The sequence below is a fragment of the Chenopodium album genome, chromosome 12 (assembly GCF_948465745.1).
Source record: "Chenopodium album chromosome 12, dcCheAlbu1.1, whole genome shotgun sequence".
Classification (NCBI taxonomy): domain Eukaryota; kingdom Viridiplantae; phylum Streptophyta; class Magnoliopsida; order Caryophyllales; family Amaranthaceae; genus Chenopodium; species Chenopodium album.
The window spans coordinates 5,661,454-5,805,632 of NC_137845.1; the positions used below are offsets into that span (position 1 = coordinate 5,661,454).

Consider the following 144,179-nt stretch of genomic DNA (forward strand, 5'->3'; position numbering starts at 1 on the left):
AAAATAACCGAATAATATAAAAAGGTTATCAACTAAAATCTCAAGAAGTGGCAAATTATGAAGATGTGGGGTACAAACCTATTATGGACTTCAATATTAATGCTACAACCTCCTTGCTGCTTCTTGATTAATTAGGTTCTAATTAATGATTCTTTTTTCATAAATTACTTTGTGCTTTTGCTGGTGGTATATTAATGCATGGCAGAATATATCGGCTAATTTATACTCCGTAGATTAGTTTGATGGGTTCTTTACAATTGGAATGTTTTTATTTTTGGGTGCAACTTTACACTTGGAATGTGATCTTGCCTTGCCAACAATTTAATAATACCTTTACTCTTTGGACCAAAAAAATGTTGCACAAAGTTATAATAATTCTTTTCTTTACACACCTATATCTATTAATTCTTTATTTGACAACAAGATAATGTCAATTGATTTGACCACAAGTTATGCACTTGTTACAATTACCTTTTTTTTTTCTTCTTTTGGTTTTCAATAAACAATTTCGATCATTGAATTAATATGTAAGTATTTTTTTTTTTTACACATAATACGTAAGTATTTTAATTACACACACTTCCGTTTTTTAATTGTCACATTTGACTGTATGGACAATCTTAATACACACTCTCTCCGATCCGTTCTTTTTCAATTTTATCCACTTTTTATTTAAGAAAAATGTTATACATAGCCCTTAGGGCTACATATAAGCATTAAATTTACACTTGAAAATCGTAAAAAGTTAAGAAATCATCAAAATATAAACACTAATAACACTGATTTACGCGTGTTTTTGTCATGAATTCCTAATTTTATACAATTTTCAAGAGTATATTTAATGCTTATATATAGCCCTTAGGGCTACATATAACATTAATACGGAGTACGGTTTTTTTAGTTCTACCACTTTGCTTTATTATATTTATTTATTGCATATTCTTTTACAATCTTATCCCTCTAATCTCACAATAATTAAATCTTTTCATACTATCTCTCCTATTTTATTCACATTTTTCTTACCGAAACCCACGTTTTTACATACTCTTTCTTTACCTTACACTTACTTATATTTTTTTTAACAATCTCTTAAATTTGTTATCTACATTAAGTGTGGAGTAAAACATTAAAGAATGAGTGGGTTTTTTTTTTGTTTTTTTTGTTGTTTTTGTTGTTGTCATTTAAGCTAAGACTTTTGAGGGAGGGGATGGGAAAGAAAGGCTAAATGCTACTTGTATTAGGTAATGGGTTGCCCAACTGAGTAGGGTTGTGATAAATTAAAATTCCTTTTCTTGGAGCATGCTGATCTGATGATCAAATGAACAATAAAACTATTAAATTCCTTTTCTTAATACATCCAAGCAGCAATCAATTCATTTTCTTATTACATACAGATTTAATATTTACACAATATATACCAAGTATAAAACATAACAAACTATCAAATAATATATACATGCATGCAACATTACAATCCCCTAGCTATTAGCTAGAAGTCTAGAACAGATTATTTTATGTTCATTATACAAAGGAGGAAGAATTTGGTTCTTTGGCAACCATATCAAGCAAAAGCTTTCTACGATCAATGGCATTTGAAACTTGTATTGGAGTAATCTCTTGGTTCTCATTTAGTCACTTTCTGCTTGTATAACTGCTACTCCATCCTCTACTCTATTCTTCAACAATGTCTTTACTCTGCATGAACAATGTAACATTTAAAATCCAACATGTATATTTCAACATAATACTAATATCTCTGATCTCCAATTGCATGATTTTGAGTTGAGTACGTCTTTAATAATTATGAATATGCTATAAACCAATATACTATGTAATTAACTAGTTCTATTGAGATAGGAATGTATAGTTTCCCCATAATTTTAACAAGTTCGTATATCTTTTTTGGGCTCAAAAGTCATCTAGATCGATTATTATTTGAAATTTTATTATATTAGTATGCCAAGTAAAATGGAATTCAATGAACTGAATTTTTCAATCAAACCTCACAACGGTTCTAAATCATAGGAATGCACGCACTTTTCTTCTAGACTTGTTGGTTGATTATATATTTTATGATGTACAGAGTACATAATAATAAAGATTAAGTTTGATTTGCTATTAAAAGGCAAAAAATCTACAAACACAAAAAATATAAAACTCTGTATATATATATATTTAAGACCCCAAAAATATCACTCCATACAAGGTGAGCTTTTATTATTTTATTTTTTTATAATATAAATGGTACTTTAGAAAGTATGTTATTTAATTTATTAAAAGAAAGTAAAAAGTTTAGAAATGTACACAAGTAAATCATATAAAATCATGCATTGTACGTGGCGTGCGATACCTTGGGTTGATGGCTGTTTTGGAGAAAAGAATTAATGTCTGTAGTCTCATCCACTTGATAATTGTTTCCATCATATGTAATTTGTTTTAAATTGGGTGCCTTTAAAATGGGTCCAAACGATGAGAACGACCGCATCTCTGGACATTTGTCAATTTGCAGGTGTTGCAAAGATGACAACTTAACAACTTGATCCTTAATATCTTCTCCTGGTATTGATATGAACATCTTCAAATTAGGGCATTCATATAAGACAACACTTTCAAGGGACGACGGAAGGATTTTATCACCAACTATTGAAGCCTTTATTCCCTCCTCTTCCTCAGAACTTATGACTTCCTTTAGAAGTGGACACCACTTTATGGATAATGTTTTCAGTTGTACAAGTGCAGTTGCTATCGAGAGGGACCCCAAACTTTCAAGCTTGTTACATTTCTCAATGTATAAGCTGCGCAAATTGGCCAATCATTGTATGCTACTACTAACTTAAGTAGTTTGAGGAAACTCAAATTATTCAACTCAGCAATGCGGGCATAATATGAATATTCACCCTTTTTAGAATCATCATTATTATATCTCCATGGCCTTTCATAAGGACTAAGAGCGTAAAGTCCTTCCAACAGAGAGAGCTTAGACAGAACATTAGCAGTTATTCCTTTCTTATTAATCCAACAATCACTCAAATCCAACAAACGAAGATTGCAAAGATTCCCTACTGCCTCTGGTATTTCCTCCATACTCGATTTACGAAAACTAAGAACAACAAGGTTGGTCAACTCACCAATTCCTGTAATATCTCCCAACTCACATTCCTCCATGAGCAACGTTCTAAGACTCCTCTTCAATTTTCTTATGGAATTCGGCAACCCTGCCCTAAACTTCATTCCTTTCAATACTAAAACCTTTAGATTTGCCATCCCTTGAAAGAAACCATCTGAAAATCCATCACGAGGTTGGCTCCTATCTAATATTAGGATTTGAAGTTTGTCGGAGTTGAGTCCATCCATTGAGAATGATTGGCATCTGACTTGAGAGATATGGCATAGTACTTTTGGCTAGTCTCCAAGGATAGCCATCGAGGAAAGGCTTCCACCATAATCATGTCCCCTCCTGCGTTATAAATTATTGCATTTATATAAATTTGGATTATTAGTAATTGCAATACTTAAATGAAAAAAGCTAACGAAACTTTGAAGCTTGTTAGAGTTGAGTCCATCCAATTGAGAATAATTGCAACTTAAAATTTGTATTAATTATAAAATTAAAATTAGCGCCTTTTTTGTGTGGCTGGTCATATCATGTGGCCGGCTGATACACACCCAAACACTGACCAAGTAACCCCTGAACGTCCGAGTAACCTCTGATCGATTGAGTAACCCTTGACCAATCAAGTAACTACTGACCCAATGATAGTCCCTTTTGGTGAAATTTCACAAAAATTAAGAAACTTAAATAAAATAAAATAAAATAAATTAAAAAAAAAGAAAGTAAAATTACATCGAAAAGGTAAATTTACATGGCTATGCAAAAAATAGAGAGAAAAATTAATAAAAGTATATAAAAATGCAAAATTTACATGGAAAATCTAAATTTGTACAAATATTATTGCAAATTGGAGGGAATTTTGGTAAAAAAAAAAACTAATATTAGTGGTTGTTGGAAAAGGCTAATGGGTTGAACATTTTAAGACCAAAATTTGACTAAAAGCGACTATCATTAAGGGGTGGAGGGAGTATAATTTTTTCTATTAAAAATTATCGTCATTATAATAATTCAAAAGATGTGTATTGCACAACCTATTTTATGAAATACAATCAAACTAAAAGGGGTGACATACCTTTTTCCGCCAGAGATATTGTATATTCCCGAACCACATCATGTATTTTTGCATAACCTTGTTTATCATCTAATAACAAAGCTGATGAAATGAGTTCATCAACCCATGTTTTGGCTAGTTCCATGGCTTCAATTAGATTGTTTACATGTTCAAACAACCCCAATCCGATGCCATATCTCATCATTTCTTCAACAGGTATTCTTGCCCCCAAGGGGAACAAACAAGCAAGCAAAAAGAACCTCCTTTTCTCCTCACTTTCCATAAGCTTGTAACTTGTTTCCAAAATTGAGTATGTTTTACGATGTACACCACTAATTTTGGCTTGACTAATTGACATAGGTTTTTCCAGTTCAGTTGCAAAACGTTCCCAAGTTGACAACTCTCGATTCTTAAGCACGTCGGCTAATGACACAATAGAAAGAGGCAGTCCTCCACACTTGTTCAATATTCTCTTCTCTGCCTCATGTTGTTCTTTTAGGCTGCTATCACCATCGGCTTTAGCTCCAACCCGTGCTCTAAAAAGTAGCCTCGCTTCATCTTCATCCAATGGGTGTACCTCGAATAAGTTATCCGTTGATGCTCCTACAACTTCACACAAATCCTTCTTTCTACTTGTCACCAATAGTTTGCAGTTTTCATTTGGTTGAGGTATCCCCACTTTTCCCAAATCAAGTTTCCCCCAAATGTTATCTAGTATAACGAGTATCTTACTATCTTCCGTCAGAGTAGTGTACAAACGATCCGCCCTCTGCTCTGTACTATGCAAATGCTCTATATTTAGCTTAAAATGCTCTGCAATCTGACCTTGTATGCGTTCCACATTCGGAGATTCTGAAATCTCAACCATCACAGTTTTTTTAAACATATCTTTTGCTCCTTTGTTGGCTATTTCTTTTGCCAACGTTGTCTTGCCTGTCACATATATAAAAACCATCACAAAGCTAAGTTTTACTATTTTTATTGATTAATAATTAATACAATTTTTACGACTTTTTTTTATTGTTGGGGTAGTTCATCCCAAGTCCCACATGGAAGAAATAAGGAAGAGAGGATCGGACTTCGTTATCAGTGAGTGCATACTCATATTAGTATGATCAGGCTTTTTTGAAAGCTGTCCAAAAACAAATCTGTGCGGGCTAATCTCAAAGCGGACAATTTATACTAATGTGGAGTGGAGTGTGCATGCGACTCGTCAATGTGGGTGACCCGTGCCCAACATTTATTGCATTAGGAAGCCAATCAAGTAATCAACCATTGAGGATGGTTTGGCCGTTTTAAAATTCATTAGGACACATCTATTGCTCAAGCATGTTATTCCATAATCTATCCATATTAAAAGTGTCATGTAAACATGTATTCAATATGGTGGATCGTTTTTCAAATTCATCCGTTTGATATTTTACACTATATTGTTCCAATTTTGATCACTTTTATTTGATAATATACACTGATAAATATTGTCATTCTAATAATTATTATTGGGTTAATATCATTATTGTATATTATCAAATTCATAAGTTTCCTGTCACATATATAATAATCATCACTAAACTAAATTTTACTGTTTTTATTGGCTTCCTAATGCAATAAAAAGTCGTAAAAAATATATTGATTGATCAATAGCTTATATTTCGGTCACCATCTCTCACCTCCAAGACTCTCGATCTTGTATTTATCATCAGATAATAAAAGTGAAAATTTTACGGTTGTCATTTAAAAAATGAACAACCACAATTTTTAAATTATTTTTGAATGTTAAATTTAATTTTCATTATTTTCTCGTCAAAAAAAAAATCATTATTTTAGAAATTCAGTTTAAATTTTGAAAAAAATAAATATTCTAATTTTCATTTTTTTAAAAAAAATTATTTTACGAAGTTCAATTTTAACTATTAATAAAAAAATCAGAAAATAAATTAAATTTTTTTTATCAGGAGATAATTAAATTGATTTTTTTATTTGTATTAACATTTAAATATGATTCAAAATATTGTGAAAATGTATAAAGTTATAAATTGTAAACCGTTCTCGTTATTAGGAGATAATTAGTATATTGAGAAACGAAGGAAATATTAAATGAGGAGTAGTACATAAATTGTAATATATACACGAGAAAAATGTATGAAAATTTTTACCTATAGCTCCCTTGCCAAATATGCCAACAACATTAACGTGATCATCTCGTAACTTTTTGAGTATTTTCTTCATAAGCTCAACTCTTGAACTCAAGCTCATCATGAATTCATTAGGGGTAGGTTCCGTGCTCATTGATTCATTTGGTATTTCATTGATTAGGGACTCGATTTCATTGGCCTTAAGTTGAGCTGTTTTGCTCATCTGATAGCTTCGTTGCAAATTGCAGTGAACACGGCCAAAACAGCACTGATCCTTGCCTTTTCTAGTCTTCTCGTCAATTAGATGCTGCAAGCCAACTATCAGTGAGCTTTGTACTCTTATGCAGATTTTCCCGTTTTCGCTGCTCTACTTTGTTAGTAAAGGTGTCTTTGAGATTGACCAAGTCATTGTACTTGTTTTGAAGCTCTTTCATGTTATCATGGTAATTCTTTATGTAAGAATACCATTCTTTGAGGGTATCGATGATCAAAGACTTTGCTAACTCTTTGGCTGGATCCGCAATTGCACTATCCATTCTCAAGCTGGATACATATATATATATGATAAGGAAAATTAATCAGTCAGGAGGCAAATACAGGATCATAAAATATCAAATTATATCCCTACCTTATAAAAAGTACAAAATTACTCTTATGAATAGTGCTATGCTAATTTTACCTTTCAAAATGTGTATTTACATATACACCCTCATTAATAAATACAAGTTTTATAAGTGAATAGTGTTTGGACAATTATACCATCTAAAATATTTACTTGTTTATTTGCCTTTATTAATGATAATTACCACTTTATTTTAACTCTTAAGAATAATGTACGGACGTTTATACCCCTAAATATATTTCTTTATACATTTTCTATCATTATATTGTCAATAACAAAATTTGTGATGTAAGGCAAACCGAAAGATATTTCGGATATTGCTAGTTATGGCGCGAATTGCACGCTAGTTGTCCTAGTTACAAATAAAGTTCAAATTAAACCCATATAGCGTACAACTGAAAAAAAATTGTGATTCAGAATTCAAAGAACATAATTAACCAGAATTGAATAGAATATTAAAAAATAATACTAGTTCAAATTAAACCCATTAATCACACATCTCAATAAAAATAAAAAATAAAAAAATAATAATAATAACTTCCACCTCTAGTTCACTAGAGTACATTGCACCATCTAATTTGTGCATCACTAATTTTTTTTTTAAAACATTTAATTTTCCAATAAAACTACAAATAATAACCAGATAACAATTTATCACCTAAAATTATGTGCCTTAATAAATGTCAAACGAAAGTTGAAACTAACATGAGACAACTTAAGTAACAAAGTTTTAAAAAATTTGCACAAAAATAAGGGTCAAAATTCGATTATCTTCAATAACACGATCAATTACTAATAATACAATATGTTTCTTACAATTGAAGATTATATTTAATAAGCTCGTATATATATAAGGACTATCAGACTATTATGTTTTGTTTATGTTTGTGCTATGCATGTCAAAAGCAGCATCACATGATCATATCAATAAATTAAGTTTATAGCTTAATGACGGTATGCTCTATTAATTAATTAAATGAACATTTTTTCTCCTAATGAAAAGCAAAGCAATTCGTTTGAATTATGTAACAAGCTCATAAAAGAGCGAGCTAAAACCATGCATATTAGATCATATCACCCAAATAAAGTACTAGAAATAAAATTACGGACTAATATACATACCTTTTGGGTTGCGTTGAGTTGGGTTAGGTTGGATGGACAAGCGGGTTGACAAGTTGTTAATTAATAAATCTAATAGTTGCTTTTTGTTTGTGATGTGAATTTTTTTAAAATTTGTACAACAATATAACGGCAGCATCAATTAATTTATAGACAAAATCTAGAGTGTGATCCTTAGTTTTCACATTTGGAATGTAATATTTGCTTCGTTCACAATTAAATTACTATGCTTTATCCTCCTTCACAAAATTATTATGCTTTATCACTTTTGCGGCGTAAAAAATTACATACCTTTCTTTCACCTTAAGATAATACTAATGATAATATTATTATAATGTGAAGAATTGAAATTGGAATATGGTGATAGTTTCATTGGGTTTTTGGTCAAGAAATTGCAATTATGTCCTACAAATTAGGAATATGGTATTGATTATAAGTCAAGAAATTGCAATTATCTCCAATCCCTGAGGTTAGAATATAGAATTGATTTTATGTCAAGAAATTGCAGTCATCTTTTTGAAAATGGAATACAGAATTGATTTTATGTCAAGAAATTGCAAGCATCTGTATGAAATTGGAATATTGAATTGATTTTATATCAAGAAATTGCAATAAAAGCCTACCAATTGGGAATATGGTATTGACTCGTAGCAAGAAAATTGGAAAATGTAAATATAACATTTTCAAAATTCCAAAATTATAAAGAAGCAAGCAAGCCAAGCTAATCATCACCCAAGCTAATCATAACCCAAGCCAAAATTAGAGATATTTACAGTTAAAATTATGCATTGTCAAACATGATTAAAAAAAAATCATCTAAAGTAAAGGAGTGGATTATAAAAATAAATTAAAAAGAATATGTTGTTTTGCCCTATAAAAGTACAAAGCAATAATTGTTCAAAAAAAAAAAAAGTACAAAGGAATAAAGACTAGAGAAGAAAATTGAAGTCTCGAAAGATAGAAAAGTAGAAGTGAAATAACAAGTCTGTGCTTCTTAATTTCTTACGTGCAAAATGCTTGAAATTAGCATATTTAAAATTTAAAAAAAATATTAATAAAAATAAAAACCTAAATAAAGCAAGCCTTATACAGTCTGTCAGTCTTCTGCTCGTATTATTTTTCTCAACTAGAGATTGGCCAATAACTCCAATAAGTTAACCAAATAATTAAACAAGAACAAAATTTAGAACTTTGCTAAGTATTGTAAAGCTAAGTTTGATTTAGTTTGCTAATGCAAAAGCTAAAAAGTCAAAAGATAGTACCGATAAACAGTTAATCCTTCGTTATTAAGAACCAAATGGCTCAAAACTAGCCAACTTTCACGTTTTTGCACTTGTGTAACTTGCAAAAGCTAAAAGTTTATAATTTGGAAAGTAAAAAGCGATGCTTCCATGCTGGATAAAAGAAGTTGCTTTATTTAACTGTGAAATTTGGTAAATTCCATTTTTAGCTTCTAAAGAGACAAAACGATTGAATATTATCAATAGATCTTTATTTTGGCTATACATTAATAGGGGTGGATTATTTCAACTTTTTTTTTCTTCCTTTTTCTGGTTGAGACATCTTCGCTTTTTTCAGGTGATTTGAATTTCAGGTTTAATTTATTTTTATGCGTCATAATATGTATCACTCATTTAATTTCTATTGATTCTAGTCCAGTTTAGAATCGAACTAGTAGTTATATGACTGTATCGTTATATTAATAATCACGATGCGCACCATCAAGATATGGAGGAGAAGCAACTTAAGTCTAACCTTAGTATTATTTCCATTACAGATGAGAAAAGCTCGAATACGTATAAGAAAATGACATATAAAGTGATGAAAAAGAAATGAATTATACTCCGTAGAGGATATTTTTATTTTTATTTTTTTAAATTAATCTTTCCCAATAATAAAGAAATTTCATATTTATTTATTAAATATCATAAGCAATCCATTTACACACATGTTTATTTTATTAATATCATAAACAATCCATTTACATTATTACATATGGAGTACATACATGTTTATGTTATTATAATAATTATGACCATTAAACTTTACAATTTTTTTTAATAATAAAAAATAAAAAAGATGTTAATCCTTATGAGGTTTTGATGATGATGTTAAGAATTGAGCAAACTTCCATCTAATAAGGATTTTCTAGTGTTGTGATGTTTGCAGGTTTAGTAAGCTCTGGGAGTTGAAGTAGGAACTGAAACAAAAGAACTTTAAAAGATCCATCAGGACAAGTAAAGACAGAAGAAGAGTTTCAGAAATGGAACTTCCCGAAGTTTCTTAACAGGAACTTCACAGCGGGTTGTAACGACCTGGTTCCGGTGTAATGCTGGGGCAAACCTCAACAACCAAGGATCGGTGCAGAGCTCGAGATATCAACCTAAAAAGATGGACTTCATAACTCATAGTTGTATAGAGGATAAGTTTTTTTTTTATATATAGGTTGATGTAAGCATGTGATAAGTGTTTTATTTGTCCACTTATCATGGCTTTTTAAAACACAATTTTGTACTCTTTCCCCTACTTTAATCCCTTTTTCTAACTCCTCTTGCGCTAATTTGCATCTTTTGGCTTCCCCGTTTCTTTTTATGTGTGTGCTCGTGCTTGTAGGTATGATGAAAAATGGGCTAATAGCATAAGCATGAAGAAATACTCTTTGGAAGCAAAGTTAAGCAGGAGCGGGCGTGCAGCCTTTTAGGAGCGGGCGCTCCTACCTGAACTGCTACATTCTGCCTCAAACTGGTGCAAGAGGAGAGGGCGTGCAGAGAGCCCAGGAGCGGGCGCTCCACACCCAGGAGCGGGCGCTCCTCCTCAATGGAGCGGGCGCTCCTCCTGTTCTGAAGCCTAATTTTTGACGGATTTTACGATGTAATCTTTGGGCATATAAATAGAACGCTTAGCTTCAGTTTTGAGGATCTTCTTTCCCCTTCTAGTTTTCTTAGGCCCTTAGTTCTTCTCAACCCTTATTTATTAGCTTAGAACTTCTCAACTCAATCATTGAAGTAGATTAATTGAAGTTTGTATTCTTCTTTTCAACATTTTCTCAACTTTGAAGCATTTTAAGTAATCTCTTTCCTCTATCTCTTGCTCTTTAATTTCAGTTTTTATTTACTTTGAATTGTTAATTTCTCTCTTGTTCTTGTTTAATTGTTGTTGCATGTCCAATCTACCTTGTTCCTACTACTCCTCTTAACTTATTAACTTAATGTTTGGATTAGAACTTGTTGTTTTGATGTCCCTCACCATGTTTAGTGAGTAGTTTCTTAGCTAGGGGTTGGGTGAAGACCCAACCAAGCCATGGGTTGATTGTTGATTGTGCTTGCATGTTCATTTTGGGTTGATGATTGATTGTTAAAGAATTGGTTAATTGCATGTGTTTTGGATGGCCACTTATTGCTCATGTATTCACTTCTATGCTTGCATTGAGAGATGAAGTCTAGTTGTGAGCCTATTCTTATATGTTTATGCTAAATTCCTCTTGATTATGGTTCCTTGTTTGAATGATGTGGTAGTCTTAGTTGCAACAATTAGGTGAGAAATCCCAATTGTTTGTGCCTTAATGCTTTCTTGGACCGATCGAAAGACAAAACCGAGTTAGTAGTCTACTTCTCATTGTTAAGACTTGGTTGGCCTATCTTGTTAGTTGAGTTTGGCTTAGGAATGCTTAGTGTTGTGGCTTCGAAAGAAGGTAACATTGAGTGCCCTCTCTATCACCCAATTTGTGTTCGTGCTTGCCTATTGATTTGATCCGTTGGTTTGGTTGGAGTCGATCCCTATTCCCCCCTAGTGTTTGTCTCCATAGTAGTTATCTAATCAAAACCCCCAATTTGTGACCGAACTAGATTGCAACCGTTTCATACTCTCGGTGTACTTACCCATTCCCTGTGGATACGATCCTCTACTTACCCTAGACTTGTCTTAGGTTGGTTTAGGTAGAAATATTGTTTGGTTTTAGGATGATCGTCCAACGACCGAATATCCCACTACCAGCATGTAATTGGTTGTTATGCGTGGAACTTATTAGAAATCAGATAAAGCTTGGCAAGCTCATCAATTCGTATAAGATAATTACAGTTTTTATGAAAAAACATTTATTTGATTTTATCTTCTACAATCTGGTTTAAATCGGTTTTATCTTTTTCATAAAAATTCTATCTTTTAACAAAACGAATTTAATCAAAATTGGCTTTCAAATAAAACAAAATTAAATCTGTTTTGATTTCATTTTTAAAGATGATAAGATTAGATTTCTGTTTAAGCTTATCACATTTGCGAAAACCCTACTTTGTGAATTGAGGTTTCTCTATAAATATAGAAGTATTTCAGCAAAGCAAAAGGAGAGTTTTAAGCGTGAAAACCACTTAGTGCTTAAGAGTAAGTTTGCCAAAGGTTTAAGCTTTATCATTTTGATTTCGCGTTTCATGTGTAGCTTTCCATTTATGTATTAGAGTGAGTCTTTGTGTTGTAATTGGTTTTGGGGTGAGATTGTGAATTCTCTACAAATTCACGTTAGAGTGTATGAGTTTGAATTCTCTAAAATTCAAATGGTAGCTGTGAGTGCACAGTAAGTGAAAGGAACCTGAAAAGTGTCTTGGGTCAAGTGAAAGGAACCTGAGAAGTGTCTTGGGTCAAGTGAAAGGAACCTGAGAGGTGTCTTGGGTCACCTAGGAAGTGTCCTGGGTTAAAGGGAAAAAGGTACCTAGGAAGTGTCTTAGGTCTGGTAGGAGGTGTCTTATCAAGTGGCAAGTGTCCGTGGTGGAACTTGCAAAGCAAAGGTCTGTGTAATAGGTTGTACTAGGAGATCAGAGTTGCCTATTATAGTGAAATTTGTTTATAAGTCCCAATAGGGTCGAGGTTTTACTTCCAGCTACGCACTGCTGTGTTCTTTAAGTTCCTTTTATGTTTTGTTTTTAATTTCTGCATAAGTTTCTGTAATACCCCGTATTTTTATACGTATTTTCCTAATTAATTAATTAATTATTATTTTCTAAAAAGGGTATTTTAGTAATTTAACTTACTATTTAAATCTTGGAGCCAAAACGATATTTGAATTTTGGCGCCAAAAGTATTTTAAAAACAAATTATTATTTTGGATAAGATTTATTATCCATTTATCCTATTTTAAAAACCGGATTATTCATATATTTTGGATATTTTAATTAAGGCAAAAGCTATATTATTATTTTAATAAGTCCGAAAATCCCATTTATTTGGCTAATAAATTTCGGATTTTCCTAAGAGAAAATCTGATTTTATTAGTTAAATTATTTGGTGAATATTTGGTATTTTATTATTTAATTATTTATTACAATAAATATTATTTACACAATTATTTTAATTCCTTAAAACTAGCAAAATAATTTCCTAAAGTACTAAATAGGAGGGCCGAAAATATGAGCTTAGGAAAGCTCAAAAATTTCGGCCATCCCATGTAGATTTTGGGAAAAATATTTTGGTAATTTGTATTTTTAATTATCTCCTTAAAAATCTCCTATTTTCCTTAATTCTAATTCTCCATCTTTTTAATATCCAATCATTATATTTCCTTTCCATTCATTCTTCTTAATTATTCCCCAAGTAATTCCAATTTCCTTAATATTTTTCATGACAAACATACCTTCCATATTCAATTATACACAATCTCTTCAATATCAAAACTTTCCTTAAATCTTTACTCACTTCTCCAAGTAATCCCTTAAACCCTACTTATCATAATTCTTCCCAAATTCTCTTACCATAATTCTTGCATGAGCTAGCCTTTAAATACCCCTCCATACCTCTCACGTTCTTCACACTAATTCTCTTCTTTTCTTCTCCTCTTTTTACACAAATCATCCCGTTTATCTTTGAAGCCAATTTTCGGGCACTTCTAGTCAGTTTTTGGGGTATTGCTCTTTCACAAAAGATTGTTCCTCTCAAAAAATCCTTGAGGTTAGGCTCAAGAATCACCCAATTCGGAGTTATATCAAAGGAGTTATAGCCTCTGCAAGTTCTGCCTATTCTTTCCAACGAAAATCCAATTCTTCTCTTTTTCTTGGTTTCTTATCTTTTCTTCTTCTCTTCTCTTATTCAATTATTATTATTATTATTATGGGGGATTTATAAAAATTATTATGAGTAGTTTTAATTGTATAAAATTAGATTTTTAATGATGTTTATGAAAATTAATTTAAAAGGTTCATGTACATATAGTTGGGGGGTTTTTAATTTCATTATTTGTGATTATTTTTTAACCTTATAATAATTAAGGTTATATTTATTTGTAGGGTGTGTTCGATCAAGCTACTTGAGAGTTCTTTTGAAGTGTTTTTGGCTAAGCGAGGATTAAGGTACGTTTAGGTGGCTAGATACCTTTGAAAGTGATTGGTTTGAATAACATGTTTTACATGATTTGATTGGTGATTGAATTAAATTGATTTGAATTATGATTTTGAAATAAATTATGTTTGAAAGTATTGATTTTAATAAAAGTATTTTGAATGATTGATTTTTAAATCATGTTTTGAATGGTTTGAATTACTTATTATGTTTAAATAAAGTATTTGGTTTTAAAAGGTTTGTTGAATTAAATAAAAAGTTTTTCCAAGGAAGAGTTATTGATTTTGAAAAGTTATTAATATGAGATTTTATCCTCAAGTATTTATTTAAAAGGTTTTGATTTTGAAAGTATGTGGAATTATTAAAAAAGGAGTTTGAATTATATTGGAATTTATTGGATATTAAAAGGACTTATTGAACCATTGAATTAAATTTATTATTTATGCTTTATAAGCATGTTAGTAATCCCACTATGCGGATTTGGTATTTTGATAAGGCCGTGGACTTTGTATGACCGGGTCTTTCCTCAAGAATAGTCTTAGCTTGTAACATAAGGAGACTAGCTTGGGGGGTGTGCACACTTGGGAGAGGAATTGGTTAAATTGGTTTAATTGGTTTTAAAATAATTGGAATTGGTTTTATTGATTATTGGGATTTGAATATTGAAATTTGGTTTTGAATCATGAGTTTGGAATTATTGGATTAATTATTGGAATTGATTTCAAAAGCATGTTTGCAAATAAATTGAATTTAATTATCTTGCACTTACCGTACTTATCATATTTGCTAACCCGTACTTCTTATTTGTTTTGGTTCGCCCTATTTACCGTAATGGTAAGCAGTGTTATTTCAGGTGGAGTGAATAAATTGACGCATTGGAGTCCCGGGATTTGGTTTCACTAAATTAGGAATTTTGGTCTTGTATTTAAATTGAGTACTCATAACATTGGTTTCTATTTATAGTTATTATTAATAAAGAAGATTTTTGAAGTTTCCGCTGCATAGTATTGGTTTATTTAGTGAGTTTGAGTAGCCTTGCGTAATCACGCGGCGATAATACGCCTAAGTCTATCTCTACGGTATAATTATACGTATTATACTAGTATTTCCGTAGAGGGAGATTTGGGGGTGTTACAGTTTCACGATTGGAACCTACTACTATTCACCCCCCTCTCGTAGTAGTTCATCTAAACTAACAAAAGCACTTCCCACATTTATGTACTTTTACTTTTTAATACACTCATGACACGTGGTATTGACGAGAAAATACAAATTTATCTATTTGATAATAAACAACTGATGTTCATCAAGGGTTATATTATTGGTGTTTGAATCTTATAAACAACTGTGTATTTTCCAATTTAACTTTTAAAAGTGGGGCTGTCGATATAGAAATTGGAATATGTGAACCATTCAACGATAATGTAAAGTGATCAATACTCTTGAAACTTGCTGTAACTTGGCGCTCTTCCACTCAACTCCTTCTTTGGTCCTTCATCCACTGCAACAACTACAACCAGTTGTGATCAAATTTTGTAAACTTTGGCGTTTAAAAAGTACTCCGTAATAATTTATTTAAAAACGTCGAGGGAGTTTTATACTTATATAGTTTAAAATGTAGCTATTTCAAGAGTTTCTATTCAAGTACAAAATAAAAACTAAACATTGGTGTTTACGATTAAAGTTGATAAACATATACTCGGGTGTATAATAAAAATTCGTAATTCATTGTTACCTTATTATTATGCTCACAAGATATCCTTAGTTTTGACCAAATCCTCCTGGCCTTTAATTTATTCCTGATGAGTTTCAGTTTTGATCTCACTCATCTGAGCCTTTAGTTTGTTACCTTCTATGTTCGATCCTGTCCTTTTGCTTGTTTTGTTGAGTTCGCTTGACTTCCTGCAAAAGCATATACTCTTGAAGATGTTGCGCTTAACGTTTCGGGCCGAGCTCCCAGGGGAACCACCGCCCTGATTGCCGGATTCATCACCAGAAGTACTGATTAAGGGGAAAAAATTAGCTGATTAGATTAATACTTGTGCTTTGATCCATGCTTATCGAAATAATGAATTCTAGGACAAGTACTGTGATATACTAGCATACATATTATCTATATTACTTGGACTCTTCAGTTTACGGAATACCTCATATACATATATACCCATGTCAAATCCTCGACATAGATGTTGACACTCCACTTCATAATGGACTATTGCTAAATCACAGTTTTGCTGAATTGGATACTTGAATACATACCCGTGTCAGGTAATAACATAGTGTATAAACAACACAAAAACCGTACCTTGGGTTTTGCTGCAAGGAATGACTCTGTAAGAAGTTATTAATGTTCTCAGTTTGCTGCCTTTTAAGATGGTAAGGTTCAAATTTAACCTCACTTAATGGTGCTCTAACATCTCCAGAAGTGAAAGACTGCATCCGGGGGCAATACTTAATGTGTAGGATTTTTAAAGCTTTCAGATGCACAACTTGTTTCTGCTTTCCTGAGAAAAACCTCTGTATATTGGGACAGTAGCTAAGGAACAATTTTTCGAGTGTCAGAAAAATTGATATTTTGAGATGATCATCACCCTCAGTGAAATTGATAGTAGCCAAATTGTTTTAATCTGCTTAAGAGCATTAGATGTGGCAAACGAGCCAAGACTTTGCAGCTTGTTACATTTGTGAATACATATGTATTGGAGTTTGTCATACGTATTCATCTCTTGTGCGATATCCCAGAGTTTTACAATTTGATTGCAATTTCGCAAAGTCAATTTCTCCAATGATATAAATGTCATCTGCAATGTCAAAAATAGATCAATGCGAGACAAATTCAAGTCATCCCAACAAGTCGATTTGCCTATTATATATGGAAAAATATACGAGTATATATATGTTAAAAGATGTAACAATTTATACAAAGTAATATTACGAGTGTCGAGATCAAAGCATACCTTTCCATGGAAGAGAGTTGAGAAGAGCTTTGAATCATAGCTGTCGATTTCGGTCATTTCACGTGACATAGTAGCCAAATTTTCGAGATCCTCTAGCACTATATCTGTTAAACGAGGAAACTCAGTGAAATCTCCTTGTGAAACACCCTTGACAAAAAGGAAAATTAATTTCTTACACCCTTTCACTCTTAAATGAGTTAAGTTGGGCGCCTTGAGAGGTATTTCTGAAAAAGACGGCATATTGTCGCAATCGAAAATTTCCAAGATTTGCAAACAAGGAAACTCAGGATCATGACTTCTATTTCCAGGCAAAGAGATCTCCATTTTGGTAGTTTTCTTGTCGAAATCTTTCACTAAATGTTGCCACCCTGCCATTTTCTCTAGCCTTAACTTTTCTGTTTTCTTGAGCAGTTCTGCCATTTTCATGTTGTTTTTATCATCAGTCTTCTTTATGGACCCAACTCGTAAAGTACGAGACAACCGCCTGCTGTTTGCAGACGGCGATTTTGATATCAAATTCACAGATGATTGTGATGACTCTGCTGGTGAATTCAAACCAACAGATACATAAAAATGATCCAAGTTTGTGATAAACTTGCTATTCTCTGGAAATTGTTCAAGATTCCGTACTTTGATTTCAACTACGTTCAAGAAGTTGATGAAGTTCAACTCATCAATTCTTGCAGATTCATTCTTCTGATCACTATCTTCTGCCCAATCTTCGAAGCTATTGTATGCATAAAGTCCTTCCAAATCAGAGAGCGATTTTAAAAGATTAGCAGGGATTCCGACCTTGTGCTGAATTTTACAGTTGCTCAAATCCAAAAGGCGAAGATGGTGGATGTTCTTCATTCCATCAGCAGGTAACTCCTCCATTTTCGAGTCACGAAAACTAAGAATAACAAGGCCTACTAGATCACCAATCCACCTGAGATCACCCAACTCACAGTTCTCCAAGTGTAACGCTTTTTCGACAATAATTTTCCTGTTGATTCTGGTAACCGCAGCTTAGATGATTCACTCCCCATTTGTTTCAGAGCTAAAACCTTGAGATTGCTCATCCCTTTGAAAAAATCATCGGTAAACTCTTTATGAGATTCGGTGTTATCCAGAATCAATACTTCAAGTTTCTCAAATTTGAGCCCATTAAGACGAGAATGATCAGAGCCAGCTGCCAATGATATAGTTGTGCACATTTGTTGGTAAGTCCCTTCCATGTAACGCCATCGAGGAATGTCTTCCAACATGAACATCTCCTTTTCTGAAAAGGAAATTAAGGAGAAATGGAGAATATTGATTGTTACATCTAAGATAGATAAATTTTATTGTGATTAATTTAGTTGTAATAATCATTTTAATAAGTTAGAATACATGCATATAATTTTATTTTTTTTATCCTAAACCAAATACTGTAATAGTTACTCCCTCTTTCCATATTTTTTTAGCCCATTGACCATAAATTCTTGTTATTTTACAAATGGTAATGTAGCATGTGGGATCTTATTCGGTTCACCTCAGTGTATATTTGATTGATATCAAAAAAAAAAAAAAATTGCCTATTAAAATGTAGATTTAAACGTTTTAACATGTACCTTAACTATTAAGATTAGTTTATTTTTTCCATTGAAAGAATGTGTAAATATGCTGATGTGACTTTGTGTACATTTTATTCTAAAGTGTAATTTTGATGTGATAACAGTGAATACTTGTTATTTATTATCATATATTAATGCATATGATGAGAATAATTATTGACATGGATAACTAGCTAGTATTAATGAGTGAGTTTAAATAGTGAGTACGTACTGTCTTTTTGGAGCAAGGAAAGTGTATGGCTACGAGCATCATCAGTGAGTTTAAGAGAGACGCCTTGATCATCGTCTTGAGCTTCAAGCCACGACGAGGCGCTCATTTCGTTAGCCCAAGTGTGGGCTTGGGAGATGGCTTCATAAAGGTTTTTGACAGAATTGAACAAACCTAAGCCAATGCCAATTCTCATCACTTGACGGACAGGTATGCTCGTTTCGGGGGGAAATGCGCAAGCAATCAAGTAAAACCTCTTCTTCTCTTCGGAATTACTATCAGAAATCTTTAAACTCTCATCCCAAATAGTCTGGATCACATCATCAGAATTCGACTTCTTATCAAGTTTTTCAGCAAATTCTTTCCACTTTGACAAATCTTCATCTCTTAGCACCTTTGCTAACGACCCCACTGCTTGAGGTGAGCCTTGACAGTAATCTAACATTATGTCAGCAAGAAATAGATATTCGGAACTCGTTATGTTGTCGACCTCCTTCTCTTTCTCGTAAACCTTTTTCCAGAATAGACATCTTGCTTCATCTTTCGACAACTTTTTCATTTCCAATATGTTTTCATCTCGATCCACCCCCATTAGTCGGCACACATCATCTGTCCTGCTTACCACCAATATCTTGCAGTACTTCATTTCCAGGAATTACACCTATTGTACTCATATCAACTTTTCCTCTTACATTATCCAAGATTATCAATATTTTTTCCTTGTCTGAATATATGTGCATATTCAAAATCATTGCCCTTTGATCTACCTTATCCTTATCAATGATCAATTTCTCATCACATCCAATGTCCTTTGCAATCTTTTCTTGGATCACTTTCAGATTTGGTGTTTCCGAAACCGATACCATGGATATTCTGTCGAATGCACTTCGTATACTACCATTTTGCACTATATTCTTTACCATCGTCGTTTTACCTGGTGGTACGGTGCACCCAAATACATAAGTACAGTATAAGATACCATTTGTTTCTTTAATTTATTATCCCCTTCCATTCTACTAACTTCATTTTGTTAAGTTACACATTTAAATTGATACAGTACTAGTAGATGTTTTCTAATAATAAAGTTATAGCCTTATAGGTCAAAATCAGATATTCACATGAATGGGTGCTAATACTGTACAAGTTAACATAACATATGGGAAATTTTGCGAACAACTACCACAAAAGTTCCAACTTTTGCAAACAACTACCTTTATCTTTTTTTTTTTTTTTTTTTGAACAATTATCACAAACTTTGTATTTGTTTTGTAACCACTACCAGTTAACGATGGACGTTTGCTTGCCGTATGTGGGGCCCACCTTTCGTCCTTTTCCCTCCAATTATCTCTCCTTTATATTAACGATCTTCCCCCTAATTAGATACTCTCTGTTTCTTTGAATGTTTGTCTTCGAAAAATTTTAAGGCATAGGTGAATTTGCTCACCTAGTGATCGAATTCAAGCTATTAGAATTGAAAAAACATTTAACATTCGTTCATTTTCTTAATCTTTCTTATGATTTCTGGTTAATTGTTCATTTATTTGTGTATTGAACGAATTAGGGTGAGCCCCACATACGGCAAGCAAACGTTCATCGTTAACTGGTAGTGGTAACAAAACAAATACAAAGTTTGTGGTAGTTGTTCGCAAAATAAAAAATAAAGGTAGTTGTTCGCAAAATTTCCTAATATATGCTACATGTACAACCTTATAGAATCATGGCATCATACAATGCATATTATTTTTCATTTCCAAGTTATTGCATGATATAAAAGCGGACTCACAAAAAATATATACATACATACATATATATATATATATATATATATATATATATATATATATACATATATATATATATATATATATATATATATATATATAGCGAGCCTTTAATATGCACGTTATAATTCTATTCACATTTAAAAAAAAAAAAAAAAAAAAAAAGTTAAGAAAATGAATTAAATTAAAGTTGAACATAAAGAACTTACCCATACCCTTTGCACCAAATAGGCCAACAACAGAGACATGTTCGTCTAGTAACTTGTTCACAACTTGATCCAAAAGTTTTTGTCTAGAAATCAAGTCACGATTCTTATATTCACTGATCTTGTCATAAACTTTTTTAGCTGATAAAGGTTGAGTTAGTGCATGTTCTCCCTTAGGAACATTTTCAAGGGTTTTCTTGATTTTATCCAGCTTCTCTTGAGCTGCTTGGCTCCACTTATATCGATGAACCAGATTGCAGTGGCAGACGCCGAAGCAGCATTCATCTTCAATTCTTCGGCTAACTTCATCCGTATCTACGATTTTCTTGAGCATAACATCGTTAAGCAATTCATTTACGCCTTTAATCCAATCCCTAGCTTCATTTGTTTGTTCCTCTCCTTTGTGATTAACACCCTCTTCCACTTTACCTACAATATCAATCTTTTTTTCCTCTAGCTTTTTCGTAAAATCTTTCAGCTCCTTTATGTTTTCATTATACTTTGTGATGTAACCATAAGTTTTAACTGTGCAGTCTGTGATCACCTGCGCAACTCCGCTGCTAATCTTATCCAAGACAGAAGTAGCAAATCCCTCCATTGATCTTTAAAATGCCTGCTAATGAATAAGCAAACGTGGGTGATCAATAACTCCTAAGGGTAGACACTTAGACAGTTGAAAATGATGGGATCGGAGCAATTTTCCCAATTTAGAACATGTTCTCTTCACCTGTCTTATTTTTGATGAAACGAAATTATTTTTACTAAACTGAAATTATTTTTGTTGATTCTCTACTATATTTATTCTTTAAAGTTACTGATTTTTAGTGATTTCAACTTATTTTTACCGAACTGGAATTATTTTTGTTGATCTAAATTTATTTTTACTGACTGAGATTATTATTACTCCCTCAGTTAATTTATTATTCTATTTTCCGTTTGATTTGTTTTTTCTTATCTTGCTATTTTTGCTTCCTTTTATGGTAAGAAAAGTTTCACTTTTATCACTGTTTACCTCACCACATGATTTAATAATACCAATGTTTCTAAACAATTTTCTTTCTCCTACTTAAAAAGTACATTTAAAAAAAAAATCGAAACCCACTTTCCATTTAGTATTTCATTTTATATAAACCATTAGTAGGAGATAAAATAAAAGAACACAAGAAGTACTAAATATTACAGTACTTCTTTTAAGGTGAAGAGAACAAGGTCGATCATAGTTAAATTGACGAAAATATTCAAGAAAGAGAACAAAAATAGTATTAGCTAGGCTATGTTCTATTCATCTTATTCAAATAATGTAAATTAAATTTTCATTAATAAAAATAAGTTAATTTAAGCTAGATTACAATAAGTTAAGTTTAGTAAAATAAATTAATTCAACAAAAATAAGTTCATTTCAATAAAAGTAAATTTTAATCAATATAAATCATCACCTCTGTATGTTTCGATGAAATTTAATTAGTATGCAATTAACATAGATATGATTGTCCAAATTATTATATAAATGATAAATGGAAAAAAGAATTTAACCGCTAGATAAAGGATGAATAAAACACAAAGTATGCAATTAAAATAGAATAAAATTATGATTTAATTAAGTGATAAAAGATTGGTCGGTTACGTACATAATTTAATCGAATGAAAATTGAGTATATTAATTAAGCTTATTCTCTCAAAAAAAAAAAAAAAAAAAAAAAGAAAAATTAAGCTTATCAATTATCATATCTTAAAAATTGGACGGAATCCATAAAATAGTGATGGTGCCAAACTAAAAACCAATAAAAGGTTTCACAAACTTTAAAATAAGGTATTTGTTCACAAAAGTGATAGATAACTAAAAGATCGTATAGTAGTTACGTTGAAAATTTTCCTAAAAATTTAATAATGAAAAATCTTGCTAATTAATGAGCGTCAAGGCATTAGATGACTAATTAATATATTGCTCAAAATAATATTAAATTAAAAATACATGAGAAAATTATGCGTCTATCGATGTAATAAATATTGATTTTACTTTAAAATTTCCAATTTTAATTGTTTAAAGCGCTCGTTAGCTTTTGCCTATTATGAATTACCCATTCATTATAACAATTATAGCAAGATCAATCGAATGTCAGACTCATTAATTAACACTTATGATGAAAGAAAGGGGTTGAGATGCAAACCTATTTGGCTTGAACAGCTTAGCTCATTTCTTCAAGCTATTTGAAACTTGCATGGAACCTTAGGTAAGGGTTTTTTATAATATAATTGGTAATTTGGTAAGTTGTTTTGTTTTCGTCTGTGGTATGAACAAATGACACCATCTGTTAATTTTTATAGACGTATTAGGTTTTGTGTGAATACGTATTCCTCACACTTAGAATATCATATTGCTTTGTTTTTGCGACATAAGTACAAGCACGAATTTTGATTAGGTTAATTACTCCAAGTTATTCCTTAATTAAGTCCAATCCTCTGTTTCATGTTAACTGTTAACTGTTAACTGTTAATTAAGTCCAATCAATATGGTATTGATTATTTAATTTCATTGCAAGGCAATGTTATTATCATATCATACATTCGTACTCATGCAAAAAGTCTAGAAAATACAAGATTATCATTTTCTTAAATAAATTAACAATATTATTATTAAATGTGGACCTAGTTGATATAAACTAGCTACCTAAAATTGTTGATGGTTTATTCATGAAAATATCAGGTCATTTGATAAACAAATTTGTTTATCATTTGATAAACTAGGACAAGCTCCAAAAAAGTCAGTAACAATCAAACAACCAATGTGAAATATGTGAAAATGTTGATCCTACAGCTTTTGACTATACTTGTGAGGTATATAAAATGAAATAAAGAAAATTGTCATGTAATCAATGTGAGATCTTATTCATTTCAGTTAATATGTATTCGCAATCATACAATATAATACTACATATGTTAACAGTCTCATGTATACATTATTATTGGAGATCACGTAAATTGCAAGCGTGCTATCATATAATCTGTAGAATATGTAGCTAATCGTTGAGCTTTATACTAGTATATTCCTTTCTTAAAATCAAATTATATACAAAGTATTAGTTTTTAGATCTAGGTGATGCCTCAGGTTATTATATGAACCGTACAATGATAAATCCTAATTTTACCACTACGCCTTTTACAGTTATTTTTTTATAGCGATTTTCTTCTCTTACTATAAAATATGTCAAGCGTTTATTGCAGTGTACGTGCATAGTTCCACTTAATTATTTAATAACTTCAATAATACTGTAATGTTTTAGATTACGCAATAATAATACTGTAATGTTTTAGATTGTATATTATTGATAAATAGTGGTATAAATATCATTAGTTACATTTTAAATTAAAACATCATAGCGGTACAATAAAATTTTAAACAATAACTTAAACCAGATGTCGAAAGTGTTCCTCGAATTTCAAATTTCAACGTGTCTGTCGTAATAAGGCAAGAGTAATGATTGGCCAACGAACAACTCCAAGTTAACTAATTAAACAAGAACAAGCAATCTTATTTAGAACTTTAATAAAAGTATTAAAATTTAAAAAGCTACTTATTTTGATTATCCAAAAGCTAAAAGATGGTACCAGCAAACAGTTAATCCTTCGTCCTTAAGGACCCCAAATGGCATAAAACATGGATAACTTTTACGATTTTGCACTTTAATTTGATCAAATTAAGAGCATATAAGCTTCTCCTCCAAAAAAAATAATTTTAAACAATGCAAAAGCTTAAAGTTTATAAATAGAAAGTACAAAATGATGCTTTCATTCCGAATAAAGTAGCTGCTTTAATTGTGAAATTTTTTTTTTATTGTGAAATTTGGTACTCGTAATTCTGTTCTGAACTTCTAAGGAGACAAAACAAATACAAGCATAAATCAACGAATCTTTTATTTGGCTATTGATAATAATAATAATAATAATAATAATAATAATAATAATAATAATAATAATAATAATAATAATATGTCCTTAAGGACTTCTTCCAAAAAAAAATAAAAAAATAATAATAATAATAATTGACTTTGTAGGTTTTTGTTATTTTAATAATAATAATAATAATAAATGAAAATATAAATTAATAGGTTTTTTTTTTTTAAAAAAAAAAAAAAAAAAAAAAAAAAAAAAAAAAAAAAAAAAAAAAAAAATTGAAGTGTATTCAATTTTTGTAAAATAAAAATTAGGTGAAATCACTGTTAAAATCTCGAATCATATTTAAGTACCTCTATGTAATAAGTATAAATTATTTAGCTATTATACTTGTTTTTATAATTTTCCAACAAATCCTGCCAATACAATGATTTAACAAATTGAAATCAATCGCATAAAATTCTATGTTGATCAAAGTGCAACACTCAGTTTGAGAGTACTCCATAATGCTCTTTAAGTTTGTTCAAATCAAATATTTCGTATAATACAAAGTATTAGTTTATTAGTATCCTTATACGAGGTTCCACATTTGTAATACGATAAAAATCATCTAAAGTAGAAATATGTTTGTAAGAAAAAGACAGAAATAAAGTGAGAAAAAAGAAATGAATTTTGTTTTTGTAATGTGATGAGCACAAACAAAAGAAAGTACTTGTATAATATAAGTTGGGCCCATTTTAGTGGGTCCAAAATTCCTTAACCATGGGCTCCGGGAAAAAGAAGAACCTAAAACAAAAACAAAAAAATTGGAGCAAACTTTATACGAGTAGTTTTTACACCGGGATCCAAGCAAGGAAGTGCTGCTTAATGCTTATGCTTCTATCAACTGCAACACTAATCATTTGCCCATCGTGCAACCTAAACTCTTACCTTTTGCTCTTCTATTCAACAATATTATAAAGCTTCCAAACTTCTACACTTTCTCTTTTTTCTTTCTTACTTTCTTTCTTTTTGATTTGGATATTTTTTGGCGGACTTTATATTACATATTTGGTATGTAAATTAACACTATAGTGCAATTCGGATTTACTTTGAATATTAGGGTCTTAAATAATCTCATTTCTTTTTATTTGCAATATTTGTAATGAAAAAAAATAAAAATAAAAAACTACATATTATTAGATGTAACAAATATTATTTTTCTTTTTAAGACGAGGTCATTTGATCACATGTATATCTACGTACTTTCCTCTCTCCATTCAACACTTGAAAACAAGTTTTGCTTATGAGTCTATGACTCTATGCTAGCTCATCTATACTGTAGCAAATAAAAAGAAATGGTATTAATATAAATTTAAAAAGGGATTTATGAAATTTTAAATGGAGGGACTCGAAATAAGAAAACTACAGATCCTGATTTTAAAATTGTTTGACCAAGAATGGAATGAAGGATCATTTTAACCAATTATTAGCGTGACATATTAACGTATCTGAAGTACCTCTCTATTGTGAAGTATATAACTTATCTACTTATTCAGTTGCAAACATGGAAAATAGTGTAAAGAGTCAAATGATGTATAGAAACACTATAAAACCATGAACTCAATTAGAGAATGAGAGATAGCTCAAGTGGTTAGAACTTTTCTCCCGATTCCAAGAGATATCGAGATTATTTATCATCATCCGTCCTTATAATTCTCTAAACACCACCAACAACAACAACAACAAAAAACTCAATAATGAACTAAGCTAACTGACTTTCAAATACCTCGTATATTACTATCGGTTAATCGCCCCTAAAAAATAATGGTAATAAAGACATATAAAAGTTGAGATTAGCACATGCTAATCTTCCATCAAAAGTTGATATGTCCCAAATGCAAGTTGCATGATTGAGTTGAGTTGCATGCTAAAACTTTGGGTACATCTTTTTCATATACTTCACTTAGTTACTTAAAAAGAATAGAGGGGACCCCGAATCATCTAATATAAAGCATAGATTTATCACACTTTTTTTGTGAATTGTCCTAACTCTAAACTTAACATCATCTCCTCCGAATTTGTCTCTACTCCCCCGACTTTTGTATGTAGATGCATAAAATAGCATTAAAGTTTTGGGGAAAAAAAATAATAAACTGCCATCAAAGGTCTTTCATCGATATATTTCAAATTATAGGCCATTGTTTTACTATTTAACAATAGGTTAGTGACAACTTTTCTCGAACATTTAGTAATTTTTGTATGTCTCCTAATCTCCTATAATTTTATTTTATTATTTTTTTTTTTGACATAATCTCCTATAATTAAATTACTAAAAAACGATTTTTGTACATATTTTAACATGTTTAATCCACCGTAATACAAGTATATTTTAATGCTAAGCTAGTAAGATAAATACTTTTGATTTTGAAAAATCTATTTTACAAACATTCCTATGTATATATAGCACGATAAGAAACTCACACGTTCATTATTCAATGTTAAATTTCATTATGTTCAATATCCATATATATATCATTTAGCTAGCATAAAAACTGAATAAGTATATATTTAGACCTAAATAATACGTGTAATATAATAAAAGATAAAAGACATTATTATAAAACTAAATATATCTCCAATATACACAGTACATATGAGCATTGAGCACAAGCTCCCTCGCATAAAAGATAAGTAGACTTAATCTTATTATATTTATATTGAATATAAAGCTTGTCCTAAAATCTTATATATATATATATATATATATATATATATATATATATATATATATATATATATTTTGGTGTTTAGAGAGCCACAAGGGCAGGGGTGAGAATCGATCCCAGGATCTCCTGGAATCGGGAGATAAGCTGTAACCACTTGATTTACCCCTCACTCTTAAAATCTTAATATATTTACATTGAATATAAAACTTGTCCTAAAATCTTATTATATTTACATTGATTTTACAGTTTGTCCTAAAACTCTAAAAGAATTCATATAATTACTTATTCATATAGCTTTCTCTATGACTGTTTAAAATTTATTAAGTACTATTACAACAATCTTTTAAGGACCACAAACACCAGTGGTTGATTAGGTTGAGAGAAGAATTACAAGAGACCAGAAATTGAGGCAAAAATTTATGCATACCATCGAATATAAAAGAAGATCAAGTACATAGTTGGACATTGGAAGCGAACTTGTCGGCCTTCACAAATTAAAAAGGGTCAAATATTGATCCACAACACTTTTTCTACGTTCAATCATCATCTTAGGGTTTTCCACTTATCCTATACACTTATATATACTATAATATACATATATACCATTATCTATCTATATATATTTTTTTTACAAATATACTGTTATTTATATGGTTTAAGGAATTTGGGTCTTTTTTTTTTGTGGGTCCAAAAATATAATTAGGATTAATTAGCTTCACAACATATGCACCCCTCTTCCATGTGACCCTCATGAGTATCTTAGAGCTTATAGTTATTACAACTTGATAAGGTATCTTGACAACTACGGGTATGTATAGACTACATGACAAGTCTACATTTGAGAATCTAAAGATTGCTATGTGCGTTCTAAAGAATGGATTGAGGAATATGTTCTAAATGACGCTATGATACACCACGCGTGACTGCGTGAGATATTTAAGTGAGGCAGTGCCTACTTTAAGGTGTATTTAGAACTTATAATACAGTATATACTAGGGCTGTTAACGAGTGCACATTGCGCGCCATAGCTAATCATATCTGGAAATTATTTCAGCTAGGGTAAATCACAAATTTAGTTGTTGATATGTAAATAACTATGTTTAGAGGTGTAAAAAAATGACCAAGGCAACTACATTAATGAGAGAAATTAAGTAAATAAAATTTGTCGAGGGTATATTCTCCAAACACTATTCAATGAAAATAATTTGTACATATCAATGAGGGTATAAATATAAATACACATTTTTAAGGGTATAATTGGCATCACACTATTCATAAGAGTAATCTTATACTTTTTTATAAAGGTAGGGATGCATCTATGTTTAATATTTGGAAGTAAATGCTTTCAAAATTTAATAACCTATAAAAAAAAAAAATACACATGCATGTTGTGTTGTATATAAAGCATATGCCGATGAAATTAATATCAAAATGTTCTCAATTAACTTCTACATAATTCAATTAATTAACCTAAATTTAGGCTACTTGAGCACTTCTACTATTGAATTGGGAAGGAAAAAAAAATTATTAATTATTAATTTATGGATTATTGTTCTTCACATATATAAAACACTAGTGAATTGATATAAAAGGGAAGAATATAGTTGCTACTATCCAACTTTCAGGCATGAGGTCAAGAGTCAATACATTATGAAATTACGTAGTTTTTCATGAAATTTTGATACATTTCTTTTTAACTAAGGTTAAAGACAGATACAAAAACTCAAATATTCATAATTGGCAAACAATTTCATCTAGTCCTTTAAAACCTGAAAAAGCTTTTGGAAAAAAATGAAAAAATAAATATTATTTGCATGATACACATGACTTATAATTCAAAGTTCACTATTTTCCGTTCATATTAATATTACAAAACACTCATTAATTTAACATTATAGAATATACACTCAAAGTGGTGAAACTAGAGGTAAATTGAATAATGTTTTACAACTTTTGTATATATGACACCAAAACATTAGTTTCTAAATGATTTAAGGTTGGATATCATTAATGGATCCTAACTCAATTGTTAATTAGGAGAAAAAAAAATTGGCTTATTGCTTACAAATTCTTGTTGATATAATCATGATTTTCACTAACCAAAGAAATATTCAATCTTTCTAATGCAATTACATACGAAGTATGTTGCATCTGAACTATTACACAAATTCTCAAATCATAGTTATCAGAAATGGGATTCTGTCTTGGATCGGTGAGTGGGGTAGAATTGAATCGTATAATTGTACAATTCTACAAAATTGAAAAGTAAGATTATATAAATTTGAAAATTTGGGCTTCTAAATGTAACTAATGACTACATAAGTAATTTTCAAGCAATGAGAATGATAATAATATATATATATATATAGTTGATAACATAATATTGAATATACAAACATAAAATAGTTTTATAAGTAATTCTGCATAACTCAAACAGTACACTACAAAGTCAGAATATTGGCACATATTCTTAATCACAAGAGTACGAGACAATTGTTATTAAATTATGAAGAAAAAAAAACGCTGTTGTCTCTTAAAATTATTTCCCCTAATCAAAGATCTGATGATAATAGAATAATAACTGTCAAGTTAATTAATTCATTTCAAACACATAGCTAAAGAATGACAATTGCAACAAACTTATGTTATAAAAGTGTTTTTTATATGCCCAAAGTTGAGTGCATACGACTCATGAATATATTATTTTGCCCAAAAACTTTAAATGGTTAAATAAAATTTAAAAATTTCTTTAAATTGATGTTTCATAAACTTAATTATGATTTATACTGAATAATATGTAAGTCAGTGACTAAAATTAGGCTCAACTATGACATCCTTACACTCTTTAGGCTATAACATAAAAGATATAAATGACATGGGTACGAGACTAATTCTATTAGAAAGTAGACTTGAAGAGCTTTCCAACGATATATTATAAGCCAAATTACGACTTCGCAATAAAAAGTTACGGGTTTCGGAAAATCAGACTTTTTGCATGAGTGAAATCATTAGAATTGGTATAGAATCGTGGAATCGGTCCGTTTCCACCGATTCTACCGCACAGCGATTATACCGACAATTTACATCATTTGGGTGGATTAGGATCGTAAATTTGTACGATTATACGATTCAGATATCGATTTTAATAACATTGGCGTCAATATAATTTTCAGTTTTCGTGACTTAGGAGTTTATACTCAGATTTTGAATTGGCCGAAAAAATAGCCAAATCAGCCAAGTACTAATTCTAATTCTCGTCAACATTCATCTTGATTTTGTTACCATGACACGAAGATATTTTTTTTATTTCTTTTATAGAAAATGATAAACATATCCCTAGGGCTGAAGAAGCTAAAAAAGTATGAGTTATACCCAGTTTATTCCCCAGATAAACAAAATTTGTTTATCTTGGGGGTATAATCGTCTTTTCAAGTACCAGTGGAGGGGTACATGCGTCTTTTCATGTAATACTTGATGGGTACATGTGTAATTTCCTCACCAAATAGTAAAAGCAAGTTGCAAACAGTAATAGCACAGCTCACCAAAAGTACTGAATAAATGACCACACTTTTTCAATATATTTACAAAAAGGAAAAATTGACATTTACTACCAACGAAATTACCTCGTGTTACATTTGCTACCCGTTTAAATTTTTATTTTATTTTGCTACCACCTAAAATCAAATAATTAAAATTTCACTACCACTTAACGGAATTTGTTAAGGTTCCGTTAAGTTTATTCAAAAAAATAAATAAAGTAACCCAACCACCCCTGCCACCCCTTCCCTTCCCCCTGCCTGCAGCCGGCGCCCAGAGCTTCGGCTGGCGTCGGCTCGAACCCACCCTCCCCTCCTTTTCCCCCACCCTACGCAGCCCCTTCCCTTTTCCCCGTTCTCGCTGCCCCGACCCCCCACCCCGAACCAAAACCACCGCTTTCCCCTTCCCTCCACCAGAATCTGCCCCCCCAGCCCCGTTCACCCCACCGAAATCGACCCCCTCTCCCCATCCCCTACCGTTTTCGGCCTTCCCTAACCCTAAACCACCACCCCAAAACCACCCAAAACGAATTTAGGGTTTCGCTTATGGTGGTTTGGGGGTGGTGGTTTAGGGTTAGGGAAGGCCGAAAACGGTAGGGGAAAGGGAGGGGGGTCGATTTTGGTGGGGGGAACGGGGCTGGGGGGCGGATTCCGGTGGGGGGAATGGGTGGTTTTGGTTCGGGGTAGGAGGTCGGGGCAGCGAGAACAGGGGAAAGGGGAAGGGGCTGCGTAGGGGTGGGGGAAAGGGAGGGGAGTGGGTTCGCGCCGGCGCCGACGCCGGTAGGGGGTGGGGGAAAGGGAGGGGGTGGGTTCGCGCCGGCGCTAACGCCGGCAGGGGGATGGGGGTGGCAGTTGAAGGGAGGGGTGGCAGTGAGGTGGAGGGGTGGCAGTTGAGGGGAGGGTGGTGGAGGGGTGGCAGTGAGGTGGAGGGGTGGCTGCAAGGTGGTTGAACGGTGGCTAAACCCAACTAATGAAAATAGTAACGGCGTAAGTCAGTTGGTAGTGAAATAAATATTTTAGAGATTTGGGTGGTAGCAAAATAAAATAAAAAATTAAATGGGTAGCAAATGTAACACGACGTACTTTCGCTGGTAGCAAATGTCAATTTTTCCCTACAAAAATGACACCATATTAACAAAAATTCGTTTATTTGGCAGATAAACTTGTATTTGGCCAAAAGTATGGAGTAAATATTAAGGATAAATTAACATTAATTACACCGATTTGCTTGTAATTTTGTCATAAATTTCTAACTTCATTCCATTTTAAAAAGTATATTTAGGGCCTGTTCTCAAACGTTTATTTTCAATTTAGTTCAGCTCAGTTTAGTTCGGTTCAGCTCTAATCAGTTCAGTTCAATTCAGTTCAGTTCAGTTCAGCTCTAATCAATTCAGTTCAGTGCAGTTTATGTCTAATGATATTGCTAATGATATAAAGCCAAATTTCATTCTTTTAAGCTCTTATTACAACAACAACAACAACAATAATAACAATAATATTTAATAATAATAATAATATTATTATTATTGATACAATTCATTGTTCAAATGGTTATATTTTTTTGATACACATTTTTACTGTTAAACTCATTGACAAAATGAGAGTACTACACAACTTAAACTAATTTTATTTTTTAATTAAATAGTATATGTTTTTAAAATGTTTTGGGGTTTCATGTTAGTACTATATTTTCCATAAATATTTTAATGATATAGTATATTTTTCTTAAATATTTTAATATGTATATTTGTATATACACATATGTATAATAATAAATAATCAAAGATCGCTAATCCGTAGTTGAAAATCACTAATTAATAAGTTCACTTCATTTCAGTTCAGCTCAGCTCAGCTAAATTCAGTTTAGTTCACTTCAATTCAACTGAGTTCAGTCAATAAAAACAGACCCTTAATACTTATATATAATCTTAAGGGCACGTAACAAATATAGAATTCGGTCCCTTCATCGCTTGCAAAATTGCAAGTTGCCGTTAATCAACACTAATCTCAAGTAAAACTAATTAAAAATCCCGTGAAAAAAGCATAAATTCTAAATTACTTGTACAATCAAACCAATAGTGCCACAAAGACCAAGATATTACAGCAGTACTAGTTGTAGACTTGAAGTAGTAGTATCTCCTTCAACTTGCTTCCATTCAGCACTTTGGCAACAACCAATTCCTCTCAAATCTCCACATTTCATCCCTCTTTCTCTCTCCTCTTCTCCCGGAAGAGAGAGAAAAAAGTGTCCAACTTTTTTTCTGGGGAATCTCAACTCAACTCCATTCCCACACTCTCCTTCTCTTTCACTTTACAACAAATTTACCAGATTTCTCATTCATTTTGAATTTACGCCATTAATGGAGTTTCTTCCGATCTGATTCACGCCATTAATGGCGGCGGGAAGGTGGTGAATGAAAGCGTAAACCACGTTTCTGCAAATTTTTCCCAACTTTTTTTCTGTCTCTTCAAAATCCCAACAACTTCGATGTGACTAATCCTTTGTAAAAAAAAAAAAAAAAAAAAAAAAATTAAAATCTTATCCAACTTTTTTCTTTCCTTCTTAGTACAGTTGCATTTTAATTCGAAAAGGGTTGGATTAATTTTTTCTGTCCGCCATTGTTGTGAGCTTCTCCCAAAAAAAATTACCCAGATGTTGACTTGTATAGCGTGCACAAAGCATTTAAATGGCGGATCTCTTGCTCCTCAACAAGACGAAGACGATGATGTTGTCGCAACACCCAGTAAAAAGCAACCCATTAAAACCCTCACTACTCAAGTAAGTGATGAATTCATAAATACATTTTTTATATTCAATTTAATATACCCATTAATTTAGCAATTTTAAATTGGTTAGTTTTAATTTGATGTTGATAAAATCAAATTTGATAAAAATGGCAGATTAAGGGGATGGCATTGAAAGCGTCAGGGGCGTACAAGAACTGTAAGCCGTGTGCAGGAAGTAGGAGAGAGAATAATAGGAAGAGTTATGAGGAATCAATTGGTGGGTCTGTTTCTTCAGGGAGATTTCATTGTGGGTATCAAAGGGGGGAATCAACGGTGAAGAATTGGGGGAAGGAATTGGGAGGGAGGGTTAAGGGAGTGGGAATGGGAATGGGGCTTTCGAGTGGCGAGGCGACGCCGGTTTCGATTAGTGGGAGGTCGGAATCAGTGGTGTTTATGGAGGAGGATGAGCCTAAGGAGTGGGTTGCTCAAGTGGAGCCTGGTGTTCTTATTACTTTTGTTTCTATGCCTCAAGGTGGTAATGATCTCAAGCGAATTCGGTTTAGGTATAAAATGTTTTGATTTTGTTATTGTGGTTGTTTCGATTTCATGTTAGCGGACTTTAAATCATTTAGGGACTAAGGCTTTGTTGTTGTCGTTGATGTTTGTTTGATTTTGATTTGGTATTTGGTGGGTTGGTAACTGGATAATTGAAGTGAAATGGGTTTTGTCTGTTTTTCTGATAGTGATTTAAGTTGGAGTATTATCTTTATATTGACTTGCATTATGTGCTAAACTATGTTTTGTCTAATTTATTACTGAGTAGTTCATATGAATGTGGGTTATCCTGTGATTTGACCTGTCACTTTGTAGTTAGATGGGTATCGACGGTTATAATGTTATATGATGGTTTTGGACTATGCAATAAATCTTTTATTTCCCGACTTTAAGCTGTCAATACACTTGTGGATCGTGGAATTGCTAGATTTGGGAGTCAATTTCGGAACCAATAGTCAGGTTTAGTATTGGCTACTTGTTGAATCATTGACTCTTCAAGATAAAGATAATGATTGTTTCAATTAAAGGTCATTGACAGTGATGTAACTAATTGGGTTTGGTGGATTATTCGAGAGTTGTTACTGTTTTTGATGCAGAACTTTTGGGTTGCCCCTTCATTTGATTCTTGAGTTTATTAATTGGTGCAATATGTGATCGGGTTTCATAGCCTTGGTTGATCAACAGATTTTGCTCCTTGCTCCTCCATGTCACTGGTACAATAGAAGTGGCTGAGACACTGGAATTCAGTGTCTAATATATTGATTAGGAAACATGTGGTCTCATCATATGTTGTTTGCATTCTTTTGGTTAATAATATCCATCAGGCAGTGGGTTCTGCAATAGTTATGTTATTGGATGTGGGAGATGGTGCTTAATTTTAACCACAAAACCAGGGCGTTTGTGGGCCTTTTTATTAAGCCATAAGTGGATTTTAACATGTTGTTAAAGTGCTACCTAGAATGATTGCATTTTATTAATTATGGACCATGCACTTTTCACTCTAAACTTTTTTTTTCCCTCAGTTTCCCTCATCACTCTTATGCACATCTTTTTTGGCTCTTAATTTTGGTTATTCATTTCAGCTGTGGATTTTTTTTTTTTTACTTTATTTATTTTATTTATTTATTTATTTATTTTTTCGCGGGGGGGGGGGGGGGGGGGGGTGTCATGGAAAATAAGGTCCTAGTCATTGGCAGAAAATTACAGTGCTTGTAATATGATAATTTTTTAGCTTCTCTGCAGATCACAGTATGTAACTATTTCCTAGATGTAATGTTATTATTGTTGACTAGTGGGATTAAACATTGCGTGTCTCCAGCAAAAATGTGCTTGTGAAACGAATTGCTAATGCTCAAAGCATATTAAAGAGTGCAATGACCTACAGCTAGTGCTATAGAGGCTTATATGTTACAATATGCTTTGCTTAATCATCCATGCCAACTAGAAGTATCACTAGGTCAATCAGATGATTAAATTGTTTTTTCCCCCCTGCTGGAAAAGATTAGATTGTTATAGTATATTGCTTTTGTATAGTACCTCATATGTACTAACAATTTTTCTGAAAGCATTCTTTATAGATTCAAAATGTGCAGGTGAACATTTCCTGTTGGTTTAGATTTAAACATTGCACTTTTTTTTTTAATCCAGTTAGCCACTAGATATATAACATAATTGTGAGGAACTAGCATTCCCTACAGATCCAAGTAGCAACATACGTGAAGCAAATAGGTCCCAAAGTTGTAAATAAACATTTAAGTATCTTAGCAAAAGTTTGTTTTTTATTTGGCTGATTAGTTTGTTGTTGTATGACTATGTCTTTCATGAATCGTGATGATAATTTCCCTGGAAGTGACAAATTTAACCTCATTTTGTTTTGCGTGATAAATTTGTGGCAGATAGTTATACAACATTACAACACTTGTGATCATAAGCAAAACGATATTGTATGGAACTAAGAGTTTAAAAAAAAATTGTTCGACTTTGTCTTTTGAAAGAAGCCAATTATCTATTTTTATTGATGGCAAAGTTGTGCTTTTCTAATTTTCCACTATACATACGTTTTGAACTGGTTCTCTTTGTTCAGCTGAGTATGAAGGCGAATAATAGTTAAGAAGCCAAATAATATCTTAGCAATTACAAGAATTTACTAAAGTGCTCGCAGATATCTGAGAATATGGTATATCCATGTTCATTTGGCTCAATGGACCCTTAGAAGAGTTGGGACATAGACAAGATGTCGTATTTTCTTCTAAGATGAAATCTGTACTGGTTGTTCAACCAGCAAAGGAAGGTGTTTAAGATGTGTTGCTTGCAGATGTGGTTGTCCATGAGTGTTCCCCATGAATGTCAGTGGTTGAGCCTGTTGTTGTTAGAGGAGAAATACTACTCAATGACCTCTTGATTAGTTGCCACATAACACTCCCTGATTACAGTACTTAATGTGATGTTTCTATTCTTGCTGCTCTGCTTATTTGTCTTTTTGCCTAAGCTTTTCAACAAATTAAAACTCAACAATAAGCTATTTTTTCTTTTGCTTCTTGACACACTTACTAAGATTGCTGTTGTCTTATGCCTGTTAAAATCACTGTCTTTCTTTCTTCATGCCATTTTTTATAATGCCTTTTCAGCCGTGAGCTTTTTAACAAGTGGCAAGCTCAAAGATGGTGGGCAGAGAACTATGACAAGGTGATGGAACTATATAATGTTCAAAAATTCAATCAACAAGCTGTACCCTCAGCAACCCCCTCCAGGTCTGAAGATGAGGTGAGATCTTGTTACTTGTATCTTTGCCACAGTTAACTTTTATTGTTAGGAAAAAGGATCGAGACACAGTAGAAAAGGCATGTTTGTATTGGCTCACTGTATGTAACTGGTTTCATGCTGTCTTTTATGACGTAGCTAAGATCCTGCCTGAGCTACGTAATGATGATCATCATTTTGATGTCTTTGATATTTTGACATTATTGCAGAGCTCCAAGATTGGATCTGCACAGGGCAGTCCGGCAACACCACCTTTGAGCAAAGAACGTTTGCCTCGGAACTTCCACCGTCCAACAGGACTGGCATATTCCTCTACAGATTCACTTGATCAGCATGGAGCTCGCCAATACTATGAGTCATATGGACTTGCTTCAACTCCTAAACTATCTAACATTAGTGCTTCAAAAACAGAGACATCATCAGTTGATGCTTCTGCTAGGAGTAGCTTATCAAGAGAGGTAGATCACTCGGGTGAACTTTCTGTCAGCAATGCCAGTGATGTTGAGACTGAATGGGTTGAGCAGGATGAACCTGGGGTCTACATCACTATCAGAGCATTGCCTAATGGCTCTCGGGAGCTTCGACGTGTTAGATTCAGGTGAGCTTAATTAGTAAAGTGGTATTATTTTTCTTAAGTTTCATTTTATTCCAAGGACCATGAATCTCATTTAAAATTCTGAACTACCATATTTGATTTATCATTATCAAGTACGAAACTACCTACCAACATTCTCATGGATCCTGGTCTCTTAAAGTTAAAAAATTATACAAGGGCAAAGAGCCTGGAATAAAGGATCAAGTTTTTACTTAAGAGGTTTACTGATGTCATTCACGAGAAAGGGGAAGGAGAACTGATATAACCCTCCTCCTTCCCTTTGCATCTTGACACTATTGGCATTGGATTTATTTAGGGTCTACACCATAATACCATTGTTTGTATGATGCACTGATTTGAAACATTTTGATTCCTGATGCAGTCGCGAGAGATTTGGTGAAATGCATGCCAGAGTGTGGTGGGAAGAGAACAAGGCCAGGATCCAGGAACAATACTTGTGATCTCGGCTGACACCTAACTTGCTGAGTCCCTGTAAGAGACTTATTTTTCCGTATCTTCCAGTAGCTGTACAAGGGTTTAGCTAACAAAGCAGAATGACCATGATGGCGAATATTGAACACACATACAACAAAAGTTTTCAGTTTTACCTTCAGTTTATATATAGATTTCTAAATATAGAATTTTCCATGTAGTTAAAGTTTGGTTGGAGCATTAGGTAGGAAGATGTTCATGAACTGAGCTCGGTGATACTTACAAAAAAATATTTTGGTATGAAGTGACTTGTAAAAACCTGAAGTAGATTCACAGAAACTACTACTACTTGTACTAAGAAAAATTGGCTGAATAGTCTTCCAATACTTAGTGTACGTTGTTCCTTAGTCATCATCCTGTAACTATTCTCCTTGTTTCGGCTTAAAACTTCATTCCGAACTACTAGCTTGTTTCTAAACTTTAAACAAGCTTTGATGTTCATCTTAACTTGAAGAAAGTGTGTGATATAAATAAATGATTATAAGTACTTCGGATCAAAATAACAATTGATCATCCTATTATATGAATTAAATAATGCTATCAAGAGATTATTGACAATTATAAGTATGATTTTTTTTTTCCTGCCGATATATTATCTGAGTATAGTTTACGTTTATCAAAATCTAATGATTGACATTCATCATAATGTGTGTAAGTCGTCCATGTTCAAGTCTTCGTTAAAATTGACTGTAGAAATTTTGAACGCCCCACATTACACGAAATGTAAGGGGCATATGAACATCTCTGATTGATAGGAATGTCCGTCTCCTTTATGTAAAAGCACAACTTGTCAACAAACACAGTTTGGCAAATGCTTAATGAAATGAACGACAAACAAGACTTTGACAATTTTCTTTGGATTTTACGTTGACTTGTAGAGACTCGTATTGTATAACTAAATAGTTAAATACATGTTAAGGGAATCTCCACTCTAAAGTGTCTTTTGTGATGTTTAATCTTACAATCTCATGATTAAAAGTAGCAAATCTTCTCACTAAATTAAGTTTTTGCTTGGTTAAATTGTTAAAGTAGTCTAGTATACTTGTTAAGATTGTCAAGAATAGAAGTTCAATTCATATTGAGTACTCCAATTTATACCATTCCAAGATCAACTCATATCAATTAACATTGCTTTCACCAAACACTTGCTCCGAATTACTTAAGGGCAAGTTTCATCTTTATAGTAATTTATTATTTATATACGAAGTACTTTGCTTCCATTTGACCAAAACAACATATTCACTTCAAGCTTAGGTTATATGATCAACCAATAATGAACTTGTTTGTTTAACCCCATATTGACATACCCTTTTGTTTTACCATGTATCTTATAATGTTACAAGGTCAACAATCAAAATATATACTTCATATAAAGGTCATATTCATATTATTTACTCCGTACTTAAATTCTTGCTAACCCCCCCCCCCCTTATATCTATATTATCCACTTACTATTACCCTATTCGCAATATGTAAACAAATTAAGTCATTAAGATGAACAAAAGCATCACCAAAATATCATTAACCAATACATTCATTATTACTTTAAAAGCCTCTCAAACCATACTTTTAATGTGGAAAATGACCCTAAGAAAAAAGAGCTAAACATAGTAGCAGGCTTCCACCCACAAAATCTATATCTATACTTATTATATATTAAAAAGCGTTTCTAAAAACGTATATGTGCCACGTGACACCCTCGCCATGTCATCTTTCAACATTGAGCATATTCTAATAAAAATGTCTATCATGAGATTCGAACTCACAACCAGATGTCTTACCATCTCATCCATATATTAATCATACTTTTATATTCAACTCATAAATATGTAAAGTATATGGATTGGATGGAAATCTCTGAACATTTAATAACTGCAATTCTTTATTAAAAATAATCGATCCTATTTTTTGCTAATTATGCTCATTGAGATAATACATACAAGCAAGAAAAATTAACTATTGTTATAAATCAATTTTAGTTATTTAATTATTTTGATAATAATTATGTTTTTATTTTCATTATATTATAAATTATATACAAAGGACATGTTTATATAATTTTTTTGACAGGAACATGTTTATATAATTAGTCAATACTTGTTCCATAAATAATTTATTCAAAGGTTTAATGAAAAACTATTATAAATTATAAACAAATTAAATAATAAATAAATAAATAATAAAGAAATGAACCTATTTATTCAATTACAAGAGTTAAAAAAAAAAAACCCAGAACATCGCTCGGGCCACACACTAGTTATGAATTTAATTAGTAGTTGACTCAAAATAGCAAAAAATAAAAATCAATAATAAATTAAAAAAAAAAAAAAAACCAAACCTTATTTTAAAGCCCAAACACTTCCAAATCCAACCAAGCAACCCAAAGTAAAAACTTGGAAAAAAAAATCCAAATTAATAATTTGAAAAAATAAAAAAAAGTTTTTGAAAAACATGACATCCTAAAATGAAGCCAAAAATAATTTCAAAACCCTTAAAAAACAGTTTCTCTCTCTTCTTACTCTCCCCCAAAAAAAACTTCCCTCTCCCTCTTTTTTTCTCTCTCTTCATTCCCCTTCTTCTTCTTCCGCCTTCTCTTTCATCTAATGCAAACCCTAAAACCCTTTTTTACGTCTTTCTTTTCTTAGGGTTTTTCACTCTTCTTCTTCGTTGTACGTAAATTTAGGGCTTAATTTTTAAGATTTGGGGATTTTTCTGTTTTTTCTGCGTGTTTTTTTTTTTGGTTTTTGTTTCTTCTGTTTTAATCAGAAAAAATATGGTTACTATGTTGAAGACTGAAGGTGGGACTGCAATTGTTTCTGCTAATGTGGAGAAAACCATTCAATCGATCAAAGAAATTGTGGGTAATCACTCTGATTCTGAAATTTACAACACTCTCAAAGAAAGTAATATGGACCCTAATGAAACTGCTCAAAAATTATTGAACCAAGGTATATTTTCTTTGATGTTTTTGGGGTTTTTGATGTTGATATTGTTGTCCATTTCTGGGGTTTTTGTTTTGTTGATTGTTTTGAAATTTAAGGGTTTGGGAACTGGGGTTTTACTGTTTTAGTTGCTAATTTGAAGTGCATGTTAAAAAGGTGCTTAATTAGTGGGTGTAATAATGAAGTATTTGTAGTTTTAAGCTTATATTTTATGAAATCTTTTAAGTTTTTTATGATTGTTGTACTGTATTACTGTGTGTGCTTATTGTGTCCGTCTTTTTTTGTTTTTACTCTGTGCTTTTCGAAGATTGGAACGAGAATGTAGAAAAATAATGCCCCTTCTCTACTCAAAGGGGAGTAGACTGAGATTTATGAGGAATGAGGCAACTTTTGTCGAATGTGACCCTGTAATTTTCTTACTATTAAGGCTAGATTTTTGAGTTGATATAAGGCATTAATATGTTACGCTCTAGTTTTAAAATGGGACTCTTGGTGTGTGGAGATAATGCTAGACTAGTGACATATAATCTTTGGATTTCAGAAGATGCCCTGAATTAGTTTGAATAATTCAAGTATTGTAGTGAGTCTTGTGAGGGTTTAGACTACAGTGTTTCTGATTTTTTGTATCGATTTCTCGTTGTTGCAAGACTAATGTCAGTTTTGAGGAGAATATTGGTTTAATGATATGCATGTATATGCAACATTTAGCTGGGAGGATTTTGCTTCAAAATGTAGGTTGATTGAGGTAAACGATTAATTGGACTGTACAAGCTATCTAATTTTGTTGTAGGTGGTTAGTAGATAGTTTGCTGAATGCCGATCTAACATGTTCATAATGATCAAATTCACACTCTTACTCAGTCTTAATCTATTGATTTTCATCTGGCAGATCCCTTTCATGAAGTGAGAAGGAGACGAGAGAAGAAGAAAGAGGTAATTTTTTTGTGATTCCTATCATTATTGTTTATTTTTTGAATCAGCAAATAAATTATTTGTATTCATATTATTGCTGCTGCAAGTTGTTACCCTAAATTGTTTTTTGATATATGTATACTCTTTGCTGGGGTTTCTTTGTAAATTCCTTGTATGCAAACTGTAATCTTGTCTCTGAGCAGGGCATGTAACAATTAAGGACTATGCTCCTTTTACCTGGTTGTGACTATGGGCTTCTGCTGTTTTGAGTATTTTAGGTTGAGCTTGTGTCTTATTCAAGTATATATTGATATGTGTTGCCCTCTGGATGTGGCTATGTGTGCCATAGAGGACTATAGATTGTCATTTTGAACTGGAAAGACTGATCACTAGAGTAAAAGGGATATATACATTTCTGTCTATTCATTTTCTGTCAATAATACACAGCATTATATTAAATTTCAATTGTATTTTGACTTAATGTTTTGAGAATGCCACTTTGTAACCCTTATACTCATGTATTCATTTATATTTTCAGTTATGTTAATTTATGTTATTGTCTAGGATTTATTGTCAAAGTCTTTTTGTGTGCTGTTTATTGGGTTTAAATTAATACTTACTATGTGGTACTTAGAATGTGGTACTAAATATGTGGTATTATTTCCCAGAATGCAGTTTACAATGGTCATGTTGAGCCAAGGAAGCGGACTGAACATACAGGTCAAGGGTTGAAGTTTTATGGTTCTAATCGTAATGTTCATAGAGGGGGCTACAGAAGGAATCCTGTAAATGGTAATTGGAATTTTGACAAGCCAGTTTATTATTCTTCTTTATATTGTATATTTTTCAGTCTGTGTCCTGTTTAGTACTAATGGAAACCATTTGTACTCTGTTGCTATAGACATGTGGGTGCTAGTAATAATGATCTCAGTGTTGTAAAATATTAATCTTGAATAGTTTATGCATCTTTTATTTGGTAGGTATGAATGTTGATTCGAGCAGATTGAATTTTTCAGTTAAAGATGACTCTGATTTGAGTCAAAATTTGAAATTTTTTTAAAATTGTGATTGTCATCCTCCAAATAGTTTTTTATTTTTATTTTTTATAAATTGTTTTAGTGTGGTTCTGGGAAAGTACCGGAGAATAGATGTGTGGCCCACATACTTACCCACCTTTCCAACAATTGTGGTAGGTATTTGATGAGATATCACAATCTACAAGAAGTGAAAAGTTTAGATTTTGATTTGTTTTATGCCCTAATTGTTACATAGATTGTGCTTTATGATATTTTGATGTTATTAGGATTGATTCCTGACAGTGGTAATAAATTTTAGAATATTATTAAAAATTAATTACTCAGCAGAAACATTTGATTGATTTGACAAAGCTGAACATGAATGATGAATGTAATACTCCATTCATCCCACAATAATTACTAACTTTTGTTTAAATTTTTTATCCACCATTTTTTTCATTGAAAAATACTTACACCTAAACATCTTGCCAGGCTTCCATTATTGTGGCACACCATTGATTACATTCTGCTTATTAATTGTACTTCATATTTTCTAAAAATTTTAAACAGAACAATTGTCTTTAGGACTGGAGAGTATATCTATGGCAAGAGTTACGTTCTTGTAATTCAATGTTATTGACAATATTTTCTATTCTAGATGCTGGAGTAAGTCGGGAGTTTCGTGTTGTGAGAGACAACAGAGTAAATCAGAATTCTGATAGAGATGCCAAGGCTTCAACTCAAGTTTCATCATTGCCTAATGATCAGCGGAGTAACAGTGTTTCTGAGAAAAGGTATCTTTCACTGTCTTATTTTTCTCTGCTTTTCTACTTCTGTTAGGTGGGAGTATTATGCAGTATTGCAACTGTTGTGTGATTTTTACTCTGAAGACCCATTATCAGTGTACTGCCATCATAATCTTTTCTATACTTTGGCTTGTTTGTTTTATACATATTGAAATCTGGTGCATGCTATAATTGCTATACGTTCTGTACCTATATTGAAATTTTATGACCTTATTTACTTCTCTTCCTTATGGGGTGGACTTTCTATCATGGATTTTTCATGTATATGAATGAAGAGATCAGCTAAGAGTATTATTTCACAACTTAGGTTCATATTCAATTACAATCTAGCCTATGAGCCTCCCTATAAATGTAAATGTAATTTAATTTGTATCTATAGGAAGTTTATTAATGACATCATTATGTTGTTTTACAAAAGATATAAGCTGTTATTTTGAAGTCATGAAACATGTTAGATGATGTTCAGCAGTAGTTTTTTATACTACCTCCGTCTCTGAATTGATGCATCTTATTCCTTTATGGGATATTTCACAATAGATGCATCTTATTCTTTTATGGGATATTTCTCAATAGATGCATCTATTCTCCTTTTAGTAAAATTTTATGTGCAAAATTACTAAATTTTAGGTGGGGACCAAACTTTACCTGTAGTACTTCAGCCCTTGATGGTTAGTACATGGGCATTTATGTCCATCACTCCACTCTCTCTACCTTTTATTGGTTTGTGTGCCATATACATAGGTATGCATCAATTGAGAAAAGGATGAAGTAGTATTCAATTATATTCACAAGATGATTGTTGAACGCCAGCCTATGTAAATTTTTTAAAGATGTTCCTCTCTTTATTCCGTCTTCTTTGCTTTTCTGTTTCCTGAGTTGCATCACTTTTCATGATATGGCAGTACATCCTCAGTGCCTAACTATCAAAGACACTCAAGTGGGCGCTCTTTTCAAACTTCCAACAGGGTGCGTGATTTTCGGCCTAAAATAGCCCGAGACTTAAATTCTGACTCTCGAATTGGGCCTTTTGAGAAGAAATCAGCTGTTAAACATTCTGAGTCACAAGTTATAGTGACGAGGCCAAACGATTCACACTCCCAAGCCGGTAGTACTGTTTCTTCAAATACTGTAGGTGTTTATGCTTCTGCTTCAGATCCTGTGCATGTTCCGTCAGCCGATTCTAGATCTTCTGCGGCTATTGGTGCTATTAGACGTGAAGTTGGAGTTGTTGGCAGTCGTCGACAATCTTCAGATAATAGCTCGAAGTTGCCTTCTCAGCAAAGTATTTCTAATACTAATTCAGTGCTGGGAAGTGCATCCACAGCCGAACCATTCCAGCCGATCAATGCTGCTTCTGGACATGACCAAACTCATGCTACTGCTGTGGAATCTGCAGTTGTTAGCTCCACTGGAAGCAGATCAAACAGTCACTTTAGTAATAGATTGCATCAACAATCTGTTTCCCATCAGAAAGGTAGGTATTCCACTTTGTGCTTAGCCTTGAAATTCCAATGTTGTGGCATGATATCTCAAGTCTTATCTAGCTAACAGATAAATTATCTTCTCATCTTCATCGCAACCTGTTGTGTTTTTCTTGTACTTTTTATCATTCATTGCAAACCATAATTTTAAATAATCTCCAAAAGAGCTAATTCCTAAAGAAGCTTTCTTTCATATTACCTCCTAAAATGATCTAGTTGACCTGATACTGCTGCAATTGTTAGGGAATTTGAAAACAGAGGGATAGTAAGTAATGCCATTGAACATCGACAAACTAATGCAGCCTATTCTGGTGAAACCTAGCTGCATGTCCTGTCTTAGAACTCACAAGCGGAGAGCTGACAGAAATACCCTGTTTGGTGTTAAATTTGGCATCTCTCACTTGTGTTCAGCAGTTCAGATTTTTAAAATAATGTATTCCTATTTTCCTACAGAGTTCTTTAGCTTAATATTTTGTTTTGATATGGTATTCTTGCTAGGAAGCTAAAATAGGCGATTCTGCTTTGCCATGTCACTGCCAGATGCTGGGAATTAGTGCTGTGCATGCACAAATATTTAACTTTTCATTGGAGTTTTGAATATTATGATATTAGTGGTTAATAGAATAGGAGATATATGTTGATACTTGCAACTGAGTATGAAAATGAGTACTAGTGCTTTCTCTTCATTATAAAAGGATGCTTTGTTTTTGAGTAGTAGTATAACGCAGTAATTTTTTTATTAATTACAACATCCAAATCTAATGAATCAGGATTTGGAAATTAAATAATTTATCTGAGGAAGTTGAACTTTGTATCAGTTCTTTTTGAATAGAACCTAATCTTGATTCAGTAACTATTACTGAAGTCTGTAACGAATGACTTGAGCAACAAGAACAAGGGCTTGATCACATATGTAAGAAGGGGCAGGAAAGGACAGCAGCAGGGTCCGTTAGGGAAGGAGGTAGGGGAGTAGCCACCAAATCAGTGAGCAGCCAAGGACTGCTGTGAAGGTCACATTGTGACAGCTGCAATATTTGTCATCTTTCTGTTCTTGGCTGATTGTGTACATATAAGTAAAGGGGGGGGGGGGGGGGGGTAGGAACGTGCTAGGTAGCTGGTATTTTGTAAACACTTGAGTGTAGAGAATTGTGCCCTCAAGGTACTATTGAGAGAGTGGTGGCCTCAAGCCTCCTTGTGTGCAAGTTTTGATCCTTATTCATCAATGAAATAGCTGCCTACTTCCCTAGAATTCATCTTTCAATTGCTTCCCTTCTAATATTACCGTAGTAGTTAACTAGTACGTTACAAAGTCAAGCCTTAACTGCCCCTTATTTATCACAAATTCACAAACTGACAATTGACAGAGGATGCTAGGTAAGCTGAAAGACTATTGTCAATTCAAGGACACAGGATTATCCTGTTTGTTTGTATACAAAGAAAGTTTGAAATTACTTTTGAGCCAATATTCAAGTTCTAGTCACTACAATGCTGAAGCTATACTTGCCTGATTATTAGAACACTCTAACTTGACTTTCAACCAAAGGATTCTTGTACCTGAATCTAGTACATGAAATTGTTGAAAGACTACCAATTGGTGAGACAACTCAAAAGGTTTTTGGAGAAAGTAGACCCAAAAATTCAGATGTCATTTTTACGGAGATATATATCCCACTAGATTATTTTAGTCTATCTTATTAGTAGTGTATTATTTCCTTTTCAAGTTATATTAGTTACAAGGCTGTGTTTCTGATTGTGTTGAATATTCATTGTTTAGAATTTTGATGTTGAATTGTTCTTTAGGTGCTTTGCCCGGTAAAGAATGGAAGCCCAAGTCAACCCAGAAGTCTAGTGTGTCGAGTCCGGGTGTGATTGGATCACCCGTGAAATCTGTCTTGCATCTGGCTGATAATTCCAAGAATGTTGAGAACAAAGTGGAGCTGTTGCAAGATAAGCTCTCTCAAGTAAACATTCAGGAGAGTCAAAATGTCATCATTGCTCAACACATTCGGGTTCCGGAGAATGACCGACGTAGGCTGACTTTTGGAACTTTTGGTCTGGAATCAGATATTGCAGAGAACTCTGTTTCCACAACTCAAGCAGTCGATGGAGTTGAGGAGACACCCGAGGCATCTTCTAGGTTTGTTGAGTTATTTGGCTTATAATTTTTTTTATTAAAATGTATTAGTGGAATTTTTTATGCTTTGACACTCAAAATTAGACCCTGAATCTGAGGTACAGTTTTGTATTGAGCTCCCTGAACTATACTTTTGCTGTACTTCCTGAGTTCCTGCTTCTCATGACCTGTAAAAGTCAATTGTTTTTGTATTATTGCCCATTACTACTTTACTTGTGATATATGAACTTAGCAGCATGTCTTTTCTTATCTGCAATGCAGCAACCAGCAGATAAGTTCTGCTGATGGTCAAATTCGGAATTCTGGTTCTAGTAGTCCTTCAAGGGCATCATCAGAAAACCTGTCGCCTGACAAAAAGGATTCATCTGGTATTTCCAATGCAGAAGATTTTAGTAATATGGGTTTGGTCCACAACAGCTCATCTTTGACGGCTTCAAAGTCTCACCAACACCAGGAGTCTACAGAATTCCCTAATTTTTCCGTAAGTTTATTGTATTCTATTATAACTAAGTGGTTACCTTGATTTTTCTTTATCTGATTTTCTTTGACAAGACAAACCTGTTCACATGCTTTTGGACAAATGCTGTTTATAGTACCTGTGCTGGTAGAATATTTATAAAATACCTTATCAATGACTCGACAATGAGAGTGTAGATTAGAATATCAGATAAAACATGGACCTCTCACCAGTTAACAAGGATGAATTGAAATGAATTATTATTCTCATTCTAGAGATTACTTCAGCCATCTGTCATCATGTCTTAGGTCATTGACCAAGAGTTTATGTTGTATACCTCAAAATTGTCTCTAAACAATGCACTCTGAAGTATTAATGACTGTAAATTGATAATTCTTAGAGTTGGGCCTTTAGGAAAAATCCCTAGATCAATCAATTGGTCATGAAATTTTCCATATTAAGGTCCAAGAATTTGTGGCTTATTCTCGGTATCTTTACATATGTGTCTGGTGTAGTACATCAATGGGTTTCTCTGTTCTGATTCAAGGCTACTTGTTTCCTTTCTCCCTTTTATTCAACTGTAGGGTAATGTTTGAAAGTCTGTTAAAGTGATCTATTTGGGTTTTGAGCTCTGCACTTGGGCTTAAGTTTAGATAACTCATCTACTTAGGGTAGCCAAGTCCACGAAACACAGGTTATGGGTTTGACTAGAGCTCTTCTAAGCTGAATGTTGCTTTGGCAAAAGTCAACTTCAGTGGATGCAATATGTGGAATCAGTACAATGTGAGAGGCTTTACGAGATGATTAACAAACCATGTAATAAACTTATTATTTAAGGACCTGTGTATGATTGATAGTCATGTGTCTAAATTTGATGTTCATGGTTAGACTTACAAGCTGTGTTTCATGTGGAAAGATGTATTTTCATTTAATGGCTTTACTCAGTGTGCTGTGTGTTTGTCTGCAGGCATATGATCAGCAAACAGTTTACGATGTGTCATATTTTAGACCTTCTATTGATGATGCTGTACGTGGTTCTGGTCTACCCTCTCCTCAGGAGGTAGTTTTTGTTTGCAATTCATTTACAAACAAAAGTAGTCTGTCTTTTGATTTGTTATTGTGAAATGGATTTGTTATTTCTGTTGTACGAATGTCATGGACATATTTGGCTGACTGCTGTGTGGATGGGGCTCTTGAGGTGAGGAGTTGGATTCTTGTTCTTCTTTGCAAAGATGAGACAGCATTATGCTCTCCACCTGATTTAATAAGTTATCAAATACTATAACAGGGCCATATTGAAGAAATTGAATACTTTAAAACAACAGTAAAAGGAAATGCTTTCTTTTTGCTAAATTTTCGCAGTTCTTTTTGATGTTACGCCGACTGCTGAGAACGTATCATTTTTATAAGATATTCTGCCTGAAATTTGTATTTTTGAGTTCGATGTTGTTCAGTCAGTAGTCTCAGTACCTAAATTTATCTGCTTGTGTATCAACAGGCTTTACCATTACACACTGCCAACAGTGTTCCATCATCTTCTGTTGGAATGATGCAGCAGCAGGCGCCTATGGCTCAGATGTATCCGCAAGTTCATCTTTCGCATTATGCTAATGTCATGCCATATCGGCAGTATCTTCCTCCACTGTATGTTCCACCAATGGTTCCTGGGTTTTCTGGCAACCCTGGCTATCCCCACCTATCAAATGGAAGCAGTTATGTCTTGATGCCTGGTGGCAGTTCCCATATTCCTGCAAACAGCCTTAAGTATGGGGTTCAACAATTCAAACCTTTTCCTGCAGTTAGTCCTACAGGCTTTGGCAATTTGGCTAACCCCTCTGGATATGCCATCAATGCTCCAGGAGTTGTTGGTGGACCTACAGGTCTTGATGATTCATCCCGCATGAAATATAAAGATAACAACCTTTACGTGCCAAATCCACAGGTATCGTGATTTATATCCTCTAACATGAAGTATGAACTTGGAATATTTTTTTCTGCACAAGTACATATTGCTCTCGTTGTGGGTCTTGTGCAGAGGTTAGGTCAAAGTATCTTACATTACCTTGTATGGTATTTGTGGATTATCATTGTGATGCATTTAAGTGTATTCATTATTACTTGGACAAAAACTGTGACCATTCTATGCTCAGAGTCATCTAACAGATGGTTAGTAAAAAAATCTGGTACCTTAGTTTCTGTCCTTATCTTTCATTATTTTATCATTTCAGGCTGAAACTTCTGAAATTTGGATTCAGAATCACAGGGATCATCCTGGGATGCAATCAACTCCATATTATAACATGCAGGGGCAGGCAACTCACCCTGCTGCTTACTTACAGTCCCACACAGGTCATGCTTCTTTCAATGGAGCAGGTGTAGCACAATCTTCTCAAATGCAATTTCCTGGGATGTATCCTCCTCAGCCGACTGCAATGCCCAATGCCCATCATCTGGGCGGTGGCAATATTGGAGTTGGAGTTGCTCCAACAGCTCCTGGTGCACAGGTTGGGGGTTATCAGCAGCCTCAAATCAGTCATCACAACTGGACAACAAATTTCTAAGAAGCTAATCCATTCCATGATTGTTTATGTCAGGGGTGGATTATTTAGGTACAGGTTCCAAATTTTCTTGTTATTATGACCCTAACTCTTATCAATTTTATTAAATAGAATATGTGGTGTTCAGCTGTCTTGTCCTCTCCTCTCTAATGCTGTTGGCTCTCATAAACCTAATATAATCTAACATAGCCCTTTTTGAACTCCATGCATTGATCTTCTTTCAGATCCTTAGCGCGCTCAACATTATAGTACAAGTTCATATTAACGATTTCATCTTCTCACTCGTTATTATATTATGTTTCTGTTTTCAAACCCCTGACCTCTTGAACAGATTAGAGTTCTCGGACTACTACGGCTTGCATCCCAAGTGTACTGCTTGTTATTATATTGCTCTAACTTTGCTCTGTCAGTTTGAAGATATCTTGTATATCCTTTATAACTAGATTGATTTGAATGAGAGAAATTTTTTCAGGTGTAATATGAAAGTGAATAGTTAAGAGAGGGAAAAGCAGTTTATCTGGTCCTTTAATTTGTAGCAGTCTTTTAATGTTGATGGGGAATAAAGCTGGGTTGTTTCGGCTTTATCATAGGGAAACCGTGAAGATGTAAAGAGGTAAATAACCGGCAAAAGATGCGGCAGTTCTTTGTTGATCCCGAGGAACAGTTTTTGTCACTTAAACTTTACTGCCTTTTTTTTTTTTTTTTTTTTTTGGCTTTTTGATCCAAAATTATATGTTCCCTCAATTTCACTAGGGTATACTTCGCTTTAACTCTCTTTATTCCTTTATTCTCTCATATTCACATTTACCCGTATGGACCATAGACTAGGAGTATTCCGTCGCATGTTTCGTACCACTCTTTTTCGAGATTGTTGTATTCACCCCTATTGAACAGACAAACTCGTGCTTGCTCGTACTATGTTTAATTGAGTGGGTACAAGTAAAACCCTTAAATGTGTGCTGAGTTTGTATTGTTTGAACTAATGTTATTAGTTCGGGATTACAAATTCTTATTGATTTGGAGATTAATGTGAAGGTTTATCTTTTGTTAACGAATAGTGTCAATTTTGTCGAACTGTTTAATTTTCTTGTACCAAGGGTACACGTTTGCGAATTGAATGTACATTGTACAAATCCTAAGACCTGTATTCATTTATACAAAGATGCTGATTAGTATGGTATACCTTCAAAATATGGACCATAATATTATGAATTGTTATTTTCCTAAATATGGAGCAATTAATTGTCATTTGAAGCAATGTATTAATATTAATATTATGAAGAGGTTAGAGACAATGAGAGGAACAAATCAAAGGTATTGTTGCAAACAAATACAGGCAAGGAACAGTGTTGCCACCTTAACATTTGCTTAATTGTGTGTGGTCCGTTTCTTATGCGAACACTGTTGTCGTGATGTTGGATAAAGCACATTCAAATTCATTAATACTCCTTTGAATAGTACTTTTTTCTTAAGGAGTACCAAGAATATCAATATTTTTAATAATTACGTATCCTTGAGTCTAAGAATTGATAGCCATAGGTAATATATTGTTGCACAAATTTTAGGGTTCTTGTGTTTATTCAATGAATGTGACAAATTTTGAGAGTAGAACTTAAAACAAGATTATTTTTAGATGGGAGTTATAAAATTATTTCCAAGTTGATTCTTATAACAATAATAATATGCATTTGTTGAGGTAAATGTATTGTTTCTATGACAGGTGTGACAATATATTAGTTGAAACTATAAAGGTAAATGTGTTGATTTAGACAATTTATTAGAAGGTAAAGTTTTAGAATTGGAAGAATGGACTAAAATAATCGAAGGTCTTGCGTTGTAAGTTGATTTGTTTGTACATGTCTTTAGCAAGCCATTAAAAAGAGATCGAAATAATTGAGTTTACGATCATTTTATATTAGAAAGAGACGCTGATATTGTTATCGATGCAGTTATAATCGAAGAAGTGAAAAAACAAAAAACAATCTTAATCCTACAAAAGATGTAAAGTCATATTCATGACATAAGTGTATAATTAATAAGGTGATGTTGTGGGATGATCATGATATTGGTATACATGAACAAAGTATACAAGTCAAAATCTCTTAAAGGCTCAATTTCAAGAGCATCGCCACGTGTGAGTTATAACAAAAGGATTAGTGGTTCACGTGCCACACGAGAATATGGGCCAATCTTAAGAAAGCGAAATCGGGTGGGTGACCCTATTGAGTTTTTTACATTAATAACCTCTTAATTAAGCTCTACTTTATTTTTGGGCTCATGTGAATCGGGTGGGTGAACCTTTGGGAGCTACTTTTTTTTTTTTTTTTTTCGAAATCTCTTTTGACATGTGAATAACGACATTGATAGTTAACTTAGAGGAAAATAACACTAACTTGAGGGTTTATTACATAAAATGTCATACCTTTTTTTTGTCTTATTATGAGTGTTAAATTTAGTGATAGTAGCTAGGTTTATTTCACTAATTACTTCGAGGGTAAGGTTGAGAGATTAAAATGCACTATATAAAGTGTAATACTCGTTATCAAAAATTTGAAAAAAAAAGGTGAAGAATACACTTTTACATAATACATAGCACGTACATAGAATTAATTATTGCACAATTTCTTCATTTACAAAGTTGACAACATTTAAAATATACAAAGAAAAGATTTGAAGGTTTTTTTTGGAAATGCTAAATACTTGTATAATTGTTATAAGAGTGAACCATTTTAATTTATTAATTTTACTTATGATCAAATTTCCCATACTGCCCCTAGTCCCTACTACCACAAAAAAAAAAATCCAACCATCTTATAGATTTATTACACAGTAATTAATCAAAAAAGGATCACAAACTAGTAATCATTTCAATAAATCTAAGAACTATTAACAAGAGGTTGAGTAATCAATCCACCTTCCAAGATTCAATTTTCCAACTAAAAAAGGATTAATATAGTTATAAACTTATAATTGATAAGATGATGAACATGCATTATTCTAAGGAAGAAATGATGAAAGACATGGACATTAAGTCTTTAATTATTTAGGTGGGTGTGGTATAACATCAAGTGGGTAACAAATTTAAATTAGACCCTTAATTTAACCAATCAAATTAAATTAGGGAATTTTTATTTGCACCTTATTACGCATACTTAATTGGCAGCCACTAGTATAATATCGTAGCTTAGGTTGCGAGGTAGCTTAATGCATGAGTACCTTGCATGTAGTTACGTCGCATCATATATAGGAGATAGTTGAAGCGCATTCATTTGCATAATAATAATGGATCGGTTAACAAATTAACTTACGTGTTGATTTGTATGAATCAAGCTAGGTGATTTTCGAGTTAGACTTACTTTTTTACGTGCTACTTATCTAGTTTAACATGAAGATTGCTTTTTTCGTGCAATTATGTTTAGTATTTCTACTTTTGAAATTTAATCAGTGATTTTAAGATTATGTACATTTGTGAACGCAAGAGCTTTAATAAATGATATCCAAATTTATATGTACAGATTACTTTTATACGTGTATAAGGAGTGAGATGATGAGCGGGGTGCATTTTTCTTCTTTAAGGAACACTCAATCACATGATTAATTAATAAGGAAATTCTGTTGAAAAATAATTTAAGTAAATATGCTAGAGCTAGAACTCTTTTATTTTAATTTAATATATATATAATACACAAAAATGAAATAAAGGAATTACATATTTCGTGGTTTGAATGTACAGATGAAGTTGTTCACCATCAAAATATTTCACATTTACAGCTTTGAATTATTATAGTTAAAAGATTAAAAACTACTACAAACTTATAATTTTGCCTAAGTTTGATGATAATGATATATATCTTGTTTGAATTAGACCATCAATGGCAACCAATTTCGAATTGATAATCAAGAACTTTTGAATTTGCAAAAAAAAAAAAAAAAAAATACCTTGAAAGACTACTTTCGCTAGCTTAGCTTAGTGGGTTTCCTTCCAAAGTGGCCATTACATTTCCATGATTTGAATGGAATCTAGTCATTTTTCAAGTCACCTCACAAAATCACGATCTCAAGGGAATCTCAAAATTTAATTACATGCTTAAATTAGCTTAATTTTACAAGCTAAATCATAATTTTATAATATGATCATGCAAATTAAAGTTCTAAAACAATAAGGACACATGTCAACAACGATCATATATGCTTGTACTAGACTATTTATGAATGACCTAGCATGATTTATGCTTTAAACAAGGGTACCAAGCTAGCTATGATTTAGTTGGTGCCCTAAGGCTAGTAGCTTACTAGAATATATAGTAACCTAAAACTACCTTTAGCTTCACTAGCTATTTAATCTTTAGAAATGCAATAGTAGAGATTTATTAATCTTCATAGAATGCCAACTTTTTTTTTTTTTTGCTAATTAAAGTCTAATCATGATAAATTTTGTTGATGTTAGTGCTACGTCAAGTAACTTTCTTTGATCCAAATTTGTGTATGTTACTAGCTAGGTCCTATAAACAGTTATAAATCATCATTCATAGGCAATCAAAGCTACTTACAAGTGCATGGATTTAAGAGGCAAGAGCGGATCTACCAATTTCTAACACCCAATTAAAATTGAAAACCTAATTCTTGGTTAATTTTGATAGGTTTATATATCCGATACATATATTTAGTTCATAGAATTCTCCTCGATGTAAACTATACACAAAAATGACATTTGATTATTAGTATCATAATCACTAAACCTAAAAAAGATATAGATAGGGATATTGAAATTCAAGAGGTATATATAATAAGTTTGTTAAAATATCTTATAAACACTAGCATGCTAATAAAATTAGCTATGAAACAAGAATAACTAGAAAAGGAAGCAAAGAGGTATCTTCGTACAATTCCTCAAACAAGCTAAAGACGATTATTTAGTCTAAGTACATACTAAACAATATATTTACATATAAATATATATATATTTAAATGAATTTGTGGAAAGTTGTTATCATTATATATAACGTGAATTTGAAGGGACGAATTGAAGGAAGAGGGGAAAAGAATAGAAGAAGCATGAAAAATATATTACATAATAATTTTTTAAAGTAATAGTACAATAAAATAATTATCAATTATACATATTGGTCCACTTTTATGATTTGTTCTAATCCTTTGCTTAATTAAATCAATCAATCAACATGAAAATCAAATCTTACTTTTAATTAAAAAATAATTAAATATTCTTGCACCTAAATTAAACATACAAGGGATCCTATCTTTTTTCTTTTTTCTCTCTAATAAAGGTGGAATAGCCACGAGTGCAATCATTATTATGCATATTAAGAGTAGCCCACCAAAACATACACAAAAAAATTCTTACTCTCTTTTTAACATGCACATGCGCACACAAAGGATCATCCAACTAATTAAAGTGGGTTTTAACTAATTAATTACTGTCCTAATTTTGGAGTACTATACTTATAGTTCTTATATTAACCTTTTTATTTCTTAATTAATCTCGATCTTTTTCTTGTTCAAAAGGCTAAGATTAGTTCATATTAAGCTAATTCGTACAACACTTAATTATGCAAGTACTACAAAGCTACCTAGGGAGCTCCTAGTGTGAAAGATGGGAAGACACTTAAGACTATTTTTTTTTTTCCCTTCTTGAAAAACGAATACCAAGTATATTAGAAGCTAAGTCATCATGTAGTACTTCTTGTGTCCTTTTTCATGATGAATGGTTCTTTTGTAGATACCCTTACATGTGATGTAAAAATACTTTGTTGCATGTATGCACCTAGAAATATTAACGCAACCAGTTAATACTCTTGCATGTGATGTAAGCACTGGACACGTGATCCAAAACTTGACACCCACTGTGTGTATTGGCCTAGGTTGTGGATCAGAGTGCATAATTAACACAACGAGTTATTATGATAATTAAACCTAGACACGAGAGAAGATTAGATAATCATTAATCCACATTGGTTACCAATCACCATTTTCCTCCAACAATGACAATAACTAGGGGTGAGCATGGGACGGGTACCCGTACTGTTAGTACTAACGGTTCGGGTACCCGATAACCAATATCACTAAAAGTGATATCCATAAACCGAACCAATAAGTTCGGGTACCCGGATTTTCAGATCGGTTATCGGGTATCCAATAAGGTATCCAATAATGATAATTAAACTTAATAATTTAGTTATTATGATATCTTTTAACACTAATTAACAACAATACCACATGATCTTGATCAAATTATTAATAATATTACTAATCATCGATATTATAAAGTGATTATGAAGTAAAGTAAGAGTTTAGATTTTGGAAAAATAGATTTAAGTAGGAAAATAAGAACAAAAAATTGCTTATCGGATCGGATTGGGTAACCGTTAATTTTAAAATGATACCCAATAACCATACCCAATAACAAGTTATCGGAACGAGTACCCGAACCATTATGGTTATCGGATCCGGTAACCGTTAAGTTTAAAATGATACCCAATAACTATACCCGATAACAAATTATCGGAACCCGAACTGTAATGGTTATCGGATCGAGTATCCTAATTTTCGGAACGGTTACGAAACGGGTTTTCAATTTTTCGGGTAGTTTTGCTCAGCCCTAATAGTAACTAACCAAAAAAAAAATAACAATAACTAACCAAAAAAAAAAATAAATAAATAAAAAGGTCTCCTCTTTCATCGAGGAGAAAGGTAAGAAATTTCAAAGTATAACATGTGAAGCGCAACTACGCAAAAGAGAAAAGAATAGGAAAGCAATTAATATTTTCATGTCCATACTTCCCTACTTGTCTTCCTCCAGCTAAGCATGCTCGATCTTCTATGTTCTAAATTTCCTGTAATTTTTAATTTTTTTTCAGATTTATTTTAACTACGCAGAAGAGAAAAGAATAGGAAATCCAGAAATGAATGTAAGGAGTACTTTGTAGTCGTGTATAGTATTATAATTTAACTATTTACTACTACGTATAAGAAAGTTTATACGATGCACGATTTATTTATTTTGGATAAGAGAAGGGAGAAACAAGATAGTTAATATCTACACGTTCAATTATAAATGTGCCTTTGTTATATATTTCACATAATTTATTTGAATAGAAGAATTCTTATGGAAATACCCGTTAGTGCGTGCTCTACCAAGCTAAGGTTAGCATGACTAATACGGAATAGTTAGTATTTCATAAATTATGATTTGTCTGATCTTATATGGACAATATATATTGCTAGAAATAAAAAAATAAAAAAAAAGTGAGATTTATTTTGCTCTGTTACATCAAATATTAACATTATGTTAATAAAAAATACCTATCTTCGTTGTCCCCCCCAAAAAAAATAAAATAAAATAATAATAATAATAATAAAAAAAAAAACCTATCTTACATTTAGAATATTGTATGTAGAAATAGCATATGGCAATGATAAATGTATTGCACACTTGTGGCTCTGACACTTGAATGTTGTATGTAGGAGTATAAATGGTACTTGAGAGTTTAGTGTTAGCCGGTTAGCATGCATCATCCCGATCGAATAATAATGGAAAACGAGTGTCCCAATTTAGAATATTTTTTGTCTTTATTTGTTGTTACCTTTCGTGCCTACTTGAATACAAAAGTATCAAGAGTCATTTACTAATGGAACCACTCATGAAACCTAAGCTATATTTCCAATAACTTGGCAACACTCTTCCATTTATGTGAGGACAAATTAAAGCACTCGTGCTATCTCCAATTCCTTCTAAAGCATTTTGTTCGTCTAATCATACACACTTTATTAGATTTTTTTTTTTGAAGGTGGTAATAAAACAATTCCGAAACAGAGTTTATTATTTTAGGTTATCTGATACAATTCTAGTTAAATCTTACTTCATCTATACCTTAGGGACGACGAAGGAAGGGTAAAGAATTCATCTCTATGAGAGCCTTTAATGATTCGAATATGTGATTTCCAAGTCAGGACTCAAGAGTAATCTCTCTCTTTTTTATTTATTTATTTATTATTATTATTGTTAATTGTTGGTACTGTTCTCAACAGGGTTTATTCGATCCTTTATAACTCCTATTTAGTACGAAGTACAATAACAATATATTCTTGTAGAGGTTTTTCTAAATTATGAGTTTATTATGACAAACAAGTATTAAACGAGTAAATAATTGACAATTGATTTTAGGGATTACATCTCATTTGAACTTGTAAGTAGTCTAATTATGTATATCCTCATGATACATATAGACCATGCATATATGCATGTATACCCAAATTTAGTTGTTAATAATTTGAGTCTTTAATCTGACCAACACTTAATCCTCTATAGAGTTTCTATACCAAAAAAAAATTCAAGTTTATTTTAAGTTACTACTTGTATTGTACATCTAGCTATTAACCTCTAAAAATAAAATAAAGAATAAAAAAATTAAAATGACCTTGGCTGCTTTCATTCAAGGACGTATATATAAGGGAAATTCTCAATAATAGCCCCTGTTTGGCTATTTTTGCTTATTTCCAATCATAGTTAATTTTTAATTTGATTATCAATTTTAACACACTTGATTAAGGTCACGTTTGAGAAATTTGATAATCAAAATAAAAATTGGCTATCATTAAAAATAAGTAATATCAAATGACTATCATTGAAAATTTCTCATATACAATTATTATACAATATACGGTGTAAATCAATTGATTTTAAAATGAAACCATACCGCACCATTATATGACCCACATAGATCGCTTTTTGGGCGCGTACATACAAACCCACACATCCTTTATAAGAGCCGACTATCTCCATACACACTTCACACACTATTACACACTTCCTTTTAAAAAACACAAACATCTGTTCTCTCTCTCTATTCTTCATACTCACTCTCTAAAATTGTCTCCTCCTCCTTTGGCGTGGAATTAGGCTTTCATTACTGTCTCTTCTCTAATCTCCCCCCTTAACACCATCAATCACTCTTGTACTACCAAACACAAACACTACTCATTCTCCCCCTTTTTTTTTTTCTTTTAAAATTACCCCTAAAATACCATCTATTTTCCCCTGTTTTCACCCCAATTCCATTCCCCTTCATCATACCATTTCTCATATCCTCTCCTCTCCATCGAAACTCGAAACCCGAAAAATGAACGGCATATCCACAACTTCCACCAGTAGTAGCAGCAGCAGAAGACAGCATTACAATCAAAACTCTCATTACAACTCCCCTTCTTTTTCCTCCTCGCTTCTCGAGGAAATCTACCGTTCTTTCGACGAAGACGAGGGGGATAATCATTACCATCACCACCACCACCACCACCACCACCATCAAACCAATGATGGTTACAGGAAGGTAAAGAACAGTAAGAGCGTAATTGAGAGAGACATCGAGATCGAGAGACTACGAGGCGTAAATCGAGTGGTGTTAGAGCAATGGATGGATAACGAGAGAATTAATCGCCGCCGTAATTCTATGGCGGCGATTAATTCTACCTCTGCTAAATTTAACTCGTCTTCTTCGACGAGTTCCTCCGATTCCAGCTCCGGAATCGGAGGATTTTCGTCATCTGATACTGAATCATTCTACGGATCATCAAAATCGAAGTCGGTGCCGACATTGAAGCCGATAAAAACAAACCTAAGTCAGCCGGAATTTCACCGGAAAAGCTACTCCGATGAAATTCCGGCGAAGAAGAAAGGTAACAAAGAAGGTAATCTTCAGAAAAGAGCGTTGAAGCTTTACGGCGATTTGAAGAAAGTGAAACAACCGATTTCACCTGGTGGTAAACTCGCTAGCTTTCTTAACTCGTTGTTTAACTCAAACTCGTCGAAAAAGCCGAAGATCTCATCGTCATCGTCGTCGTTGTCGTCATCGGCGAATGTTATGAAATACTCTACGTCGACGCCGTCTACGGCGTCGTCGTACTCGCGGTCGTGTTTGAGTAAAACTCCGTCGTCCGCCGGGAGGTTTGAGAGGCGGTCGGTGAGGTTTTGTCCGGTGAGTACCGTGATCGCCGCCACCACCGCTGCCACCGACGATGATAAAGTGTATAATGATGGTAAAAGAGAAGATAGGTGGAGAGAGAAAGCTACTACTCGTAATAGTAGTACGTTGAAAAACGAGTTTAAAGTTCAGATGAGTGAAAAGCAAAAGAGAGTAGAAGAAGTTGCTAAGGAGTTGTTAAAGAATTATCATCATGGAAGAAAATATCAAAATGAGAGTAGTAATAATAAGACGAAAAATCGCGTTTTCGACGATGAGGATGAGGAGGATGATGATGTTAGTTGTTGTAGCTCGGATCTTTTCGAGCTCGATCACTTGCTAGAAGTTGGAAGTGATCATCATCGGATGTACCTTGAAGAGTTGCCGGTGTATGAAACTACTCATGTTCATACTAATAGAGCTATTGCTAATGGATTAATTTTGTAATTTGGTGATTAATTTTTATGAGATAGTAATTAATTTTAATATGTTATAAGTTCTTTTTTGCTAATTTAACCTAATATTTTGATTACTATTAGTCCATTTTATTTGATTCAACTATTTAGAGCTTCATTGGATTCTTGGTGTTATGGTATAGTCTAGATTGTATAGTAGTTCTTATATGTGGGTCTAGTTTTGTTGATGGATGGAGAAGTAAATAATGTAGGGGCTAAGTTTTTTTGAGTGCATGATTTGAGAGATGAATACTTGGTTGAAATATTAGACAATTTAATGTGCATGTGTTTTTTAACCGTTTTTTTTTCTTTTTGATTCTCCATTAATTATTCAAAAGTTAGGATATAAATTGCAAAACCATAAAAGATACAACTCAAGTTTGAAATATACTATGTAATTTATACTAGTAGTTAACAAACTACGTACATAGTTTGTTACTTTATTCTACTTCGTAAACCATTGTTAATAAAGGTGGGACATAAAAATATTAAATTTACATTTTATTATTGTTTTCACATAATTTCCGATTTTAATTTTCACCATATACAAAACATGACTCTATTCAAAAAAAATATGCAAAACATGACTAGCTTTTGCTACCTTTGATCCATTAGTTTGGTCATCTTACTCTTTTTTTTTTTTTTTGGTTCCAATAAAAGATTTTAAATGGCAAGAATAAAAAAAATAAAAAATAAAATTCAGAGGAAGCTTAAGTTGTTAGCTATGATTTCATTAAATCATACACGGCTATTATTTTGTACGGATAAAGTAAAACATCTATACCACAAAAATTGTATAGATTCCATAAATGACTTGTAATTTCTAAGGACATAATTCACTCACACTTATCTGAGTTATTATCTCCACTAAGTTAAAGTCAACAAAAGAAGTCATTTCCTCCATATGTATACATAGCCTAAAGTTTAAGCCAGCCTAAAATTCCAAGCAAAGAATAACAAGTTAGCTATATTACTTATTTTCTTGTACTTATTATACTTATAAATTAAACCATATACCTTAATACCAAAGCTAGCATATAGAAGTATGGATATATATAGTTTTTTTTTTTTTTTTTTTTTTTTTTTTTAAAAAAAAAAAAAGGAGAAAGAAGAGAGGGAGTAAAGAGGAAGTAAGCATAGATTCGAGATCATGTTCACACACCAGAAAAAGGTGATTGATGATCTAAAGCGGATAATTTACTTACCTGGGAATGAAAAGTCTTTAATTTTAATTTTCATCACATACATACATTCACGTGTGTATAAATAAAATAACCTATAGTTTTTATTTAATGTTTTACTAAAATAAAAATGTATGTTATGTTATGTAGGGTCCTAAAATAGCAAAGCTAGGGAGCTGGCGAATAGGATGAGCATAAATAAAAATCCCAACAAATTAATGACTGTTGTTGTTGTTTGGGGGTTGGTTCACCAATGCAACTGTGGTCAAAAGTGTTGGCCTCACTAATCCCATGCAAAGCTACCTTCTTTCTTTTTCTTTTTCATTTTTTGTTCTAAAAAAAGTTTTGGAAAATACAAATTTGTAAACTTTAATAAAGTTAAATACTTATATCTAACTATGTATTTTCCTCAAAAAAAAAAAAAAAAAAATCTAACTATGTATACTCGTATATACTATAGAGTAACAATTTGCTAATTATAGATTGTTCCGATAATTCAAAGTATAAACAAGTATATATTTATAATAACGTGTGCGTTCCTTGATAGTTCTCTGTATAAAAATATGCTTATTTTATGATATTAATTTATAGAGAGTAAGGTCCTGTTCTTTTGAGTTTTTGGCCTGGGTAGAGCATATCACAACAAAGTTTTCAACAAGAGCAGAGTTGAGCAAGGCTCAACAGAGCAGTGCATAACAACTCAAAAGAACATGGCCTAACTGTGGACGTTGTTTGCATATATAGAGTTCTATATACACATACATTGTAATGTTAATACTTGTACATTGTTAGGAAAACTTATAAGGAATATGCATCTATACACTTTTTACACAGAATCCATGCATATATATTATAATATTTGATATTCCATCTGCGAAGCAACATAAAAGGAAGATAATAGAAGGAAATTCATTGTCAGCAGTAGCAGAAAAAGAAGTTTTGATGTTGGTTAATGATACTATATGATTAATATGAATATGATATTACTAAAATATAATAAAAATGCAAGCTAGCTAGCAAGAGGATGTAGGATAATAAAGGAGTGTAACACAGGTAATAGTAACAAGAGGTAAAAAATAAAAAAGGAGAAAAATGTCATGGTCTGTAAAGCACTAGACAAAGATCCACTAAGGAGATCTTTGCTGGTCATTAATCCAATTAACTGAATCATTTAAAAGGTTTTTGATGAGGAATTTATTTTAATTTAATGTCAGGTTAAAATTAAAATACTTTGTTGTCTTATTTGCTAGATGTCAATTTTGGTTGGCTAGGGTAAAAAAGTGATTTAACCACCATATATATGTGCATCAATCTCATCATCTAAAGTAGTGAAATTTTCCCCAACTCTTACGAAATGTTTATGCAATGTAATTGTTCGATTTCCATAAATCTCTAAACAAGTAAGGACGGATAATATTATGGGGAAAACTTAGTGCTTTATGATTCAATTCATTACTTGAAAATTTTGCAATATATATCTTATTGGCTAATGATAATCCATAAAATTATGACCTTGCGAGCTAATCTACTTGTTGACATGTAGGGTTAAAGAAAAGGATTGGCTTTGATAACATGAACGAATCAACTGTACGTTACTCGGGATTTTAAGAGATAGCTTCTTTCTATTAGAAGCAATTAACAATCATTTCTAGCACTTAAAAATTCTAAATTTAAAATGTGTCTTTTTTTAAAAAAAAAGTTAATATAGTAAATTTAAATTTAAATTTAAATCTTACCATGTTATTGTTTACGAAATCTATTACTACATATAATTATAAAGAAATTAAGATATATTACATATTCGATATGATGAAATATAAAATTTCGCACTATAAAAATAGTAACCATTGTTAATATTATTATTTTAACTCGCCCACCAATTAGAACCTTTTTCAAAAGTCCAAAAAATTGATCGAGGAGATTATGCACTCCGAACGTGATTCTATAAGAACATGGCAACAATAATAAAAAATAATAACCCTACAACTCTACCCTAGCTAAATGATCTAAGGGAGGTCCATTAATAATCTTCTAGTATGCTTTAGCTCATAAAATGTGATTATTTAGTAAGAAGGGTGGAGGACCACAAAATCATAACATCGTGATATGCTAATTATCATATAATGTACATATTTATAACTGTAATTTAGTACTTTATAGCATGCTTTAGAGGTAAGAGAACTTGAACTTAGAGCAAAAGGCAAGATGGAAAGGACTTTACCTATGTTCAAAGTTATAGGTTGAGTTACTACTTTATAGGGAAGATTATAGGGTTAGTACCCTTTTTTTTTTTAAAAAAAAAAAAAAAAAAAAATTAGAATCTTAATTAGGTCCTTTAATCAATAATCTAGTCAAATTAAGGTTGTTAGTATGATTAGTTTAATGAATATAATAATATAATATTTGATGTTATACTTACTCATCGTACAAATTAAGTTGGTGAGAGCAAAGTTGACAGCTTTGGTGTGATCATATGGATTTATAGGGTTGTGACCACCATTTTAGCTAAACTAGCTAGCTTAGGTATATTATTTATAGTACTATATGTATAACAGTTGAAAGATTTGACTTATAAATATAGGTTCAAATTGTGTTCATGCAATGCGTAATGATGCAAACATCTTTTTGGTAGCTAGTGATCAATCCTTAACTAACTAGGATTACTATAGTATAGTTGTAAAAGAGGACTATGAAATGATAATATATGGTCAATTTTGTTTTATGGAAAAGTAGGATATTCAATTAAATTGATAGATATTCATGACACCAAGATTATGATTGCTTATAGACAACTATTGGCCAAGACATTTGGCTCCTATGATGATCGTGAGTTATCATAGTGACTGAATTTTTAAATAACTATTAGGTTATCAAAAATTGATTCGACTTGAAATCCTAATCTCGATGTTTCAAATCAAAATGAGTTTTGAACATAATAATAATAATAATAATAATAATAATAATAATAATAAAACTTTACAGGTTTTCTTACAACTTCTATCTATTAAAAATGAGTTGATCAAGCCTAAAACCTGAAAAATCAAGAATGTTCTCTTACATTTGAAATATGCATTTTTACAATAGTTTTTCACTATGTTATATCATGCTATTGGAAAAGTTGCATATATATATTTATATTATATAATACCGACTTAAAATAATTTTACATATCGAGAAGTGTTATTTTAAGGCCAGATGTTTTGTTGTAACAAATTGCATAAAATGTGGGTTAGCTTTGACAGGGGAGTGTTACACACCAACCCTACAAATCTAACTCAAACCACTGCATCAAGAATGTAACAGTTCCTTTTCTAGGCTATTCCATTAAAAACATACTCAATTCTCATCCAGTTATGTCTAAGATACCAAATGTTTATCATATATAACTTCTTTTTTTTTTTTTTTTTTTTTTTTTTTTGTCCTGTCCTTTTAAACATTGCCCTTGTAGAAGGGCACATATTGTTGGGACACATTTATAATTTAACACAAAAAATACATTAAATACTTCCATTTTCATATTGTATAGTTGATGAATTAATTAATTAAGTTGAGTAAATTATAGAGCCAGTTAATTAAGAGACCATTTTTCTTCCTGATTCTATGGGTGTTTCCATATTTAGCTAGTGGTTATGAGTAGATAATAAGAATTGTCAGAATTTCACATGTATTATATAACTATGAATTTTTATATTATTCTTTGTATTATTGTATGCTTAAAGTTGGACTAATATAATAAAATGGACTGAATCTCAATTAAAACAATATCCGATCGATCGATATCTTTGAGATTCTATTTGTTCAATTCCATTATGATGATAAATTTGTATCATAAACCTCCTTGTCTTCAATAAGGTAGCTAATTCATGTAATTAATTAAGCTGATTTCGAGCCTCTATTATTGGACGGAGATTTTTCCAAGAGAGTTTCAATTAATTAGTAGGGCAATATTGTTTCCTTAATATTTAGGTTGGTATCAATTGAGGAAATATTACGTCGTGATTTTTTTATGTATGGCCTTTATTCTATAAAAGTAAGTTGAGACTAAAAATATTGTGACAATTTTAGATTATGTGATAACGTTTCTAGATAACAAACTAAGGCCCCGTTCTTTAGAGCTGCTCTGCTCTGCTTTGCTCTGCTGAAATCTGCTCTGCTCTGCTCTGCTGAAATCTGCTCTGCTCTGCTGAAATCTGCTCTGCTCTGCTCTGCTCTGCCCTGCTCTGCTCTGCTTAAAATTAATACTTAATATTGAATTATTATAATAATAATATATATTTAATAATAATAATAATAAATAATAAATAATTAATACTTAATGATAATAATAATTAATATTTAATAATAATAATAAATAAATAATATTTAACAATAATAATAAATATTTAATAATAATAATATATAATTAATATTTAATAATAATAATATATAATTAATATTTAATAATAATATATAAATAATATTTAATAATAATAATAAATATTTAATAATAATAATATACAATTAATATTTAATAATAATAATAATATATAATTAATATTTAATAATAATAATATATAATATTTAATAATAATAATATTATTAAATATTAATATTTAATAATAATAATAATTAATATTTAATAATAATATTAATAATAATATAATTAATATTTAATAATAATAATATTAATAATAACATAATTAATATTTGATAAAAATAATATTAATAATAATAATATAATTAATATTTAATAATATAAATATTATTAATTATAATTAATATTTAATAATAAAATTTAATGATTATAATAGTAGTAGTAGTAGTAGTAGTAGTAGTAGCAGCAGCAGTAGTAATAATAATAATTGTAGTAATAATAATAATAATAATAATAATAATAATAATAATAATAATAATAATAGTAATAATAATAATAATAGTAATAATAATAATAGTAATAATAATAATAATAATAATAGTAATAATAATAATAATAGTAATAATAATATTAGTAATTATAATAATATTAGTAATAATAATAATATTAATATTAATGAAATCTGCTCTGCTCTGCTTGGCTCTGCTTTGCTCTGCTCTGCTCTGCTTCAATCTGCTCTGCTCTGCTTTGCTGAAATCTGCTCTGCTCTGCCCAGAAGCTCAAAAGAACAGGGCCTAAGGCATTTCAACATAAAAAACATTTTGAAAATTAAAAATCTGTAGTAAATGAAATATATGTGTCCGTTAATTGGACAGAGCCAAATAATTTAAAATTTTGAAACTATGAAGGATTAACTGCACATTTATATGAAGGGATTCAGGGAATGCCAGACCATGAAGTAAATGAGGGATGAAAGCTTTTCGAATAAATGGAATTTTCTGCAGTTGTTCCTCTGTACTTTGAGGTATTCATTCAATTCAATTCTCAAGTTTCCTTAGCTTAGTGTTTCAAATATTTTTACAGTGTATGTCTCTCCGTAAATAAATTAAAACTACAGTACCCCTCAAAAAAAAAAAAAAAAAATTAAAACTACAGTATCAATTACTGTAGAAAATACCATGAAAAGATGCTCAAGTAGCTAGGTATGGAGATGCTAGCCACAATATGCATTAGTCTAATTGATTGCATTGTCACATTGTCTGAATTCCTCATAATTACGATAACGTACCTGATTACCATTTAATTGTTGAAATATAGACTTGTTTGAAAATTTGATATTTATTAATGTGACAACTTCTCATTTCTACAATAGTCCTAAATAATAATTACTTTTGAACATATAGAGTATCAATTTATGATTTAGATGATACGTGTATATGGTTGTTGAATATGACACTTAAAACAAGTCTTGAATTGGGACAAAAAAAAAAAAGGATGGAAACAAATCAATAAGTCACATAAGACTAAAAATTATGTATGATGGACTTAATGTTTGAATTTGGAAGAGCAATGAACCCAATTGAAAATAACAAAACGAGTATATTTAGTCATTTTGGTGGGACTTTTGCGTCAAAATTGTCTTCAAATAAAACCCACTTCACATGGTAATGTTGGATTAAACTCATCAATTTACATATCAAGTGAGGACCTCCATACCCATTTCATGTGTTGTAACTCTTTCAAACAAATTGAACATCTATCATTTTAAATGAAACTTATTGATTTATTATAATGATATAAAGAAACTTAGCCATCTAAACATAAATATAATGATAGCAACATTTTCTAGTGTCCAATTTGACATATCATTGACCAAAACATGGCCTAAAAAAGAAGCAAAATCAATTAAAAGGGACTTTCAATTTTGTTTTTATCTCATATTTGTCCCAAATTGAGCACATAATAAAGACATATAATTTATTCATGTTTATTATTATTTGGTCCTCCACAAAAAAATATTAAAAAAAAAATACAAAATTTACAAGCATGCTTACAAAGATTGATGGCTAAAACTCAAATGAACAATTAAATACACTATACACACAATAATTAATTAATGGACCGTCTACTTAAAGATAGCCATTAGCCACTAGTATTATCATGGCCAACATGTCTCATACATGTTTGGCATGCACACGTGTGTACTGCATTCAAATAAAAGAAAAAGAAAATGAAAATAAAAATAAAATGGGTCTTCCTCTTAATTATTCTTGCCCCCTATCTTCATAGCAATGTTTTAAGTGGGACTGTTACATTCAAATGCCACTGTTTTAAAGTTCTATACAAAAAAAAAGTTCTCAAACATTTGAGAAAGTTTTTCCTTAAAATTTACATAGGTTTACTAGTATTTGTGTTAGTTGCATGGAGCTCTATGGTTTGACGGTTTGTTACATACTCCCTTTGTTTCATAACACTTGACACGATTTCTATTTTCGTCCATTTTAAAATATTTGACACGTTACTAAATATGAAATGAGACTAATATACTTATGGCCAAGTTTGTGCATATACAGATCAAATTTGGCCATAAGTATTTAGTAATTTAATGTAGGGAGCATGAACCTCGATTAATATTACTTGCATTATTTTCATTTTAGTTTGAACCAAATCGTATAACTTAAGATACTACCCCGTGATATTACTCCCGTTAATTATTATATGCAACAAATGGGTAGTATATGTTACAATCTGTGTCGGAATAATTAAGATCGGATAATAGAAAATGATTTTACACATGTGTAATATAGGAGGAAAGGAATGAATTAAGATCGGATAATAGAAAATGATCGTACACATGTGTAATATGGGAGGAAAGGAATGAATTGGAGAGGGGGCAGCTTTAATAAAAGCTCAAAAGAAAAAGAGTTTGGTTTTTGGGATAATTAAAAAGAGAAAGTAAGAATTTTGGCGATCCCGAGAAGATTTAGATACTTGGATCAAAGAGAGTTGTTTAGTGTTTAGTGTTTTGCAGCTTTTTCTTTTGAAAAACATAAATTTGAAGGTGGAAGAGGGAGCAACTAGAATAATATGGCATTCATTCACATTCACAAAAAAAATAAAAAAAAAGGATAGAATTTTGGTTTATTTTGTGATGATCTATATATTTTGCCTTGCCTTTTCTACATTTTTGTTGCCTTTTTTTTACTATTCATGATTGGGGGCTGTGCTCGCATTCTCATGACTGTTACATCAACTATTTCTTTCATTTGTTCATCAAATTGATAAAGTTCATTTCCTTCCATGTCAATTTAGCAACCAAAAAGATTTATCTCATACAAAATTTACTAATTTATTAAAATATAAACGGTAAAGTGGCATGTATACATCGAATGCACATGAGAGACTGAGAAGTGTAAAATTAAAATAAAAGTATGATAAGAATTGCAATCTACTAGTAGTTCTCCATAAATTTCACTATAATCAAGACATAAAACAAGTTTAAGAGATAAGTAAACAAATTATTTGTGGTTTATCAAAGAAACTTTTGGGTTTGTCACTATGGGATTATGTGAGCTGAGGTTTATAGATTTTTGTATCCTTTTCTATATTTTGATTATAAACTTTTGAATAGCAAGATGTACGCAGACCACAGCACAATCTAGTAGTTATATTTTAATTTATTTTAGATCGATACACTTATCAATTATTATTTGATATAGTCGGTAGGAGTTTTACTTCATTAACTTGGTTTCGATTTCAACTTGGTACAATTCTTTGGGAGATGAGAATTCCCTTATCCTGCCTGCCCCTCTCTCCCCCCCCCCCCCCCCCAATTTTCTAAGAGTCCGACCTGCATAAATAAGCTAGCTATAGTTTACCTGCGAGAGATCTTAATTTAGAGGACCATTCTCCTTACTAATAAAAATTCTATATAAACTTCACAAATGTCATTACAAACTTCATAAAGGCTAAGAAAAAAAAAAAAAAAAATCTTACATATGAACTCTGAACTCTCAGTCCCTCGCACTGTGTTATGAATTTATTAGTACGACTTCTAAACAAGCCTTTGAAATTGGCAATTAACCAAATTGTACGTTAATCAAACCACCTAATGATTAAGAAAGGACATAGACTCATTTATAGGCTATCAGCCGACCATCATTTGTAGGGTCACTACTCTACCCCAAATTTCTTCGGATCGACCTATTCTTTGTCATAAAGAGTTATTATCTTCGGCATCCAAATTATATAATTGCAATGCAGCTTTCCTTTTCAGTAGTTCAAATTGAGAGGAGTTATGAGGGTGGTCCTTAAGCCTCCATATTTCTCTAGTCGTCTTATATATCTAATACTCCCTCCGTCTTATTAGACATATTGTATCGATTTTTATTTTAATTTATCCTTTTAAATTTATCCCATTTTTTAAAATTTAATATTACATGGTTCGTACAGTTTTAGGACATGTTTTGATTGACTAAACTGAGTTGAACTGAATTGAACTTATTGGAGTTGAACTGAACTGAACTGAACTAAATATTTTATGAGAGAAGAAACTGAAGTAACTGAACTGAAAATAATCTGAAGAGAACATGCCCTTACTCAAGTAACTCTACTTTATTTCTTACCTCACGTGTTAAATATCAAAACTTGTTACTCGTCTAAAACTGTACAACTCTTAATAAGTAAAAAGAGAGGGGGAAGCAATCTTTAAGTGATGGATGGATCATCTACTACGACTCGACTCTACGAGTAATAGTAAGTCACTAGCAATAATTGCTATGCAATGCCGTCTATATGCTACTATCTTACAGCCAAGTTAGGCCCCCTAAGTTAGCTAATAATAGTACCATACTAAAACTGTATATATCTTGGGATAAGTTGACTTTAAGCATGCTATCAATAATGGTGCTAACTTCACTATGCATGCAAGTTTGGTTATTAGCCAAACTACGTACCGAAATCAAAGGATGTAGTGGGAAGAGGACGCTAGTTTTTGGCTCTTCTTATTTGAATTTATCCTATTGTCTTTTTCTTCTTTTGATGTTTTTTCTTAGATCCTTATTTACATAGTAGTTAATGTTGAAAATTAGTACACACTTTCACTCTAACGAACATAATTCTGACTTTCTATTCCATAAATAAAGGTTTAATTTTTAGGAAAATTTGTCAGAAACAACCTTTTAAAGTGTTCACTTTATTTAAAACAACCTTTTAAATATTTTTTTACAAATTCAGACCACATTATAATTTATTTTTATCAAAGACAACCTAATGCTAATTTTCGGCGCTGACTCTATTTCTCCGATGTTGACCAAGAGTGTATGAGGCATGTGACCTCATATATTGCTAATTACACCCCTTTCCCTCCAATTCACTCGTACTAAATCCCCTCCTCTCTCAAAGTAATTTGTCACTTTGAAGGGTTTTAATAGGAGTTAATTGGAGGGGAAAGGGGTATAATTAGCAATATATGAGGTCACGTGCCTCACACACTCGTGGTCAACATCGGAAAAATAAAGTCAACGCCGAAAACTAGCATTAGGTTGTCTTTGGTAAAAAAAATTTATAATGTGGTCTGAAGTTGCAAAAAAAAATTTAAAAGGTTGTTTTTAATAAAATAGGCACTTTAAAAGGTTGTTTTTGACAAATTATCCTAATTTTTATTGGATATAAAAAACGTTGTTCTGACTTTCTATTCTAGGAATAATGGTTAGATTTATTTTGGGATATGACAACACGTGATTGTTATGAGAATGGACTAAACTAAATGGAGATAGGTTGCCTAACCCAAGCCCATGTAATCGAGTCCTAAATAAAAAAAAAAAAAAAAAAATTAATAACTTTTTTTTTTACTGTTTATCTTTGGGTTTAAACATAAATTCAACTTCACTTTTTACACCAACTTGGAGCTGCAAAGTAAAAGCAGTCACATTGCCCTACACGACTTAACCAATTAAATTAATTGACATTTACAAGTTCTATTACTCTGAAAATTTTGGTTAATTAGCTTATAAACATCAATATAAAAATTGTCACAGACTCAAGTTGTTAAGTACCAGTTTATCTTCAGTCTAAACTCTAAAGATTGTAAACTACAGAAAATTACAAGTACAGTTCCTTTTTTTGGTTTAAGTTGTTTCAAATGTGTGGGCTATGTACATTGCATTAAGCCCGTTAAAAATGGGTCGAAGATATCGTTTTATGAACAATTGGTTATGACTTTTAGGCCCAATTACTATCGAACTTCCAACGAAACGCTTATCCAAGCCCGGGCTTACACAAGCTTCAATGTTAATCTACTACGATTTTATTTTTTTGTGATTTTAAAATTTTAAATTCAAGTTTGACTACTGGGTTTGTAATCCATCAAAATTAGATTAAATTACTTATTAATTGGGAAAATGGTTTCAAATGAGGAGCTTAATTAAACTAATCTTAATTTGGAAAATGGGTTCAAATGAGGAGCTTAATTAAACTAATCTTCCCAATCAATAAGTAGTTTAATCTGATTAGCTTTAGCTTGTACTCTATCAAATAAATTTTTTTTCCCTAACACAATCTAAGCAGAGATATAATAGCAGGGACAACTTTGATGTTCTTTTCAAAAAGTGAGGGTATAACATGAATAGTGATATGAATAATTGTTAAGGTAACTCATAAATTAGAAAAGACCAAGCTAAGCTTGGTCTAGTGGTAAGATTGTCACCTTCCAACCACCTTGAGGTTGGGGGTTTAATCCACACTAGTAACACTTTGAGGGTGGGGATCCCTTACCCTTCTTCCTCACTTTCAAAGAATCAGACCAACAAATATAGGATTAAAAAAACCGTGAGGGTTGAGGTATATTACTATCTTGTATATATGGTTGGTTCCAATTAAAGTGCAACTGTTCATACTAAACAAAAGACAGATCGATATAAGTCAAATGATGTACTTTTACGAATGTCATAATCAACGTACAATGTGGTGTTGAAATAAGCTTTTTATGATGCAATCCTTATTTTGTTGTTTAGCTTAGCTTCTTAATTCTATAGTCTAATAAGTTAAGTTGTACAATCAACGATATATACTACACTACGTATTTACATGTAATTTAATTTCCACTTGATGCTATAGTAAGATTTTCGTTCAACCTGAGAATGAAGTCAACAATAAATTGAAGTTAACATAAAGAAGTTAGTTGTTAAATTTTGCGGCGTTAGAATACTAGAGGAAAGATGCATGGTAACATATAACTGCTAGGAATATAACCTGCATGTGAGTTGAGATTAATTGTCTAAAAATATATGATGGAAGAATGACTAGCTTAGTATAAGTAACATTATTATTACTAGTAGGTATGCTTCCATTATAATCACTTAATTTTTAATTAAATGAAATTATGCTGAATTTATATGTAATCAAACAAATTCATGAAGAATACAAGGGAGTTTCAATTAATTCCATGGATGATTTTGCTTACGTGGATCAATTCCGGCTCAAACATAGAGCTTTAAGCTAAGTTGGACTTTTAGGATGCTCATGCTAATATATACAACTTGCCTAATCAATTTGCATAACACTTGCTCATTGAAGACTTTATTATATGTATACTTTTGTTTATGCATGCTAATCATACACGAAATACTAATCTCTTTTATTATATATAATCATATAATGTAATATATCACAACGATATTAGGCTAAATAACACGCTAATTAAGGAGCAAAATCAATATATTAAGAGGCCTATTTGAAAAATACGCTTGAAGTTGGAATTCTATAACACCAACTGCCCAATAGTCCAATACCTATATATGACAATTTGTCATAATATTAATAATTTATCTAGGAGTATAGTCTGAACATTTGACACACATTATTTTATGACACTAAGAAATACTCCCTTTATCTCTTTTTATTTTATTTTTTAATTTTTTAATTTTTTAAAATTTTTTTGCTGTAGGGCAGTTGATGCGAATCGATCCCAAGATCTCTTGGAGGGGAGCTCTAACCACTTGAGCTATCTCTCACTCTTTTCACATGCGTAAATTAAAAATTATAAAAACTTAATATTTATAAAATATACAATTAGACGAATCTAATAAGATCTTATATGACTTTATTATAATTTATAGATTAATGAGAATGTATGGTAAAATATTTTAAAAGATTTGGGGCAAAAGATTAGGGATGGAGAGAGAGTAAGGCTTGGTTTAGTAAATTTAATTTTTTAAATCTTTAGGGTGGGGATTCCTTAACTTATCCTTTCCCTCCTTCATTCTCAAAGGACCTATCCCATTAATTCAAGGCGAATTGATCTATGAGAAGTTCTGATTTAATAGAGATATTTTTCTTACCAAAAAATAAAGAAATTAATTTACAATATTTTTCCTACTAGATTGATCGCTATTTAACTTTTTTTGCACTAATTTTAGAGAAGTACCATACACTTGAACAACTTATTTTATTTTGAATTACTTGTCCAACTGAAGTATCATAAGGTATTAAGGTTTGACATTTTTTTTTCATAATTAATAAAATATCGGCAAATTTGACAATAAGTTTGAATAACATTAAACCTTTGCTTTCTTTCTTTTTATTTAAATTTTGGAAGTAAGAGTCGACGTTGACGACTAATCACTTTTAGCTATAAAAATTAGTAACATCGACTTAATGTACTTTGCTAAGCAATTTAAAAATCAGTAACATCAAGATGATGCAAGTAGCAATGTCGACAATATATTATATATATAATGAATTTATTACAAATACTCCGTTGAACAACTTGCTCTCTAATCCATGCTATCTATATCAAAGCGTATAAATTTAAGGTAATTATTTCATTTAAATGAAATTAGCTTAGTTAAATTAAATTCACTAGAAAATAATTTGTTAAAGATGACTTTAATTTGAATTGAACTTATTATCTAAACTTATTTTTTGAGCATGTATTATTTTTTTGGAAAGTGAACATAACATATTCTAAGCAATGAATAATAATGCTCCAGATAAAAGTACACAAAACTTTAACATACCCCATACAATTATATTTTCTTAAGGGTAATGATATATGTAGCTCTTAGGGTTATGTATAAGCATTAAATATACTTTTTAAAATGGAATTAATTTTAGAAATTATGATTAAATCACACGCAGATCGGTGTAATAAATGTTAATTTATCCTTTACATTTCCTTTTTTAGTTTCTTATACATAGTTCTTAGGGCTATGTTTATTATTCTCCTTTTCTTAATATTCATTTTTTCTTCTCAAATTATAAATGTCACAAGAGTAATATTGATATCCATAAAATCCCTTTTCTTAGTTATGCATGATATTTTTTTTTTAATTTATTTATTTATTTATTTATTTTTATTGATGTCCTCTCCCTAGGAACATGTCCTAATGACTAACAATCATACTACTAAGCATTATTTTGATTACTTTGGTTATTAAATCAATTATGACGTCTTCTTATCAATTGTTCCCACTAATATATTAATTAATTATCAAAATATCTCTTTGATAAGCATAATATAGATACGGAGTATGAAAGTATTTTCAAATACTTATTATTTTTCCTGAAAAAAAAAAATGTTATTTTATTCATATTTTTTTTACATATTTTTGCCGTATAATCCAGTGGTAAGTGTTATTTTCAGACAACGATTTGGCAGATGATATCATTGATATGGACGGCAAATTAACTGAAAAAACTAAAGAAAATATTGAACAAGTTAGCATAAATAATCTTTTAGCATATAAGACAATAATGTCGACACGTAATTTTTATATTTATTCAGTATATACCAGTTCAGAATATAAATCAGAATTATTGAAGTATATTCACGTTGACTTTCTAATGAACTTATGTGTTGCTGTTGTGTAGGATAAGCACCAACCACTTAATTTTTATACAAGCAGTACCACCATTATTGGTACGTCGTATTATTATACTCTGTACATTATACTTTTTGATTATTATATGCACGTTACTACATACAAATACTTTATTATATGTGAGGGAGGAGGTAGAAGAGTATTCTTCATTACGTCGTATTAAAATTACACTAGAATTTGAGAACGCGACATATAAAATGAATGAGAGTAACTATTCAAGTGTCACATTTTAACCTTATAACAAATAAGTATATATTTTTTCTTTTAGATGAGGTTTTTTGTAGTTATTATACCTATTTATACTTTATTATACTCCGTATAATTGATAAATACATTTAATATTCTCAGCCTCTCTTAATAATTATTTGAAGGAAAATGTTATACATATAAGTATTAAATTTACACTTGAAAATCGTAAAAAGTTAAGAAATCATAAAAATATAAACACTAATTACACTGATTTATACGTGTTTTTGTCATAAATTCCTAATTTTATATAATTTTTAAGAGTCTATTTAATGCTTATATATAGCCCTTAGTACTACATATAACATTACCCTTATTTGAACACTATATTTTACCTTGTTATTGATTATTAAATAGGAGGATTATTCATGATTCACTTCATCACTACTTACAATATTTTTGTTACTTTATTTATCTTTATATTTATGACATCTGTTAATCCGCTAATGCTATTCAAAACTTTTTTTACTCGTTTTTTGCTCTATAATAAGTTTTTTTTTTTTTTTTTTTTTTTTTCAATGAACTACAGGTAGCCAGTAAACATGTAGGGTAAAAAAAAAAAAATTTAGATTAACAAATATGATAACACGGTCGTGCAATAAGTTAACAAGTGGTGTTACTGTTGGGTACGTGTTGCTAGCTTAGATAGATGACAAAGGCGAGATATTCATTTCGAAATGACGACATGGTAGCAGATAGGACCAAAAGTGACCCCTCAAATAGCTGAAACCGTACAATCTTATTAAAGAAATAATACGGAGTATTATTATTGATAAGTACGTTGATTATGCTATGAGGTGTACCTATCATGCATCTCAACACATAAAGTCCAAAGCCAGTTTATAGAATTACATAGAAAAAACATCATTTATACTTTGTGTTTGATATTACCAATTGGTATAGACCAATTTACCAATATTTTTTTTTTTTAAACAAATCAATTTATTAATAAAAAGCCATCCGACATCTACAAATGAAATGTAAATTAACAAAAACATAAAATTGAATCAAACAAGGGTTTCCTTCATCAAATCTACGATCGTTGAAAAGATCTTACACTGGGGTACATCTCTCGCACACATCGCTGGAATATACAACCTTTTCGGAGAGATGTTCTAACGATTTGTTGTAGTCGTAAGGATAATTTTCATCTGATTCGCTTCAACGCATTTGAAAACTTGACAACCGTTGCGATTCCGGACAAATATCTACCAAGGAACTGACAATAGGGCAAAAGATGATTACTTTTTCGATAAACCCTAACACATAAACAAAACCTAAACGCAAACAAACAACTAAACTAATAAAAACTAACAACTCCATCATAGGGAGACGGGCAAATATCTACACTAGTGTAGATTTATTGAAACCTAAAATGCAAAAACTAAAGAAAATTAAGGGAAAAGGGTCAAAAATAGTACGTCTAATTTCCGAAGAAATTAGACTATTTTCGGCCTAAACGACTAAGATTTTGGAGAAACCCTAGAAAAGAGGAGGAGGGAAGAGAAGAGGGGAGGCGAGAGAGATTTGTTTCTTTTCACCAATCTATCTTTAATATTTAGAAGGAAAATGAAATTTAATTAATGATTAACAAACATACAAATTTTGCAATAATAATTGAGTGTTTTTTAAGATTTTTTTTTTATTTTTTTTTTAATTTTTTTTTTCACTTATGACCAATATTACTTAAATACCAAGGCCCCGTTCACTTCACTTATTTTTGTTGAACTGAAATTATTTTTACTAAACTGAAATTATATTTGCTGAACTTAATTAAATTATTTTTATTAAAATGAAACTATTTTTTACTGATTTTCTATTATATTTCTTCTTTATATTTACTGATTTTTACAGAACTGAAATTATTTTTGCTGAAGTGAAATTATTTTTACTGAATTGAAATTATTTTTACAGAATATTATTTTTATAAGGTGAAGTGAACTAGGCCTAAATGATATTCAACCAATCAATTCAACCTTCTTTAGTTGTGCAACAAATTCCAAAATATACAATGCAAATCACCACTCTTGCCGAAATAATAATCATATTTATTTAATTTACTTTCTCATATTTCAAACGCAAACTATTGGGTGCGGGCACCTGCATCCAAGTGTTTGTACGTCCCGTACATTTTGCTTTCTCTTTCTCTCTCCTTCTTCTCTTCCTTTTTCTTTCTCACTCCTATGCTCCTCCTCCTTTCTAAATCTAAATTAAAATCAGACATTCACATCTTTTGCATAAACAATTATAATTAATCCAAAAGGGTATTGTTTCGAAATTTGCTATTGAATCAAAATTGGTCGCTATGTTTGAAAGTAGATGACGAATGCAGGTTTGCCTGGATGCGTGGCTGTGGCTGGGCTCCGGCGTGATGGTCGGTGGGGGCTGCGGCAGGAAGGAAAAAGAGTGTGATTGGTTGTGTTGGTGGTGGGTGGGGGCTACAGCAGGAAGGACGAAGGACAGATCGAGAGTGTTGGTTGTGTGCTTCTAAGTAGTGGATGTAGTTGCTATTATTAAGCTTAATCAGTATGTGGGGGGTTTAATTTAGCATATTATTAGGAGTGGGACTAGGTTTTATTTGTTGGACGTGGGTTACTCCCTTAGTTTTAGGGAAGTAGTTGTCATTAGTTTTCTTATATATTTGCTCTTGTACTTTGTTATTAAACGGCATAATGAAAATGTAATATTCAAATATTTTATGATTTTATATTATATATTTTATATATAAAAAAAATATAGTTTATTTTTATTTATTAAATAACTTCCCTAATTTCATATTTTTTTCTAGATTTTGAAAAGTTTTAAAACCCTAATTTGTTTAAATAGGACTCTTTTATTAACACCTATAAATATTAATAAACCCTAATTATTTTAATTATTTTTACTGCATTTATTTCTTTCGCCATTTGCTCATCACTTTTGCTTTTGCAACAATCAGAACCTTGATTTTCTTATCAAGCAAAACCTCAACCTATATTGATTATCATCATGATTTCTGATTTCAGCCAAACTTTTATCATCAAGCCTTTTATTATTTACTCTTGATACAAATTTTACGGGAGCACACCATTTCATTTTCTCATGAATTCATGATCAATTGTTGGACGTGAGTTTCGAGTGGCGTGCAACTAGTTGATTTAATTATTTTGCTCATCACTCATTGTGCAATTTGCGTGTTTCATATTTGGTTCTCAATTGCATCTCATTGTTTTAGTATTCATCGGAAAGGTAATCACACGGATTTACTTTGGTATTGTTTGTATAATTATTGCTTTATATTATTATTGTATGATTTGATATTTATATGCTTGAGTTTATAGCTATGATTGATGTATATAATTTTATGATATGATCTGATCTAATTGTCTTGTTATTATTGTTATATTGATTGATTGTTCTATTTTTCTGGGATTTTTAATATTGTTGTTATAGGGAGTATTGTTCTTGAGGTTTTAGGATTATTAATGCAGAATATTATTTTTGGGTTGAAATTTGATTATTTGGATATTAGAATTATTTTCCTATAAGGGTTGAGACATTTTATGAATCGAATTATTATGTTATTTGGGAACATGTGCCATTGTTGAAATATTATTTATTAATGAAGTGAAAGATTATTTGATCAATGTATGAGATCAAAAGGTTGAGATTAATATTTTATTTTTGGTTTGAGACTCAACGTTATATACCTTAGTCTTGGCATGTTGGTAAAGAGATGATAATCATGAGTTAACAATGAGGTACAATTTTTATTATTTATTTTTCTATGGTCCCCTACAGTGGGATTTGGCCCTAATGTGATCTGATTCAAGGTTTTTTTTTTTTGGGTTATTGAGAGTATTCAAGTTTTTATACTTGTTGGTTTGTTATTCGAATTACTCATGTCCAAGGATAGGTATAAAACAAAGAGTGTGACACACTTATGGGATAAATGAGTTGATTAAAGGTTCGTATTAATATTCGAGGTTGAGTTGATAAAGGTTATTTCCAGAGTACAATGTGTAATGTACTTTAAAACTACATTATTTAATTAAGCTAGTAATGTTGATTATCCTGTTATACTTTGTATTCTGATAAGTGATGATTACTCAGCTTTTGCTGACGTGTATGTTAGTTTGTTTGTTGTTGCTACTTGTATTTGCGGCCATGTCTTATTCTTATGGTGGCCCTGCGCCGATCTATTTTGGAATTTGTCCTTAATGGTGAGCAGTCAAGATTGTTTAAGCAGGTTTATCAAGCGATCGTATCTAAAGGAGCTCAAGTGATCGTATCTAAAGGAGCTCAAGTGATCGATTAGTGTTTTTGTATCGAGTTTGTAAAGTTGTATAAATAGCTCACTTAGATTTATTGGGTTGTAATTATTGGGATTTTTTAAACTTTATCACTTGACAGGTTATCGAGTGTGGCGGTAATATCTCCGATTTAGGTGTATGTTTCCGCAATTTTATTTAAAGGTTGTTTATTTTTCCTTTAATTTTTGATTATTATTAGCTAGTAAATCGAGGGTTTTACAGAAAATATATCAGTTTATTGGATGTTAGATACATATAAGCCAATAAGAGGAGTATATCAGCCAACAAAAGATACATATATGCCGACAAGAGGAGTATATAAGCTAACAAAGATACATATAAAGCCAACAAGAGGAGTATATCAGTCATATAAGCCAACAAGAGGAGTATATCAGCCAACAAAAGATACATACAAGCCAACAAGAGGAGTATATAAGCCAACAGAAGATACGTATAAACATATAAGCCAATAAGAGGAGTATATAAGCCAACAGAAGATACATATAAACATATAAGCCAATAAGAGGAGTATATAAGCCAACAGAAGATACATATAAGCCAACAAGAGGAGTATATCAACCAACAAGAGATACATATAAGCAGACAAGAGGAGTATATCAGCCAACAAAAGATACATATAAGCCAACAAGAGGAGTACATTAGCCAACAAGAGGAGTACATCAGCGAACAAAAGATACATATAAGCCAATAGAAGGAACATATCAACCAACAAATTAAAAGATACATATAAGACAATAGAAGGAACATATCAGCCAACAAATGAAGTGTATCAGCCAATAAAAGCATCAGGTAAGCTAACAAAATGAAACATATAAGCCAACAGTTAAGATATACATATCAGCTAACAAAATAAATATATCAGCCAACTAAAGAAACATATAAGCCAAATTATGTCTGATATCAGCCAACAAAAGAAAAAAAAAATATTAGCCAACAAAAGAAATATATTAGCCAATCCAAAAACCGAATCAGCCAACAAATGAAATAAATCAGCCAACACATGAAACATATCAGCCAACGAGTAAAATATATCAACCAAGTCTCACGCATTCGTGTGTCCGTACGCGCTCAATAGCTTCTCTATTTCAAATTTACTTTTTTTTAATACTCTCCTTTTGTTTTAAAGTTATTAGTTAATACAACTCCAAGTTGATTTAAAAAAATATAAAAATAAATAAAAGAATTGCCGAGTACTCCGTAGAGTCTCTAATAGTACAGCCGTACAAAGTGTCGGCTGACAAATCTAAAATACATCTACACTTTTTAAGTATGTTTCCTAACACATTTGCTAAATAATTAACATTATCAAATTTAACAAATTTGCTAACACACTAGCTAATTTGACCATTAAGGTAAATAAATACTGGGTATAAATTAGTAAAAAAATATTTTTTTTTTAAAAAAGAAATACACTAATTCATATTTAACACGATAATGTTAGTTTTTAATATGTTAGTTAAAACTTCCGTCAAAATTAAACCTAAGAATAATGAAAACAATCGATGTGTGCCAATTATTTTGAGAAGCTGAGAGTATAAAATTAACATTGTATATATGTCATAATTTTTCAAATGAGAGTGATCTTGTAAATTTATTGTGCTTTAATTTACATTGATCATATTTATGTACACTTGATTTAACAATCGAAAGAAGTTTCTACAGAATCTTACGGATCTAGTAATTCAGAGACTTGATACATTTTTAGGTCAAGTAGTGTTTTTTAAAAAATACAGATGTAATTTCTTACAGAATACTCATTAAATTAACACCAATAAACTAAATATAGTAATTAGCTGGAAGGGCCCCAGAAAAGGCACTTATCTTTTGGTTCATTTGATAAGCCCTCCAATACTCGTATATTCAAGATGCGGCGAAGTGGATTCACTTATATACGGTATAATTGTTAATTTTGTTAATAATATATAAGAATCTTGACTTTGTAAACTCTTTTAATAATTTATATATTTCTGAATATTAACCCACCAACACCCTTTTTTAATTAAATATCATATGATTACGTAATGTACTTGTTGGGATCTTCACTGGCTTTATTTTCAACTTTTGTAATGTCAACGTTACCTTACTATAAATATTCACGTTTACAACAACGTAATACAACAACAAGCCTAATACAACCTTTTTTCTTCTTGTACTAGTGTACAACATTTAGATTTTTAAAAATCCCTAAAACACAAAACAAAAAACATGGCCGGTGAACCTGGTAGCTCCATGCATGGAGTCACCGGAAGGGAACAATCTTTCGCCTTCTCGGTCTCCCCCTCCACGGTCCCTATAGATCCGACGGCAAAGTTTTCTTTGCCAGTCGATACAGAGCACAAGGCCACTAAGCTTAAGATTTTCTCCTTGGCAAAACCCCACATGACTACCTTCCACCTGAGTTGGATATCATTTTGTGCGTGTTACATATCCACTTTCGCGGCTGCCCCCTTAGTCCCTATTATTAGGGACAACCTTGACCTTACTAAGAGGGATATTGGTAATGCTTCGGTTGCATCCGTCTCAGGAAGTGTCTTCTCTAGGCTAGTCATGGGAACCGTGTGTGACCTTATGGGACCAAGGTACGCTTGTGCTTTCCTAGTCATGTTGACCGCCCCTACGGTCTTCTGCATGTCGGTTATAGACGATGCAGCTGGATACGTGGCGGTGAGGTTCATGATAGGGTTTTGTCTAGCCACTTTCGTGTCGTGCCAGTATTGGATGAGTACCATGTTTAATGGCCGGATTATCGGATTAGTAAATGGAACCGCGGCAGGGTGGGGGAACGTAGGAGGTGGTGCAACCCAACTTCTAATGCCTTTGGTTTTCGAGGTCATCCGGCGAACAGGGGCAACACCATTTATAGCATGGAGGATTGCCTTTTTTCTACCAGGAATGTTACATATTATTATGGGTATTTTGGTACTTACCCTTGGTCAAGACTTGCCTGATGGTAACCTTGGTGCCTTACAAAAGAAGGGTGAAGTATCCAAAGATAAATTTTCTAAGGTAATTTTATTTCTTGATGACTAAAACTTTAGGCTATACTTCAATCATTCAGAAATATTTTTATTAATACTGTCTAATGTTATTTCTGAATTAAAATAATTAGGTACTTTGGTATGCAATCTCCAACTACCGTACATGGATCTTTGTGCTCGTCTATGGCTACTCTTTGGGAGTAGAGTTGACCACCGATAATGTCATTGCAGAATACTTTTTTGACAGGTATATATTTTTTCATGATATAATGTTTATATAATTACAAATTAATATTTTAATAATTATTTTGATATATGCTACGGAGTACCTAAAAATAAAAAACGTAAAATATGTTTCTTAAGATTGCGGATGAACAATTATACAACTATAAACTTGTATATCGTTGATGTTTAATATTTCTACTTTTAGCATGTTATTATAAGATTTGTGATGAGACTTGTAAAAGTTATTGATGTGTGAAACTAAAAGTCGATATAAAAAAAATAAAGGAAAAGAGTGAGAGAAATAAATCAATAATACGGATTTACGGAGTAATGCTGTTAAAATATCACTTAATAATGCATATTCCATCATTTATGGATGTACAACTTACATGGAAACATGTAGTAATAATATATCCCAAACAGGCCATTTGTCTTGTTTGACTTCATCTAAGATGCGATATTACCTTTTCTAATTCAACATGTATTATAATATTTTCTACCACTATTAGAATCTAATAAATATATTCCAGTCGCCGGATATATCTTTTACGTCTAAATATAATTTGTAAACTTTGGAATAGGACAAACAAGATGATTCTTCTACTTGTCTCAAATTATCGATCTCCAGCTCATTAGGCTAAGCTTGATATTTAATATAAGTGACATCGTCAAGACATGCGTGTACCGATCATAAAACCCCTCCATATACTATTATAATACTTCGTATATACATCTTTACTAGACAATTTTCTTTTTTTTTTAGTATCAATGAACATTTAATACTTTAGATGTGTACATAACATGTAACTTTGTCTCTTTAGAGACTTCTAATAAAATTAGAACATACATATGTACTTGAAATTGCTACTATACATTGGTTAATGTTATTAGTTTTAATTTTTTTTGACCGTGGCCTAACGATTCTAGCTAAATGATGAATTATGAACAGATTCAACCTAAAGTTGCACACGGCAGGAATCATCGCAGCTAGTTTTGGAATGGCTAACTTATTTTCACGGCCCTTAGGAGGGCTAGCTTCCGACTACAGTGCACGTTACTTCGGTATGAGAGGCCGGCTTTGGACCCTTTGGACCTTCCAGACCATGGGTGGTCTCTTCTGCATCTGGCTAGGCTTAGCCAAGACCCTACCCACTGCCATCGTAGCACTAGTCCTTTTTTCACTAGGGGCTCAAGCCGCGTGTGGTGCAACCTATGGGATCGTCCCCTTTATTTCTCGACGATCCCTAGGGATCATATCCGGCCTCACGGGTGCAGGAGGCAACATTGGATCCGGATTGACTCAATTTATTTTTTTCACTATGGATAATTTTAGCACACATGAAGGTCTTACCTACATGGGTGTCATGACTATCGCGTGCACCTTGCCCGTGGCCTTGGTGCATTTTCCGCAATGGGGTAGTATGTTCTTACCACCTACTAAGAATGCTAATGAGGAGGCTTACTATGTTGCTGAGTACAATGACGACGAGAAGAGAAAGGGAATGCATGAAGGGAGTGTCAAGTTTGCTGAAAGTGCCCGGTCTGAGCGTGGTGGGAAGGTGGCTTCTGTTGCTACTCCACCTACACAAAGTCCTAACCCTAACAATATTTAGTAAACTGTTACTCTTGTTTTAATTTTTTATGCTTTTGGATTCAAGATCCATTATACTTCGTATGAGTTAGTAAGTCGTATAAGTTGGTAAGTATTGGTAACTCTTGTAATTGTAATTGTAATATATTAAATTTCAGTAATTATGTATACATATATGAGCTAGCTAGCTACAATTGTGCGTTGAATTAGTCCCGTAAAATGTCACATTCAATCATCATATTATTCTAAGTTCTAGCTTTTTGGACAATGATAACATGCTTGACATTCGAGCACACCTAATAATCAACTACTAATATCTATATTGGACTTAATTGGATCAATTAGAAATTGAACAAAGATAATTGTATTTGGAGTTACAAATATTTATAGGCCTCCCTACTCTTTATCTTTTGATTTTCTACGTGAATCCAATAATAGAGTGATATAGTTTGAATAATACAGGATCTATTATGTTCACTTTTAATCGAACAAGGATGTCCACAATTATTATATCTATTAGGACTATTTGTCATAAACTACCTAATAAGACCTAAATTTTGTGAGAAACTACCTAATTAAAAAAATGTTGTTAGAAAATACCTAATAAAAAGTAAAATGTTGTAAAATACTACATTTGGATGAGTTTCCACCGTTCACCTAATTTTATGTCATTGATTGACTTCAAAACACCCCCGAAACCACTGCGGGGGTTGGTTTTCAAGGTGGTTATGTTATTTCGGGGTGGTTGGAGGATATTTTTGTGAGGGTAGTTTCGTTCGGGATGGTGGATTTTGCAGTTAAAGGTGGTGGCCTTTTTTTGGGGTTGGAGGGTGGTTTTAGGTGGTGGAGGCAATTTCAAGCAAGTTGTGTTGGTTTTTGGGATGAAAGCGGTGGTTTCGGGGGTGTTTTGAGGTGGTAAAATTGTGGAAATTTGGTAGATGTAGTATTTTACAACATTTTATCGTTTATAAGGTAGTTTCTTACAACATTTTACCTTTTATAAGGTAGCTTTGTTACAACACTTTTTTTATTAGGTAGTTTCTCACAAAATCTGGGTTTTATTAGGTAGTTTCTGACAAAAAGTTCTATCTATTATAAACAAACAAAAATAAATCATGTGACATCTGGGTAACTTCACTAGCTAAATATTTGCAGGAACTTCGATAAATTTATTGACAGAGTTATTTAGGAAGGCAAATGCTGAAAATTTAAAAGAAAATGCAGCTAGTAAACTGTACTTTTTCGAAATCAAACGTTATACGAGTACTTTTAAAACCATATATTGTACATACTTATAAGGTACTCCGTGTACTCACTTTAGGTACATGCTTTAATTTGACATTAAGTAAAACCCCCGAACGGATTGCAATTAAAAAATGCTATGTAGTAGTACTGAGAAAATTTTGGCTGCAAATAGTACGTAACTCCCATCATTAACAAGACCTATGGATCGAAAGATTGAAACTATGATAGAGTATGATTGTTACTCAATAATAATTCTTGGGCTTAAACTTTTGACTGAATTGGTCTGTTGTCATACTATCAAGAGCTGGTGTGTCAACAAAGTCAGGAATTCAATTCTCATATTAAAATGGAACATTTAGCACTAGGTAAACCAGCCACAAACTTCCTTGTTGAGCTCTCTTAGCTAGTTAGCTACTACACCATCTAATTAAAAGTTACTCTCTCCGTCCTTTAATTAGATGCCTACTTCTCTCTATTATGTGAGGAATAAATGCTAGAAATAAACATCTAATAAAGGGACGGAGGGAGTATAACTTATAATAGCTAATTTTGTTGAAGACAAGGATCTTATTATTTCACAGCCAAGAGATCTGCATTACAATCTACTCGTATTAATTACTCCGTTTAAGTACATACTGTCTAGAAGCTTCCCAATTTTACTAGTCTAGCTGACACGGTCTACAATTTCTAACTAAACGTACTTTTTCCTCTTTTGTTAATTACTCCGTATTTGTCATTGGTGTTCCCTCTTGAGGATCATGATGTAATGAGCATTAACTTGGATACAAAGTACACCACTAATTTAATTACCTCTATTAATCAGCAAGTTGAACTTGAAGTCCATAAAGAGAGAGAGAGAGAGAATATTATTATTAGTGGGATTGCCCACTAATAATGGAGAGATATATCACTTTAACAAAAGTAAATTTTATTATCTTTGTGAGTGTTGAAGTCAGTTATTTAATTACGAGATATATCACTTCATTTAATATATATTCTTTCCCTTCTCTTACGAGATATATCACTTTAACAAAAAAAGGTGGGATATATCACTTTGATTAAAGATACAAAGTACACCACTAATTTAATTACCTCTATTAATCAGGTCATATGAATAACCAGCAATTAATTAATTAAAGAATATACAAGTATCTTTTTTTCCTATTAAAATAGAAGACTCTTCATTCAATATATAATTTTGGCACAATGCCGGTTATTTTCCGACCCTATAATCCAATGGTTTTGGGTTATTAGGGTCAACCATTTGCTGGAGGATAAGGAAGGCTATCAAAAAATAATTATAGTTGTCCAATAGAGGAAAGAATTAAGGCTGTAATTCAAATAATTTTTCAACAAACATCTTTTAAAAGAATTGATGAAACTATATGAATCTATTGAAATTGAATATGTCTCTTCAGATGATATAAACATATAAGCAAGGATTAATATACATGCTGCTGACTCTTCAATGAACCTATGTGTTGCTCAACAAGCGCGGATTAAAATCCCCTGTCTCAATTTTTATAAATCATATATAAGCCTAGTGGCTAATTGATTAGTTTGTTTATACGAAGTAATATACAATTATTTGATTAATTGATACCAAAAAAAAAAAAAAAAAAGCTTTATAATTTAAACATCAACCTATTAAATTAATTACCATATATATACATCATAATTGAAATAGTAAATAAGGGTATAAATTAGATCAATAACACCACTTATAATTTTTATGAGGATCAATTTTCCCAACTAGAAAATATAAAGGTAGCAACAACATAACCATGGTAGTTTACATGTGAATTCGGCCAAGTGGATTGTTAAATGGTGTACTGTTGTTTAAAATGGGAAACCGTTGTCAAAACTACGGGTATATGTTTGATAAATAACACATATATACAAATTATACATACATGTCAAATGTGTAATGTTACAATTGGTATACCTATATTGATGACTCGAGATGAGATACATTGGTTGCCAACTAGGGTTTGCCTGTGAATTACGATGTAAATTGACATCCTCTAAGATATATATATACTAGCATTGACGCATTGTGTAGCTAGTTGCATTGCCAGTAATGAGTTTATTGAGAAGATGACTATAAGTCTATAATCATAAAGATTATGATTAAAATTTTATCAAAGTGACCTCTCATATGGCTGAATAATAAGACAACTACAATAATGTTAATTAAAATATATTATAAATACATATATAGGGGGTATTCCTTATAATGGTTAGTATGATAAGTACGTTACTCAAGCTATGCATGAGTTGTACATATCATGATCTCAGCATATAAAAAGTCCAAGGGCATTCCTTAATTATATTATGATCATGATTGATGCTTTGTACCACTTGTACTTTATTAGAATAGAAAATCAATTATTAGCTTTTTTTTGCCTAATAAAATTTCAAAATTACTTTCTTTCTTATTAAGAAATAAACAAACTAGTGATTGATCAATAATCGACTAATTGTAAAAATAAATTTATGTCTTAAAATGCTTGCAAAACACGGAGTATAAATTATTTTTGGCAACCATTTTAAGGAAAAGGATAGGCTTAATTAATCTACTTTGAAAGTTTTATGTCAACCAAAAACTTTTAGTTTTTTATTTATAAAAGAAATTATTTACACCCCATGTAAGGTGCACTCAAGGGTATATTTTATTCATTTGGTATCTTTTGCTCATTTAAAATCTTAAAAATGAGAAGACAAAAAAAATATATCAAATGATAAAAAAATTACCCTTGGCTGCACCTATCTTTATGTACACCCGAGTGTACATAAAAACATCTTAAATAAATATTTAAGTGTCAGATTCTCTCCAATAAGACCTTACCAGAGGCCCCCATAGCTGGAATATACCACATTTGATGCAATTAAGAATTCTATTCATTATTGTTAATAAAACTTCTGACTTTGTAAACTCTTTGATAATTATATTTATTTCTTTATTTAATTAAAATAGTAACCCTTCAACTGTACAAATGTATAATCACCCTTTTCTCCAAACTTCCATCAAATAAAAAATTATTTAAGTATGATACCCGTTGGGATCTTCATTGGCCTCATTATCACCTTTTACATTGTCAACGTTACATACTATACGAGTATATATATGTATATACTCTAAGAAGTACTTGTATCCAATAACGTAAACTAATACATAGAAACAACACCTACCCTAGTTACAAGCCCTAAAAAAAAAAAAAAAAAAAATCATCTATGGCTACCGGTGAGCCCGGAAGCTCCATGCATGGAGTCACCGGAAGGGAACAATCGTACGCCTTCTCGGTCTCCCCCAACACAGTCCCTATAGACACGACGGCCAAGTTTTCTTTGCCAGTCGATACAGAGCACAAGGCCACTAAGCTTAAGATATTCTCCTTGGCAAAGCCTCACATGACCACTTTCCACCTTAGTTGGATATCATTTTGTGCGTGTTACATATCCACTTTCGCGGCTGCTCCCTTAGTTCCTATTATTAGGGACAACCTTGACCTTACTAAGAGGGATATTGGTAATGCTTCGGTTGCATCCGTCTCAGGAAGTGTCTTCTCTAGGCTAGTCATGGGAACCGTGTGTGACCTTATGGGACCAAGGTACGCTTGTGCTTTCCTAGTCATGTTGACCGCCCCTACGGTCTTCTGCATGTCCGTGATAGACGATGCAGCTGGATACGTGGCGGTGAGGTTCATGATAGGTTTTTGTCTAGCCACTTTCGTGTCGTGCCAGTATTGGATGAGTACCATGTTTAATGGACGGATCATTGGGTTGGTTAATGGAACGGCGGCAGGGTGGGGGAATGTGGGAGGGGGTGCAACCCAACTTATTATGCCTTTGATTTTCGAGATCATCCGGCGTGCAGGAGCTACACCATTTGTAGCATGGAGGATTGCCTTTTTTCTACCAGGAATGTTACATATTATTATGGGTATTTTGGTACTTACCCTTGGTCAAGACTTGCCTGATGGTAACCTTGGTGCCTTACAAAAGAAGGGTGAGGTTGCTAAAGATAAATTCTCTAAGGTAATATTCTTAAATTAGTACTCAAAATTCTTCTCAAGTTTGTATATTCAATTTCCTTCGTTCGTCCTTCCAAGTTTGTCCAAGATAATAATTTTCATTTTTGTAAGACCTGCTTAAAACATTAATACTCTTTAAAGTATAGAGTATTTACTAATTATATTTATGTTATTTCTTGACTAATATAGGTACTTTGGTATGCAATCTCCAACTACCGTACATGGGTCTTTGTGCTCCTCTATGGCTACTCTTTGGGTGTGGAGTTGACCACCGATAACGTCATCGCAGAATACTTTTTTGACAGGTATTTTTCATATTTCCCTTGATTATTTGTATGTACTTCTAAACTCATATCAACATACAACCTGTCTTGTGTGCGGCTGACCACACCGTGTGACCACTTAAAGTAATCCCTATAACATTGATTAAGTAACCCCTGTAATACCGACCGAGTAACCCTATAATACTGACCGATAGAGTAACTCTATAACACTGACGAAGTAACCCCTTTAATATTGACCAAGTAACTCTCATTACACTAGGGAAGTAACCCCTATAGTGGCTGGCCACACGGTGTGGCCAACCCCGTATAATACTTTGTGATCAACCTATTATTACTAGACTTTGGAATGTTTATTTTTGTTTGATGCTAATTATGCTAGAAAGTATCTAATAAATCGACTAGGGGTTTAACTTGGAGTATATATTCATCATTAACATAGAGTTTAGTATAATAATCAATGAATTATTGCTAAGTTGAATCCATATCATCATGTTACAATCTTTATCATATAAATTCAAATCTTGCAAATTAATAAAAAGCTATTTAATTTATTTATTTGACAACGGATACACTATCTATGCATCTATATTATTGGACTACTTTTACATCAAATACATGTATAATATCCCTCAAGCCATGCCACTTGTCTAGTTTGAATTTATCTTGAATGTGATTGGCCTATCCATTAATTAAATTTAATTAAGGTATGAAATTATTTAAACATTGGAATCTTTTGATCAGTATTCTACAAGATAGAACTTAGATTCTACACGTCTACATTAGCTAGATAGTAATGTGTATGACTTTTTCCTAAAGCTATGATTCAACCCATTTCGTTCCCATACGTCAGTCTAATATTGATTCTCATTGATCGGAAAATCTTTATTTGAATATTAAACATCATGTATTTCTAAGATTTGAACATATATGTACTTATAAAATTAAACCAAGTTTTAAAAGTTGGCTTGTGTATAAGCTCTATTTGGTTATTAACGGGTAGTTAATTGAAGCAATGCTTTATTAACAAGTTTGATTAACTGGTTCAATTAACTAGTTTGATTAGTTGATAGTAAGTAAGTTGTATAAAAGTGTGATAAATCATAAATAACGGTTGATTATTGTTAGTTGCTTCGATCAGTGTATTTAATGATGAAAAAGCTAAAAGTTCGATAATCTTATTGACATTATGGTATGATTCGACAGATTCAACCTCAAGTTGCACACAGCAGGAATCATCGCAGCTAGTTTTGGAATGGCTAACTTGTTTTCCCGCCCCTTGGGAGGGCTAGCTTCTGACTACAGTGCACGTTACTTCGGTATGAGAGGCCGCCTATGGACCCTTTGGACCTTCCAGACCTTAGGCGGTCTCTTCTGCGTGTGGCTAGGCTTAGCCACAACCCTACCCACTGCCATCGTAGCACTAGTCCTTTTCTCACTAGGGGCTCAAGCCGCGTGTGGGGCAACCTATGGGGTCGTCCCTTTCATTTCTCGACGATCCCTAGGGATCATCTCGGGCCTCACGGGTGCAGGAGGCAACATTGGATCCGGATTGACACAATTTATATTCTTCACTATGGACAATTTTAGCACCCATGAGGGTCTTATGTACATGGGAGTCATGACAATTGCGTGCACCTTGCCCGTGGCATTGGTGCATTTTCCGCAATGGGGTAGTATGTTCTTTCCACCTTCTAAGAGTGCTAATGAGGAGGCCTACTATGTTTCCGAGTACGACGAAAATGAGAAGAGTAAGGGAATGCATGAAGGGAGTGTCAAATTTGCTGAAAGTGCCCGATCTGAGCGTGGAAGGAAGTCTGCTACACCAAGTCCCAATCCTAACAATATTTAATAAGTTACTTTCGTATTTTATTTGCTTTTGGCTTAAACAACGATGATATGAGATTATGATGAACTCCTATAGTAAATTATTGGAAGTTCTTTGTTTCTTTTTTTCTTTTTATGTTTGGTTTCTTTTTCTTTTCATATATATATCATACTTCTGGATTTTTGGCTCTAGAGTTATGGAGATAACCTTGTAGCAAGTGAATTTTGCTTGCAATAACTTATTAACTTACATGCATGTGTACTATTGCTTCGATTTGTATCTTCAACAGTTCTTGCCAACTGTAATTCAATTTAGCTTCGATTTAGCACTCTTTTATTTTTGACAAACGAGTAAGCAAAGAGAAATTAGAGGTCTTTCCTAGCCAAGTTATGTGCCTCTTGTACCGTTTTATATTCAATCTTCATTTGCCTTGTAATATTAAGAACACATGACTACTATACACATCTACACATATTTCAATTTATACCGGATTCATGTTTCGCTGAGTAGAAAACTGGAAAAGAAAGGGTTTTGGAGTTAACTAAACCATCTTTTGAAATTATTTAATTACGCCACATAAGCTACAACGATTACCTAAGATATTTTTTTTTGGATGCATTATTATTATTATTATCATTTTTTTGCATAAAACCAAAATTGTTTAAGAATGTATGAAAGGTTGACACCCTAAAAAGGTATTCTAACTAATGGCCTGTTCTGTTCAACCTAATTTCAGTTCAGTTCAGCTCTAATCAGTTCAGTTCAGTTCACTTCAGTTCCTAATTTTCCTTATAAATAGTGCAAAAATCAAAGCGATACATTTTTTTAAAAAAAAACGGAGGGAGTAACTATTAACGAGTAACCATTAGACTTACAGTTTAGTTATCCTCCCTCGTGTGTTCATCGATATAAAATAACTCACACGTGAATTGTCCCAAACATGAAATTTGGTACAAAATTAAGTTACTCGCAGTCGTAGTCGCACTCATGGAGTCAACAGCAGCTTCAAAGCCTAGTCCGGCTAAATCAGAATGTTCAGTACCTCGTATCTCTCAGGTCAGATCCTGCACTTCTGGTATTCAGTTAATTCGAGATGAATATTCTTTTTTTTTTCGGAAATTTGTTTATTCATCTGAATAATTTGATTGAAAATAATAATAAAATTTGCAGTTTAAGATAGCTTTGTGCCAATTACTGGTAACTACCGACAAAGATATCAACTTGGATCGCGCTCGAAACATGCTGGAGGAAGCTGCTGATAAGGGTGCCAAGCTTCTTGTTTTACCTGTAACTTTCTTCACTCTCAATTAAATTAATTGTTGTTGTTGATGTACTTTATACTCGTATTTAATAGAGCCACGAAGCTAATGATATAGACGGAATTCAATTTCATGCTTTCGCCTTTGACTTACCCCAAATCGATCAGTTAAGCTCGTTTAATTTAATTGCATTTCTACTGTTTGATGAATTCTGCATTTTTTTTTAAAACCAATGTACTTATTGAACACAGCCTAAGATTAAGTATGATACATGTATTGTTAATACTTGTTGATCATGAATATAGGAAATGTGGGTGTGCCCCTATTCACATGAATACTTTACAAAGTGTGCTGAAGATCTTGATAAAGAGGAATCATCACAAGCTTTTAGTATGTTATCGAAAGTTGCTAGCAGTCGTAAGATCACAATAGTTGGGGGGTCAATTCCAGAGAGGAAAAATGGTAGAATGTATAACACATGTTGTGTGTTTGGACCGGATGGAAAGCTCAAAGCTAAGCATAGTAAAGTAAGCCCTCTTGTAATCATCATAATATTTAAGATTGGTGAAATTATTTTATTAGTCCTAATGGCTTATAGTTGAATGTGCAATTCTGTTGGTTTTGATTTTGCATTCGCAGTTGCACTTGTTTGATTATTATGAACCTGGATCTTCGTTTAAGGAGTCGGATTCATTCACTGCTGGCGACACACCTACAGTTGTGGACACAGGTAGTATTGCAGTGTTACAGTAACATTGAAGTAGTATTGACTGTTCTGTATGTTAATTGGTGACCCTCTCAAACAACAAATGCTTCTTGTAGGATTTCATGTGTTGCTACTGATATATTCTGTAATACATTTCACTTTGTCTTTAGGGGTGTGATTGATCTATGCTTTTTATCATTAATGTTTAATGATTGGTCATATCCATGAAATTCCTTTTACACATACTAGTAAAAATTCAGATGGTGTTTAAAAACATGTATACTTCTTGAAGACTCCTGGTTCTGGTGCATTTTAAACTGAAGAGCATGTATTGTACATATGCCTGCAGATGTAGGCCGCATTGGCATCGGTATCTGTCATGACATACGCTTCCCAGAGCTTGCTATGTTGTACAGAGCAAAAGGTTTTTCTAATATATCTCGTTTTGAATGTGGCACTACTAAGCTTGAAATATACATCATCCCGAAATGAGTTATTATGTATGCAATGCCAGGTGCTGACTTGATTATTTATCCTGGTGCATTCAACATGAGCACTGGAAAAATGCTCTGGGAACTAGAAACAAAAGCCAGGCAAGTAATTAGCTAATAAACCAAAGTTCTGCCTTAGCATATGTTTGTGATATTTGACCTTGAAAAAGCATTTGTGGCATTTAATTTGGGGCAAAGGGACTAATTTTATACTAAAATAGTAAAATCTAGTCATTTGTGTTGGAAGATTTTTGTATTTTATACTTGTCTAATGATTTGAGATTCTGATCCATCGCCTGGGTTCTTTGACATGTATACCTTTTCAGGGCAATTGATAACCAGGTAGCATTTCTATCTCTTCAACCCCTGCTTAGCCTCTAGCTTGTGTAATCGATGTAAAAAGATGAGAGTGTGAATGAATGTTTTGGATATATCTTGTAGGTGTTTGTTGCTGTTTGTTCACCATGCCGAGATTCAGCTGGATCTTACACAATTTGGGGTCATTCCATGATTGTTGCTCCAGTAATTACTAAAGATCCTACACTTTTCATGCATACTTATTATGTTTAGATATTAATTTCTGACAATTTAAGAATCATATTGATGTGATATACTGATTTTTTTGTGCATTACAGAGTGGTGAAACAAAAGGTAGAGCAGAACATGAAGAGAATATTGTAATTGCTGATGTTGATTATGCAGAAAACCAACTTCAGAGGTATTTATTGCCTGTACCATTTTTAATTTTAGTATAAAAATTCTCAAATTATCAGATTTTCTTATCTTGATATGAATGTTTGCATGCTTTGTTCAGAGAGCTCTTCCCTATGCTGAACCAACATAAGGAAGATTTATACATATTTCTGGATACAGAACAATCGAAATTCGCTAACTATGCCGAGTCTTGTAGTGCCTCATGACTTGGCTTTTACATGTAAAAGCTTATTTTAATGTAATCCATGAGACGTATGCTGATGGAGTGATGGCCTGATGCTGGCGAAATTTTAGCCTGCAGAAGAGTTGTACTGCTATACAACAAATGCTGTGATTCTTCTCTATTTTTTTAGGGTTTAATGATGTAACATCTTATCTCAATGTTATCATAGTAGAAAAATGTTAAGGAGTGAATCCAACAAGAGTATTCCCTCGCCCCCTTTGAACAAGAGAGCTCTTTTTCAATAGAAATTACATCAATGCTTTTTTTCTTTTTTTTTTTTTAGACCACATCAATGCTTTTGTTGGATTATATAAGATCAGTACTTTTTTTTCTTTTTTTTTTTTTTTTTTTTTTTTGGTGTCTTGATTAGTTTTGACTAAATCATTTTTACAATAGAATTACAGTAAATTGCTAATCTTGAACTTTTAAGGCTTATAATTTTTTATGCATATTTTAGGATTAATATTTACATGTATCTTTTATTAGTCGAAATTTAAAAACTAGAACAACTCATAGATGCCTAGTATATAGTTCATTTAAGATCATAAATGTGAATAGAATAAAACCTCGATCAACTTGTCTCGTCTCATTTCTACCCTTAATTTGTTGGATTCTATTTTAAAATCAAAATTAATTGTTAAATCAACTAGGAGTATAAAAAAATTAAGGTTCAGCTAAGTCAACTAGTAAAGAGATTCGGCGAAGCGGAATCAACTGTCCTTTGTACTTTTGGTACCTAGGTAAGCCACCCTCTTCGTATTTCTTACGTGCGGCGTAACGTTATTCATTTTTTTAAATTTTTTTTTTTTATCTACTTAATCAACACTCTTCTAAGTTCTGACTTAATAAACCCTTCAATTAATCACCCTTTATTTTTTTTGACGAGTGGGTTGCATGATGATCCAATGTGCATTATTAAAACAAATAATGATACATTTGGATTAAATAAATTAAACCAATTCTACATAAAAATGAGAGTTTGACTACATACAAATTAAACAAAAAAGAAAAATCATTTTTATTTTGATGATCTTAGCAAACAAAATGAGTTACTCCGTACATATTTGTTATTTAAAAATGATTCATCTCAAAGTTAGAATTAAAGATGATAGTCTCTACTTTTTTTTTTAATTACTAACCATTGTAATAATAAAATAAATAAATAAAAAATAAATAAATAAAAAATAAAAAAATAAAATAAAATAAAATAAAAAATAAAATAAAAAACTAATTATGTTTCTAGTATATAGAAATGTAAACTATTATTACAATTAACATAATTGATTATTTTAACTAAAGTACTCTCTCTAATTATTTAAATTCTTCTTATTTCGCTTTCGTCTAGTTGCTAATGTGCATTGTAAATTGTTAATACCTTGAATTAAACATTAGTCAAAATTATAGTATATGTTTGCTGTTCTGAAATTACTCATTGAGATTACTCCAACATACCCTACTTGATCATGTTTCACCTTATAATATGTAAATAATATACAATAAAAGATTATCTTATTAAGTTATAAATAGTGTTTAGATTTTTAATGAAAAGAACATTTTAAGACCAGAAGAAGTACATAATCCTATATTCGAATTATAAAGTATTTACACAATGAAGCAAAGTAAAATAAATTTTAACAAATTACACAATGGAAAAGTGAGAAAAATTCAAGCACTACCTAGTAAATACCCTCTGATATAGTAGTTTAAAGTGTGCCAAACTTTGTTTCGTACCAAGTATTGAACTTGCTTAACAAGTAACCTACTTGGCCACTACTCGTATATACTAATGGATTCCGTCTTGATTCCATCGATATTCTTGATTCTCCATTGACATCGTAAACAACCCTTGAATGATACACTTTTTAAATACCAATAAGGCTAATAAACTATGTTTAAACTTAAATTAATCTGATCAAGTCTAATTGCCTTTTCTAATTTTCGATCCTTAGCTTCATTACAATGTCAATGTTAAGTATTATATATAGTGGTGTCACTTAATGAGTTATCCTCATAAAAATAAAAAAAAAAACCCAAAACAAGTAAGCAAATACTATTAGCTAGGTATACCTTAGCTAAGTACTTACAAAACCATCCCCCAAAAAAAAAAAAAAAAAAAATAATAATAATATAATGGCCGGTGGTGAGCCAGGTAGCTCAATGCATGGGGTGACGGGGAAGGAGCAATCACACGCCTTCTCCGTCTCCCCATCCGAGGTCCCAGTGGACCACACGGCCAAGTTTGCTCTGCCAGTTGATGCAGAGCATAAGGCCACAAAATTCAAAATCTTTTCCCTAGCCAAACCCCACATGACTACATTCCACCTAAGTTGGATTTCCTTTTGTACGTGTTTCATATCCACTTTTGCGGCTGCACCCTTGGTCCCAATCATAAGGGACAACCTCAATCTCACCCAAGTAGACATTGGTAATGCCGGAGTAGCTTCCGTCTCAGGAAGTGTCTTCTCTAGGCTTGTGATGGGCACGCTTTGCGACCTCATGGGACCGAGGTACGCTTGTGCATTCCTAGTCATGTTGATAGCCCCTGCCGTGTTTTGCATGTCTTTGATAGAAGATGCATCAGGGTACGTGGCAGTGAGGTTCATGATAGGGTTTTGTCTAGCCACTTTCGTGTCGTGCCAATATTGGATGAGTACCATGTTTAACGGACGAATTATAGGGCTTGTGAATGGGACAGCTGCAGGATGGGGTAATGCCGGAGGTGGTGCAACCCAACTTCTTATGCCTGTGGTGTATGAGATCATTTGTCGTATCGGAGCCACGTCTTTTGTAGCATGGAGGATTGCCTTCTTCATTCCAGGGTTGCTTCATATTGTTATGGGGATTTTGGTTCTTACACTTGGTCAAGATTTGCCTGATGGTAACCTTGGTGCTCTTCAGAAGAAGGGTGAGGTTGCTAAGGACAAGCTCCCTAAGGTAATCTTATTAGTCCCTTTATTTTCTTGACTGCATTATTATTTTGTTACATCGATCGTCTCTAGTTACATATCAGACATACTACTCAGTCATGGTTCATTATTTATCGTCTTTATAGAACATTATTATATGTGGTTCATATGGATGTTTTATCAACCTCATTTACATTTGTAACAAACATGCTTTTGTATGATTTTGTGTACACTCCAATATTTTTAATTAGACGTTATTATGTATATTTACGTGGGTTTATAAGAGCATTAATACCAATTGATATTTTTATGCTTACCCAATCTCTCTAATTTAGGTGCTTTGGTATGCTGTCTCCAATTACCGGACATGGATCTTTGTACTCCTCTATGGCTACTCCTTAGGTGTGGAGTTGACAACTGATAACGTTATTGCAGAATACTTTTTTGATAGGTATTTTTATGTTTTTTTTTATATAAAAATACATTTTATAATTTCCTTCTTAATTGTCTGTTTTTTTTTTTTTTGTCTTTTTCTTTTTCTAGAAACTATGAAACCGAATCCAACTAACACATCATACATGTTTTTGAACCGTAATAGTTGCATATATGTGAACCAATATTACTTCGGCAGAGTATTAATATGCTTAAGATTTAATTATATTAGTCTGATGAATTACATTTATTGATAAACACATGTTGACATATATACATCATAAAAGCGATAACAATATAAGAAAAATACGGAGTATTATTTAGCGACTGATTTTGGGATTACCAGTTCACCATAACATCATTCACTTTATTTTGTTACTGCAATCAAGGGAGACTAATAGTCACAAATTTTGTTATGAGAAGATCCTTCACAATCAATAATGCTTGCAAGCTGTTAGTAACATGAGATTCCTTAATCAAGCTGGTTAATTAATCTAGTCTCCTTAATTAAGTTGATATAGTAATGATTAAGGAATCCCGATCTTAATAATATAAGTCACGACCTATTTTCTTATGTTTTTTAATACATAGAATCTGAATTGATGCCACGACCCTGGGGCCTGGGCACGTTTTTATATCCTATCAACTGCTCTATTAGACTAAGTATTTCTATTTCTATATTTTATTGTATTTTTCTTAGAGCATATGGTTTGACTTAATATAATACAACTTTACATATTGTGCAACCTCTTTTATACATTTTCATAACACCATTAACATAATTGTGAATTAAGAAAATTATGAAAAGCTGATATCTTGAAATATTTTACAGTATCTAACCTGATATCAGAGCTTAATAAGTCAGGAGTATACTTATGTTTGTCATCATTTCAATAGGTTTAACCTCAACTTGCACACAGCCGGAATCATAGCAGCCAGCTTTGGGTTAGCAAACTTCTTCTCCCGTCCATTGGGGGGGTTAGCCTCGGACTATAGCGCCCGTTACTTTGGTATGAGGGGGCGGCTTTGGACCTTATGGATCCTCCAAACAGCTGGTGGATTGTTCTGTGTTTGGCTTGGGTTGGCCAAAGACCTCACCACAGCCATTGTATCCTTAATCCTATTCTCCTTGGGGGCTCAAGCTGCTTGCGGAGCCACCTTTGGGATAGTGCCCTTCATCTCTCGACGATCCCTAGGGATCATCTCTGGGCTCACTGGTGCAGGAGGCAACGTGGGAGCGGCATTGACCCAGTTTATTTTCTTTTCTGGAAATCGCTTTAGCAAAGAAGACGGTCTTCTCTATATGGGTGTTATGGCCATTGCTTGTACCATCCCAGTGGCCTTTGTGCATTTCCCACAATGGGGTGGTATGTTATTCCCTGCATCCAAGACTGCTACCGAGGAGGAGTATTATGTTGCCGAGTACAACAAAAACGAGCAGAGTAAGGGAATGCACGAAAGGAATATCAAGTTTGCTGAAAGTGCACGGGCAGAGCGTGGCAATGGCTTCTGCTCCTCTGCTCCTCCTACCGATGCTTAATTTTTCCATTGCTATCAGTATATATCAAACTTGTACTAATATATTTCTCAGCTGTTAATTTTTCAAATCATATATGTAGCATTTTCAAAGAGTGCAACTCTGTATGAGCCAAAATATCATGCGTAACCCTGTTGGTACTTTTGTTGCGTGAGGTGGTGGAACTTAAATCATCAAACTACTATTCCCGTTCGAGTGGCAAGCGAACTTTATTTGTGATAAGAAGTATACTTCATTTTGTGTTACTTCTAGTATATCATTTCTTGTGATATATAATCTTATTTGTTATAAGAAATATACTTCATCTTGTGTTAATTTTATGATATAAACGTCTTACACTTGCATATTGATGCGTGCTTTTACATGTGCAAATGACCACATTAGGGAGTGTGCTGCTATATTGCTATGTAAATGTAACATATGCTATTCATAGTAATTTCAGAGTAGCGTATTATTATCAACATTGTATAAAATGTCAATTTACATAACCAGAAGCCGACTAACTATAGCTTATAATCTGAAAAGTAGAGTAAAAGCCACAAACAATGCTATAGCAAGTATTTAGGAATAGAGGAAATTACTTCCGAGTAAAACGCATGCAAAATGAAAGCTACAGAAAATTCTTTTCAAATAACTATAAATGTAAGTCATAAAGTTACAACAAATGAAACTGTAAGACATAATCAAATACTAACTGATGCGGACAAAAATGGGTATAACCCAGTTGACTGAAGACTTAGAAGAGGATCTTTAAAATACCTCTTTTCGACCATGAAAAAGACGTTACAACCTGATGGACTCAAAACACAACATCATCCACCATTCCACCCCACGAGTCCTACTGTTTCAGTGGTGCCTTCTTTTCTCTGTCCGCTATTCTGGCAGGGGCATTTGAGTGTGATTTGAACCGCCCTCTCCCTCCTTCGTCTTTCTCCTGCAGAACACAGTTTATGCATCATTGGTCAGACTATCTTGTCGGAAGGAACAAAGGACATACAACACAAGTACTGAATGTTGCATTAAGCATAAGTTTTTAACTTCCAATGATTCAAAAATTCATATAGTACACAAGGTAAATGAAGCGTTCACAAAATAGCAGTAATGATTTAAGAAACAGCGAAACCCACCTTCTTTTTAACAATTTGGACCACGTCCTCATCTTGAAGGGCATGTGAGAGTCCACAGTGCTGAGGATAATGCCTTGCACTCGTACCCCAGACAAGCGCATACTTTAAATCCTTCACTAGCGTTCTGTGTATATGATTACAAAAATCTTCGACTGTGCAACCACCTCGATCCTAGACAGAACAACAAAGATATAAACATGACAGGAGAGTTGGAAGCAAATCTGATACATAAATAGCTCTAACAAGAATCTATTATTGAATACCCTGGACTCCTGGAGAGAGTGAGAGAACAGAACATAATATGATTCAAAATGACATACCGCAGAAAGTACCACAGGCTCAGAAAAATCTGGCTGCTGTCCTTGAGGCTTTGTATAAGCTCTAACTAGTCCCATCTCCTCCCACATTCTTGCCAGTAATCTGTCTAGATTAAGCTGTTCAAACATAAATTGAATACCAGGACAATTATCAGAAGATGTACACACTATTTGCAGAAGAATCATGATAATTTAGATCCAACATGTAAACAAAAACAAAAAACACTATAGTCGAGTTAGTTTTTTTGTGGACAAATAGAAACAGTATAGTCCAATAAAAATGTATCAAGCAAAACTAAAAAGGAGCACAATCAGTATGCAATTGTTTTCTAGTGTTATTTAAGTTTAAACACAAGATGGACATTATTCTTCTATTTCTTTACTAAAATGCAGACATGGGAAGGACATATTAGAGCAATATAATGTCTTTAGAACATTAACATATAAAGACTGTCGGTGCATCAACATTCCAGCTATGAAATACTTCATAAGAGTGTTTTGATCCTAGTCTGCTGCTTTACAGTCTAATATTTCACCAACTTTTTTTAATCATACAATGACTAGATTAGTAGCAAACTGTCATAGCTATAATTAAATTAGCCAATGCCAAAAAGGTACCTTCAGGTTGGCACTAATGACAATAGAGTTCGGCAATCTTGCTAGCCTGTCAACATCATCAATACCAACAACATCTATCTTGTTGTACACGTACACACATTTAATGTATTTACGATTCCCTTCAATCACATCAATCAGATCGTCAACAGTGGCATCCTCACGGAATAATACCTGCAACCAGAGGAAACAAAACACCGTTAATAGGACGTTAAACCCTTCATTTTACTCCATATATAGTTAAATTCAAGCAGGTTTTAGCATCAAAGCCATGAAATTTGCTAAGATTAAATATGATGCATCAACTCCTATGGTCCAAATGAATCTTCTATAAGAAAATAGGTTATCAATTATTATAGTTTAGGTTAAGTTATGGATTGCAAGTTTGCAACATACTAGTTTTATATTATGAATATACGAGTCAATGTCATCACCTTAATGAACTGAAGTCAAGGATGCGATCAAGCCAATTGTATAATTATAGGATATCTAAATTCAAGAACCATAGTAGTCCTTCTTCCAGAAACATTTGAGGGACAAGATGTTGACCAAATTACTCAACAAACATACACAGAGTTTCTGAGAATTTTATTATATATTGACATAAACTTAAATTGATCACCAAGAAATATTTTAGAAACTAGCCTAGCCAATCAACTAGGGTGGCTGTCAAAAAGACTGGAAATGGGATTTAATCATTCACCAAAGACTAATGAATTTGCCCCATTGTCACGTAGTTATATGGTGGTACTGGAACTAAACACTGATGTACCCCTAAAGCAAGCTTCATCTAAGCCTCTGAATACATTCTGAAGCAACCTATTTGTACCCTATCTGATTGGCAAGAAATTAGACATATGGCTGAACATGTAATCACACAAAGTCACAGAGACATATACCAAATTGATCTTTCACAAAGGCAAAACTGCAGAAACAAGATTTGCAGCAATGGGCTATGCAACAAGCTGCTTGGCCCTATGCATATCACACCCCTACTTGCCTCCATTTCCCATATATAAATCATAACCCAAGCCTAAAGCTCGCCTTAACCAAGAAATCACCTCTAAGCAACTAAAATTCCTCCAATTGAGAGATAGATCTTTTTTTTGACCCATTGAAAACAATTCCACATGAAAATTAAAACAAATCTTCACCAATTGAAACCTAGGTTTGAAAACGGATGCTCCTGGCCTCCTAATTCCCACATCACAAAGCTTGGATAGATTTAATCCCACTTACAATGTACAAACCGCCTTAGACCACAAAAATCCAGAGAAAGATACCCTTCTTTATCTTATCCCTTTTACATAAGCCCTCCAAACAAAACAATGTTCATATCTCCTTGTAAATAGAAATGAAAAGGAGACAAGGGAGTAAAAAGGATAGAAGACAAGAACACCTCCAGCACTCCATTATTCTCTTCCCAGTGCCAGTATTTGAAAAGGTGCAGGTGTTAGGGGTCATGCGCCTTTTGTGGTCTAGGCTAAGCGATTTTGGTACCCCAAGGCACATTGAGGCGCACCTCCGAGGCACACAACAGTTTTCTCAGAATTTTTTTTGTATTGTTTAATAAATGCGCCTTAGGAAATCAGAAAAGCCTTGGTGTGCCTTGAGCTTTTTATATGAAGTACACTGCCCAGCGCTTAATTGTCTCTTGAGTTTTAAGAGTCCAAAAGAAAGAAGAAAAGAAATTTCTCCACATCATTAAGGCTTCAACAACATTGGGCCACGAGTTTCAACCTAAAGGTGGCTGAACTAGACAAGATCTCAATCCTCTCAGAGAGAGAGAGGAGGGGGGAGGGATCCTTGGGCCCCCTCCCATCCTTCCCTGATCCTTTTTTACTCTTCATAAAAAGATACAAAATACTAAGGTGGGGACCTTATATGACATGTCCATTTCAGCCAAAAAGGTAAATGAAAAATAGAATTTAAAAGCTGGTCACAAGCAATAACAAATATATATTAACAAATACCCAAGCAAAGGAAGTTTAAACAATGTAATCATATAAATAAAAATTTAAAAAATAATTTTTTTTTTAAAAAAAAAGGAATTAAAAACAATGCATTGCAAAATGTCAACTGGTACATCTTCATTTCTTACAAACAGTATAATACTGTAGTGCAGAAGGGAGATCACGATTCAAACCAAGAAGACAGACAAAAGGACCAATTTCTTTTCATTAATTTAAACTTAAATTCAGCACAAGAACAAAAGAAAATATACATATCACCTTTCGGAGCTTATTACAGAGTTGAAGCTAATACCTCTGCATTGTGAATCTTATACTCATGAAGAATTTGGTAGCAAAGCTTCTCATCCACATGTGTCAACGGCATTGTACTGTTGAAAGAAATGCCCCCGGTCTTCTTCTTCTTAAAGTAGATCTATTAAATAGCACATAGTGAGAACCAAAAGCAATAGAAACTAATATGAAGAAGCATTAATTCACAAGTGGGAGGCATCTATTAAACAAATTTTCCAAATAAGTGGGAAACATTATATCCAAAGATACATTGGAAAGAAAATGAAGACTGGATTCATCAGGGAGAGGTAAGAACGGAGATTGGAAGAACTTTTTTTCCTTTTCTACAAAATTCTACACCATAAACCAAGTGCCTATAAAGCATATTAAATCAAGAAGTAGACAAGAAAGTTTAAAAGAATCTGAGCAAGTGTATATAATGGAAGTTTCAGGATTATATTCATCATTCCATCTTGTGACTCAACAAGACTGCAAACACTCAACAAAGATTTTTACTTTCACAAATAACAACATAAGTAGGTGAGCTGGAAGGGTAGCTAGTAAAGGATGGGAGCAAAATAGCAAATTAAAGATAGCTAGGCAACAGATAATCCTAAAAAAGGTGACAGCGATAATGTAAGTGATTATCACAAAGTAAAAGTTTTCAATAGTATGCATAGTAATCCATATATAAAAACCACAAAAACATCACTTAGATTTGCTTTATCAAATAAAAACTTACATGTGGTGGTCTTTTGTTGAGACGTAATCCCACAGCTTCCAGTTCTCTAGTCAATATTTGCCGATGTCCCTCACTCTAAAGCATTTCCCAAACAGTCAACAACAAATGAATCAGCAAAACCAAAGGAAGTGGACCTAATTTGCAAATAAAACCACTGAAAGACAATTACGCAATTTTTTAGAATACTAGATAAATAACATGCCTAATTGAATAGTTTCTCTAGCTAGCTACCTCCCAATAAAATTTGCATTGATGTAAATGAAATAGACAAGGAATTGTTTGCATATCAAGATAAATATTACTTACTTTCGAGGCATCTAGAACCATTAGTACAAGATCTGATGATTTGGCCACAGCAATAACCTGATAGAGATATATAATGTAATCAGAAATTCTAAGATATGCGTAAACATAGGTCCAAATTAGAATTTCAGAATAGGAACACCTCATTTATGATAATTATCAGCAGAACCAACTAATGATCAAAAATCACAAATCACATTCTTAAGCAGTGGCATAATTTACCTGCCTTCCACGCCCCTTCCCCTCAGAAGCTCCCTCAATAATTCCAGGAAGATCAAGCAGTTGAATCTTTGTATCATTATAGTGTATAATTCCCGGGATACAGGTAAGTGTGGTAAACTCATATGAGGCAGCTTCTGAATGAGTTCCAGTAAGTGTGGTTAGGAGTGTTGACTTACCCACACTGCAGCAAGAGCATATAATGAGCATTATACCAGCATAAAGTGTAACTTTATAAAAGAATATACAATTTACCACTACCGACAAATTTGGTTGTCAAATTGTTTAAGAGAAGTTGCATATTGTTAAAGAGAAACTACAAGCCGTAAGAAAATTAACAGCCAACAGATAGGAAATAACAATTAAAACCAACAGCAAAATTTAGGGAAGATAGAAAACCTTGGAAATCCAATAAGTGCAACACGTCCATGCCCAAACTTCGTGACTTCAAAACCATCTCCTCCTCCACTAGAACCCTGATAGAGAGTTCAAATAACAATTAAGACCAATTCTATAGCAGGCAATCAGGACACTACAGAACCAATGAAGACGAGAGATGACTTGTATAGAAGAATCTATAAACTGCAACAGTAACATTCCAGGAAAGACAACAAGCAGTGAAACAACCTTAGACAAACAGTTCCATTCCAGAGTACACCTCACCTAAAATGAAATTCTACCAATATACAAGCAAATTTGTCAATTGTACCAATATACAAACAAAATTTTCAATTCTACCAAAATACAAACAAATTTGTTCAGCAAATGTTTACAATAGCCATACATAAAGGCACGACAATTACATCTTTCCCTTTAATATGAATAGAGACATAAATTTGTTTCAGGTACAAGCAAAGTCATACATGACAAGAAAATCTGCCACCCAAAAAGCATCTCCAATAGCAACTTAGAACATATTGCAGCCTGCTTTGGCACATCAATAATTTAAGCTATATACTTTATAGCGGCTAAGTATTCCAATGGCTAGCTACACAGTGTAGCTTTCCAATAAAATAAAACATATAAAAACACACGTTAAATTTTAAGTGGAACTTGCTTTTCTTTTCTTCAATCAACCTTGTAGTCTTCAATCAAGCTTGTAGCATGAGATACAGCAGCTTGTAAGCTACAATACTTATTTTGGTCCCCAATGGTACGCTTGAAGCTACACGATTTATTTTAGTTGCGAGCAGGTCCTTATTATTAACCATGTGAGTTGCTCTTATAATCAAGGAGCTTTGTAGGATTTAGTGATGAATTCATCCTCATAGAATAAATAAAGCAAATTAAATATAAATGACACCAATCTCCTTAAAAGTTCAAATATGCTTGCAAAATTTGGTAAGATTGGTAATGAAAAGACAATTGTACAAGATATCTAGGATCAATCAAGTATCAGAAAAGGAAGAACTTCTCAAGAAATTACATACTTTAGGAGGCTCTAATAGCTGTGTCCTGAGCTTTGCTATCTTTGCTTTCAATTGACCCAGATGATACTCTGAAAAAGACACATAAAAAATGCTCTTAGTACAACGAACACCACAAATGATTGACATATCTGAACAAATTAGTTAACCTATTCAATAGTCCTCTTCAAGAAATCAACTCCAACTTCCCTAGAGCCTTATCAGGAAACTATGCCGAAGTATTCAGGACAGAAAAATGGAATTTGCCAAGCAACATTGCACAATGAAAGGCAACATAAAATTCATTTACACTTAGCACTTAGGCAATTAGTTCATCTGTTTTCCATGTATGGACTCGTGACTAGTTACCCAATATACTTGGAAGTGGGAAAAAAACCATTAAATGCAATGCATGTCATCTACTTCAAGTCTTCAATCTATAATCCCTCTCAAAACTTATAACACACACCTGTAGCCTTGTTCTTCTGTGTCCGAGCCATCTCGGCTTCGATTTCTTTAATCCTTTCAATGATCCCCATGGTTCCTGAACTTCAATCATTGATAAGAACAGGAAAAAATAAATTAATTAACTAAACCGGCATCACAACAATCGAATTCCGCCTAAAACCACGGGTGTTCAGCAATCAGTATAACCATTTTCTTTTTCAAATGTAAAAGCATAAAAGCACAATTAAAATCATGACTTTATGAGTGATCAATTCATCTAGCTAAATTAAGAAAATTGACATAATCCATTGAAAATCACTACACACGGTGCAAAATATAACATAAGCTCCCAAAATCTTTCATAAGAGATATGAAATATTAAAACTTTATATAATTTAACCCATAAAAATTATAACAAGCATCAAAATCACCATCTATACAAGTAAACAGATAATAAAAGTAAACAATGACAAAAATCCAAATTGTGGGTAACCAAAAAGAAGAAATCTTTGTTCTAACACTGATTAAGAAGTGAATAACACTAATCATAAATCATCAAACGAATAATACAATTCTCAAATTTTTAGGGCAGACCAAAATTACAAAATTTTCCATGAGCTATATAATTTGCAATAATCGATGATGCTCAAATTAAATTAAAAAAAAAAAAGATGAAGAATTTTTCATGAAATCGTAAAACGAACAAAGAGAGAGAAAAAGAGAAACCTGATGAGCTTGAATTGAATCGAATTGCAGAAGTGATGAGAGTGTCGGATGAAGATGTGAGGAATCAAAGGTAGTTCTAGGGTTTACCAGAATTATGTCCTCACCTTTTTTCCTCACAACTCAAAGTAACATTGGTAAAATTTCAGTGAAAGGCAAAAAAAAGGGAGGGGAAGAGAAAATTGTTTGTTTGTTTGTTTTTATTTATTTATTTATTTTTCTTATTATATCGATTTTCTAATGAAATTACTAGAGTAGTTTTTTTTTTTTTTTCTTATTGTTATGTGACTTATATGTTTCAGTGTTTAGAAACAAATTCAATAGTTTTGTTGTGTTAGGAAATAACTTTGATGTGGAATGATATCTAAACCGTTACACGAGTCAGTTTACAATTTTACAAACTTATACGAATATTTCAATATTTGTTTATCAATATGAAAATGTAATTTTAGAAAGTCAAAGCTTCAATAAAAGAAAACTTTGACCGTTTTTATGATGACTTTTTTTTCTTTAACTTTATTTACTCTACTTAAAAAAAGAATTATGTAAGCTTCTTTGAATTTACTATGTCTTTCTAGTTCCAAATTATTTAAGATAGTCATTCCTTGCCATTCTGATTAACTTTCTCTCCCTTTCATTCGATTTTGTACCTTTTTTTTATCACTATAGCTATTATTGGTAAATTAGTTAATATTTTTATTTATACATAGTAATTAAAATAATTAGCCACAGTATATGACAAATGATATTTAAACAGCACATAGTCTATATCAATCAGTGGCATGCTCAATTCAAACAAAGCACCAATTGCATAATGCTCCCGGCTTCCCGAGAGTAATACACTAATACATAAAGGTCTGACATAGAATGCACATCATTTAAGCATAACTGCATAAGAAGCTTAACTGAAGATCGAACTCATACTAAATTGGCAGGTATACTCTAACGACAACATTCAGCCCACAGATCACACCATGAGACTAGCCCCTCGAAATCTGAGAGGCAGCTATGTGATCCGTCCACGGGTTTTACCATGTACCGGTATCCCTCTTTACAAGTGTTTGATTCTGAACAGCTATTGTGATCATCAATATTCAATAATATACAAGCTTCTGGACAAATATACCAAACTATTGAACCATCTCTCAAAATAAGCTACATTTCTTTCCCTTCTACTCAAAAACATGGAGCTGAAAGTACAGTAGATAACTCAAGGATGAAGACCTTGAACTAGCATACATCGCAAAAGTTGTCATTTTACTGACATTCGGGTATCTAATACAGAAACTGCAAGGCAGTTGCAGGGTGAGCACTCAGCACCATTATTTTTCTCTATTTATAAAACCTAGGTGGTGAAAGTATTTACAAACGATGTCACAAGTATCCTGATTTATTTTCATTTACACTTGACCCACTATTTTTGTTGCTACCGGCTTTCAAGACATGGGGGGCCTGACCATTGAGTTCTGCAAGCTCCCGCACTTTCAGCAGAATTGTTGCAGGAATTGGTAACGGTGCATTCTTACGAGGATTCACCTGCAGCAATTAGTACAATTCAGCTAAGTTTAATTTCACGACTAAGCTTTATTCATTATCTAGCAATGGTAGGTAACCATCTCTAAATTAAAAATAAAATTGCTTACCCCTTTATCTGCTTGAGAATTAGCAAAACTAGCCTTCAAAAGGTTTCTCCACTTATCCTGCAAAAGATTAACTCTAGTCTTTTAGCAAAGATCTACTGTTGAGTTTCATTGCAAACCCACAATATGTAGTTTTGTACTTTGAGCCCATGAATGCAATAAATACAGTTCCATACCTTCAGGTCAACAGAGGTGCGATGGGCATACGATGAAAAAGAAAGCCTTTTAATTTCAGACCAACGTCCAGCTCCAAACATAGCAACACCATCAACAAGCTTTGTAACTTCAGTTAAACTCCAAGCGCGATGGTGCTTTCTTCTCACTCCACCTTTTACAGTGGGAACAGTAGCTACATGATCATCAGAGTTGTTGCCGGATGCATTCTCTAGTTGAGTACTATCCATTGAATCCACACTTTTTGGCTCCCTAGCTTGAGAAATTGTATCTGACATACTAGTCAAGCATCGTTTATCTCTCTCTTCTTCTGAGGCAATCTGCAAAGAAGCATCCACAGGGAATGACCATATTTCACATATTTTTGCAATAAAGGTGTTTCAAATGCAGACCTGAATAATATCAATCCAGTTCATTCAAGGGTCACCAAACTATCTATGCACCCTAATTCACTGAAAAAGTAGATTGATCAAACATTTTATAGATTAAAGGTCTGAAGAAAACATTCTCTATGATTTTCAAAAAGAAAAACTGCCCAAACCCCTGCTCTGGGAATGAGCTGCTCTAAATACATTGAGGTAACGTTGATGATAAAAAAATATTCAACACCCATGCTAATTATGATTGTAACACATATGAAATGACAAAGTTCCATTTATGTTCCTTATCCTCTAATCCAGTTATGTATAGATTCAGGTTTTATGGCAGTTCCTGTTGGCCAAAACTTCCTCTGTTTCCATGATATTGCAACATGACAGTATTGCACAGATTTTAAGATGAGGAGAGAAATAAGAGTGAAATAAAGATAGAGACCCGTGTGCTGAGAGATAAAGAGAAACCATGTAAAAATTAGGAGATTTTCACTATTTGTAAAGCTTTTTCAAATGGTAGTTTCAATATTAGGGGAATGGAGGAAACGTTTCAGGTTATTTGTTCCGTTTATTCAACATGGTATTAAACCATAACACAGTTACCACCACAGAAAATATGCATCACAAGAAAGGGAGAAAAGAACAGTAGAGTTTTTATATTGATATGTTATATCTCACATAATTAATGTTTGCTTACCGGCTCTTCAAATGGAAAAAGCTTAGTCTCAACAAGTTTAGCCCTGCTATGATAATCAGGCTGCGGCTTACTCACTGCAGCAGAACTCTCAACAGTTTTCCTATTCAACGCACCATCACTTGAATTGAACTTCTGCGAGACAGCACCGTATAGATTATGAGACACAGATGATAAAAAGAGACAGATGTATGACAAGCAGTTCAAACCTGTATTCACTATCAAATTTTAATACCAAGAACACTGTTACACAAGAAATGTGCACCCCTATCATCCTATGCGAGCTCAATTTTCTAGTCCAAGAAATTAATTTTACACAAAAAAAAAAAAAAAAAAAAAAAAAAAAAAAAAAAAAAAATACACCCACAAAGATAAACATGCATCCATGCAAACATTACTAATACCAGTAATGTAATATATCAGAAGTAGAGTCAGAGACTGGTATTGTGGACAACCTGTAAGAGAAAACACAGCAGTACCAAGTAATCTAAGACAGGATATCAATACACTGGCGTTAAAAAGAATTCCCCGATCACTCTGCTGAAGTAATATAGTCCTACATTAGAATTGTAAGCAGTTCTAATCTGACATGTAATTCAAACCTAAATGAAAAATGCAAGCTCAATGTTCTACTTTGAAACTATTTCGTACCGTAAGAGCCATTATACTTTTTCTGGGACGGCATCTCCGAATCCGAGAGACGTATGGGACCTGAACACCAGATCCTCCAATGGAATCAGGTCTAGTGATAAAATCACCTGAATGAACACCCCATGCAGGTTTGACTGCTTCCTTGCAAGAAGCTTTATCCTGTCCAAAATGCTTGGATGGAGAGATGGACTTTCCACCAAAGTCTTTTTCTGTATCAGATGATTCTTCTATGTATCGCTTTGTAGGTTTCCTGGCCCGTTTTGCAGCTCTGTGATCAAGATGGTCATCACTTCTACAACCAGATTCAGTAAAAGAATTACCCAATTCAACATCTAAGGTATCCTCCCTTACATTTGGAGCAACTAACACTGGCTCATCATTTCCAGCACTACAGACCTTTCCAGCTACTGAATTTCCACAATCCATGTTTTTACCAAGTTCTTCTTTCTTCAGAAGCTTCCCATCATTGATTATAAAACTTGTCACAGTTACGTCACAAGAATTAGTCAATCCCATTGCAATTCTTCGTTTTAGCCACATCTTGTCTTTGACAGAAGTTCTGCGCCCAAATGTAGCTCTGAATGTTTCATGAAGTTCTTTAGTAGTTAATTTGTCCAAATCAATCTCACCCTTTATCAAAGAAAAGTCAGGTTTGGAACCAGAAGATCCATTTTTGTTTAGTCCATCATGAGGGCTAGAGCTTGACTCCTCACCATTGTTCACAGATCCCTCTACAAGTCTGTCTTTAGAACTTGATGCAGATTTAGGTAGAGAGTCCTGCAAGAAGTTCCAGATAGATGGATATGTAAAAAATATTTTCTCATAGATTAGAACCATGCAAACACAGCAAGCAGATGAGCTATATGCTAACTAGTTAGTAACAAAACAAAACCCACCACAGAAGCACACTAAATCATATCCCGGTTCGATTTCAATAATTTTTATTAAAACTGAAGAAAACTACAAAAACTTTCATTTGTTCCCTTTCTAATAGCACAAAAATTTAGAGATCCAAAGCAAGGTGCAGAATGAATACTGCAGATAGGTAACACATTTATCACTTCTGATTAGTTTTCAATTACAAAAGACCAAAAAAAATAAAAACTCCTTTAATTCCATTTCAAATGGCACAAAGTAATAGAGGAAACACAAAGGAGAAGGAAATAAAAAGATTATTAAAAAAAAATAAAAAAATAAAAAATAAAAAAAAGAACATATCCACGTATACTTTATACTCCATACTTTGGATGGGAAACCAACAAATCAATAATGCATGTCAACAATATGATGGTAAGAGACTGTAATTAAGCCCAGTGATTATGAATTTCATGAAGGAGAAAAGGAACTGACAGACTTCATCCGGGCCAACTGACCAAATTAATAAAATAAAATAAAAACTCCTCAAAATGCCCACTGTAATTAGTATTTGTGTGATTTAAAATTTAATTTTCCCATATTATTACATAAAACAGCAACAAAGCCTTAGTCCAAGTTTATTATATGCCCAATTGTTTTGTGTGTATCCAGTGTTTATACCAAACACCCTCATATTTTCTTCCATCTTCAGTAATAAAAGTCCATTTTTAATAGTCAACTCTTGTAGACATTGTAGTGAAGTCTAGTAACATTTCTAACTTAATTCTCAGTGGTTCTTTCTGTGATAGGGAGTATTCCTTTAGTCTTAAACAGTGTTTGGTCGATAGAATTCTCAAGGCTCAGCATAGTATTATTTTTTTAAAATAAAATAATTTTTTAAAAAAAAAAAAAAGAAGTCTACGAGTCCCTTACAGACAAAAAAAAACTTTTCTAAAATTCTTTCATTAGGTATAGTAAAACCAACATCTAGACAGCACTAACTATATCAATTCATCATTTCATCAATCCAATGAAATGAAAAAATACATCAGTCAGCAATACAAAATCTCTACATGAAATGCCACAGCCAATGAAATATCAAGGCAAGGCAGCCTAGAATAAGTCACCTAACAACTTGTTTGGTACAAGTTAAGAATTTGGATAAATGTCAATGATAGCGTTCTACCATGTAATTTCTGCCTTTTTTTCCCTAAAAAAAAATGTAATTTCTGCCTTTTGGTTCCAAACCACATCATTTTCGTTACACTTCGGGTTAGCATGATACCAAACCTCATGCTAAAATAAGAAATTCAATGCCTTTGCATTTTTTAAAGGTCGCAAATAAGGCATATTGTAACTCAACAAATAAAAGAATACCTCAGCCTGAGCTCTTAAGTTCTCTTCATCAACTTTGGTGAGCTTGATTTCTGACAAACCTAACAAATCATGATTTCGGGATCAGAAGCATAAATAATAAACATACTTCCAAATTGAACCAACCTTAATATAATATGATTATCGCTATTGGATTGGGATAGTAAATGGGGATAATGACAACCATTATTCTTGAAGATATATATTTCAAACTACAACTCAATGAGGTAGTTATTAACGACAATTCTGCATTTTAGTCGCAACAGAAATGCCAAAATAATGGCACAATAACCATAACGATTATATTGCCAAGCTGAAAACAATTAGCTAAGATTGTGACATAGCAAAAATATTAAGCGGGTAAAATCTAACCTTCATGCTTCTCTAAGTCCGGCTTCTCAAATGATTCATCTAACTCATCTTTATCTGCAATATGTGCTACTGTCTCTACAGCATCAGGTATAGAAAGCATATCACTCTTATCCAACTCCAACAGATCCTCAACCTCCATAAGCTCATCATCAGTAGCAGGAACAAACCTTCCATCAAAATCAACCTATACAGAAGAGACGAAATAAACCGGTCAACTACAGAAAGGATTGTTGCTTTAAGAAAAATAGGTTAGAGAAGAGCCAACGAATGAAGACACCAGCACACAAGCAAGTCAATATAGAGTATCAATTCAGTCAAACAGTGTTATAACTTACAGTATTCAAAAGGATTGTTAAAAATTGGATAAGAAGCATCAATCTACATACATCCCAACAATTGAACATTAACATAAGAGCCAAAACATGATAATGATCTTTGAACTTCAATAACCAAGTCAGGAAAGACAGAGGCTAATAAATTCATTGCATGCGAATATCGCTAATCATTTTGGAAACAAAGAAAGATTTTCTATCTCATACTGATTGGGAAAAAAATTCTGCATAACCTTTGAAAACACACAGTTGCATTCAGAAATGGATTGAACAGTGAAGTTAACCCTACAAACAAACGGAGGAGGATGAAAAATATACAAAGTTTTTTAGCATAAATCTATCCAGGAGAGACTTTTAACAGCTAGAACAAGGTCGAGAATTTATATTGTGTCCTGGATTTGGCAGACTTAATTACTCAAAAGAGTTTAAAAGAGGAAAGATCTGCAATTTCAAATCAGAGTTTCAGCTCAGCTGTAAGGCCTATAACCCGCTCATTCTGCAGATTTTTGAAAACCTGAGGATAGTATTAAATCCTCAAAAACATACGCCTAACCAAATAATTCCACTTGAGCATCCATGAAAGATAAGATAACATCTAATCTAACTAATAGCTACCCGTTAGAAGCTCCCAAAAGATAAACAGCAACCTCCACCTCCGCATGAAATCAATATTTAGATAATTGCCTAATCATCAGCAAGAATCTGCAGGATACTTCAAAAAGTTGATCAGCTGATACAGAGTCCGGGAATTAAATCAAAAAGTTGATCAGCTGATACAGAGTCCGGGAATTAAAGCACGACTGGCCAAGCTAAATGACAGGCAATCCTAGAGAATCAATGCTACCACAAGCACTTGGTGACACAATTGTCAGCCAGAAATGCCATCTCACAAATATTGCACTGTATTACTGACATTAAAAACTGTTATGATTTGCGTTCAGTCTTGACATTCAGTCCATTGAACAAAAAACAATTGGAAAGACAGCAATAAACAGCATATATGACTAAAAATCAGATTTGTGTTAAGACATTTACCCGAACAAGCTTATACACAATAGGATCAGCTTGTTGCTTCAATGGAGCTAAACCAGAACTAAGTTTGACAGCTGCACCATCCTCGATAACACCTTCCTCATTTCCCTTAATCCCAACAACCATTTTCATGGAAACCTCACCACAGCCAACTCAAGATAGCCTTGCTGAAACCCACACAACAGCAAACACAAAAAACCAAATTTGACATTTAAAATCAGCATCTGTTTCCTATACAAAGAACTGAATTCAACAGTAAACAACACGGAAACTGAGAAACCGTGATCAAATTGAACGAGCTCTGTATGAATTATAAGCTCATAAAATTGCAATTGCATAAATGCTAGATCAATGAGTCTATTTTGATTCACTGCATGAAGAAATGAAGCACTGATATAAAAAATAAAAAATTTAAAAAAATAAAATAAAATAAAATAAAAAAAACACACACACACACACATACACAAAACTATGGAATTCAATAAATAACAAACGTAAACACCCAAAATAAAGGCCTAATTCTTGTCAACCCAACGATTTATTAGTTCAACCGTCAATAAAATGATCTGAGCAGCAACTCAGAGAGTTAATGGAGAAGAAGGGCGAAGGTCAAGGATGATGGCGAACCAATTCATGACATTTCAGGAATCAACCAAAACCTCAAGAGAAAGGATGAAATATAATTTTAAGATCAATTAATTTGTATTAAATTATTTGACTTATAGCTGGTTTTATTCTATGTTCAAATTGCTAGCTAATACACATCAATCACAAATTTGCTTGTACCATTCCCGAAAGCACACCATCATTTCGTTAATCATCCCTGCAGGCCATGCTCCTTGCCGAAGGAGGGGAGAAAGAAAAAAAAAAAAAAGGCAATCTTCTTGTACTAGTATAATTTTTTTAAAAACGTATACCATTAAGGTAGTTAATTTACAGGGAGAAAAAAAAAAAGTAAAAAAGCATTCTTTAAATTGCATAAATATTTTTGTGGTCTCATCAATGTAAAATAAATTAAATAAAACCCTTTTCTTTGCAGAAAAAAGGGATTCAAACCCCCTCCCTCCACCCCTTCTCTCTTTCCGATGAACTTCTAAACTCTCCTTTTCCTCTTATGCCTGATGTTAGTATCACTAATACAGTTCCTAGCATTTGCTACTGTACAACATACATAAACACCATCGATGAAAAACAAATGCGGACATGGCCAAAGAAGTGTATAGAAAACACAAAACTGTCCGCAAAGTACGATAATGGGTTAGTCAAAACATTAACCTCCCCTTTTCTGCTATCTCCAAGCCTCATGCAAGTATCTCTGTATCCTCATTGCGCAAATTCTTCTGCGTGCTATTTTGTTTGCACCAGCACAAAAACTCAGGAAGTGGACCCTCTTCCCCAATAACCCATGGATGCTCAGCGACCATATTTAACGTCAGCCGTTGATCAGGATCTGTCAATAAAGGATTATTTTGCAGTGAGAATAGATTGTATTTAGAATCTATACAGGTATTAACATATCATCAACTGGTCCAATTACTCAAAAAAGCCAACTCAAATTATTGATTTCATTACTGTCAAACACTGAAAACAGTATAATATAGGAAATCCCTCAGCCTGAACAAGCAAGCATCAACTAAGAAAATTTAGAACACTAAAAAGAAGAGATGAGAATGCTCAAGAGTAAAGCACCAGGGTTAATAATATTAATCAAGTTGTAGTAACTTGCATATGCAAATAATAAAAGAGAGCAACATTTTCAATCCCCCTAACCCCAACAACAACAGCAAAGCCTTAGTCCTAAAAAAAATTGGTCTGCTAAAATGCCAAAAATTCCCTCAACAACTAACATTGTACAAAGGTGAGCTAATTAATAAAGGGAATTGTAAACAGTTCGCTCACCTTTGCACAGAAGCCCCTCTAACAAATTCCTGAGTTGCGGATTAATATTTTCTGGGAGATCAATGGGATCATTAACAATCTGGGGCATCAAAACAGTCGTCAGAATAAAAAATAAACAAACCCTGAACATTAAATACTCATTTTAAAGCATGTAGCTGATAGTGGATGAGAAACCAACACACCTTGTCATAGGTTTCTTGTAGTGTCTCTCCGATAAAGGGAAACTTGCCCATTATCATACAGTACAAGGTGATACCCACAGCCCATGTATCAGCAGCTTTGCCACGATAAGTAAGACCTGTGACACAAAACCCCAAGGATGAAGAGCATGAAGGAATATTTCAACAGTCTCCCATATTGAAAAAACTATCGTAGAGGGTCATTAGCAGCACTATACTAACCTAAGCAACACTCAGGCGCAGTTATAACAGGTGTCCCCGGAGAACGGCGAAGCTCATCATTATCTTCCTGCAAATACGATCAGGCATGAGAGAAAAGAAATACACAGTTTACTTAGAAGTTAGAACACAAAAATGAAAAATCAAAAGCACTCTAATAGAATGTAAATCTATCTAGAGTTTATGGCATTCAGCACACATCTCCTGGCTGAGTTCCTTATTGTAAATGCTGACAAATCGAGCAAGATTAATAGGTCATAGTTCAATTAATCCAGCCCCTTTCCTATGCATTAAATTATAACAGCTTCACTTGAAAAGATATAGCTTTTCAAAAAGAGCCTATTGACAGAAAATAGACACCAACAAGCTGAGCAGAAACACAGAGCTCCTTTCATGCACAGTGACGAAAAAAAATTAGGGGTCTCAGCAGCATACAATTCCAGTGTAATAACATAGAAATTCCATTGCTTAAAAGAGGCCATTAATTCTTGCATGCCTTTATGACTTTACAACTACACAAACAGAAACTTTAGTCTCTCAAACTCCTGAAACGAAAGGCTAAAACCGAAGGTATAACTAAATCCAATAATTCTCATCCAGCGAAAGGTGAGAACATCCACAACATAATGGTCACACTCTGGCAATATTGAACTAGTTTAGAGCATGGGGTGACTATCACAGTTTCTTACTCATACTAGTAAGTTAAGGTAATTGCAGTTTAATATAACACATACCTTGACACATTTTAGTTTCTAATACCGTAATAAGCAATTTCTAAATTTCAATTTCTCCTACTCATAAAAGTCTAACCAAAGGCACAGCATAAGTTATGCATGCATCACTTGCTCTAGAATAAACAAAACATACTATGGTTTACTAGGCACTTCTATTCAAAGCCGTTGGCAACACCACTAAAGTGACTTAACAAATTCATTGCAGAGCCATTTTATTTTACTTGTATTTGTTTTCAAACAGTGAACCTCCACTGTGCAAGACTTAAGGATTTCATCCTATGTATAACCAATCAGTAAAAGAAATTCATTCTTCAACGTATCCTCATAATGCAACAAATGCAGGTAGTAGATGCTAAAAGAAATGAAAGAATTGTATTTTCTTGTGCCAAACTTGGAAGCATAACATGTTACACCATTACCCTAACACCCCTAATTAATAGCTGCTTGAAGAGATGAAAAATAGTAATTTCTGAGTAAAACTTTTGGAGCATAAATATCAAACAATAACCCTTACGCTTCTAATGAGGCTCCCACTTACAAAAGGTGAGGGCTAGGGGGTTAAGACATGGCCTTACTCGTACAATTGTGAAGAGGCTGCATTTTCCTTAACCATAAATATGCAAAGAAGTTGTTCCTGATTAACCCTTTATTTGAAGACAACTGGCCAACTACTTCACGTAGATAAGAGCTACATAACACTAAAATGTGACATAATCCAACCCAAAAAGGCAAAGCTGCCCAATAAGGACTCCTATAAATGCTACATAATGGCAAATTTTCGCATTTATTTTACTCTGATTTTGGAAAAATGGCATCTATGGTTAAAAAAGGAATAAAGAGAACTTGATATGGAGTAGCTTGTTCGCTTTGCTCTGGATGTGGGTAACCTATGCGTTTAAATATTCACTTAAAGTATATATATAGACGAAGTATGTACTCCATTGCAATGAATTTCTATCTATGTAAGACTCCTTCCTAAATCTAAGATCCCATTGGAATCTATTAGCATTAAGCTGTTCCCCACAATGAGGAGAAAGAAATTTCCATTTATTTCACTGGATACAGGCAGCTTATGCTTATTGGTTTTAAAATGTTGTGTAAAACAAATCCAACGTCCATAGAAGAATGTTCTATCCTAGACTCGGTCCTAGATTTATAATCACAAGGGAGGATGTAATAATTAAAAAAAAATGGAAAGAAATGTAAAAGTTAATTATAGATAGTTTAAGGATTCTTTGTTTGTAGTTAAAATTTTAATTTTCGGCAGAAAAACCCATATTCATAATTGACAATGTACTCAATGTGAACATGCTCCACCCCACAACCCCCAAAAAAAAAGGAAAGGGGGATGTTGAATTGATTACAGAAACTTAAATAAAATGCATAGAGGTTATGAGAATAATCTTCTAAAGCACAATTATCATTGAAAAGACTGAACATGTTAACTTTCCTTCCCATATCTTCTGTCCACAGCATCTAGGTGTTAACATCTAATCTCTCTACAAATGCTACAATATAAATGCACATAAAAGATAATCACAATAAGATTATAATTTGTATCCTCAAGCACAATTTTTATGGAACTCATCACATAGATAAGTCTTCAAGAGCAAAATGAAATTGATTTTTAACATTATGAGATACAATTCCGTTACCTCAAATACTTGGCTGACACTGAAGTCTGCAATCTTGACAGTGCCATTACGCGAAACCAAAAGATTTTGAGGCTTTATGTCCATGTGTACTATATTCTGTTGCTCAATGAAAACAAAATCACTAAGATTCAGTAAATGCCAATCACCACATGGAAAAGAAGATTTAACACGGAATGCCTCAAACACAAAATTAGAGAAATTTTTAGTCTCGCTAGACTAAAATCATTGTCTCATATACTCCTTTTAGCAAAAATACGCCTCGGTGAAGAAAAAGGGTATAACCAAAAGACCTCTCCAAAAAAAAAAAAAAAAAATATGTTCGAAATAACAGAACTAGTTATGCATAAAATTTAGCTGTCAATTCCATCTGTCTACTTACTCCTGCATTTCCTTATGGAAAAGTATTTTAAATACAATTGTAAATAAACTAAACAAATCTTGGTCAGCTGTTATACTCATGCCTCACTTCTCAGTGCTTCTAGAGGTATCTATCATAGTTCATACACTTGTGTTTCTAATGGATTGATTTTGTTTTCTATTGCTTCAAATTATATTGCAAAATTAAAAATAAGACGTGAATTCACAGCACATCTGTCTTATTGTGAAGTAGGAAACAGTAATTTTGCAAATAAAAAAACATGGAGCCTGGGCCAACAAATTTTGAAATGGCACTAAAGTGACCTTACATGTGAATGAAGATATATCAGGCCAGAAACAATATCTCGCAAGTACTTTCTCGCAATAGCTTCCCCTAAGCCACCAGGTGGCCCAGCACCCTCGCAATCCCATTTGCCTTCAACGTACTCAAGAACTGAATTGAGAAAATTATAGATAAATTATGGAGTCCATTACATAAAACTAAAAGAATGAAAAAAACCCAGGTCCCACTTAGCATCCTGCAGGTATAAATTCAGGTATGGAGTGCAATAACATGAAGTAAAACAAAAAGGTAGTGCAGTAATACCCATATAGAAATGATCTGTGTCTGGGTCATTTATCACCTCAATAAGATTAACTATGTTGGGATGGCTCACTATTTTCATTATCAGTACCTGCAAGTAATTAAATATAAAATTCAAACATTGCAATGAACGGCTGATATGCACTGCCGAACAATTTTTAGAGTAAAAACTGCCAGGATTAACTTAGTTCACAATATGTAGACAATAAACCCAAATCAGTCCAAAAAAAGCAGTCTCTAATATACTATATAATCATCTTAGTCAAGAATTTAGATAGAATTTGTAATTGCCTCTCAAAAATAAGCCAGCTTTGGTTCTTCTTAGAATTAAAATCTAAAACAAATTGTTGCACTCAACATAATGGTTAAATTTGACATAAACTTCCAGATGTCCAGCTCAAAGATTATAAAGTCAAGCAATTTTATGAAAAAACTTAAACCTGACGAGTGAGTTTAAAGCTTACTCCCCCCGTCCCAGAATAATTGATACACATCCGTCCCAAAATAATTCACACATTAATAAATATTGCATGGGACCACTAATTATAAACTATTTTCCTATACTCTTCCATGACCCATACAAAAATCAAAAGGAATCTTTTTACATCAAACAAATGTATTAAATGGTCTCACTCAAAGTTTTCTTAAACTAACTATGTGCCCATCCCAACGTCCTAGATATTGTGGGTCGGAGGGAGTACATAAAATGAGTGAAGCAGCGGATATTTTACTATCTAAAAGCTTTAAGAAAAATCAGTACTATGCTAAATAGGATGCAAAGCAATAAATTTAGTACAATGAACAAATTTGAATGTAGTACACACCTCACGAAGAACATCTGTCATAGCAGTCTCAGAAGGTGCAACTCGTTGCTTCAACAAATGGGACTTGTGAAATGCCTACATAGCAAAATACCAGATATATCCCAATATAAGTGAGACATTTGGAATTAGCAAGAGAGGAATGACATAAAGCGATGTAAACACACATAATGCAGAGTCGTAGAACAACACCTAGAGTAGTGTAAACACTAATAAAACTTGACAAAAGAAGATATATTTCAGTTATTTTCACGTGCAAATAAGGTAAAAACAATTAAAGAGAAATCATAGTACAATTAGGAAGAAATTATGCTAACCATGTGTCATAACTCATAAATCACATCAAGATTTCTTTTCAGAAAATATTTATGTGTTCAAGTCCTATTCCAATAAAAGACTTAGCAGCATACACAAACAAGATTCTTTCTGAAACTTCATTACCCGAAAAACTAGTGTAGGTCTTGGTGCAGGCTTTTAAGACAAGTGTTTGCCAAAATGTGAGTTTCTGTCTAGTATACCCTAACCCAACCCAATAATAATTTGTTGAGGATATTAAATTTAAATTCCATATCAGTTGATGCTATTGGAAACGAATTTTATGGCCACCAACTTTCCTTAAAGATGCTATGATCCTTTGGAGAATACCTTGCATCAGTTGCATGTATCGTAGTGCATGGCAATTTTTCTAGAATACTATCACTTTATCAACAAAAGGGTTAACCAGGTAAATTCCAGAATTTGAATTGTGAAGTTCCCAATCACCAAACTATTAAAAAAGTTCTCAATCCAGAAATCCTAGAGTGCACGTTGCATGTGTTCTTGTACATGGAAAATTTTCTATTAATATCATCAGGAAAAGGTAAACCAGGTCAAGTATTTACAGAAATCCACTGGCAAAGTTTACAGTCATTTAAGTCTTACAGAAATTGACGAACCAGTACAATATCATAATGAAATTTCATCTTTAGAAACTCAAACAGTGTTATGGAGAAAAAACACACTATACATAATTACAAACTATTGGCAAGGCATACAAGTAGTCGCGTAGACATCCAATCACCATTAGTCTTTTACTTCTTGATGTAATCAGACTTTTACTTCTTGAATAATGAAGTAATAAGTCTGATTACATCAAGAAGAAACAAGGCAACACTGAAAGTGCCAAATGAATATATGAAGTACATTATCAGCTTTTATTTTATTTATTTATTTATTTTTAATAAAACAAGAGATTGGCCTCTTAGGCTCTTAGAATAAAAGACCCTGATTGTATGCATGTTTTGAATTCTGTAACTCACAATTTTAGATCACAAATCCCAAAGTTTACAGACAACGTAGCTCAGAGGACCAAAAGAGCTATAGAAACAAACAATTACAGACCCCAACCCCTGAAAAACAAAAATCCCCGTTTTCTTATCCTCCGAATGTTTTCTTCTTTACTAGTAACTTCTAGCAATGAACTTTGAAGTTCTAAATTCTTCAATACAATAAAAATTTGCTCAAAAAACTTGATTCTTTTCACTGACCCCCAATTCACGTAAAACATAATTAACGGATGCCGACAAAGTATGATAATGATGTGTATTCTAACATATGCATGCAAGGAAAAACAGTGATAAAAAAGAACAACCTTTATTGCATAATGATTTCCATCAATGCTGTTTCGGTAAAGAACCTGTCATATTACAAGCTACACATCAGAGAGAAATCAAATCCTATCATCATCAATCAGGACTCAGGAGTGTATTTGCAAAATGCTTACCACTTTTGCGTAACTTCCAGACCCAATTTTAAATTCACGAATATACTCGTTTATCTTCTTGATCCCAAATTCATCCTAGTGATACAAAACAGGAATTAAAATAAAGCAGTCATCGGGACGATCAGAAGTTGACTTGCATTTGACAAGATTAACAAAAAAACACCCCAGCATGGATTCAACATTTCAAGATTGCATGATGTGCATCTTTGCATGAAAATTTTAAACAACGGATGCTCACAATATTATCTTCACCAAGTATAAAAACCTTACAACAACAAAATGAATATTTAACAAATTAACCCCAAAGCATCAAGCATATAAGTTGCAGCAAATTTAAACTCCATAGTCCATACAACAACAACAACTATAAGCTATCCTAAGGGCCTGTTCATATTTACTTAATTTCAGTTCAGTTCAGTTCAGCTCCAATCAGTTCAATTCAGTTCAGCTCTTAATTTCCCTCTCACATAAAATATTCATTTCGGCTCGGCTCGGCTCGGCTCGGTAAATATGAACAGGCCCTAAATGCAGTATCATTCTCATATTGCTCACCTCCGAACGCACAAGTTTGTGAGTTTCTTTGACCTCAAATTGCCTACAAATTAACCCATTCCTAATCTTATAATTAATAATCTCTTCAGCTCGTTGCGCCCCACTAGTCACCTCAGTTTCATCATAGCCTTGTGTCATACTAGTATCTTCCCCATTATAAGAACCATTATCATCAACATCATCATCAACATCATCATCATCATCTTCTGCATCATCTAGCAAAGGTTTACGAGAAGTAACAGTCGTAAACCCATCAATTCGAAACTTCGGCCTTGCAATCGATTTCTGCCTTCTCGAGAACCCAAAGCACCCACAGCAGCCCATCTCCATCAGTCTGAAAGTATAATTACAAGCAATGTGTAATCTCATACCATTGACTAATCCAAAAACATGATCAATTCAATTCTACTTAATTTCATTCAATTTTTCAATATAACAACATGACATTCACCCAATTAAATCATAAAAACAAGATTTAATCTGCTACCTCCGAAAATCAAAGTACATGCTATAGAAGTACAATTACAAGCAATGTATAATCTCATACCATTGACTAATCCAAAAACATGATCAAATCAATTCAATTCTAGTCAATTTCATTCAATCTTTAAGTACAACAAAAAGAAATTCACCCAATTTAATCAAAAAACAAGATTTAATCAGCTAAAACTGAAAAATAAAGAGAGAGAAAATTAAAGTACCTGCTATAGAAGTGGCATTACTAGCAATTGAATGGGAAAAACATCAAAATCTTGGTTTTATAACTGGAAAAAATAATCAGATATGGAAAGAAATCAGAAGAAATAGGAAAAAAATCCTGATTTCTATAATTGTAGTTCGTCAATTTAGGGTTTGGGAAGATCAGATGAGAGAGAAGAAAGGCTGGAGTGCTCAACGACTCAACGTTATACTTTTTGACAAATAATAAACGAGATAGTGATTAGTGAGTGAACGTTTCGTCAAATTGAAGAGTCCTTGACTCCTTGGCTAAAATCAATGGAACAATAATACTCGTATTTACCGATTTACATCAATAATGTTTTGTTCAGTTTAATTTCAGTTCAATTTAGCTCAGCTCTAATCAGTTCAACTCAATTCAGTTTTTAATTAGATGAAATCTATGCACGGTTTATTTGAATTTTTTAAAATAATTTATATATATATATATATTTATATGCTAAAATTTGTTATATATTTAGATAAAATTCTTGATATCAAAAGATAATATTTTATATTTAATTAATTTAAACTGAAAAATCTCATTCGCCAATTTTACTTACGTGTCATTTAAATTATTTAATTCTAAAAGAAATTAATAATTTCGTATTTAATTAGCTAATACTAAAATTTATTATCCTACGTGGCGCGTTGAAAAAATTAAATCCTGCGTGCTCTCTAAAAACCCAGGAAAATATATATATAAATAATAGATTTCCTTCTCTCATAAAAAATTCATTTCATCTATATTCAATTTAGTTCAGTTCAGCCCCAATCAGTGCAGTTAAGTTGTTTTCAGTAAATCAAAACAAGCCCATAGTGACATTAACTCTCTATTTAACTGATTTTTTTTTTTAAAAAAAAAAAAAAAATTGAGATCATATATTCTTCCTGTAATTTTTGCTAAATCTCTAATATATTTGTTCTTAACAATTATTGATTTTTACAAATTAAAACTTATTATTACTAAATCTTTGTTGTATCGAATTAATTATTTTTTTTATTTAAAATTTGTCAGGTAATCAATAACTCCCCTATAAATACAAAAAATTACTCCACTTTGTATCAAAAATAGGTCAATCTCCCCGTAAATAAAAAAAATAATAATAATATTAAAAAAAAAAAAAAAAAAGTCAATCTCATACTACCTTTGTTTCAATAGATGCAATCTTCAATAATTCAAAGTGGTAGACTAGTAGTATGATTCAAAACTTAGTATATTATACTACTTGGAACTAAGTTTGATTGTTTCATTGTTTGTCATATAAGCAAGGTATTTTTTTTTTATTTTTTTTTTTTTTGTAATTAATAACAAAAGCATAAGAAATTATTATACAAGAACAAGAGGAAGAGATTGGCGAAACATTTCAGTAATAAATGTGCTTAAAAGTATTTTACATATTTTATGAGAAAATGATTTTTACATGTAATAAATGTGCATATATGATTTTGTGCTCCTCTCACATAGAGGAGTTTTTCCCAATATTTTGAACGCTACGTAAGATTGTGATTTTTAAAAAATTAACTTGAATAAAATTTATCCTTAAAAAATCCTAATTAAAAAAACTAATTCTAAAATTAAAAGATTATCTTTTCTTATTAGAATTTTATCTAAATATTTAACGGAAAATAAAATAATCTTAATATTTATTTTATAATATAAAAAAAATCAAATAAAAAACAAATGAATAGAATAATATAATATATCACATAAAAAAAATAAAAAAAATAAAAAAACCAAACAAACAAACAAATCGTACATTGCTCTTGGTATGTGTTCATTAAAGTTGGTCTTTATGTTTTTTGAAGACTTAATGTATGTGAAGGATGTCTATACGTCTCTACCATCACATAATTGCATATTTGGATATGTCATCTTTGTCACTCTCCTTGATTTTTCTCAAAGATGGTTTCATTTTTGGCAGCGGTTAACTCAAACTTGATATAGGTGGCGAAGCATAGCAACACCACCATCAATGTGGTCAGTAAGTTAGAGAGACAATTGGTAAAGGCAAAGTACATAGCTTAGACAACCGAATATATTAAACTGTGAGTTAATAGTACGGAGTACTTATAAAAAGTTAAATATTCATACAGCCGTAAAACCCAGTGTACGGCACTGCACTAATGACCTTCATTGCCTTATGAAGAGTACGAACCCAACACAAAACAAAAACAACTGAACCCAAACCCAACTTGATCAAATAAATGTCATAGTCAACATCTACTTACATTATATTTGGTGAACCCAAAAATTAAAAAAATTAAACATGAGACATTCACCTAACAAGCTGAACTTATTGATCATGGACCTAAGAGTAAAAACTAGAAAAGGGGCCTAAGACAGCTTGGTTTGATCAACTCATGCATATATCATCTTCAACTTCTTAAACAAATCTTTTATATTCGGTTTCTTAAACTCCCAAAGTAAGTTTGGATGTAAAATCACCTATCCAGCGAGGGGAGAAGGCTAAGTATTGAGTAAATCACTTCTGTTTCACCCTCGCTTCTCCCACAAAAGTTCAATAGTTCGATCACCTTAGTTGGCTGTGAAGACACTTTGAGCTTCTTTTAGTCCAGCAACCCTTGTATTAACCAGAATCATATTCTCGAAAAATCTAGATCAAATGAGATGAAAACTGTCACTAATTTTCTATTACCCGAAAATGTGAGAAAAAGCACTTGCTACATTATGGCTAGTGGTCAATTTTAGTGTCATGCATCTACAAAATTAGGGAAATGGAGGGAAGGGAATTGGAAATTAAATTTCCATTTTTCCTCAGTTTATAAGCATATCCGTCCAAAATTGGAAAGGTTTAAAGGGAAAATGGTTACAACTCCTACTTCTTTCTTCTCCTCCAGTTCTAATTATGTTTGTTTTTCAAAATAAAGTGTAAGAATTTTAATTTTTGGACAACTTCATAAATACAAAGATTGATAAACCAGTTTTTAACAAAGCATTCATGCTGACATGCTGAGGGGTGTACAAGTAGTACAAGTGTACAACCATCCAAATGGGGGTATAAGTGTACAACCAGTTTTGTATACTTATATAGATCCAAAGAAAAGAAGGAATTTTAGAAAAAGTTTGCAAATATATACTTATACAAGTACCTTCACAAGTAATGAGTTCTTCCCAGATCCTTCCACATTAAGAGAACTCTACAAGTAATCAAGTACTAACCCATATAGTGAGACTTCCAAGTTCCACCAAATTAGTTTAACATACACATTAACTAGAGATCCTTACCCTACATCTGCAGTATTATTCCTCTACCTAATATTTTAAAAAACATAATTGTGAATGCTATGTGCTCAGTGGCATATCTAGGAATTCAGAAGTGTGGGTTCGGAATTGTTCAAAAAAAGATATAAGTCCTTCGTTCGTTTTCATTGCAACATTGGTGATTTCACGCTTGCCAATACAAGCTAAATATCTTAAGTTATTAACAAGATCCAACTTGACTACTTTTTTTTCCCAACGTTTGAATCACAAAAAACGATCAAAGGAGTATGTGTATATATGGTAAAATTACAAACGTTGCAATTAAAAAAAAAAAAAAAAAAAGGAAGTATAAATTTTAATTTTAATAGATACTTTTGAATACTGGATTATAATGGATGACATATAACTTAATAAAATGTAGAAAAAGGATCTTTAAAAGCATTCGGATTTTTATATACTTTGGTGAAGAAAGTTAGGGGAAAAAAATAATTAGGGTAAAAGAGGTTTGATGTTTTGAATCTTTGAAATGTTTTCTGAATATTGGGAGTTTAGAGAAGTAATTAAAGCAAAAGGGGAAAAAAAGTAAACCATTAACATTTGGGGGGGGGGGGGGGTGGGAAGATTAGAGAAGAAATTTAAGCAAAAAAAGAAGGAAAAAAAAAGGCTAAAAAAAAAAATTGTTCTTGGGAATCGAACAGACGACCTTGAAAGCCCAAGCACTCAAAAACAAACTTCATTTGACCACTGGGCTATAAACTTCTCCCATTGCAACTCATGCGGACAAAATGTTTTTATCCTGTTTATTCTTTTTTTTTTTTTTGCTTTTTTTATTTTTTTTTTATCAAAAAAACAGTGGGATCAATGAACCCAACGTGGATCCGCCACTATATGTGCTAACTGTAAGGAAGGTGTGCCCATTGTAGGGGATCCTTCTCCTTATGCCCATGGCCCTTTAAAAGACTAGGACTTTACACTTGTTAAGGTGTACTAGGATTTGAATTCCTGACTGTTTGGGGGACCTTGAATTAGAGTTGATCCTATCATTATGTTTTTTTGTAAGAAACTAGTAAGGAGTCGCCAATGAGTTTTAGGAAAACTCATAAACCTCGTTCATGCCTTTCTCCCAAGTAGGGTTCAAGGGATATTTAGCATGAATCGTAAGTTTACCCATGCCCAAATTGGTCTACGTGTACCAGAGATGAGTTCAGGAGCGAGGGTACTAAAATAACGTTCCTTTTAGGGAGGAATCGCTATTCTAGCCCTAGTGCGGCCTTTACTAGATCTTCCTTTTTCACAATTTCATCACCGAACAATATAAGCAACGTGACACCTAAAACTAAGTTAATTGATTTTATTTACAAGCATTGATCACATAAGGATTACACAACAACGAATGTCGTTATTCTTATTTAATTCAAATTCGTGAAAAAAGGATAAAAATAAACAATATTCGCCTTGTCTTAAGTGATAAAACAACAATTAACTATCAAATTCTAGTCTTGATTAACGAAAGAGTACTATGTGAATTAATTAATTAAAAGTTTTAAAGTGATCAAACAACACTAATTAATCAATTAAAGTTATTTAAAAAATAAAAGAAAAGTGATTTATCTAAGTGCTCAGGAAACTAACCGTTCATTCTTTGTATGCTTATATATCCGTCTTAGATGTTTATGGACCTTCTTTCTTCGTCGTACCTCCAAGGGATTCAATGGATAGATTAGGGTTGAAGAGTATTTAGGAAGAAAGAAGAAAAGTAGTGTGATAGTAAGAGAACTTGAGAGATTAGGGTTTTAGAATGGTAGGATTTAGAATTCTGATTTTTCTGTCCTCTTTAGGGTTGAACGAAAACCCCTATTTATAGGCGTAAGAATCTAGGTTTAGCGTTTTAGAGCCGCGGCGTCAAGTGGCGAGCGCAACTCACTAAGTTGCGCTCGGTGCGGTTTGCCTTATACGAAAATGCGTTTTTAAAACTTCCATAACTTTTGATTGCAAAGTTGGATTAAGGCGTGCGAGATATTATTGGAAAGCTATGAATGTCTACTTTCCAATGCCATTGGAATTAGGTTAAAATCTGTTATGGATCAAAAGTTATGGTCGTTGGAGTGCAAGGGTGTCGGTTTTAGGGCCCGGTTTAGTGTTTTGGTCATAACTTTTTCGTTTTAACTCGGAATTGGGCTTATAATATACCGTTGGAAAACTCTTTGAAAGGGCTATCCATTTGTATAGGCCATTCATGGAAATTTGATGGTTGTCTTATCCGTTTGGCTCGGTTTTCATCAATGTAGGATCCATTAGATCCAATCATTGCATTTGACGCATTTGGATCCGTTATTAATCAAGTTTAAACATGTATGAGCATGTTTTGGACCTAATTAGTAATCGGACAAGGCTCCAAGATAACTTGGTCTCAAATATGGGTTTTAACTTACTTCATAATACATTTCGTAGTCCATAAACACTTCAACTTTGATCTAGCATGAAGAATGGGTTTTTGTAACATCATCGCACTTCTTGTCGGGACAGGAAATGCGATGAGTAGGTGTCTACACTAACTCGCTCTCATCTTCTCTCTCTTCCACAATTCAAAACTTAATAGTTCGGTCTCCTCCCCTTAGCAACCTCTCTGTGCATTTGTCTAAAAATACAACAAACTCCTTAAAAGTAATGGGATGATGATTTTTTTTCAAAATTACTAGCTCAAGAAGTTTAAGTGCGTAGAATCTTTCTTATCACCTACTAAAGAGAGTACTAACAACTCATAATAGCAAAAAAAATGTTATGTTATGATTGTTTTTCATATTCATATCTCTTAGTCTTTAAAATTTCGGATTTTTCACCATATGCCCTTGAGTTTTTTGTTTATTCACCATATACCCCTTGTAACACCCCCAAATCTCTCTCTACGGAAATACTAGTATAATACGTATAATTATACCATAGAGATGGACTTAGGCGTATTACCGCCGCGTGATTACGCAAGGCTACTCAAACTTACTAAATAAAACCAATACTTTACAGCGGAAACTTCAAAACTCTTCTTTATTTAATAATAGACTAAAAATAGTAACCATTGTCATGAGTACTCAAAAATAAACACAAGACCAACATTTCCTAATCTAGGTGAAACCATTCCCGGGACTCCATATGCTCAATTATTGACTTCACCTGAAATTAGTCAACACTGTTTACCATTAAGGTAAACAGGGCGAACCAAAACAAATTAAGAAGTACGAGTTAGCATGTAATGCCCCGCATTTTTGAAACGTATTTTCTAATTAGTATTCTCTTAAAAGGGGTATTTTAGTAATTTATTTTACTATTTGAATTTTGGAGCCAAAATGATATTTGAATTTTGGCGCCAAAAGTATTTTAAAACTCTATTATTATTTTTGGATAAGATTTATTATCCATTTATTTTATTTTAAAAACCGGATTATTTATATATATTTCGGATATTTTAATTAAACAAAATTATATTTTATTATTTATTTAAAAGGGCTGAAAATTCCTAAATTATTAACTATGATTTTCGGATTTTCTATGTGTAGAAAATCTTATTTTCTTAGTTAGTTTATTTAGTGAATAATTGGAATTTTATTAATTAATTATTTTATACAATAAATATTATTTACACAATTATTTTTAATTCCTTAAAACTAGCAAATTAATTCCCTAAATATCTAAAGCCACCATGATGGATTTTTGGGTGACTTATTTTGGTAAATTATATTTTTAATTATCTCCTTAAAATATCTTATTTTCCTTAATTCTATTTCTCCATCTTTTTAATATCTAATCATCATATTTTCTTGCCATTCTTTCTTCTTAATTATTCCCCAAGTAATTCCAATGTTCTTATTATTTTTCATGACATACATACATTCCATATTCAAGTATACACAATCACCTTAATATCCAAACTTTCCTTAATTCTTTTACTCACTTCTCCAAGTAATCTCTTAAACCCTACTTGCCATAATTCTTGATTGAGCTAGCCTATAAATACCCCTTCATACCTCTCATATTCTTCACACCAAAACCAAATTCTCTTCTTCTCTCTTATTCTTCTTTTTCCTAAACCTTTTCATACTTTTCTTCTCCTCTTTTCATACAAATATTATCCCATATACCTTTGAAGCCAGTTTTCGGGCACTTCTGGTCAGTTTTTGGGGTATTGATGTGTCACAGAAGATTGTTCCTCTCGAAAAATCCTTGAGGTTAGGCTCAAGAATCACCCAATTCGGAGTTATATTGAAGGAGTTGTGACCTTTGCAAGTTCTGCCTATTATTTCCTACGAAAATTCAATTCTCTTTTAATCCTATTCTTTTATCTTCTTCATGGTTAGTTTTCTAAAATACAAATACCTATTTCAAAGCAATAATTTTATATTAAAGTATTATTTTAAAAGAGTTTTATAGCCCATGCGCATTAGATTTGAGTTTATGTTGTGATAACCTTATGGTTATGTTATTTGCAAGGTGTATTCGTGATTGACCTTTGAAAGTGCGAAGTGTTGATTGATATTCGAAATTAAGTTTCTTGAGGTTCTTTTTGTGTGATTTTTCTAGCAAGGATCAAGGTAAGTTTAGGTGGCTAGATACCTTTGAAAGTGATTGGTTTGAATAACATGTTTTACATGATTTGATTGGTGATTGAATTAAATTGATTTGAATTATGATTTTGAAATAAATTATGTTTGAAGGTATTGATTTTAATAAAAGTATTTTGAATGATTGATTTTTAAATCATGTTTTGAATGGTTTGAATTACTTATCGTGTTTAAATAAAGGAATTGATTTTAAAAGGTTTGTTGAATTTAATAAAAGGTTTTTCAAGGAAAAGTTATTGATTTTGAAAAGTTATTAATATGAGATTTTATTATCAAGTGTCTACGTAAAAGGTTTTGATTTTGAAAGTATGTGGAATTATTAAAAAGGAGTTTGAATTATATTGGAATTTATTGGATATTAAAAGGATTTATTGAACCATTGAATTATTATTATTAATGCTTTATAAGCATGTTGGTAATCCCACTATGCGGATTTGGTTTATTGATAAGGCCTTGGACTTTGTATGACCGGGTCTTTCCTCAAGAATAGCCTTGTAATATAAGGAGACTAGCTTGGGGGGTGTGCACACTTGGGTGAGGAATTGGATTAAAAGAAATTGGTTCTTAATAAAGGAATTATGAATTTGGAATTTATTGGATTAATTATTGGAATTGATTTTTAAAGCATGTTTGCAAATAAATTGAGTTTACATTATCTTGCACTTATCGTACTTAGCATATTTTGCTAATCCGTATTTCCTATTTGTTTTGGTTCGTCCTGTTTAGCGTAATGGTAAGCAGTGTTGACTATTTTCAAGTGGAGTCAATAATTGAGCATATGGAGTTCCGGGAATGGTTTCACCTAGATTAGGAAGTGTTGGTCTTGTGTCTTTATTTTGAGTACTCATAAATATTACTATTTTTATAAGTATTAATAAAAGAAAGTTGAGTTTCCGCTGCAAGTTTTGTTATTGAGTTAAGTATTTTGAGTAGCATTGCGTAATCACCGCCCATCCTATCTCTACGGTATAATTATACGTATTATACTAGTATTTCCATAGAGGGAGATTTGGGGGTGTTACATAGCAAAATATGCTAAGTACGGTAAGTGCAAGATAATTAAACTCAATTTATTAGCAAACATGCTTTTGAAATCAATTCCATCCTTTTCAATAATTTAACCAATAATTCCAACTCAAAATTCCAAAACCAATTTCAATAATCAATATGAATAGTCAATTTAATAAACCAATTCCTCTTTAAAACCAATTCCTTTTAATCCAATTCCTTTAAGACCAATTCCTCACCCAAGTGTGCACACCCCCCAATCTAGTCTCCTTATATTACAAGACTATTCTTGAGGAAAGACCCGGTCATACAAAGTCCAAGGCCTTATTAATAAACCAAATCCGCATAGTGGGATTACCAACATGCTTGTAAAGCATTAATAATAATAATAATTCAATAAATCCTCTTTAAATCCAATAATTCCAACCTTTAATAATAATAATTCAAACTCCCTTTTTATTTATATCCACATGCTTTCAAAATCAAACCCTTTAAACATGAATAATAATTTTAATTATTTAAAACACGATATAAAATCAACACTCCAATTTATTTATCAAAACAATTTATTTAAACATGCTTTTATTTCATAAATCATAATTCAATTCAATTTAATTCAATCATCATAAAATCATTCAAACATGCTTATTCAAACCAATCACTTTCAAGGTATCTAACCACCTAACGTACCTTGATCCTTGCTTAGCAAAAACACACTAAAAGAACCTCAAGAATCTTGATCGAACACACCCTACAAATAAATATAACCTTAATCAATATAGGGTTAACAAATAATCACAATAATTAAATTAAAAACCCCCCAACTATATGTACATGAACCTTTTAAATTAATTTTCATAAACATCATTAAAAAAATCTGATTTTATATAATTAAAACTACTCATAATAATTTTTTATAAATTCCCCATAATAATAATAATAATAATAATAATAGTTTCGGGAAGGTTTTTTTTATTGTTTTCTGGTGCGTTTCTAGCGGGTTTTCTGGTGCATTTCAGGCGGATTCTGCAGTCGGTTCAGTGGTTTTTTGGGTGTGTTTTTGCAGTGGTTCAGCGGAGGTTCTTCGTTGGTTTCTATTTTGGGTTTCGGTGATCTATATTTCTAGTGATTTTTCGATATTGGGGGCTGTTTTGGAGCAGTTTTGGGTGCTGTTTTTGCAGCAGTTTCTGGTGCAGTTTCTTGTCCAGTTTCGGCAGCTCTTGGGTGCAGTTTTGGGTGCTGTTTTACGGCAGTTTCTGGTGCTCTTTTGGGCGTACTTCAGTTTTGGGTGGTGCAAGTCATCTATGTCGGTTGCCGTTGTGAAGTTTCATTGTCCCTTTGTGGGTCTTAGTGGTTGTCAAGATGGGAGTGGAAATGGCCTTACTCGACGTTCTCTAATTAGGCATCTTAGTGATCGTCATTGTTGTATCGGTGCGCGAGATATCACCCGACATTCTCTAACTTCTAATTTAGCTGTTTATAATGAGGCAGAAGTTACTTTTAGGCGTATGGGGATTTGGTTATGTGGAGTTTGCTATAAAACGCACACGTTTCGTTCTAAGTGTCGTCATGATAGGGATGAGGATGTTTCGCCCCCTGATGAAGGAGATGGTATTGTTCGTTTTGTGCTTCATAATTTCACCAAGCCGCAAGCTCCTTCTTCTCCTGCTCGAGATGGTATTGGTCATGTGGATGGTGAGGTGCGAGATCATAACGGTGGTTTTGATGTGGCTCTCCTTGATTGTTTTTTCTCTAAGGGGTTTCGCACTGTTAAGTCTATCCCTCCCAAGTGTCGTTTGGGGTTTTCTCGGGTTCTGAAAGGTGCTCTTGATAAGGTGATCTCTAAGCCTGATGACATTTCTAATTGGGTCTCTTTGTTGGTGTTACCTCTTTGCATCCTTAAAATCTTTCGCCCTCGGAGTAGTCGTGAGTCTCGGTCTGCGGTAAGACGTCGGCATCAGGAAGAGAGTATTTCCCGTGCTATTTGTTCTTGGAATGTAGCGGGTGGTAATTTGCAGCTTGTGAGGGAAATTTTGGCGGAGGAATCTCCTACTTTGTCGGTGGTTGATGATGAGGACATTGATTTGGAGGAGCGTAATATAAAGCAGTGTCGTAGGAAGATTTTCGATGGCCATTACACTGCTGCAGTTCGGGTTCTTTCTTCTTCAGGCGTTGCTCCTTATAATGACGCCACTCTTGCGGATTTACAGTCCAAGCACCCTTCATCTCCAGCTCCATCCTTGCCTGATATACCTATTAATCACCTTCATCTCGTAACGACTTCTGCTGTTGTTTTGGATCGGATTAAGAGCTTCCCCCATGGCACATCATGTGGTAGGGATGGTTTGCGTGCTCAACATCTTATGGATTGCTTAAGTGGTGCAGCTGTGGCAGTCTCAGATGAGTTGGTTGACTCTATTACCGGGGTGGTTAATCTCTTTCTAGCTGGAAGATGTTCTATGGAATTAGGAGAGTACATTGCTAGTGCTCCTCTTACGCCACTTGTCAAGCCCGGTGGTGGTATCCGTCCTATTGCTGTGGGTACGGTTTGGCGGCGTCTCGTTTCGAAGGTGGGTGCTGTTATGGTTGGTCAGTCTTTAGGGAGTTACTTTGATGGCCTTCAATTTGGTGTTGGGGTTTCTTCAGGTGGTGAGGCAATTCTTCATGCGGTGAATCAGTTAATTGAGGATCATGGTTCTGATGTGGGTCTATCTATGTTGTTGGTGGATTTTCAAAATGCCTTCAATCTGGTTGATCGTTCGGTCATGTTAAGTGAGGTACGTCGCCGTTGTCCAGGCATTTCGCGATGGGTTGAATTCTGCTATTCTAATCCAGCCAGGTTGTACTATGGGGACCAAACCTTATGGTCATCTCAAGGGGTGCAGCAGGGTGATCCCCTTGGTCCTTTGCTTTTTTCTTTGGTTTTACAACCTCTGGTGTGTAAAATTAGAGAGACTTTTGATGTATGTCTTCAGGCTTGGTATTTAGATGACGGCACGATTATTGGAGACACTTTGGTGGTGGGGCAAGTTCTGCAGTTGATTATGGAGGAAGGACCTCGTTCTGGGTTATGTCTTAACGTGGAAAAAACTGAAGTTTTCTGGCCTACGGAAGACCCTCGAAGCAGGCTGGTGGGTGTCTTTCCGCCTAATATTGCTCGACCTTTGCGTGGTGTTAGGTTGCTTGGAGGTCCCGCTAGTTCCGATTCTGGTTTCTGTGGTGAGCTTGTGATGCAGAGGGTGACCAAGACCATTGCCCTTATGGATAAGGTCTCTATGCTAGATGATCCTCAGTGTGAACTGTTGTTACTTAGGGCATGTACTGGAGTTTCAAAACTCTACTTTGCATTACGTACTTGTCCTCCTAGTACTTTTGAGGTAGCTCGGCGCACTTTTGATGGAGCTCTTCGATCTTCCTTGGAGCGTATTGTTACCGCTTCGGGGCCTGGGTTTGGTGATTGGCAGTGGCGGCTTGCCACCTTACCATTTGCGTTTGGAGGGCTTGGTGTTTATTCTGCAGGTGATGTTCGTCACTATGCTTTTCTTGCTTCTCGGTTGCAGTCTGCTGGGTTGCAGACACAACTTCTTCGGCATACTGGCATTGTTGGTCTTGGACGTGCCTTTGAGGATGCGTTGTGTCTGTTTAATGGAACAGTGGAGTCTGACATTTTGAGTAATCCGAGTGAGGTCGCTGCCCCTAAACTCATGAAGAAATTGGCAGATATGTATTTCACAAAGATTACCGCTTCTGCAGAATCTGCTTATTCTTTAACTCCTCGACAATCAGCATTGTGGAAATCACAGCAGGGTGATCACACCTCTGCTTGGCTCCGGGCGGTTCCTATTTCGGGGTTGGGTCAGACGATGAACGCCAAGACTTATCGCTGTGTGTTGTCCTATCGGTTGGGTGTTCCATTGTTCTCTATCTCGACGTCGTGCTCTGCTTGTTCGAGGGTTTTTGCTGGAGATATTTTCGGTGATCACGCGGTGTCTTGTGCTGGTATTGTGGGTATTAAACATCGGCATAATGTTGTTCGGGATACCCTTGTTGATGTTTGTTATCGTTCTGGGATTTCAGCGAGAAAAGAGGTTGACATTGGGTTGGCTGGAGGGAACGACGAGGCCCTCAGACCTGCGGATGTGTTACTTTATTCATGGGATCGTGGTCGCGATGTCTGTATTGATTTGACAGGGTCTTCTCCTTTGACACAGTCAGGGCTATCTGACTTTATTCCTGGGCGGGTTGTGGCTGATGCTGCTCATCGGAAGCGGGTTAAGTATGAAGCTCGATGTCAGGCGATTGGATATGGTTTCATTCCCTTCTCCTTTTCTTCGCTTGGGGAATTAGAGAAGGAGGCTGTTGCGTTACTGAAGCGGATTCAGAGGTTCTCGACGACGCAAGACATTGGGGCTCGTGCTGCAGCTCATATCTTCACTAGGGTAGGATTTGCTATAGCTAGAGGAGTGGGGGCCCAGATTGTATCTCGGCTTCCCACTAATTTATTGTAGGTTGTATGACTTTTGTTTTTGATAATAATAATAATAATAATAATAATAATAATAGTAATAATAATAATAATAATAATAATAATAATAATTGAATAAGAGAAGAGAAGAGAAGAAGAAAAGATAAGAAACCAAGGAAAAGAGAAGAATTGGATTTTCGTTGGAAAGAATAGGGAGAACTTGCAGAGGCTATAACTCCTTCGATATAACTCTGAATTGGGTGATTCTTGAGCCTAACCTCAAGGATTTTTTGAGAGGAACAATCTTCTGTGAAACAACAATACCCCAAAAACTGACCAGAAGTGCCCGAAAATTGGCTTCAAAGATAAACGGGATGATTTGTGTAAAAAGAGGAGAAGAAAAGAAGAGAATTAGTGTGAGGTTTGATCATGAATTAAAGGGGTATTTATAGGCTAGCAGGTGTATGAATTATGGTAGGAAAATGTAGGAAGAATTATGGTAAGTAGGGTTTAAGGAATTACTTGGAGAAGTGAGTAAAGATTTAAGGAAAGTTTTGATATTAAAGAGATCGTGTATAATTGAATATGGAAGGTATGTATGTCATGAAAAATATTAAGGAAATTGGAATTACTTGGGGAATAATTAATAAGAATGAATGGCAAGAAAATATGATGATTAGATATTAAAAAGATGGAGAATTAGAATTAAGGAAAATAGGAGATTTTGGGAGATAATTAAAAATATAATTTTACCAATTAAATTCCCCCAAAATATTTCATGAGGGCCGAAAATATGGAGCTTACCATAGCTCTAATTTTCGCATTCCTCTAGCTATATTTAAGAATATTTTGCTCGGTTTTTAAGGAATAAAATAATTGTATAAATAATATAGAATAATAATTAAATAATTAATTAATTAAATACCAATTATTTACCAATAAATAACCAAGAAAAATCAGATTTTCCATACATGGAAAATCCGAAAATCCTAGCTAGTTATTAGGTAATTTCGGCCATAATAATTAATTAATTAAAAAAAATTATTTTTCTTTAATTAAAATATCCGAAATATGTAAATAATCTGGTTTTTAAAATAGGATAAATGGATAATAAATCTTATCCAAAATAATAATTTGTTTTTAAAATACTTTTGGCGCCAAAATTCAAATATCATTTTGACTTCAAGATTTAAATAGTAAGTTGAATTACTAAAATACCCTTTTTAGAAAATAATAATTAATTAATTAATTAGGAAAATACGTATAAAAATACGGGGTATTACACCCCTGAATTTTTTTAAATTCATCATATACCCCCTAGTTTTCTCAAAAATACACTATATACCCTTGATGACTAATGATTGTTAATTTCGTCAATCATTAGGGTTAATTATGATCCGAAACCACCCTAAATACATTCCTCTAACCCCGAATTCACCCACTTTCCTTTTTCCCACCCCCAAAACTACCATAAATTACCTTTTCTCATTCTCAAAATCAATTATACGGATATGGTTATGAAGATTTGGAGTGGTTTCGGGGGTTGGAAAAAGGAGAAGAGTGGTTTTGGGGATGACGGGGAGAGATCTAAGGTGATTTCGGTGTATAACTAACCAAATTCTGCTCCTTTTATTTTCATTAGGGATATATGGTGAATTTTTTTTAACAACTTAGGGGTATATGGTGAATTTGAAAATTTTCTTGGGTAGATGGTGAATAAACAAAAAACTCAAGGGCATGTGGTGAAAAAACCGTTAAAATATTTGTACTTGCTGAGTTTTAAAGACAATTACCTCTCATAATATAGACAGTCAACTTTGATAATTGAGATAATGAAAGTAGTAGAAAATTCATGCACTAAAATTCAACAAATCACATAAGATCTTTGGCTGAATTAGGCTGAGTATTGTAATGTACGTATAATATAGACAGTTAAATCTGATAGTTGAGATACATGCATTCTTGCTTATGTATCCGTTTTTTTATCGTCGTAACAGCAATGATTGTATAGTTCCTCCTTATCTTATCCTCTCTAATTAACATATAATAATGATGGTACTAGTAGAGATCTCCAATGAATTGTAATGCATACTCAAGTGGGAAATCGATATAATTCATGTCATTGATTCTTTTGTCCAATTTCATAGCAATAGATGTGCAACTAAAAGTCTGCTTCCTAGCCATTGTGCATACTCTTGGTGTATGACATTTGGGTCCATTCAAATTTTCGCGAGCGCCCAAATTAAATTATTCCTACAAAATGCACGTAATATTTACAATGACCAAATTTATATAAAAACAATTACACACAAATCAAACAAAAAAACTATACAAACATCATTTAAAAAAAAATTATCACAAAATCAATGCAATCGAAAAAGTAGATTCAAATAACATAATCAAATTACGTAGAAATTATTTATAAATTAACAAATTACATGAAACTATATATATATATATAATCACTTACCATTATGGTTCTTCGTGTGAAGGGGCTTCCCACACAAAAGGTTTATGCTCACTTTTTGATTCATTCATTAGTAGAAAAACATTTATTTGCAGCGGTTAAAAATTATTAATTTGCTGCATTTTTGGAGGGGCATTAAACGCCAGGACAACAAATAAATCAATTAATTTGCTGCAGTTAGTTATCCGCAGCAAATCAATTGATTGATTTGCAGCGGTTTTCCCCATTAACCCCTGCAAATAAATATTTTACAACAATTAATTAAATATGTATTTAGAGTGTTTTTATTTGTCGAACCTGTTGCTACTCTACTGTTCAACCAAAGAACAAAAAACAAAATTTTTATTTGCACTAGCTGAAAAATAAAAATTGCACCTTAAATTATCACACAAAGAAAAGAATTATATATAATATAATAATTGAATGTTTACATTAAAAAAGACCGTATTAACTTTCATAAAAAAAATACAATTGGATACGTCGGGCCTTTCAGCAGCTTGACACAATATAACTATAGCACAACCGACTTTGAGATATGATGATCAAAGAAGTAATAGATGGTAGCAGCAACAGTGGCGGTAAGTGAGTAGGAGTAGCAGTGGCATCAATTGCGCAACAACAACAATACTGTCAAGCATGCTGTAGCACGAGTACGTCCATTAGGTAGCAGCAGCACAAGCATCGTCCACTATGTTGCAGCAGCCTAGTAGCAGCACATTAGAAAAGTACAATACATCCATGTCAAAAAAATAAATAAATAAATAAATTAAAGGACAAAAGCTGACTCTGTTTTATAATTTTATCAAATATAAACAAGGTATTGTAATCTTTTCCACCTCCCTAAATAACCAAATAACTAAGTTAAAACTTCATCTACTCTACTTTATGATATAAGTCAGGTGACATTATAAAGGCAAGAGAGAGTATGATATTGTTCTGCCAGCAAGATATTTTACACACACAATTATTATTTGGTAAGTGGAGGAGTTGGTAGTGAACCTTAACAATGAGCTGATGATCATCAGTTGATTTCCCGTCATAAAAATGAACTCCATTAACAAACGTTACCGGACACTAAATATATGTACCCTGCAAAGTGCAAATAAATCACATGAGCATGACACCTCAAACACCGAACCTAATGTAAGTGCAAAAGTGACTGAAGATAAATTCACCACTACATGGCCAATCATCTAAAATCAAACCTGAACACTAGTAGTGGGATTCTTGAACTAGGCATCAAAATACAGAGGTAACAAGTGGTTTATGACCTTCCATTTCAGGTCTGCACAAAAAAAGAGATCAAGATCCAGACAATTAGCAACACTAAGATCAAGATCAACACAAATAAAGCTTAATAATCAAATCAAACAAAATGTAAGATCTTTTGCCTCAAGCAACTAAGTGTTCTATGAGCTTGTCGAGCATCTGTTAATGACTGAACCACTCTAGCAACATTCTCAAAATCACGATCAACTATGTCATACCTATCTTCCTGTACGCTTGATGTCCCTGGTTGTCGTATTTGGCGTTTGAAGCCCTTAAGCTTATGAAAAGGTGTTAAAAGCCCTAAATCATTACAGTACTTTGCAAACAGTTAAGCATGCTTTACACAATAAGAGGCTAGTCACTAAGGAGTTAAGGACAAATATGAGGTTAACATGTAACACCATATATAAAATGAATTGATGAAACTTAGCACATTTACACATTAGAGGAGCTCTTAGAGTATA

General features: G+C 32.8%; 12 protein-coding genes and 1 pseudogene across 16 annotated transcripts; 7 read left to right on the plus strand and 6 right to left on the minus strand.

Moving 5' to 3' along the window:
* Window positions 1–1,473: 1,473 nt before the first annotated feature.
* Window positions 1,474–8,148, minus strand: LOC145571762 (disease resistance protein At4g27190-like). Its single transcript, XM_081630795.1, has 5 exons — window positions 8,043–8,148; window positions 6,320–6,841; window positions 4,185–5,096; window positions 2,351–3,457; window positions 1,474–1,695 (listed from the first exon to the last, which is right to left on the minus strand). The coding sequence occupies exons 2-4, from the start codon at window positions 6,519–6,521 to the stop codon at window positions 3,318–3,320; spliced, it is 1,254 nt and encodes a 417-aa protein (XP_081486921.1). The 5' UTR covers window positions 6,522–6,841; window positions 8,043–8,148; the 3' UTR covers window positions 1,474–1,695; window positions 2,351–3,317.
* A 10,080-nt stretch (window positions 8,149–18,228) lies between these two features.
* LOC145570721 (uncharacterized) lies at window positions 18,229–19,712 on the minus strand. The gene is made up of 2 exons (XM_081629874.1): window positions 19,124–19,712; window positions 18,229–18,578 (listed from the first exon to the last, which is right to left on the minus strand). The coding sequence occupies exons 1-2, from the start codon at window positions 19,710–19,712 to the stop codon at window positions 18,229–18,231; spliced, it is 939 nt and encodes a 312-aa protein (XP_081486000.1).
* A 13-nt stretch (window positions 19,713–19,725) lies between these two features.
* On the minus strand, window positions 19,726–21,705 carry LOC145570722 (disease resistance protein SUMM2-like). Its single transcript, XM_081629876.1, has 2 exons — window positions 21,111–21,705; window positions 19,726–20,054 (listed from the first exon to the last, which is right to left on the minus strand). The coding sequence occupies exons 1-2, from the start codon at window positions 21,703–21,705 to the stop codon at window positions 19,726–19,728; spliced, it is 924 nt and encodes a 307-aa protein (XP_081486002.1).
* Window positions 21,706–33,384: 11,679 nt separating this feature from the next.
* On the plus strand, window positions 33,385–38,590 carry LOC145571763 (protein Brevis radix-like 2). Its single transcript, XM_081630796.1, has 5 exons — window positions 33,385–34,021; window positions 34,144–34,532; window positions 37,152–37,287; window positions 37,494–37,882; window positions 38,262–38,590. Exons 1-5 carry the CDS (start codon window positions 33,896–33,898, stop codon window positions 38,338–38,340), a joined length of 1,119 nt encoding a protein of 372 aa, XP_081486922.1. The 5' UTR covers window positions 33,385–33,895; the 3' UTR covers window positions 38,341–38,590.
* A 2,204-nt stretch (window positions 38,591–40,794) lies between these two features.
* LOC145570148 (uncharacterized) lies at window positions 40,795–51,554 on the plus strand. Of its 3 annotated transcripts, none has more exons than XR_014096396.1 (11): window positions 40,795–41,319; window positions 42,203–42,246; window positions 42,894–43,017; window positions 43,900–44,035; window positions 44,950–45,521; window positions 47,329–47,665; window positions 47,924–48,143; window positions 49,087–49,179; window positions 49,618–49,883; window positions 49,979–50,061; window positions 50,348–50,484. XR_014096396.1 is itself a non-coding variant. In XM_081629157.1 (11 exons), the coding sequence occupies exons 1-10, from the start codon at window positions 41,145–41,147 to the stop codon at window positions 50,678–50,680; spliced, it is 2,478 nt and encodes an 825-aa protein (XP_081485283.1). In that variant the 5' UTR covers window positions 40,796–41,144; the 3' UTR covers window positions 50,681–50,728; window positions 51,150–51,554. The 3 variants fall into 3 exon arrangements, 2 of the variants coding, with proteins under 2 accessions (XP_081485283.1, XP_081485282.1); XM_081629157.1 differs by adding an exon at window positions 51,150–51,554 and having other exon boundaries at window positions 40,796–41,319; window positions 49,618–50,061; window positions 50,348–50,728; XM_081629156.1 differs by having other exon boundaries at window positions 40,796–41,319; window positions 49,618–50,061; window positions 50,348–50,810.
* Window positions 51,555–59,503: 7,949 nt separating this feature from the next.
* On the plus strand, window positions 59,504–61,139 carry LOC145571764 (protein BIG GRAIN 1-like B). Its single transcript, XM_081630797.1, has one exon. It carries the CDS (start codon window positions 59,815–59,817, stop codon window positions 61,096–61,098), a length of 1,284 nt encoding a protein of 427 aa, XP_081486923.1. The 5' UTR covers window positions 59,504–59,814; the 3' UTR covers window positions 61,099–61,139.
* A 22,144-nt stretch (window positions 61,140–83,283) lies between these two features.
* Window positions 83,284–85,902, plus strand: LOC145571765 (high-affinity nitrate transporter 2.1-like). Its single transcript, XM_081630798.1, has 3 exons — window positions 83,284–84,087; window positions 84,191–84,306; window positions 85,234–85,902. The coding sequence occupies exons 1-3, from the start codon at window positions 83,287–83,289 to the stop codon at window positions 85,895–85,897; spliced, it is 1,581 nt and encodes a 526-aa protein (XP_081486924.1). The 5' UTR covers window positions 83,284–83,286; the 3' UTR covers window positions 85,898–85,902.
* A 4,452-nt stretch (window positions 85,903–90,354) lies between these two features.
* Window positions 90,355–93,477, plus strand: LOC145571767 (high affinity nitrate transporter 2.4-like). Its single transcript, XM_081630799.1, has 3 exons — window positions 90,355–91,158; window positions 91,344–91,459; window positions 92,642–93,477. The coding sequence occupies exons 1-3, from the start codon at window positions 90,355–90,357 to the stop codon at window positions 93,285–93,287; spliced, it is 1,566 nt and encodes a 521-aa protein (XP_081486925.1). The 3' UTR covers window positions 93,288–93,477.
* A 773-nt stretch (window positions 93,478–94,250) lies between these two features.
* Window positions 94,251–96,639, plus strand: LOC145570723 (omega-amidase, chloroplastic-like). Its single transcript, XM_081629877.1, has 10 exons — window positions 94,251–94,319; window positions 94,434–94,550; window positions 94,828–95,049; window positions 95,162–95,252; window positions 95,578–95,652; window positions 95,743–95,821; window positions 96,046–96,061; window positions 96,161–96,241; window positions 96,355–96,437; window positions 96,534–96,639. The coding sequence occupies exons 1-10, from the start codon at window positions 94,251–94,253 to the stop codon at window positions 96,637–96,639; spliced, it is 939 nt and encodes a 312-aa protein (XP_081486003.1).
* A 2,147-nt stretch (window positions 96,640–98,786) lies between these two features.
* LOC145570724 (high-affinity nitrate transporter 2.1 pseudogene) lies at window positions 98,787–101,534 on the plus strand (annotated as a pseudogene).
* A 601-nt stretch (window positions 101,535–102,135) lies between these two features.
* On the minus strand, window positions 102,136–109,829 carry LOC145570151 (developmentally-regulated G-protein 2). Of its 2 annotated transcripts, none has more exons than XM_081629161.1 (12): window positions 109,677–109,829; window positions 108,973–109,052; window positions 108,528–108,595; window positions 107,497–107,573; window positions 107,101–107,281; window positions 106,882–106,938; window positions 106,576–106,650; window positions 105,856–105,975; window positions 103,594–103,764; window positions 102,979–103,092; window positions 102,659–102,829; window positions 102,136–102,465 (listed from the first exon to the last, which is right to left on the minus strand). In XM_081629161.1, the coding sequence occupies exons 2-12, from the start codon at window positions 109,040–109,042 to the stop codon at window positions 102,370–102,372; spliced, it is 1,200 nt and encodes a 399-aa protein (XP_081485287.1). In that variant the 5' UTR covers window positions 109,043–109,052; window positions 109,677–109,829; the 3' UTR covers window positions 102,136–102,369. The 2 variants fall into 2 exon arrangements, with proteins under 2 accessions (XP_081485287.1, XP_081485288.1); XM_081629162.1 differs by having other exon boundaries at window positions 108,973–109,047; window positions 109,677–109,821.
* Window positions 109,830–110,407: 578 nt separating this feature from the next.
* On the minus strand, window positions 110,408–117,458 carry LOC145570149 (uncharacterized). 2 transcript variants are annotated; one of them, XM_081629159.1, is made up of 8 exons: window positions 117,172–117,458; window positions 115,805–115,988; window positions 115,436–115,485; window positions 113,204–113,980; window positions 112,556–112,687; window positions 111,490–111,807; window positions 111,317–111,373; window positions 110,408–111,209 (listed from the first exon to the last, which is right to left on the minus strand). In XM_081629159.1, exons 1-8 carry the CDS (start codon window positions 117,298–117,300, stop codon window positions 111,048–111,050), a joined length of 1,809 nt encoding a protein of 602 aa, XP_081485285.1. In that variant the 5' UTR covers window positions 117,301–117,458; the 3' UTR covers window positions 110,408–111,047. The 2 variants fall into 2 exon arrangements, with proteins under 2 accessions (XP_081485285.1, XP_081485284.1); XM_081629158.1 differs by having other exon boundaries at window positions 115,436–115,494; window positions 117,172–117,447.
* Window positions 117,459–117,718: 260 nt separating this feature from the next.
* LOC145570150 (serine/threonine-protein kinase GRIK1-like) lies at window positions 117,719–126,891 on the minus strand. The gene is made up of 12 exons (XM_081629160.1): window positions 126,652–126,891; window positions 125,951–126,284; window positions 125,399–125,473; window positions 125,267–125,311; window positions 123,640–123,714; window positions 122,819–122,906; window positions 122,541–122,665; window positions 121,855–121,950; window positions 119,469–119,535; window positions 119,250–119,365; window positions 119,068–119,146; window positions 117,719–118,618 (listed from the first exon to the last, which is right to left on the minus strand). Exons 2-12 carry the CDS (start codon window positions 126,278–126,280, stop codon window positions 118,470–118,472), a joined length of 1,245 nt encoding a protein of 414 aa, XP_081485286.1. The 5' UTR covers window positions 126,281–126,284; window positions 126,652–126,891; the 3' UTR covers window positions 117,719–118,469.
* Between the last annotated feature and the right edge of the window lie 17,288 nt (window positions 126,892–144,179).

Coding starts and splice junctions, on each gene's coding strand:
- LOC145571762 (XM_081630795.1), bottom strand. CDS start 6,521: ATGAGCAAAACAGCTCAACTTAAGGCCAATGAAATCGAGTCCCTAATC. Junction 5,097..6,319: donor ATTTGGCAAGGGAGCTATAG/GTAAAAATTTTC, acceptor TATATGTGACAG/GCAAGACAACGTTGGCAAAA. Junction 3,458..4,184: donor AATATCTCTGGCGGAAAAAG/GTATGTCACCCC, acceptor TTTATAACGCAG/GAGGGGACATGATTATGGTG.
- LOC145570721 (XM_081629874.1), bottom strand. CDS start 19,712: ATGGGGGTGGATCGAGATGAAAACATATTGGAAATGAAAAAGTTGTCG. Junction 18,579..19,123: donor TTCCTTGCTCCAAAAAGACA/GTACGTACTCAC, acceptor TTTCCTTTTCAG/AAAAGGAGATGTTCATGTTG.
- LOC145570722 (XM_081629876.1), bottom strand. CDS start 21,705: ATGGAGGGATTTGCTACTTCTGTCTTGGATAAGATTAGCAGCGGAGTT. Junction 20,055..21,110: donor ATTTGGTGCAAAGGGTATGG/GTAAGTTCTTTA, acceptor CCGTACCACCAG/GTAAAACGACGATGGTAAAG.
- LOC145571763 (XM_081630796.1), top strand. CDS start 33,896: ATGTTGACTTGTATAGCGTGCACAAAGCATTTAAATGGCGGATCTCTT. Junction 34,533..37,151: donor CTCAAGCGAATTCGGTTTAG/GTATAAAATGTT, acceptor ATGCCTTTTCAG/CCGTGAGCTTTTTAACAAGT. Junction 37,883..38,261: donor CTTCGACGTGTTAGATTCAG/GTGAGCTTAATT, acceptor TTCCTGATGCAG/TCGCGAGAGATTTGGTGAAA.
- LOC145570148 (XM_081629157.1), top strand. CDS start 41,145: ATGGTTACTATGTTGAAGACTGAAGGTGGGACTGCAATTGTTTCTGCT. Junction 41,320..42,202: donor TCAAAAATTATTGAACCAAG/GTATATTTTCTT, acceptor TTCATCTGGCAG/ATCCCTTTCATGAAGTGAGA. Junction 49,180..49,617: donor GTCTACCCTCTCCTCAGGAG/GTAGTTTTTGTT, acceptor GTGTATCAACAG/GCTTTACCATTACACACTGC.
- LOC145571764 (XM_081630797.1), top strand. CDS start 59,815: ATGAACGGCATATCCACAACTTCCACCAGTAGTAGCAGCAGCAGAAGA.
- LOC145571765 (XM_081630798.1), top strand. CDS start 83,287: ATGGCCGGTGAACCTGGTAGCTCCATGCATGGAGTCACCGGAAGGGAA. Junction 84,088..84,190: donor CCAAAGATAAATTTTCTAAG/GTAATTTTATTT, acceptor TAAAATAATTAG/GTACTTTGGTATGCAATCTC. Junction 84,307..85,233: donor GCAGAATACTTTTTTGACAG/GTATATATTTTT, acceptor AATTATGAACAG/ATTCAACCTAAAGTTGCACA.
- LOC145571767 (XM_081630799.1), top strand. CDS start 90,355: ATGGCTACCGGTGAGCCCGGAAGCTCCATGCATGGAGTCACCGGAAGG. Junction 91,159..91,343: donor CTAAAGATAAATTCTCTAAG/GTAATATTCTTA, acceptor TGACTAATATAG/GTACTTTGGTATGCAATCTC. Junction 91,460..92,641: donor GCAGAATACTTTTTTGACAG/GTATTTTTCATA, acceptor ATGATTCGACAG/ATTCAACCTCAAGTTGCACA.
- LOC145570723 (XM_081629877.1), top strand. CDS start 94,251: ATGGAGTCAACAGCAGCTTCAAAGCCTAGTCCGGCTAAATCAGAATGT. Junction 95,050..95,161: donor TCAAAGCTAAGCATAGTAAA/GTAAGCCCTCTT, acceptor TTGCATTCGCAG/TTGCACTTGTTTGATTATTA. Junction 96,438..96,533: donor GCAGAAAACCAACTTCAGAG/GTATTTATTGCC, acceptor TGCTTTGTTCAG/AGAGCTCTTCCCTATGCTGA.
- LOC145570151 (XM_081629161.1), bottom strand. CDS start 109,042: ATGGGGATCATTGAAAGGATTAAAGAAATCGAAGCCGAGATGGCTCGG. Junction 106,939..107,100: donor GGAAGGGGCGTGGAAGGCAG/GTAAATTATGCC, acceptor TATCTCTATCAG/GTTATTGCTGTGGCCAAATC. Junction 102,466..102,658: donor TCCAAATTGTTAAAAAGAAG/GTGGGTTTCGCT, acceptor TGTGTTCTGCAG/GAGAAAGACGAAGGAGGGAG.
- LOC145570149 (XM_081629158.1), bottom strand. CDS start 117,300: ATGAAAATGGTTGTTGGGATTAAGGGAAATGAGGAAGGTGTTATCGAG. Junction 115,989..117,171: donor TTGTGTATAAGCTTGTTCGG/GTAAATGTCTTA, acceptor TCTTCTGTATAG/GTTGATTTTGATGGAAGGTT. Junction 112,688..113,203: donor AAAGTATAATGGCTCTTACG/GTACGAAATAGT, acceptor GCTGTCTCGCAG/AAGTTCAATTCAAGTGATGG.
- LOC145570150 (XM_081629160.1), bottom strand. CDS start 126,280: ATGGAGATGGGCTGCTGTGGGTGCTTTGGGTTCTCGAGAAGGCAGAAA. Junction 121,951..122,540: donor TGATATATCTTCATTCACAT/GTAAGGTCACTT, acceptor ATTGAGCAACAG/AATATAGTACACATGGACAT. Junction 119,147..119,249: donor TACAAGAAACCTATGACAAG/GTGTGTTGGTTT, acceptor TTGATGCCCCAG/ATTGTTAATGATCCCATTGA.